At 34.3% G+C, this 144,179-nt stretch overlaps 4 protein-coding genes and 2 pseudogenes across 4 annotated transcripts; 3 read left to right on the top strand and 3 right to left on the bottom strand.

Moving 5' to 3' along the window:
• Nucleotides 1–1,901: 1,901 nt before the first annotated feature.
• Nucleotides 1,902–4,894, top strand: LOC143582036 (uncharacterized). Its single transcript, XM_077064691.1, has 4 exons — nt 1,902–2,808; nt 2,908–3,038; nt 3,105–3,173; nt 3,923–4,894. Exons 1-4 carry the CDS (start codon nt 1,902–1,904, stop codon nt 4,892–4,894), a joined length of 2,079 nt encoding a protein of 692 aa, XP_076920806.1.
• A 6,116-nt stretch (nt 4,895–11,010) lies between these two features.
• LOC143582039 (E3 ubiquitin protein ligase RIE1-like) lies at nt 11,011–14,037 on the bottom strand (annotated as a pseudogene).
• A 22,015-nt stretch (nt 14,038–36,052) lies between these two features.
• LOC143582038 (BTB/POZ domain-containing protein POB1-like) lies at nt 36,053–38,283 on the top strand. The gene is made up of 3 exons (XM_077064692.1): nt 36,053–36,122; nt 37,119–37,398; nt 37,476–38,283. Exons 1-3 carry the CDS (start codon nt 36,053–36,055, stop codon nt 38,281–38,283), a joined length of 1,158 nt encoding a protein of 385 aa, XP_076920807.1.
• Nucleotides 38,284–50,381: 12,098 nt separating this feature from the next.
• LOC143582035 (E3 ubiquitin protein ligase RIE1-like) lies at nt 50,382–104,667 on the bottom strand. The gene is made up of 6 exons (XM_077064690.1): nt 104,608–104,667; nt 52,947–53,179; nt 51,478–51,582; nt 51,272–51,389; nt 51,032–51,193; nt 50,382–50,595 (listed from the first exon to the last, which is right to left on the bottom strand). Exons 1-6 carry the CDS (start codon nt 104,665–104,667, stop codon nt 50,437–50,439), a joined length of 837 nt encoding a protein of 278 aa, XP_076920805.1. The 3' UTR covers nt 50,382–50,436.
• LOC143582031 (uncharacterized) lies at nt 91,478–93,289 on the bottom strand (annotated as a pseudogene).
• LOC143582040 (E3 ubiquitin protein ligase RIE1-like) lies at nt 99,934–102,480 on the top strand. The gene is made up of 5 exons (XM_077064693.1): nt 99,934–100,421; nt 101,787–101,891; nt 101,980–102,097; nt 102,176–102,337; nt 102,415–102,480. The coding sequence occupies exons 1-5, from the start codon at nt 99,934–99,936 to the stop codon at nt 102,478–102,480; spliced, it is 939 nt and encodes a 312-aa protein (XP_076920808.1).
• Nucleotides 104,668–144,179: the final 39,512 nt, after the last annotated feature.

The following is a 144,179-nucleotide window of genomic DNA, read 5'->3' as shown; positions in this document are numbered from 1 at the left end:
ACCCGATGTGAGTAGCAAGAACTTGATGTCGTCACACAGCGAAATTGGTGGACGTAAGTTTGAGGGAGAAATTTTAGGCGGTAGCAAGTTAATAATTTCAACGGGTGGTGAAATTCGTTGCCGAAAGTTGGGATCGGAAAGAGCTCATCGGAGCACTTTACGCTTTGATACCATAATAGGTTTATCAAACCAACTTGATTTTGTTATTAACAATAGCAAGGTATAAATACAAGAAAAGGAAATTGGTTACAAGCTACAAATCTTGAATATTAAATATATAATAAAAACTAATCAAATCTATTTAAAGTATCTTAACATAAACAAGAGTTACATATTTTAAATATTAAATTTGTATGAACTCTTTGGAGGGAAACCGTTAATGGTTATGTTCTCTAATACTTATCTCATGTAATTGGTTGTATAAACATGACTTACAACTATTTCATAAATATGATTCAGCTTATTGGATAAACTTCAGACTTATGGAGAATTAATCACATAATTAGCATAGGCAATTGACTAACTCTTATTCTTAAACAGCTTCAAACTCATATTTAATTAGTGTAATCAATTAATCATCCATGATGTTAATTTAATCCAATACATGTTCAAGCTTCTGATGTAATTCTTAATACAAAACATATGATTATGTCTAAGCTTTAATTCTGGTATCATTCACAGACACTACAAAGAAATTCTTCCTGATATGACGAGCCCTTTTAGTTTCAATTCGTTAATAAGCAGACAAATAGCAATTTAAAATGATAGTGGTAAAGGGATCATCCGACCTTAAGTTAGAAGTTGAAAGCAGCATACACTAATTGTGTTTACCTAAACAAGAATTCAAATTAAATTTACCTGATCAAAGTAACATAATCTTCATCGTTCTCAAAACTCGAACAATTGCTAATCAAACTCTCTTCTTATACTCCAACAATAAAAGCACCACATGCACGACACATTACATTAACCGAAGATCCAAACCCTAAGTTTCCGGTTCGTATCTTCCCATGCTAACCAAAACAATGCAGCGAACAAAAGCACCACAAAAGCGAGGTTTCACAGCGTGTCTACAACAACAATTGGAAACTCATAGCCCCAACCCCTATTGCCACTGCTCCAATTGTAGGCGTGCTAACATAGGCGCTCCACGCTGACGTGCATGCGAAAAGAGCTAGAAGCATGCATGTGCTACAATTGGAGACTGGCAAGAGGATTGAGGCTATTTGTTTCCGGTTTTTGTTGTAGAAACCCTGTGGAACCTTGCATTTGTGGTGCTTTCGTTTGCTGCGAAGATACAAACCGGAGACTTAGGGTTTGGATCTTCAGTTAATCTCGATGCAATGCAACGTGTAGTATTGGAATTCAAAAAGTCTATCTCTTATATTTTTCCCTTTATCTCATATTTATTTGTTTATTTAGAGATAAGGATAGCCATGTATTTGAGTCCTAGTCGGCTACTAATAGCCTTCTCTTCCTTCATGTATTTAAACAATAGCCATGTTTTGGTGGCGCAGCTTGTTGCCCGCTTGCCTTCTGTTTCGATGTAATCCAAAAGACATTAATCACCTTTATTTAATAATAAATAATCATCTTCCTTTGGTAAAAAAAAAATTAATAAACTGATCAACCTGAAGTTTTCTCTATATTATTTTATATGGTATCGAGAGCAGGTTTCAAGATTCAATAACCTTGAAACTCAAAAACAAAGACAGCATGGCCGGAGATGATGGCCTTTCCAACAGCAGCAAGAACGACCCAAAAACAATTGATCCAAGCTCACCGTATTATATCCACGCTCCGATTATCCTCGACAGATGCAAGTCAACGACCACCTCAACGACACGAACTATAGCGATTGGTGTCAAGAGATGACAAATTTTTTGTTCGCCAAGAACAAGATGGGATTTGTAGACGGTTCTATTCCAAAACCGGATCAAGGTACAGACACATACATGCCATGGTTACGATGTGATGCGATGATCAAGGGTTGGTTGACCACTTCTATGGAAAAGGAGATTCAGGGGAGCTTTAAATACGCCAATACTTCTCTCGAAATTTGGTCTGATTTGAGAGAATGGTTTGGCAAAGAGAGTGCACCCCGCGCATACGAGTTGAAGCAGTCCCTCACAATGATGCGCCAAGATGGATCTTCCGTTTCCACGTATTACACCAAATTACGTTCTTTGTGGGACGAGATCCAAATCGTTTTACCGCCGCCTCGTTGCAACTGTGGCAACTGTTCATGCAATGTTGGAAAGAAGATGAAGGAATTCCGGGAAAAGGAACAGTTATATGAGTTTCTTATGGGGCTAGACACTGAATTTACGACCATAAGAACGCATCTTTTATCGATGAAGCCGGGACCTATGCTGGGAGAAGCCTATCGTCTAGCCTCCGAAGATGAACAACAAAGAAACGTCGCTTCCGCAAAGAGAGTGCAAACTGAATCTGTCGCCTTTCAAACAGGTTTCCAAGGAAAATGCGATAACAGTCTCGGTCAACAAAAATATGAAGGAGGACCAAAAGATGTAAAACGCAGCAGTGAGACAGAGCAATGCACCCACTGTGGCAAATCCGGTCACAATAGGGATGCTTGTTTTGAACGAATCGGGTACCCCGATTGGTGGCCGGGAAAAGCTAAAAGAGAAAAAGGGAAGCCGAAGGCAAGTTTTGTCGAAGCTAATCAAAACACAAGTATTGGTGGGCTAAGTAAAGATCAATATCAAACTCTATTAAAGCATTTTACAGGAACTAAATTCAACTTAAAAGGTGATCAAATACCCAAAGCAAACATGGCTATGGCAGGTAAGTCGAAACAACATAATGAGTGGATTATAGACTCCGGATCCACAGAGCATATAGTCCACACTCTCAATCTACTTGAAAACTACACTGAATGTACAGATGAAACGCCCGTTATGATTCCTAACGGTGACAATATATCTGTTAAAGCCATGGGTGAAAGCATGATAACAAGTCAAACGAAAATTACAAGACTTTTATACATACCCGATTTCAATTGTAACTTACTTTCGGTTGGTAGATTAGCAACTGATCTTCAATGCGTTGTGTGTTTTTTTCCTGATTTTTGTTGCATGCAGGCCTTACATTCGAAGAAGATGATTGGAGTGGGTAAACGCGTGAATGGTCTTTATCGAATGGGCATGGTGGTAAGAGAGAAGAATGCCATGATGTTGAGAACGGATGCTCAAGTTTGGCACAAAAGATTGGGTCATGCCTCATACGATAAATTATGTCGAATTGGCTTTTTTTAAGAATATTCGTTTTAATTTTGAAGACGATTCTTGTGATGCTTGTAATAAAGCTAAATTTACTCGTTTACCTTTTCCAAAAAGTTATATTAAAAGTAGCGCTTGTTTCGATTTAATTCATTGTGATACTTGGGGAAAGTATCGTAAACCTTCTACCTCACATGTGTGTTACTTTTTAACCATCGTCGATGATTTTAGTAGGGCGATATGGACCTGTCTCATCAAACACAAAAGTGATGCGAGTGAGTGTTTGATAAGTTTCCAAAGGATGGTGAGAACGCAATTTGGAACACAAATTAAGATAATACGATGTGATAATGGCGGAGAATTCATCTCAAACCGAATGATGGATTTTTATTCCCATGAGGGAATTTTGTTGGAAACCACATGTCCACATACTCCTCAACAGAACGGAGTTGTGGAACGCAAACATCGTCACCTTCTTGAAATAGCTCGTTCGCTTATGTTTCAAGGAAGCTTGCCAAGAAGATTTTGGGGTGAATGTATACAAGCCGCCACATACATTATAAATCGACTACCATCAAAGGCCATTAAGAACAAGACGCCATATGAAATTGTTTTTGGAAGACAAGCCGATTACAGAAACTTGAAGGTTCTAGGATGCTTAGTTTATTATCGAAGCACAGAAACAGGAGGAGACAAGTTTCAATTCAGGGGGAGGCCCGGGGTCTTCTCAGGGAACAAAGGGGTACAAAGTATACGACATAGAACATGGAAAGGTTACCACATCTCGTGATGTCCAGTTTGTGGAAGGACAATTCCCTTTTGAGGTAATTAAGTCAAAAACGAGTGATCGAGAAATGTTTGAACCGCCCCCTATTGACGAAGAATATTGGTATTCTCTTGTTAATTCACCTGCTGAGGAGACCAATGCAGAACCAAACAATGATCAGCATGAACTACAAGAAAATGACGGGCTGGATAATGAAGTCCCGGAAGAGCAATCAACTGATCATGACCCAGATAAGCAGTCAACCACTCACGACCCAGAACCACCACCCGATATCCATAGTCCAGAACAAGAACCCAATGATAATTTGGACAAGGTACAAGCTTCTAACTCGACTAACATTGAATCTGTTGGTTGCACGAGAGAGAAAAGAAACATATCCCATCCAAAGTGGTTCGAAGGCTTTGATATAAAATTACCACCATCCATTGACCATTCACGCTCCACAGACAATCAATCTTCTTCCACGGTACATCCTCTTTCTAATTATTTGTCTTATGAAAAATTTTCTAATCCACATAAAGATATTTTGGCGGCCATCACTCGTAATGATGAGCCGAAATACTTTCATCAAGCTGTACGGGATAAGAACTGGGTTGAGGCAATGAAAAGGGAAATTGAAGCCCTTGAGGAAAACGAAACCTGGACTTTAGAAGATCTACCAGATGGAAAGCGTGCGATTGATTCCAAGTGGGTTTATAAGATAAAGTATAAACCGAATGGAGAATTCGAAAGATATAAAGCACGATTGGTGGCAAAGGGTTTTACTCAAATGGAGGGGGTCGATTTCCATGAAACTTTTGCTCCTGTTGCGAAACTTGTGACGGTAAGAATTTTTCTTGCTGTTGCGGTAAAAGGGACTGGATAATACATCAACTTGATGTAAACAATGCTTTTTTACATGGAGATTTGGAGGAAGAAGTATACATGAAGATCCCTCAAGGGTTTTCCAGAAAAGAAGAAATAAGAGTATGTCTCTTACATAAGTCACTTTACGGTTTAAAACAAGCTTCCCGTAACTGGTATCATAAATTTACTGCGGCTTTGGTTGATTTTGGTTACACTCAATCTAAGGCCGACCATTCGTTGTTTACCCTTGTCTCTAGTAATTCCTTCGTAGCAGTTTTGATTTATGTAGATGACATAATTATTACTGGCAATGACGGTGAAAAAATTAAGGAGACCAAGACTCATATAAATGATAAATTCAGTATCAAGGATTTAGGTACTTTAAAGTATTTTTTGGGTATTGAGGTAGCCAGTTCATCTGATGGGATGGTTTTAAGCCAACGAAAGTATACGTTGGATATTCTAGAAGACAGTGGGCAAATGGGTTGCCATCCTAGTCCGTTTCCCATGGAACAAAATTTGAAACTTGATCAGTGTAGTGAGAGCGAGAGAAATGATGCTTCTCAATATCGTAGATTAATTGGGAGACTGCTATATTTACAAGCTACTAGACCTGATGTAGCTTATTCTGTTAATGTTTTGAGCCAATTTGTTTCAGACCAACGACAAGAACATATGGAGGCAGCTATTCGTGTTCTTCGGTATTTAAAAATCAACACCAGGCCAGGGCATATTTTTACCAAGAAAAGGAGATTTGAATCTTGTTGCTTATTGTGACGCAGATTGGTTGGGTTGTCCTTACACACGTCGGTCACGAACAGGTTATTTGTTGATGTTAGGAGGTGCCCCGGTGTCATGGAAGACTAAAAAGCAATCCGTCGTTTCTCGTTCTTCAGTAGAAGCCGAGTACCAAGCCATGGGTAGTACGGTTAGTGAAGTGTTATGGGTTAGGTGGTTGTTGAAAGATTTTCAAGTTTATTGTTTGGATGCTACACCTTTATATTGTGATAATCTTGCAGCAAAACACATTGCTAATAATCCGGTTTTTCATGAATGAACGAAACATGTTGAGATGGATTGCTATTTTGTTAGAGAAAGAGTTGAGTCAAAAGATGTTTTGCCTTTTCATATTGGTACAAAACAACAGATATCCGATCTTTTCACTAAGCCTTTGGGTGGACAACAATTACAGGTTCTGCTTAACAAACTGGGTGCTCGTGATCTACACACTCCAGCTTGAGGGGGAGTATTGGAATTCAAAAAGTCTATCTCTTATATTTTTTCCTTTATCTCATATTTATTTGTTTATTTAGAGATAAGGATAGCCATGTATTTGAGTACTAGTCGGCTGCTAATAGCCTTCTCTTCCTTCATGTATTTAAACAATAGCCATGTTTTGGTTTTCTAATTAATAAACTGATCAACCTGAAGTTTTTTCTATAGTACATATGGTGCTTTGTTGTTATTATGTTGATGTAATAAGGTTTCTGGAAATACAATTGTAGGAGTTCAAATTTTCGATAAATATAACTCGTAGAAAAAGAGAGAAGGATTGATTTGTTTAGAAGTTTAAGATATTGCATTACTAAAAATCTAAAATTAGGACTTAGAAAGAAGATATTGGTATGAATCTAAATATATATAGAGATATTTATTTAATTCAAACGACTTTAAACTTCAAACATAAGGATGATATTATTTAACATTTAAGATCCTCACTTTTTTAAATTGTTTTTTAACTCGGTAAGTTTATTTCAAATTCAAATTCAAACATGCAAATTTTAAAAGTTGTTAACAAAGTTGTTTTATGTGGCCAACAAATATGGAAGGATTTAATTTACTTCTTATGTTTTTTGTATTTTAAATTAATGAAATTCTTTCTTTCTTTCTTTTTGGTATTGAAATATACAACTTAATTTAATTTAAAAAACTGAAAATTTGGTATTTGTTTAAGTATTTATTAAACTTTATGATGTTGCATTTGTGTGTTTTAAACATATAGATTTAGTTTTATATTAAAAAGTGATGAATATAAAAGTTCTTTCATAAATCTCTGTGTACTCCTAATAAATCTCTATAAACTCTTTAACATTAACATGGTAATCCCTCATTGGTCCATTTTATTCTCCACTTTGAGAAACTCGTGGCGTGTTGAATGCGCCTCTATTAGCCGTTGGATGCCACTTTCGTTAGGCCTTATAATATATTCTATAGAATACAGTTCGATGGCATGCCTGTAATACATTTTACACACAAGGCAATCCTACCTTCAACAATCCGTGTATATTCATATGTTTGGTCAGCCGTCGCGTTGTATGTCTCAACTTACAGATGACGCATGTGCATTTCTCCCAAAACATCTACTTGCTGTTAAAAGTATGAATAAATTGCTGTTAAATCGTCCACAATTCTAAGAAATAACGTACAATGCATACTGAACCGACGTCTTAAGTAGCTATCGCCGCATTCAGATAAAAGTCGTTCTATATACGATTGTCGCCTTCTTCATGACCCCTCTTTATTTTTTTGTATTTCCCCGCTACTTATCTAAAACTTAACTATTGTTGCTGCTTCCACAATATGTACACGTTCTCAACGTCACTTGACACCGATTCTTGGAAATCACTCGTGACGAAACTAGCTCAATACGAGTCATAATCATCACTAAAGCTCGTTATTATCGTATGTCCGAGTGGTTTAGTAAGAAATATTGTGGGTGTGAGTTTGAAATATGTTGAAGTGACTTTTGAAGGTGTATGGGTGTTAATTAATAGATTTTATTACTAGAAAAAATCCTTTAAAAAAAGTGAAATTGGTCGTAGTTACTTTTGGAATTTGAAATTTTGAATTTTCTTTTCTTTTTTTCCTGTTTTAATATAAAACTAAATCTATACATTTAAAATACACAAATACAACATCATAAATTTTAATAAATACCCCAACACTAGTCGAAGCTTACACGTCGACTAGTGTTGGAGTGACTTTATTAGCGGATTCCTCATTTAGCATTTCGGTATATTCAATTGCATTCGAGCTTTGGGTTTTTATTTTTTTCTTTTACCTTATTACCTTTCTATGGAATCACATGCAAAATTTTCAAAAGTTGGAAGCTGAACCTAGTCATTTTTTGTGGATAAATGACAAAATGAGTATATGATGCCTATCTTATCTTGGTCCTCATCATATAACTAAGACTTCTTGAATAATGAATATTCTTAATGTGAAAAATGAAAGCTACCACTCTCCTAATAGAGACTCATTGCCAACCATGTTCACGCTTCATATATCAGACACTTCCCATGACTCAGGTCTATATATACATTAACATAAGCCATGCATTTTCAATAATCAAACGCATCAAAGTAACTACTACATGAAGGGAGAAGTCAAGTGTCCCTAAGGGATCCTCTGAACACTTCACTGGGATGCTTTCTTTGGATTTCCTACTGAAGTGTTTGGGGGAACTCCAAGTGCCACCTGACGACCAGCAAAGTAGAAGTGTACGACATTGCTCCTAAAATGTCGTAAGTGATCTTCTAACTACATTAGTCACAGAATATTTGCGGGTGGGTTCAGTGCATGTCAACAAGGTCTTTTCTTAAAACAAATGAGCTTTATTTTTGTTATTGTAACACAAGAAACCAGTGATCTAATTCTACTTCTTATAATTTCACTTACACGGCTAGTTATAGTGACGCTAATTATCTAAAAGCATTGTACGTGACGAATGGCAGAAATTATTTAGACTCAGTGAACATATGCAAATCAATCAGATGGGAGCAAAAGAATATTGAGAAAAATGTTTCGGGTCAACCAAGATGACATGAATTAGAGAATTACCCGTTACATACTTTATGCTTACATTCCTTTAATTATGTCTGTTTTCTTTTAAATAGATCGATATTTCATAATTTATATATGCTTACAAAACCAACATTATTATTACAACAAAAGTATAAAACTTTGAATAAGACGATATAGAATTTATTTAACTCAACACTGAATGACCGTCATTCATCTGACCAGTTTGATCCATGTGAACGGTTCTCTTTTTAGCTATTTTTCATTCGACCCGTTTGAAATGAAATACAACTCATTTTAACCCATTCAAAAGTAAATGGGTTGAAACTAAAAATTGCCACCTATTTCATGCAACATTAAACACAGGCATCACCGTTTTGAGTAGGGGTGTTCACGATTCTGTTTTCGCAGTTTTTAGGTCAAACCGTTAATAACGCTTTTTGATTTTCGTAAACCAAAACCGAACCGTTGAACTCTTAAACCGAACCAAACCGAACCGTTAATAACGGTTTGGTTTCGTGGTTTGGTAGTGTTCGGTCTTTATACAATATGTCCAAAATAATTCATGATTATGTAAATATTGTACAACTCACAATAATTTATATAATTTAACAAACAACTGATTTTTACCTTTCTAAGATCTCATTTAAGAAAATAAAAGGCCAATTAAAGCTTCTTGCATTTCTAATATGGGCTTAGCCCACTTTTTTTGTTTACTGTCAATATTTAGTAGTATATATGTGTACACACACACATATATATATAACAAAATACTATATATGTCTAGTTATAAATTTATATAAACATATATATTATGAAATATTTAAAAAATACATATAAATAAATCATACGGTCCGGTCCGGTTTTATGCGGTTGGTTTTCGGTTCAAACCGTAAACCAAACCGTTCACTACGGTTTGGAAATTTTCAAACCAACCAACCGAGAGTAAAGAAAAAAAAACCAACCGCAAAACCAAACCGATGTCCGGTTTGGGTGGTTTCGCGGTTTCGAACTAACCATGAACACCCCTAGTTTTGAGCTAAGCTTTACATCAATCGACTCATATCCTTCTTCCGATCAAAAGCCCTAAAAACAATAGTTTCAAATTTGAAAAAAAGTATAACGTCGTCAAGTCTTTTTTAACGGTGCTCTGATACCATCTGTAACAGCCTAACTACCACAATATTGTCCGCTTTGGCCATGACGTACCACCATCGCCTCACGGATTTGCTTTTGGTTGCCCAGGTGAAGACTTCCTAGGATGTCACTCATCCTGATACTACTCCCACCTGAGCACGCTTAACTGTGGAGTTCTCTTCTCATCCACTATCATTAAGCGCCCAAAACGAGTTATGATGGGGAAGGTATCCACCCCCTTATAAAGAAGGCTTAGTTCTCCTCCCCAACCGATGTGGGATATCACAATCCACCCCCCTTAGAAGTCCAGCGTCCTCGCGGGACCTGACACCACCTGTCCGGCGACCATTAGGGGCCAACTTGTTTAATTTTGGGACCGTCAGTGGCGATAAAATAAATATGGATTATTATCGGCCAATAACAGTCAATATGGATTATTAAAGTCTGATATACCTTTTTTTATTATTTTTTTAAAACCGTTTTTTTCGGTTATTTACCGGTTAACCGGTTCAGTTATACCCGAAACCGGTTATACTGGGTAGGGGTTTCTTGTCTCAAAACCGGTTAGTACCCGACCTGATTAATCGGTCTAACTGATTACTTGACCGTTGATCACTAACCGGTTTTGAAAATAACCGGCTTTCAACTAACCGGTTAACTGATTTGTGCACCACTAGCTCGGTGTATGCTACAAAAATACGCTTTTAAAGACCGCTCCGGTTGAAATGCTGAATATTTTTGCTGCCCTTTTTATTCATGATTGGGCAGGCCCGTTCATATATAAATTTCTGTATGGCAGATATCATTTAATAATTATACCTAAAGCCCGGGTTGGGGGGGGGGGGAAGAAAGTGATCTTCTCACATGCCAAACTTAATATGAAATTAACAGGTTTGGATTTAGCCTAAACGGGCTAGGTAGGCTTCGGGTCAAGACGTGAACACTTTTTTAGCTAAACTAGTCATGTCAACAAGTGGGTTTTTTCTGGTTGACCCATCTAACCCATTTATTTTTACACATCTTAAAAAATGTGTTTTATGTATTAACTTACATTATTTGAGGTTTCTATGCCAAAATTTAAGAGTTTAAAAACAAATTGACATATTCTAAACATAAACATAATTGCTTAATATGAACAAAAAAATGTGCATTTGTAAATTTAAAGTATTAAATTGCAAAATATAATACACATTTTATTCACGTTAAACGGTTCGTGTTCCTGTCAACTCGTGAACACAAACACAACCCAATTACCCAAGACCCGATATATGGAATGGTTACTCATAGCCATGACCTTTGGGTCACAACCTAGTATCTTATCTGTTGCTTAAGAACTCTAGACAACCTTTTAATCCACAATTCCATATAACCTCTCTTTTCAATCAAATACCAATATTGTAAAAACAAGGTAACCAAGCAGACACTCCAACCATTATGAAACCTTGATTCACAAAACTAACTATAGTAATCAAACGTAACAATAATCGACCTATACAATGCTGCCATTTATTACGGTTTTAGTTGAGTTAGTCAAGATTATATTTCCCATTGGGGTTTTACCTGTACTCTTTAACCTTGTTCCTTTGGCGCGACAACTGATTTGCATACGGGACAACTGGCCTTTAACCTAAGCCATTTCCTGATGCATGTAGAATGGAAGTGATGGTTGCAAGGAAGTAAAAGAAGCTGTTCCCCATCTTCATAGTCGCAAAGACATATACAACAGTCCTGATAAATACATAATGATGATAGTCAATATTCAATTTGAACAACTAAGATTGAATATATTTTTCACGTTCAATAACTTATAAAAAAAATATTTAAAATGTGTCGGGTCAACTAACCAAGTTGACCTGAATTACAGAATTACCCGTTACACAACCGGGGTGACTCCTCATATCATTACCTGTTCTACTTTAATTTTAAATTAAATAGACACACCTTTAAATAAGATTATATAAACTTATGCTTAGAAAAACAGTACTTTTATTACAACAATATTATTAGCCTTTGAATAAGACTATATAAATTTGCTTAACCTATCTGACCAGTTTGACCATATTTGACTATATAAACTGTTCTATCTGACCAGTTTGACCATATTTGACCAGTTTGACTATATAAACTGTTCTATTTTTAGCTATTTTCCATTTGACCTGTTTGAGATTATTAACACAACTCATTTTGGCCCGTTCATAAGTAAACGGGTTAAAACTTGAAATTGCCACCTAGACTGTGTACAACCTATTCAATTTTAACTCTCATAATGTGATTAGTAATTTACTTGGCGAATAGTAAGCCATCATTTTACCAGTGGGATAAAAAATTAACATACCGCATCCTCAGTTTGAAGAAAACGTACGGTAGACAAATCCGGGCCATTAGGTCCCATCGGGATCATTCTGCATGCGCTTTCATCAAGTTGATCCGCATCATCATTGGACATTTCAAATCTGTATTCGGGCAGGATTTTGATGGCAGCCTCTGATGCGCTTCCCTGTGTTAATATTATACATGGTTGTAAAAATCAGCAAAAAAAAAACAAAAAACAAACTAATTAAACAGAATTAAAATTGATTTTAATCTATTTCACCTCGCTACCGATGTAACACAAGAAGCCAATAACGCAAGGCAAGCATAAACAGCAAGCCATTCCCACTAAAGATAAGGAAAGAAAAGTAACGACGAAAAAAAACACGTCCATAGCCAAAAACACCGTAGCCAACCTGCAACCGTTTGAAAACAAAGTATGAAGCTGTTTTTTAGACTGTTTATGAAATATTACAAAGTCTTTATTTTGGTTCAAGACATACCATAATAGAAGTCGAGCGTTGCCAGGAGAGGCGTAACAATACAACATCCAAGTGAAGCCAATTGGCCACCACACATAAGAGACACTTTATTAACGGTTTCCCATCTGCAGTACAAACAGAGAAACATTACAAATAGGCATCATCACATATGCAATAATAGCAGCTTAAACGATTATTCGTGCCGCAAACACATGCCTAATTATGCAGTCACATATGTATCATTTCTAATAAAACTGAAAGAAGCAGATAGATTTACATGCTTGTACTTATACAGTTATATGTTTGGTTGTATAAACATGACTTTCAACTATTTGAAAAACATGACTGAACTTATAGACAAACTGCATAATTACTAACTTTTAATCACATTATTATAAGTATATGTAAACCAGCTCATTACTTATTCTGAAACATCTTCAAGCTCAGATTTTAATTAGTATAAGCATGCATGATATTGTTAGATCCAATACAGGTTCAAGCTTCAGATGTAATTCTCAACAGACTTATGCATCAGCCCGTCTGCTCGCGAGCTACCCTACCTCATACTGATAAAAGCTCGCAACGAGCCAAGCTGTTTCGAGCTCGGGCTCAAATAAAGCTCTTTTAGTTATCTAGCCCGAGCTTATGGGAAGTTCATGTAGGCTCGTCGAGTCTTAACGAGGCTTGTGTATTCTTAAGTTTTAGCTCCTTTGTATTCTATGTATTAAGTTAACACTTCACAGCCGAGTTTGGCTCGTTTAAGGTTTTGTCAAAATATATATAAATAGATAAAAATAATTAAAAAAATGTATAAATTAATTAATAAAAATAATAAACGAGCTGAGCCCAAGCTTGAAAAAAACAACTCATGAGCCGAGCTCAAGCTTGAATAATCCTGAGACCTAATTTACGAAACCGAAAGCAGAATTCAAAATCAAATTCACCTGATCGGAGTAACACGATGATCTCCATCGTTCTCCGAGCTCGAACTACTACTAACCAAACTCAACACCGATTCGACTCTGATTCTCCTCTTCTTATACTCCACCAACAAAATCACCACATTAGCCACACAATGCACCGCGTAACCGCAAATCCAAACCCTAAGTCTCACACTCCTCTCTTCCCACGCAAACCAAAATACCGTAACAACCGAAATCACCACAAACGCGAGGTTCCACAGCGTCTCGACAACAACAACCGGAAACAAGTAGCCGAACTCCTCTCGCCAGTCCTCCAACTGCATCGCCACGTTCTGGCGAACTATAAGCGACGCGCCACGCCTGCGCGCGAATAGAGCTAGAAGTATGTGGATTATTCGCGAATTCGAAGTTGTGTTTGGCGGGACGGTGAGCTGAGGCTGAGAGAGTAAAGGCGCGTCGACCGGGGTGATCTCGGTGATCTCCGGCACCGGAGTTGCAATCTCCGTCATTGTGAAGGTTGTAACAGAATGGTAACGATACTGATTCTGTTTTTGAAGTGTAACTGTTTTTTAGCGGGAAAACAGAATAAAACAGAATAGTTTCAGTTTTACCCCTTTAGGTTTGGTATTTTGACAATATATGTACGCCTGTAAACGAACCGAACGTTAAGTGAACTGTTCGGCGGGAAGTTCCTTTATGTTTCTTTGTGTTCATGAAAAAAAAGTTTGTGTTCGTTTAATTAAGTGAACGAACATGAACAAATGTTTTGTTCGTTCATTTATGTTCGTGAACGTTCGTATATGTTTGTTTATTCATGTTCGTTTATGTTTGTTCGTTAATGTTTCTTTGTGTTCATTTTAAGTGTGTTCATTTAAGTAGGTTTATATGTGTTCAATTATGTTTGTTTATCTTTGTTCAGTTATTTTCGTTTATGTTCGTGAACAGTTCGCTTAGATTTTAAATAAGCGAACACGAACATGCTCATTTTTTAGACAAACGAACATGAACACCAAATATTTGTTCGTTTTCGTATTCTTTTAAAGTTCAATGAAGCATACCCTTGTTCGTGTTCGTTCGATTCGTTTGCAGACCTAAATATATGGTGTAATGTTAAAATCACTTTGAAAAAAATATTATGTAATTTCAAGTTGTGTTGGTAGATTTTAGCTAGTTATTTGCGTATGAACGATAACATGAAAGAAAAACAAATGATGTATATAAACTCTTTAAAAGAATGAGTAGACCTAGAAACAAGGATGTGTCTGGTTGGGCGGGGTAATGGTAGTGGTAAGAAATAGCTGGCCCGTGAACTGAAACTGAACTGAAACAAAATTAACGGAAAATCGGTTAACTGAAAACCAAAAAAGTACAAGTATGCCTGGAGAAACGGGCGCGTCAAGTTGGGTGGGGTAATGACTGATTTATTAACCAATTGAACCGAATACAAACAAACCGAACTGGATACAATTTTTTAAAGTTTCGTCTTGTGTTGACTTCAAAAGTTCAATCTTAAACCATAGTTGCTGCTTTTATATATGTTTTCTTATTAACTTTGAGTTTTAGAATTTGATAGTTGGAAGTCTATACATTTTGGAGTTTTAGAAAAATTCTATTTTAAAACGATGTATGAAACCAAGTTGCTCGGTTTCAAACCATACCATGTTCAAGCATAAACATATCGTGTGTTTCTTTAAATTCAATCCGTTTGGTTCGACTCGGTTTCAAACCAGACAAGATATGAATAAACCTATGTTCAGTTTGGCTTAGTTCGTGAACAACCCTATTGACCAATGGTTACTCATACAAATTCACATTTTCGCTATAATAACAAAAATAAAAATAAATAATCTTTTCACGAATTTGCATGAAGGTGTAACTTTGTTACTAAAAGTCCCTTTTATCAAATCTTTTAAATTTTTTCCTTTTTTTTTGAAAATTTGAAAAAGAAGAAAAATATACATACTTTGCTGTATAGTTTTGCTTTGTTTAATACCCGGTTGAACTTTTGATATTTTGTAATGCCGATTTAAGTTTTTTGCCGATTTTTATTACTTAAATTAGTATTTATTTAAAACAATATATTGAAAAACAATGATTAGCAAATTATTAAAAAAAATTAGGCAAACCACTACACACTTTTGTATATCTATAATATATAATTGAAAACCTCAAAATCCTAGGTGTCACGATGTAGTCGCTCCCCCCTTTTATGGAAGCCACCAGATTGCTTGATTTTTAAATTGAGACCTCTTATTGATTTAACCCAAATTCATGGGTATGGGTCTTACCAAAACCAGATAGCTTTTAAACGGGTTATAATATCTCATTAAATTAAAAATTAATCTTACCAATTATTTGATAGGAAAATCCTATAAAAAAGGGATATACTAAAATTTAATATCCAATTTAAAAATATAAGGATATTATTTATATAATCAATAAACAATTTTATAGTAAAAAACATAAGCGGGTCATGGGTCACAAAATCCAGATAGCTTTTAAACGGGTTATAACATATCATTTTTTTTATGAAACCCTTTCATCATCAAACCCTAAGTATGTTATTAACTTTCTTATATATAATAAAGAAAATTAAAATCCAAAAAGTAAATAAACGAAAAATGTAAAACAACTATTCTTTCAAGCCATCAGATTGCTTTATTTGTAAATGAAGGGTTCTCACGCATTTGACTCGAATTCACGGGTAAAGGTCTCACCAAACCCATATAGCTTTTAAACGGGTTATAACATCTCATTATATTAAAAATTAATCTCATCAAATATTTGATATGAAAATCCTATAAAATAGGGATATACTAAAAATTAATATCCTATTTTCTTTAAAAAAATATATTATTTATAATTAAGAAACAATTTTATAATAAAGAAAATAAATGGGTAATGGGTATCATCAAACCCAGATAGTTTTTAAACCGAATTATAACATATCATTTATTTGTGAAACTATTTCATCATCAAACCTCAAGTATATTAATTATTAAATTTCTTACATAAATAAAATTAAAATCCAAATATACATATATAAATATTGAAAACGAATAATGTAAAACAACCCCCGTAATACGGGGGATAAAATCTAGTATATATATATATATTTAGCAAATATATTCAATTCTACATTTGTGTAATTACGATCACCAATGACCTAGAAGCATATCGGGACTCTCGTCGAAGTACTATTTTCTCCCATGGGAACAATTACTCGACTTTGAGAGAGCAACGCCTCATCTACGATGGTAGATTCCATCACCAAAGTAACATTGTTTTGACGATGATTGGTGTAAACTTTAAATCACTTCAAGCTCTTATGAAAGTCCACTCTTCGTTACGAACTAGTTGGAAATATATTTTATGTGTTTTCAAATTCTTTTGATAAATTATAGCTAGTTATTCGTGTGATTTCAACCATAACATGAAAGAAAACAGATAGTGTGTATATACCCGTTATAAGGATACGAGTAGACCTAGCGAAATCGATGCGTTGGGTTGGGCAGGATAACGGGTCTCGATGTTTTGTATTTAAATGTTACTTTAAGAGAGATGGCATTTTCCCTTCTAGGGTAAGGTTAAAATAAAAACTCACTTGAGTTGTGAAAACTCTAGAAACTCATTCTCAACCACATGTTTTTAATTAAAGTTTGAAACTTGTGGTCCACAATTAAAGTTAATAAAAAATGTACTTTCAACGATCCGTGTACATTCATATGTTTGGTCAGCCGTCACGTTGTATGTCTCAACTTACGGACGGCGCATGTGCATTTCTCCCACAACATCTACTTTTAAAAGTATGGATGGATTGCTAATAAATCATCCACAATTCTAAGGAATAATGTACGATGCATATGGAACCGACGTCTAAAGTAGCTACCAAGGAACGCCATATTCAAAGAAAAGCAATCGTTCTATATACGATTGTCTTCATCTTCACGAACCCTCTTTATTTTTTTGTATTTCCGCGCTACTTATGCAGAACTTAACTATTGTTGTTGCTTCCACAATAAGTACACGTTCTCAACGTCACTAGACACCAATTCTTGGAAATCACCCGTGACAAAACTAGCTCAATGCGTGTCATAATCATCACTAAAGCTCGTTATTAGCATATGTCGGAGTGGTTTAGTGAGAAATATTGTGGATGTGAATTTGAAGTATGTTGAAGTGACTTTTGGAATTTGAAATTTTGATTTTTCTTTTCCTTTTTTTCTATTTTAATATAAAACTAAATCTATACATTTAAAATACACAAATACAACATCATAAATTTTAATAAATACCCCAACACTAGTCGAAGCTTACACGTCGACTAGTGTTGGAGTGACTTTATTAGCGGATTCCTCATTTAGCATTTCGGTTTATTCAATTGCATTCGAGCTTTGGGTTTTTATTTTTTTCTTTTACCTTATTACCTTTTTATGGAATCACATGCAAAAATTTTAAAAGTTGGAAGCTGAACCTAGTCATTTTTGGTGGATAAATGAAGAAATGAGTATATGATGCCTATTTTATCTTGGTCCTCATCATATAACTAAGACTTCTAATGAATATTCATGTCTTTTCCTCTTAATGTGAGCATAAAAAGTACTACTCTCCTAATAGAGACTCATTGCCAACCATGTTCACGCTTCATATATCAGACACTTCCCATAACTCTCGTCTATATATACATTAACATAAACCATGCATTTTCAATAATCAAACGTATCAAGTAACTACTAAGGAGCACACATGAAGGGAAAAGCCAAGTGTCCCTAAGGGATCCTCCGAACACTTCACTGGGATGCTTTCTTAGGATTTCCTACTGAAGTGTTTGGAGGAACTTCAAGTGCCACTTGACGACCAGCAAAGTAGAAGTCAACAGAATATGTCGTAAGTGATCTTCTAAGTACATTAGTCACAGAATATTTGCGGGTGGGTTTCAGTGCATGTAAACAGGGTCTTTGTTTAAAACAAATGACCTTCAATTTTTGTTATTATAACACAAGAAACCAGTACTGATCTATTTATTACATTTTATCCACATCATATAAGATTTTTTTTATGGTTTATTTTCTTAAATATAGAAAAGGTACAGTTTTTTGTGCTTGTAATATGTTAAAATACCTGGAGGGAAATAATTTAAAATATTAAATTTTCAGAATATTTTGAATATAATGTGGCAATTAATTTTCTGAACCAAAGGTGTAATATGATATAAAGAAATTAGATAAGGCTTTGTCTTTCTAAATTGTGAGGGTCAAACATGACGGGTAACAAAAAAAATGTCATTAAAAAACTGATTTTCTAATATTAATGGTTAATCTACTACAAATACGAATTTATAAAGTAAAAGAATATATAAATGGATTTTAGTACATGTTATGTAAATGGATTTTATAAAATGGAGTTACCCTATTTTTGACATTTTTTTTGTATTGGATATATTTATAAAGTCATATGTTTACAAACCCACGGAGTACAATGTACACACAATGGGTTTATGCCATTTGAAAGGAAGGATATGCAACTCATAAAAACCCGAGAGAGAGGCAAATAAAAAATATGTTAAAAACAAAGAATCAGCTCCTTATTTAATGCCATTTGCATTGCTCTTTGCTCCTACAAGAATACTATGCATTTGCCATTTTTTTAGACCTTTTTTAATACTATTATAATAATAATAATAATAATAATAATAATAATAATAATAATAATAATAATAATAATAATAATAATATGTTTTCTATATATTCATATAATAGCGATTTATGGATTTAGGGGTTGGCTATACAGGTGCACAGCCAAACCGGTTAACCAGTTCCAACCCGAAATCTTAACCAGTTAACAACCGGTCCACCACTAACCAATTTATACCCGGTTCTAACCGCTTTTTAGAAGTCGGTTTATATTATTGGTCTCCTAACCGGTTATTTGTTTTTTTTTTAGACTGTTTTTTTCCGGTTATTTACCGCTAACTGGTTCAGTTATACCGAGTAGGAGTTTCTTGTCTCAAAACTGGTTAGTACCCGACCTGATTAATCGGTCTAACAGATTATTTGACCGTTGATCACTAACCTATTTTAAAAATAACAGATTTTTAACTAACCGATTAACCGATTTGTGCACCACTATCTGGCTGTATGCTACAAAAAAAATACGCTTTTAAAGACCGCTCTGGTTGAATATTTTTGCTGCCCTTTTATTTCATGATTGGGCCGGCCCATTCATATATAAATTTCTGTATGGGCTCTAAGATATCATTATACCTAAAGGTGGGCAAAGAAACTAAGGCTGGAATTAATTCTCACATGACAGAAACTTAACATAAAACTAACGGGTTTGAGTTTAGTCTAAACAGGCTAGGCAGGTTTCGGGTCAAGATGTGAACACTTCTAGCTAAACTAGTCATGTCAACAAGTGTGTTTTCTGGTTGACCCATCTAACCCACTTATTTTTACACTTCTTAAAAAATGTGTTTTATGTATTAACTTACAATATTTGAGGTTTCTATGCCAAAATTTAAGAGTTTAGAAACAAATTGACATATTTTAAACATAATTGCTTAATATGAACAAAAAAAATGTACATTTGAAAACTTAAAGTATCAAATTGCAAAATAAAATACACATCTTATTTTCATTTTAAACGGTTCATGTCCGTGTTAACTCGTGAACACACACGACCCAATTACCCGAGACCCGATATATGGATATATGGAATGGTTACTCATAGCCATGACCTTTGGGTCACAAACCAGTACCTTATATGCTGCTTAAGAGCTCTAGACAACCTTTTAATCCACAATTCCATATAACCTCTCTTTTCAATCAAATACCAACATAGTAAAAACAAGGTAACCAAGCAGACACTCCAACCATTATAGACCGTGATTCACGAAACTAACTATAGTAATCAAACGTAACAACAATCGATACGATGTTGCCACTTATTAAGGTTTTAGTTGTGTTAGTCAAGATTATATTTCCTATTGGGGTTTTACCTGTACTCTTTAACCTTGTTCCTTTGGCGCGACAAGTGATTTGCATACGGGACAACTGGCCTTTAACCTAAGCCATTTCCCGATGCATGTAGAATGGAAGTGATGGTTGCAAGGAAGTAAAAGAAGTCGTTCCCCATCTTCATAGTCGCAAAGACATATACAACAGTCTTGAAAAAGACATAATGATGATACTAAACATTCAATTTGAACAACTAAGATTGAATATATTTTTCGCGTTCAGTAAATTATAAAAAAAAAATTTAATGTTTCGGGTCAACTAACCAACTTAATTTCCTTAACCTCTCTGACCAGTTTGACCATATTTGACTATATAAACTGTTCTATCTGACCAGTTTGACTATATAAACTGTTCTATTTTTAGCAATTTTCCATTTGACCCATTTGAGATTATTAACACAACTCATTTTGGCCCGTTCATAAGTAAACGGGTTAAAACTTGAAATTGCCACCTAGACTATGTACAAGTGTACAACCTATTCAATTTTAACTCTCATAATGTGATTAGTAATTTACTTGGCAAATAGTAAGCCATCAGTTTACCAGTGGGATAAAAAATTAACATACCGCATCCTCAGTTTGAAGAAAACGTACGGTAGACAAATCCGGGCCATTAGGTCCCATCAGGATCATTCTGCATGCGCTTTCATCAGGTTGATCCACATCATCATTCGACATTTCAAATCTGTATTCAGGCAGGATTTTGATGGCAGCCTCTGATGCGCTTCCCTGTGTATTATACACGGTTGTAAAAATCAGCAAAAAAAACAAAATAAACAGAATTAAAAATGATTTTAATCTATTTCACCTTGCTACCGATGTAACACAAGAAGCCAATAACGCAAGGCAAGCTTAAACAGCAAGCCAAACCAAAATCTGCAAGTTTTGCTTGTGGTTTCTCGTTTATTTCATGTGTGTCTGGGTGTTATAATTGCGGAGACAAATACAACGGTTCTGGAAAATACACAGCATAAATCAACCAAACTTTAAATATACAAGTTGAAAAGAATAAAATTAAAAATTACAAGTAAGGAATCATTTTACCAATGGTAAAGAACATACCGCATCCTAGATAGACTCATAGAAGAACACGCTTCGGGACATTAGTTACCATAGCCATAGGGATTAGTCTGCATGCTCCAACATCATATATGTCATGTTCCTCTATGTCACCATTGGACACTTCAAATATGTAGTATTAGTACAGGCTGTTGATGTCAGCCTTCCATGTTCATATGATTGTATGAATCATCAAGAAACATAAGTAAACGGAATTGAAAATGTTTCATCTATTTCACATGGCATGTTGACACCCAAATACATATTTGAAGTGCCCAATGGTGACGCAGGGAACGACTTCTTCACTTCCTTGCAACCATCGCTTCCATTCTACATGCATCGAGACTAATGTTAAAGGCCCCCTTTATGCATATCATGTCAAGCGAACATAATTAAAAGATTATACGTAAACTAATGGCAACATCGATCACTATTGTTACGTCCTATTACAATTGTTAGTTTCATGAACCACGATCAACCATTACATGGAAGAAAAAACAAATAAAAATAACCATATATATTTTTCTATCGGATTTGACATGTGAGATAACAACAGGATAAACAAGAATTAGAGATGGTAAAAGAGGATGAAATTTTTTGTTTAGTGATGGCTCTTTTCAACTATTCAATGATATATATATATATATAAGGTTAAAATAAGAATAAAGAGTTTTCTAGGAATGGTAAGAACGAATAGATTTTCTATGTCGGTTATAACGGTGAAAGAATTCTAGAAAATTATGTTGGTTTTTGGTAATTTTAAATCTCAACCCTTGGATCCCTAATGTAATGGTCTACAATTATTCTTACCATTCCTAGAAGACATTGTCTTTTTACAATAACATATCCTTATATATATATAGATAATAGATGGGCCGCGGCGTACTTATATACAACATTATAATATTTTATTTAAACTAAATATTACTAGTTATGTATAAAAATATTTAATATGATTTGAATTTAAATTTATCTATAAATATGGTAACAGATCAAATCCTTATCTTGGGTTATATTATTTAAAACAAAAAAAAAATCAACAGAGTTTAATTAAGAAATATGTGAGTAATCTAACTTAGTCTAGTTATAAATAATATATTTAACTATGTTATTCATAATTCTTTATTTTGTCTTTTTTAACGACTAACAAAACTCGGCTCGCAACTAATTCCAGAAAAAAAAACCCATCATTCAAAAACCCGTTATGGTAAAACTCGTGGCTCGTGCATGACATACCGTCTCAAACCCACGACCTCTCATAAAAAGTCATGGCGGTATGTTGGACTAACTTGTCCAAGATGCCTTTAGTCATTAATAATTAAAATTGTAAGTACACAAAATTGTTAAATATAAAATGCTAAAAGTAAAATTAATGTGAATTTAATAAAATGCATTTAAACAAAGACTCAGTTCTTGGGATTACATGAAGGCTCTGTTCTTCAAAATACCTCAACACGAACAAAAACTCGTATTACATAGACATAAACACACACTAAATCATGTCGAATATAAATAGAAGAGAAAATTACAATTTTTGTTCTTTTGAATTACCTAAATTATGGAATGGGTCATTTACGAAAATAAGTTTAACTCTTTATCCTTTATTTTATTTGTATATTTGCCTTGGTTTTAGTCCTTTACATTGACGCCAGTTAAGTTTTCTAGTTAAGTTTATACATGTGACAGGCACATGAGGGCATAAAGGTAATTTCCTTAACTAAATACTTTTTAAAATTAAAAACAAATTACATTAAAAGATATATAAACATGTTTTTAATTACGTCATAATCCTTCTCATCATAATCCGCCACCGCCACCACACCACCCACCGTCGTCACTGGCCAAGATCAGGTTTTTAAGTTTGCCCACGATTACATCATTATGTTCCTTCAAGGCGGTGCCACCACCCAATTCGAAAGATCTCTCTTAATATTTGCAAACCTGAAGATCCGGTCAATTACGTTGTGACCGAATCGCAGGGGGATAAGGCATGCCATACCAATTAGGATCATTTTCTTTAATGGGTATTTGGGATTCCTTATTTTATCTTCTTATAACTTTTGATTAAGTTAATAAGTTACAAAAGTGTAACTTATGGAACTTTTCCTCTCACAATATAAGCAATCCCAAACACCTTATTGTTTTTCAAAATGTTAATAAGTTATAAGTTGGTGAAAATAAGCAATCCCAAACATCCTCAAACCTGTTCAATGTTCATGTATTAAAAAAGACCCTCCGAGCTTACTTCATATTTATCTTGTTTCCAAAGTTATTAAAGTAAAGTTCAACAATCCCTCCTAATTTCGTCATATAGCATCTCGGTCCTAAAGTAATTTAGTTGACAACTTCGTTAACTACGTTTAATACATGAACATTGAACACTACAATAACGTTTACGCGAAATCAGGGTGTTACACACATCCGTTTCTTGATAAATAATACAACAATTGTTTCCATTGACGCATCCTTTTCTTGATCACCATTCGCTTCGGTAATAATTGGGCAGGCCCATTCATATATAAATTTCTATATGATATCATCATACCTAAAGGTGGGCAAAAAAACATGATCAAAGACTAAGGTTGAAATTTCTCACGTGACACAAACCTAACATGAAACTAACAAGTTAGGTAGGTTTCGGGTCAATACGTGAACACGCTTAGCTAAACTACTCGTGTCAGCAACTCGTAAACACAAAGTATTGTGTTCCGGTCCGACATCCCAGCCTACAAACACGGTGGCAGCCCAACAAGCCAGTACCTTTTGTTGCTTAAGAGCTCTAGATAACTTGTTGATCCATAATTACATATAACCGCTAATTTCCATCAAACACCAATATAGTAAAAACACAAGGTACGGAACCATGACTCATGAAACTAACTATAGCAATAATTAGTATTTAGTAACAATAGTTGACCTATACGATGTTGTCATTTATTATGGTTTTAGTTGAGTTAGTCGAGATTATAATTCCTGTTTCGAATTTACCTGCACTCTTACATAATCAAGAATATTGGCGAAGTCTAAAGGCCAGTTGTCCCGTATGCAAATCAGTTGAATGAACAACTGATTTGCATACGGGACAACTGGCCTTTAGTTTTCACCATTTCAAAGTGCATGTAGAATGGAAGTGATGGGTGCAAGAAAGTGAAAAAGGTTGTTGCTCATCGTCATAGACTCATAGTTCAAAGACATGCAACAGCTCCTGGAAAATACATAATGATGATACTAAATATTCAATTTTTAACAAAAAGAGAGTTGCAAAGATAAAATAATAGAATAAGCAGGGTCAACCAAGTTGACTCAATATAACTATCGGTAACTATAATTTACAGGATTATTATTTATGGAAAAATATTGAGAAAAGTGTTTGGGTGAACCGAAACTTATAGCCCTAATCCTCTCGTCAGTTCTCACCAACGTATGTAAATATTTCATATAGCCTCAAATTAAGGATTGGTTATTTATTTCCGTATTTATGTACAACATTATAATATTTTATTTAAACTAAATATTACTAGTTATGTATAAAAATATTAAATATATGATTTGAATTTAAATTTATCTATAAATATGGTAACAGATCAAATGAAATCCTTATCTTGGGTTATATTATTTAAAACATAAAAAATCAACAGAGTTTAATTAAGAAATATGTTAGAAATCTAACTTAGTCTAGTTATAGATAAAATATTTAACTATTTAAAACATAAAAAATCAACAGAGTTTAATTAAGAAATATGTTAGTAATCTAACTTAGTCTAGTTATAGATAAAATATTTAACTATGGTATTCATAATTCTTTATTCTATATCTTTTTTAACGGCAAAAAAACCCGACCCGCAATTAATTTAAAAAAAAATCCCACCGTTCGAAAACCCGCAATGGAAAACTCGTGGCTCGCATTTGACATGTTGTTTCAAACCCACGACCTGATCTCATAAGAAAGTCATGGCGCTATCGTTGGACTATTTGGCCTTTAGTCATTAATAATTATATAATAAAATTTGTAAGTACACAAAATTGTTAAATATAGAACGCTAAAAGTAAAAATAATGTGAATTTAATAAAATGCATTTAAATAAAGACTCAGTTCTTGGAATTACCTTAAAATGCTTAATTACACGAAGGATTGGTTCTTCAAAATACCTCAACACGAACAAAAACTCATATTACATAGACATAAACACACACTAAATCATGCCGAATATAAATAGACTATAGAAGGGTTGAAATTTCCATATAGCAAAATGCGGTTTGTCTTGTCATATTGTGGTGTCTTTAGAAAGCTAGAAATGATACGGTACACAATGGGGTGGAGAGTGTAAAAACGTTTATAATAGTTCAGCATGGCTGAACTTTCGTGGGCATGTTGGAGGCAGCTTGATTTGTAATTGGTGGGGTTACTTTCTTTATTTTTTATGTTTGATAAGTTGGGTCTAGCAGCTTGCTAGGCTGGCTTAGATGTATTTGTTGTTTTTGATGGTTTAATTAATATATGGGAAAATTTTAAAATGGCTCAAAATAGGAGAGAGAATCCCTATATAATTCTTATTTGCTAAATAATTTCAAAACATCCATGCAAAATCCGTCTAAAGCTACACACTTGTAAACGAGCAGACAGATTTCAACAACCAATGAAAATAAACCAATTGGATTGAATAACAAGGTCCCAGACAATTTTGAATCAAAGTTTGGCGTGGACGACGAAACTCCCCCAAAACTAACTTATTTGTGTTTTTAATATTTTATTATTATAATTAATTTTATCCATATTTAGGTTTCTTTTATAATTTTTAAAATATAACATACTATAAAATTGAATATACCGTTGAGACGTGCTTATTTTTATCTACGTGCCAACATAAATAATTTTATTCAAAACTGAGTTTGGTCAAATTGTTATTGAGCGTTTCGACATTAATTTAATCCAGCTCAGTTCTCAGTTCTGATAAAATTTATATTGGCACGTGGATAAAAATAAATTCGTCTCAACGGTATATTCGAAATTTGATAAAACTTTATATTTTAAAAGTTATAAAAGAAAAACTAAATATGGGTAAAATTAACTATAATAATAAAATATTAGAAAAAAATAAAATTTCAAAGTTGTCGGATTTTAAAAAACACGGATTTCAAAAATGACGATTTTTTTGCAAAAGTTATTGGAGGCGTCGGATTTAGTCTAATAAAAGTTATCTGAGTCGACGGATTTGATTCAAAAGTTGTCTGAAACTGGATTTGGTTCAAAATTCATCGGCAAAGATGAATTTGATGCAAAATTTATTTCCACCGATAGTTTTAAAAGGACATTTTTGAATTCTACAAAAAGATGTGACTATTTTGAGAATTTCTTATCAAATTATCAAAGGTTCAATTTTAAAATTTTTCCCAGGGAATTTTCCCTAGAAGAAAACGTTTTGGGGCATTAGTTACCATACGGATCAGTTCGCATGCTCCAACATCATATTATGTTCCTCTGTGTCATTATTGGACATTTCAGATATGTAGTATTTGGGTAGACATTTGATGTTAGCATTTGATGTACTTCCATGCATATTCATTCACATGATTATATGACAACAATAATAATAAGCAATTGATAGTAAACAAGAAAAAAAAACAGAGAGAAAATGAAGGACAACGGATAAAACCTCAAGAGCAAAAAATTGTGAGTTATTTTTCTGAATTGGTGTAGATTAGCATTTAAGGAAATAAAAACAAAGTTAATACACAATTAAATGGCTCTAATCTACCTATTCTAATAAAGTAAAATAATTCTGACACTTGTCATATTTTGGTTAATTCTCACAATTCTTTTCTCTCCAAAACTGAAATCTAAATTGGCATTAGATCAATAGTTATTAACTTTCCTTTTACACTTATATTATATTTATGCATTTTTATAAAAATAAATATTAACATATTATTTAACTACATATTCCAAAATACTTGGTGAAATCCAAAAATTAACAAACCATGTTCGTCAAAGATTGAAAAAAATATAATTTCAAATGTTATCATTAACATATTGTACAATGTATATTGTAGAAGATTGTAAAGAAAAACAAAACTCGAATATGCTTTCATTTTACAACGTAATTTTTAATCATTAAATTATAAAAATATGTTTAAAAGTCTATCCATTTTTTTAAAATCAATCCATTTATCTATTATCTATTATTATTATTATTATTATTATTGTAAATTGTCATATAAATTTATAAATTATAAATATATGCTTTAAATTTTCGGTAAATTTAGTAAACTATATATTGCTAAATTAATGTAAGGATAATACATATCAATCACTTTTAGACATATTTAATTTCTTAGTTTTTTTTATCAAAGGTTGTTTCGGGTTTTTTGTGGAATCTAAATTTGATTTTTATGGGTCAAAAGTTGGTAAATAAATTGTTTAGGACATGTTAACTACATTTAGATCAAAATTTGTTACGGGTCAAAAATGGAGAATCTTAGTATTTTTAAAAGTTTGAGAATGCAAATAAATTTATCGTCAAATTTGTTACAGGTTCAAAGTATTGGCTTGAAAATGTCAAACAGATGAAAGTCAGAATTTTAAACATGATTCGGGTTTCAAATTTATTTTCAAGGGCATTTTTAGAAATAATCAAAAGGCTCGGGATTTGGTAACCTGACTATTTTCCCTCGACTATTAAAATTTAAGAAAAGAATGCGAACACTTTCGACATGCCACCCCCGGATCTATCAATGCTTCTAACTTTTATCAAATTTGAAATATTTGTGTAAGTATTAATTTTTCCTTCAATGGTGATCAAAACATTGAATGGGAATCATGTTATTTTTTTATGGTGTCAAATGAAGCAAAATATTCACAAAATTGAATGGGTTAACATGTTATTTTTTTATGGTGTCATTATGATAAAGTCGAAAAGCCCCTGAAACTTATCAAAATCATTTTCATGGTGTAGCTCAGAAAAATATAGTTCTTGAAAAACATCCATTGTTACAATTTAATGTTTTCATTTTCTTCGATAGGTGGTAAATTGATAAATATATCAATAAAGGTAAAGCTACTTCTGTATTTAGGCTGAGTGGTTAAAATTACTATTGTATGAGAAGTCTTATTCTTGAAATTGGTTGATAACCAAATTTCTTTCAATTATACATATATGACACTGAGAATTAAATTTTCAATAGAAAGAGTGTTCTCGGGTATGTTTTTTTGCACGTGCATTTTTTTTATTAAGTCCATTTAAAAAAATATTTTTGATATAAATAAAATCAATTTATGTACACATACTATAGATACAAACATAGATGTAATACCGTTTTTTATATACGTTATGTAATTATTTGCTTTAATTGTAATTTTATAATTTGAGTCATCCCGTGTGTGACACGGGCTCTAAAACTAGTATAATAATAAACACACAAAATTCTCACTTGAAAACCAATAGCAAGTGTAATAATCCAATTTATTCCTTTACCAGTCAACCAACGAAACACGGCAATAAAATAATCCAAATTATGCAACCAATTAATTGACAATGGCATTTAATGTCTGTTTCGTTGGCTGAATCGGTAAAAGAATGGATTGAGTTATTTCATTTCGTTACCTTTGTTAATAAGTAAGAATATTTAGCATTATTTATTTTAATTATGTATTGACTTCGTTTTTCTTCCTTTACATACTAATCTACACTAATATACAACTCACATTTTTTTGCCATGGATGTTTTCTCTGTTGTCCTTCGTTTTTTTTCTTTTGTTTACTAGCGGTTCCTTATTGTTGTTGCTTTCTTAGCATTACTTCAACAAATGTTGACATCAAAAGTCTGCCCAAATACATATTTGAAGTGCCCAATGGTGACACGAGGAACAACTTCTTTCACTTCCTTGCAACCATTGCTTCCGTTCTACATGCATCGAGAAATGGCTTAGGTTAAAGGTCGGCCACTTGTCCTTTTATGATATCGAGTGTCGTGTCAAGTGAACATACTTAAAAGATTATACACACAAACCCAAACATGAAATAAATGGCAGCATCACTATTGTTACGTTATATATACCATTGCTAGTTTCATGAATCACAATATCAATCATAATAAGTTTATGCAACCAATTAATTGACAATGACATTTAGTGTCTGTTTCGTTGGCTGAATCGGTAAAAGAATGGATTGAGTTATTTCATTTTGTTACCTTTTTTAATAAGTGAGAATATTTAGCACTATTTATTTTAATTATGTATTGACTTCGTTTTTCTTCCTTTACATACTAATCTACATTAATATACAAATCACATACATTTTTTTGCCATGGATGTTTTCTCTGTTGTCCCTCGTTCTTTTTTCTTTTGTTTACTAGTGGTTCCTTATTGTTGCTTTCTTAGCATTACTTCAACAGATGTTGACATCAAAAGTCTACCCAAATACATATTTGAAGTGACCAATGGTGACACGTTGGAACAACTTCTTTCACTTCCTTGCAACTATTGCTTCCGTTCTACATGCATCGAGAACGGCTTAGGTTAAAGGCTAGCCACTTGTCCTTTTATGATATCGGGTGTCGTGTCAAGTGAACATACTTAAAAGATTATACGTAAACCCAAACACGAAATAAATGATAGCATAACTATTGTTACGTTCTATATACCATTGCTAGTTTCGTGAATAACAGTATCAATCATAATAAGAAAGAAAACAAATAGTCTATAAATTATTTTCTTGTATTTTCTTACTTTCAAACTTTGTATGTGATGTTTTAAATTGATTAATGATAATATTGCTACCTAAGAGTGTCACATGTGTTTTGAGCAATTTGTACGTCACACTCAGACATTTCTGCTTAAGCCGGGGTGTTATAGGTCCAATGCGAGGCCATCGCGTAGCGCAATGAACAACAAGATTTTCTGGATGATCATAAGCCTTCGCGTATTGCGATGAGACGTTTAACAATCCATCATGTATCGAGATGGGAAAATATTTAAAAATTTTTATTTTTCACAAAATTAAGCAGTGTGTGAAGTGCAAAAAGTGCGCCATCAAAGCGACATATTGCGCCCATCGCACTTCGCCCGTGCGTGTCGGGTGCTTCGCACCCTCCGCTAGAACCACTGAGTGTGTCTTGTCATACAATAATATTATCATATGAGCTCTCTTTCTTATAAAGAGCTTACAAGTTTTGTAATCTAGCGATGTAGGACAAGCCGACAAGAACTCTCATTCTTAATTGTACCAAGGTGGAAGCATTCCATTTTCTTTCCTCCACCAATGTGGGATAGAAATCACTTATTTTATTTTCTCCATTCTTCCTTTTGCTTGTTTTATGGTTTGTTATACGAACTTTGGCTTAAATGCAATTAGGGTATTGTAAGGCCAAAAATGTGACTTGCGATATCAAAGTATGAAACCATTATATATTTATGGTCAAGAAAATAAAGTGGGCGTGAAATCCGGACACGAAACGAAAACTTCAGCACGCGCGTTTAGCTTCAACGGAAGAGATCTTCTAGAAGATTTGTGTTTAGTTATAAATAGGTAGCATTTGCTTACTTTTACGTGTGTGTTTTTGTTAGGTGAAATCACCCACACAAGGGGAGCTCACCTTGGGTGGGGTCGGTTCGTGCGCTTATTGTAATCTTTCAACCGATAACGAGATCGTTCCTTTATTTTATCGTTATAATATTTATGTCCACTCGTTTGTTTCACCGCGCCCGTCTCGAGCACTTATCAAGAACAAAGCCGTTCGTTGTCGAATTCGGTTTCTGGACCTACAATTGGTATCAGAGCGGGTCGAATCAACTAATTCAACTTTGTTCTTGATATTCGGGTTCTAATTCCAAAATTACCCGAACCGAGACGTTAAATTCTTGAAGTTTTGGAAATAAAGTTTGAAGATTTGAGGAAATAAACGTGCTTGAAGTTCGTCTTGGGTTCGTAAACTCAGATTCATGTCGGATGTTTACGAGGTAGGTTTTAATGTTTTAAGAAGATTTTTATGTTTTTTTTAAGAACACCAAGAACAGTAGGTGTTCGTGTGTGTGTTGAAGCTACAAATCGCCAGATCTAGCTCTGTTGTATGCTGAAGGATTGAAGGCCGGCAGCCACTACAGGTGGCGGCGATGTAACATCTGGTGTTCCGTGGTGTTGTAGGACGTAAGAGGTGGTTGTAGGAAGAATAGTGGTATTGGCGGTGGCAGGTGACAATGGATGTTCCGGTGGCCGGAGTACGTTTTCCGGCCAGGGTGACCGATTATATGTTTAAGATGAAGAGATGATGATGGAGACGGCATTTAACAGTGAATATGGGTGGTCGGCCACCACCGATATGGTGGTGGTGGTGGTTGTGGTGTAGAAGGCGCTCCGGTGGATATGGTTGGCGGCTATCCATTTTCCGGTGAGTGAATCTGGCGGTGGCCCATCTTCACAAAATTATTGCATTTCAAAACCTAGATCTGCTAAGGTTTAATTTTGTGGCCAGATTCACATGGGCTTCAAATTGTTGGGCTGGGTATTTGTATAGGTTCTTTTTGGACCTGATTATGGATTATGTGTTATGGGCTAGAAGAATGTTTTAAATGGGCTGCTCACATAAAAGTAATTCATCAAGAAATAATTAACCGGAGCCATATATTTGTGTTTGCAAGATACTCTTGGGCCGTGAAATTGATTATTGTTTGGATTGACCAAACTGAAGAAAATCAAAATTTGTTCGAGTTTCTTCATTATTGGGCCGTGTTCAAAGCATATTATTTGTATGTTATTTTCACGGCGTTCGAGAATTGGATCCTAAAAACGTGGGCTACGAGCATCCGAGATGCTTATTTATTAAGAAATAATAAGCTTTGACATTTGATCATTGTCCCCGGTGTTTCGTTAAGCTCTTCTGAACCTATATTGCTTAAGATCCGATATGGATAAAGAAGCGAGAACGTCTTCATGAATGAATCAGGTGGATCATACCTTGAGGGGGTGATTGAAGAAGCTTCGGTTATCGGGTTGACTTGAGAAAATGAGAGACACGGTTTGACGATGTTTTGAGATCACAAGTCAAGGGGGTGATTGTAAGGCCAAAAATATGACTTGTGATATCAAAGTATGAAACCATTATATATTTATGGTCAAGAAAATAAAGTGGGCGTGAAATCCGGACACGAGACGAGAACTTCGGCATGCGCGTTTAGCTTTAACGGAAGAGATCTTCTAGAAGATTTGTGTTTAGTTATAAATAGGTAGCATTTGCTTACTTTTATGTGTGTGTTTTGTTATGTGAAATCACCCACCCAAGGGGAGCTCACCTTGGGTGGGGTCGGTTCGTGCGCTTATTGTAATCTTTCAGCTGATAACGAGATCGTTCCTTTATTTTATCGTTAAATTATTTATGTCCGGTCGTTTATTTCACTGCACCCGTCTCGAGCACTTATCAAAAACAAAGCCGTTCGTTGTCGAATCCGGTTTCGGGACCTACTGGTATAAATACATGAAATAAAGTTTGCAAATGAGTTTGTAACCTTCTGACAATATAGACGAATAAATTTAAACATACTTAACGTAAACAAACACAAATGAGAATCTGAAATTTTTGTGCTCAAAAGATGTTTGTTCGTACATTCATAAGACAACACCACGGATTATAAAGGTATGTTTAAGATTGGAAAAACTACAATCATTTGCAATGATAATATTTCGACTGTTCGATTGCAATCTACGAAAGTAATTTTTGTTATTGTAACATCTCGGATTTTTCGTATTTGTATTCGTTTATATTTCCGATTCGGGAATGTAATTTGGATCTTTCGAACTATTTAAAACTTGTATTTACTGGTATTTAACTTGGTTTTAACTTATTTTATAATTTCATAACTTTCAATCATGCTAAATAGTTCTTAGAAACCCCTTAAAATCGCTTAAAACGGCTAAATCGCATTTAGATAAGTGCATGGACTATTTTTGACCCAAATCCCAAAACTTATGCCCCAAGCTAAGTTACATAATATTATAACATGTCTGTTTTTCTTACCTTAAATATTAAAAACGAATTTTATTGTTAATTGGTTCGATTATGCCATTAATTGATTATTCGGTTTCCTAAACGAGCTATTTCTTTATAAACAAGTCTTAACACTTAATATTTAAACAAGGCATATCATAAAACCCTAAATTATTCCTTCAATACTAGCCACCATCTCTATATCCCACGAAATTTCCTTTCTCCATTGCCAGTTTCTTTAAGATCTTTCATCTACTGTTTGACTTTGATGATTAAGACCACTTTAACCTCGATTATCTCTTGTTCCATTCATTGTTTGGGTAAATTGTCTTCATGACAAATGTTGGTTTATATCTAAATAACAAAAGCCCTCAATCTATTTTACTAATTGATGGGGTTTTGTCTGTCAATTTCTTTCCGACCCGTTTAAGGGCATAAAAGTCAATTTTAATGATTTTTTAATTACTATATATTCTGATCGGAATTATCTTTTGATCCATAATACTTTTAGTTTTATCTCGAGATTTTGAGCGTACTGACCAAAACCCGATTCCCGACTCGCTATTCGGATTCTGGTCAGTCTCAGCTCGCTTATTTACTGAAAACCTCATAACTGGAGTTCTATACATCCGTTTGGACGGATTCTAGCGGCTATGTTCTCGATTTTGACACTATTTTATTTTTTTATAAGTCTAAGGTCTGGTTGGATTAGAAAACTTGTCATGTTAACTTTGCTTGTTTATTCTATCTCTCGGTTTATTTGCTTAATCGTCGATGTGAGATATCATTCTCCTCTATTTTACTATTTTCAAACAATTTGAGGACATATGCGTACTAGTACCAATACTAATACTAACACTTACTTTTATATTACATACAAAACTAGCAAACGAATGATCGTATGTATTCAATCAAATGTTATTTGTTACTTGTTTATGTGCTTACATTCTATCATATTCGGAGACGTCCATCATAATCATGTTATAGTTTGATCATACGCCGTCTTAGTAACCAAAGCCCGATTCGCTTGACGATGGTAAACCGACAATCACATTTATGTGGCGTCATAGTAGCCATAGCCCGTGTTTGTGAGGCATGGTCAACTCACACACTATTTGCTTACGGTTTGATTGATTATTACTTAAATTATTTTGTTTGCGCAGTTATTATCTATCATTTATTATATATTATTTTTAATATCAAAATTGGTGATCATCTCACTCAACATGTGTTGTTGACAAATCTCTATTTATTTTCTACACATATGCAGGTTACCAGTTGATTTAAAGCTAAGGCGAAGAACACATAGAATGACTTTAGGAAATAAAATAAAGATTTATTGCTCTATTACTTAGTTTGGGATTATTTATTTGTTTCGAATTGTTATTGTTATATTTTGAAACTTGTGCACATTATTTGAATTTTGAAATAAATAAATTAATTAGATATTGTCATATTTCATATTGTATGATAGTACTTTGTGAACTATGAACCACGGTTCGCACCCAGGCATTTCCGTCTTAGGTTGGAGTTTGACAGTTATTTATTCTTATGGTTGTGCTACTTTTAATTATTGTACATTGATAAAGTTTGTTTAATGATATTAGATGATGCTCGAGCAGCTTAATAAACTAAAGCAACTCGATGCCCACCTCAATCTGAGACAATGAGTCCTTTACTTGTAACGTTATTTGATTTGGTCTTTGTAAAATTTATAAAACTTACAAATCCTACGAGCATAGAGCTTAGAGGCGTTAAAGAGATTTATGAAATATTTACGGATGTATGAATTATATTGATTTATTTTACATTATTAAAAGTAGTGTAATATGTAAACGAATTAAGAATTGTATTTTTCTTTTTTTTTTCGTACTTTCAATGTTATATGTTTATTATTTGGGCCATCACATGCAGTACGTGTACACTAAAGATAAATAAAATATCACGTAAGTCATAGATTGTATATGAAGTGCTTTGATTGAAAGAGCACAATAGGTATTTGCTATTCCTTTTTTTTCTTACGGATATAATTTGCTTATTTCAATAATTTCACGTATAACTTTGGGATCGTATTTATAAAGGAATTAGGGTTTATAAAATCTCCCAACGATGAGTGAATCGAATTTTGAACTGTTCGATCCTAGAACGCTGGTGATGGATTCTCCAAAAGATGGCTGCGACAGTTGCAACTTCGGGTTTGCGTTCAATGATAGCAATTTCTCCGATCGTGTTCTTCGCATCTGTATCTTTTCTGAGCCTATAGAGTCTACACAATTACCACCAGGTATCAGTTGTCCACCATTATCGTAATATTTTACTCAATTCTAATGGAATTTGGATGTACAACAGCAAGTGTTAGAACCTTAAATATTAGCTCTCCAATTTTAGCCGGAAGAAGTTCATTTTTCTACGAGGTGACTATGTTCAAATAACTCAAAGTTAGTGATTTTGTTGTTTTATTAGTTTTTTTTCTTCATGCAGTTGTTTTCAAACGAGATCAAAGAGTCAGAACAATGTCATGCAACCTTACGAATCAATGCCTCAGGTTCGTAGAAATTGTTGGCAATTTCAGATAGGGGCGAGCAAGAAAAGGGTCGGACCCTTGAAACCCGACTCACAAAACCCTTAATTAGACCCGAATATATAATATGGGACGGGTTAAGGGTATTTAAAGGTCACCTTAAAGGGTAAAAGGGTTTTAAAGGTCTGACCCTTTTTCATACCCTTGACCCTTTTATTAGTTTCTTGATAGATATACATCATATTCACGATTAATCTGAAACTTAGAGAGATTTGTATTTCATATATGATTCATACGAAATATCCCAACTACTAAAAAAATAAAAATAAAGGGTCATACTACTGATTGGAAACATATATATGGGAATCAATAAATTGTTCTCTACATATAATTTGTGAATGTGAATATTATTTGCATCAGTTCAAATGGTTGATAAACTTTCGAGGTTAAACTTTACTATGTTATTAAATGAAAGCATAATTGTTTTAGGATTCATATAGTAAAGTTATATATGAGATATGCAACTAGTAAATATAGAAAAGGAGATGCGATTACTGTCTTAAAAGGTAAAAGGGTTGGACCCTTAACACCCTTATTTTTACCCGTTACCCGACCCTTTTATTGTTTAGAGGGTACGGTCTCGGGTCCACGTTTCTTCCTAAAAGGGTAAAGGGTACGGGTAAAATATTATGTAAAAGGGTCGCGTCTTACCCTTTGAACAGTCCTAATTTCATAATAGGAATTGAAGAATAACACAATAAATTTGATAAACTTGCACTGTATTGATAAACTTGTTCTTGAATTGATCTATCAAATTACATTCTTTACTTGCGTTTTTATAACCATACTAATTACATACTAGACCATAGACTTTACAAATATACATACTAGACATAATCTATACTTTCAAGAATAACTAAAAGACCCCTAATATTTAGTTTATATTTTCAACAGAAATCTCTTATTTCTGATTTACGTGTATGTGTAATTTGTAGTTTGTGTATTCTCTTTTACTTTCAGATGAAGTTGGTCTCATGGAACTATTGAAGTTTATGTATAGCAACAATTTGACAGCTACAACTGCTCTAGCTGTGCTTGATTTACTATTAGTTGCTGAAAAATTTGATGTTCCTTCATGCACGAGATATTGCGGCCGTTTATTAAGAACTCTACCGATGACACCAGAATTTGTACTGGCTTATCTTGATCTTCCATCAACTATTTTAACGGCTGAAGCATTTCAGCCAGTTACTGTCGCCGCCAAGCAGTTCTATTCTGTCCATTTCAAAGACATAACCAAGTAAAGCTTTCTGAAAAAATAAAAAATGTTCAATTTTTAGTGATAATCTTAATCTTAAATTGTACATATAATGGCAGGTTCCAAGATGAGATTCTTAGCCTGCCACTTGCTGGTGTGGAGGCGCTTATAGCTAGTGATGATCTCCAGTTGTTATCAGAAAATACCGTTTACCGTTTTGTCCTCAAATGGGCCTACTCCCAGTACCCTAAATTAGAGGACTGTCGTAATATCATCGATACCCGCCTTGCAAAGTTTATTCGTTACCCTTACATGTCACATAGACTGCTTAAAAATCTCCTCATCCGCAAGGAGTTCGACCCTGAATCTGCCCAAAAGGTAGTAACAGAAGCACTTTCTTTTAAATCCAAGGTCCCATACAAGCAGCATGCATATATCGTCGATGAAAACTCTAATCTTAGTCGTAGGTTTGTGGAACGGGTCTACAAGTACCGGCCCATTAAGATGGTTGAATTCCAACAACCGCTTCCACATTGTGTGGTGTACTTAGAATTGAAACGTGACCTGTGTGTGAGTTTGTTTCCATCGGGTCTTGTTTATTCAGAAGCATTCGACTTTGGTGATCAACTTTTTGTCTTGATGGGCAGGCATTACATGGACAATTTCGAGCTTTTTTTAGTTATGTTAGAGGAGGCGGATAATCAACGCTTAGATAATCTTGCGTTTGACTATGAGTTTTCTGTAAGGTACTCGATGCACGCTCAAGAGTTTGTTAGCGAATTCAAAAGGAGTTATAAATCTGCGGCTGGAAAGACGGTTTGCCTATCTTTGTTTACACTACTGTGGACTAGTTTTATCGGGGAAGATAGTGTCTATTTTGTTGATGATACATATCATTTTAGTGTTGAGCTTACTGATGGGCGTTGAGAAAGTAATTTTGATTAAACATATATATTTGCTTGGTTTATTTTGATAATGTATGGTTCTGGTTTTATATGAGGTAAATACTTATGGCTATATATTATTAAATGTTAGTTAGAGCTTAATCATCTATTTTAAAGTCATACTTAAAGATCTTTCTACCCATACTTTGTATATTACGTTCTTTCATAATTTGGTAAAGTATAAGCTTCATTTGTAGGGCATGTATAGATTGTAAACCTTCTTAAGTTGAGAAGCATTCGAAACTCAATATGTGATATTATTTTGGCACCAACACATTTTCTATCACTCTTTAAAAGTTCTTGCAATGGTATTTTTGCAAAGTTAACATGGACCAACTTTTTTACTCGATGAAAAGACACACCGGTTAACAATACCATCAACAAAGCAACACATACTTGAACCTAAATATAGTTTGTTATCGACACAGGGAGAACCAACACAATTCCTAACCACAACAGAAGCATAAGGATAACAACACCTAGTATACACAATCAGAGCATTTATGTTATTAACAACAAAAATAACAACTCATATATTTCCACCTACGACAACATAAACAACCCAACAACACCAACCATGGTGTTGGTTCAACCAGGTAAAAACAACACCTGCTTCATGTACATCACAAAAATTAGCAATTGAACTATGATATTTAAAAAAAAAACCATGTAAAATCAAAGTTCCACCGAGCCTGTACGGCGTCGAATTGCGTCATTAACATAAAATATATGGCAATCGACAAAAAAGAGCCAAAACTTTTAGGGTTTTTTTAACCTTAATCTTTCTAATCAACGAAAAAACGAGGCACTTACTACTTTAAATTTCAACAATGATCCGCAATTGCCTTGTTTGGTCTTCATTTTGGTTACTCATAGGGGGGACTGTAATTTGGGAGTGGACAATTTGGTTAGTGGGACTATTTATTGAAGACGTAAGATCAGGAACCTTTTAAGCAATCGTTTTTTCTAAATACCAGGCTTTTACCTTCTTTCCCTTTATCAGCCATTTAAACAATAAAAAACATATTGTGTTGCTTGGAACAATCTCATCCCTTGCATCTAATAATGAACGGATGAGATTGTTTCTTATGTTTCCTACCCAACACATGATTTCTACCATATCCAAACCCTATAAGATACAACTTCATTACCTAAATATTACATAATAGATGATGAAGGTTTTACTTAGTCTTGTCTTAATATGTTGTTTTCTTTTAATAAAACAACGTTGGAGCGGTAATTTTAATTTCAAACCATACAATTACTCATTCATTAATATTCATTATGCAATACGTTATATCTTATAAAATTATAATCTTCATTATGTAATTCATATATATATTTGATGTTTTCTATATTTTTCACCCTTGTGTTACACGGGGATATTAACCTATTAATAATAAAAATAATAATAGAATGCACATAAGCTGTCAAGTATACAAGTTTCATTTTTATAATTTCCCCTTTATCCTTTATGAATGATAAAATGAAAAGATGTTGGTGGAAATCAAACTCACTACCTTGCTTTTAACATGTTTGTGGCTTACCGACTCAACTAGGATGAACTGGTGCTAACCTTCTCTTTTTCTTAATTAGTATAGATTCACAACATTCCATTTTGATTTCTTTTAAAATACAAATACAAATGATTCTTACTAATATATGTATTTTAGAAAATTATTTATATCTTATGAATCCATAAGATATGTTATTATATATATTATTACATTTAACTTTTCTGTTTTATTTTTCTATCCTAGTTAACACACTAAATCATGTCCATTCATTAATAGAAAGGTTGAAATTTCCATATGGCTAGCTCAACAATTATAATTTTCCATCACTTATCCTAAAAACCAAAGGTGGGCAAAATAAGCATGGTCAAAACTTAAAACGAGAAAATTCTTAAAATAACTCCTTTTAAAGAGAGAAGTCTCATTTTAGTCATTTTTTTCTCAAAATTTTTATAATTTGGATTTGCAAGACGCTTTGGGAAAAGATAAAAATAAAGAGGGAGCATGCCAAATTTCGAAAGAAAGTCAGGTAAAAAACGAGATTTGGGGAAATAATGCCATGCAAGTCCAAATTATTTTGTAATCTTGGAGCAAAAGTCCATATTTTTCCAAATCTTTTTTATTCAAAAAATCGTCTTGAGAGACTGTTTTTTTATATTTCCTACCTTTCCCGTCTATATTTTCAAATTCTTAGAAAAATATATTTTTTACAATTATACCCCTTAACCAGCACCACCACCTTAAACCACCACCATCACGTCGGCCCCACCCCATCACCACCACCGAACTACCACCACCCCCCACCCCATCACCTCCTCTCCACCTCCTCGATTGGACAATTATCATATAACCAAATAAACGGAAGCATTCCCAACTCGATTGAACAATTATCATTGACCATCTGTAACATTCTAGACATCATCAAAACCTTCCAGAAACTCCTTTTCCCTTTCCATCTTCTTTCTAGAAAATGGCTGAAACTACTACTCCATCCCTATAAATTCAAAATTTAACTCCTTTTTTTCATCATTATGTTCTGTCTTGAGTTGGGAATGCTTCCGTTTATTTGGTCAATGATAATTGTCCAATCGAGGCAGTGGAGAGGAAGTGATGGGGTGGGGGTGGTGGTGGTTCGGTGGTGGTGATGGGGTGGGGCCGACGTGATGGTGGTGGTTCATGGTGGTGGTTCAAGGTGATGGTGGTTAAGGGGTATAATTGTAAAAAATATATTTTTCTAAGAATTTGAAAATATGGACAGGAAAGGTAGGAAACATAAAAAACAGTCTTTCAAAATGGTTTTTTGAATAAAAAAGATTTGAAAAAATATGGACTTTTGCTCCAAGATTACAAAATAATTTGGACTTGTACGGCATTATTTCCTCAAATATCGTCTTTTACCTGACTTTCTTTCGAAATTTGGCCAGCTCCCTCTTTATTTTTATCTTTTCTCAAAGCGTCTTGCAAGTCTAAATTATAAAAGATTTTGAGGAAAAAAGGGTTAAAATGGGACTTCTCTCTCTAAAATGCTATTTTAGGAATTTTCCCACTTAAAACTATGAGCTCTGATTTCTGACACGTACCGCAGAACTTAACAAGAAAAAGAAATCTAAATGTATAACTTAGAATATTTTTATACCAAAATTGTGTAGTTTAATTTATCATAGCATTTTCTTTAAAAAGCTACATTTGTATTTTAAAGTATAAAATACAAACAAATAAATAAAAGTTCTAGACTAAGCATGTCATGTTTGTGTCAACTGAAGATGCATGTGTCTTGTTCTAATTCATTTGTCTCAGATGGCATTTGAGTATGTAATGTGTTTAACTCGCTGACTCACGAACACATCCTATTGAAGCCCTACAATTAAAACTAATGTATCATTTAGATTAGAGTTTACCTTCTCAAAAAGTTCCATAACAATAAGAAACAAATATCTTACACATGTTGAGGGTTTTACCAACTTCTTAACTTTGAAGAGACTTGATGAAGTCCACATGCTTCTCTACTTATCTCATGCTTGGTTGTGATAAACATGACTTACAACTATTTCATAAATATGATTCAACTGATTGGATAAACTTATTATGGAGAATTAATCACACAATTATCATAGGCAATTGACTAACTCTTATTCTAAAGCAGCTTCAAACTTAGATTTAAATAGTATAATCAATTAATCATCCATGATGTTGGTAATTAAATCCAATACAGGTTCAAGCTTCTGATGTAATTCTTAATACAAAAACAACCATATATAATTATGTCTAAGCCTTAATTCTGGTATCATTCACAGACACTACAAGAAATTCTATATGATATGACAAGTCCTTTTAGTTTCGATTCGTTAATAAGCATGCAAATAGCAATTTAAAATCATAGCCGTAAAGGAATCATCCGACCTTAAGTTAGAAGTTGAAACAACATCACTATTTATGTTTACCTAAACAAGAATTCAAACTAACTTTACCTGATCAAAGTAACATAATCTTCATCGTTCTCAAAGCTCGAACAATTGCTAATCAAACTAAGCATTGATGAGATTTTCGCATTCCTCTTCTTATACTCCAACAACAAAAGCACCACATGTACGACACATTGCATTAACCGAAGATCCAAACCCTAAGTTTCCGTCTCATATCTTCCCATGCTAATGTTGGGTTTGTAGGCCTTGTTGGCCCGGTTTATTATTTGAAGTCCAAAGGGCAGACGGGTGTAGGGAGGTCTGACCGAAGCCCGGCCCGGTTTAAATTTCTTGCTTAATAATTTACTAACCCTAGTTCAATATCTTTATAAACCACATTATGTACTTGTAATCATTGTCACTCAATAAGAATATCTAGTTGCCACCCGTGGACGTAGGTCAGTTTAAACCGAACCACGTTAAATCCTCATGTTCGTTTATTGCTTTCGCGTGTGTGTTCAGTTTCGTGTGTGTGTTTAATCCTAACAAGTGGTATCAGAGAGCTTACGTTCGGATCACACGAAGAACACGGTGAACCAGTTCCGCGTGTCGCCAGTGATCGGGGCTAGGGTTCCGCCGCGTTACCGCTAACTGCTGCTAGGGTTTCGCTGCCACCAGTTGCCACCGTCAGTTTCGTTGCGCCCCCGCAGAAGGGTAACCGCCGGCTAGGGTTCTGCTGTACCCAGTCGCCGATGATCCGAGTTTATGGTTCTGTATTTTTTTCGAAAGTGAGAACCTTTTGCATCACCACCTTGTACCACCGCTAGAAACAAAGTCATTGAAGATTCGAAGTAAATTTGTTAATCGGATATTTTGTTGCAAAACGTAAAAGAGGCGCAAGAAGATCAAGAAAAGTTTGGTTGTTTTGACCAAGTGCATCAGTGCATGTGCAAGACCAGATCTTTTTTTTTGTTTGGGCCGTTAACTTGGGCAGCAGCCCATCATCAAGATCAAATTCAATTTGTTTCTTTTTTCTAGTTGGGCCACGTGAAACAAAGGGGCAGTAAGCCCAATTTGGTTGAAGTTGTGTGGGCCAAGGTCTTGGGTTTGTTTAGCCCGGAAATAAATTTGGGTCGAGATCATATTTTTGCGAAGTGCGAACCAAGAACAGTCGTCAAATCAGAAGGAATTGTTTAAAGAAACGGGTAACCAGTGCCAACCGCGTTTGTCAGGTTTTATCGTTTCAGTTTAAAATTTCAGTTTCTGATTTACAATTCGTATTTCCGCTGTCGTTTAAATAGGTTGATTTTTTAACAGAGTTCAGTAGAACAGTCGTTAAGTTCAGGCCGGTGCCATTGCTGTGTCTATCTCTGTTTTTATCCAGGTTTTCATTTTAGTCATTGTAATGGCAGAAGACGGAAAGCTTTCGATACAGAAGTTTGACTGGAAGAATTTTGGTTGGTGGAAGATGCAGATTGAAGCGCTACTTTGTCAGAAAGATTTAGATGTAGTGCTTGAGGATGAAAAACCAGAAAAGTTGTCAGATGAAAATCGGAAGAAGTTAGACAAGAAGGCTAGGGCTTGTATTACTTTGTCATTGTCGTAAGAGGTAGCGTTTAACATCATAAAAGAAACCACAGCACGTGGTATGATGGAGGCATTGTCCAACATGTATGAGAAGCCTTCGGCAACGAATAAAGTCTATCTTATCCGAGAGCTAGTGACAACAAGAATGAAAGAGGGTGGGTCAGTTACAACGCATATCAATAATCTTAATTCGATCCTGTCCCGCTTAGTGTCAGTCGACATTAAGTTTGATGATGAAGTTCAAGGTCTTTTTTTATTGCCCCTCTTTACCCGACAGTTGATCGCAAACAGTGACTGCAGTTTGTAGTTCGTCTACAAAAATTACTTTTGATGGGATTCGTGACTTGATTCTGGGAGAAGATTCAAGACGCAGAAGTTCAGGTGAATCATCAGGAAATATGTTAGTCACAGAAGGTAGAAGTAGGGGAAAATAACGAGGCAGTGGGAGCAGGAAGAGGAGTCAGTCTAAGACTCGTAAAGATATTGAATGATGGGGTTGTAAAGAGAATGGACACTTCAGGATTCAATGTCCGAATGGTAAGAAAGAGGTGAACATTACAGAAGACGACACGGATGACGGGGTTAGTAGTGATGAGGCTCTGATTTGCAGTGTTGAGAGTAACGTTGATGCTTGGGTGATGGATTCTGGTGCATCGTTTCATGTCACTCACTGTAGTGAAACGATGAATAATCTAAAGTTTGGTGATTTTGGAAAGGTTCGACTAGCGAACGATGATATTTTATAGGTTACGAGTATGGGGACATTGAATTGATAACTTCTGCCGGTACTTCTTGGAATTTAAAAGACGTGAGGGTTATTCCAAGTTTGAAGAAACGTTTGATTTCAGTTGGGCAGTTGGATGACCAGGGTTACGATGTTAAGTTCGGGAATGGGCAGTGGAAGGTAGTCAAAGGAAATCTTGTGGTTGCTCGTGGCAAGAAAATTGGATCATTATATATGGTCGACGTATCACGGGAAGGAGTTGATCCAGTTCCGATGAAAGACAAAATCCAGTTCATAGAATCTCGTGGGCAGAAGAAGGTTCGTTTTGGAAGTAACAAACCCAGAGCCAAAGTGAAGATTCAGGATGAACGAGCTAGGAAGGTTAAATCAGTTGGGGGACATCGTGACAGTGGGAGCACATGTCGTGTTTCAATTACAGTTCCAGCTCGACAGTGGATTAAGAAAACCAGTATTCCAGTTGTAAAAGTCTCTCCAGTGAATTACTTGCTAAATATGGAGAGTGTTTGTTCTCAGGTTATCTCAGGATCCGGTAGTTCGTTACAGTGGGAACCGGTAGGGACAAAGAACGGGTCAGGGGTAGTTTTAGCGTGACTGATGAGTTGGAGCTCCGGGGAGCTTCAACGGGCCTTCAAGTTCATTGATAAGAAGGTGGTGGCAACTAGAGGACGTTAAATGTTTAGATTGCAGAAGTACAATCTGGAGTGCAGACGAGAGTACTCAAGGCCTCCGAGTGGGAGATTGTTAGGTTCGTAGCCCTTGTTGGCCCGGTTTATTATTTGAAGTCCAAAGGGTAGACGGGTGTAGGGTGGCGAGACCGAAGCCCGACCCGGTTTAGATTTATTGCTTAAGAATTTACTAACCCTAATTCAATATCTATATAAACCACGTTATGTACTTGTAATCATTGTCACTCAATAAATAATATCTAGTTGTCACCCGTGGACACAGGTCAGTTTAAACCGAACCACGTTAAATCCTCGTGTTCATTTATTGCTTTCGCGTGTGTGTTCAGTTTCGTGTGTGTGTTTAATCCTAACAGCTAACCAAAACAATGCAGCGAACGAAAGCACCACAAAAGCGAGGTTTCACGTGTCTACAACAACAACTGGAAACTTATAGCCCCAACTCTCTTGCCACTGCTCCGATTGTAGGCGAAGAGAGCTAGAAGCATGCATGCACTACAATTGGAGAACTAGCAAGAGGATTGGGGCTATTCGTTCCCGGTTTTTGTTGTAGAAACCCTGTGGAACCTTGCATTTGTGGTGCTTTCGTTTGCTTTGAATATACGAACCGGAGACTTAGGGTTTGGATCTTCAGTTAATCTCGATGCAATGCAACGTGTAGTACATATGGTGCTTTGTTGTTATTATGTTGGTGTAATAAGGTTTCTGGAAATACAATTGTAGGAGTTCAAATTTTCGATATATATATATATATATATATATATATATATATATATATATATATATATATATATATATATATATATATAAACATGATCAAATACATTTTATTCTTAACATGAGAACGGTGAGAACTAATTTGCTATTATCATTAGGTTTATTTTTATAGGTATTTGCTGTTATATTTTGTTCGTATTTGCTAATTTTCGATCATGAGACGTTATAAGTATTTGCTGATATATATTTTTTTGTTATTATTAGATTTTTTCTTTTGCTGTTATTAGTATTTGCTAGTATATGTTATTATTTTGTTTTTGATTTTGATTCTTTTGTTATAATTTTTAGGTTTTTTTCTTTGTTATTATAAATTATTGTTTATGTAGATTGATATTGTTTCTTATTTTCTCGTTTTTTTTATAAATTGATATTATTTCCTACGTTCTCATATTAAGATTAAAATGCACATGAACCTTCCCCTATATATATATATATATACAACTCGTAGAAAAAGAGAGAAGGAATGATTTGTTTAGAAGTTAAGATATTGCATTACTAAAACTCTAAAATTAGGACTTAGAAAGAAGATATTGGTATGAATCTAAATATGTATATATAGATATTTTTATTTAATTCAAATGACTTTTAAACTTCTAAACTTCAAACATAAGGAGGATATATATTATTTAACATTTAAATCCTCACTTTTTTAAATTGTTTTTTTTGTTTTAACTCATGGAGTTGTTTTCAAATTCAAATTCAAACATGCAAATTTTAGAAGTTGTTATAACAAATTCGTTTTATGTGGCCAACAAATTTGGAAGGATTTAATTTACTTATCTTATGTTTTTGTATTTTAAATGAATGAGTTAATTTAATTTAAAAACTGAAAATTGGGTATTTGGTTAAGTATTTATTAAAATTTATGATGTTGTATTCGTGTGTTTTAAATATATAGATTTAGTTTTATAGTAAAAAGTGATAAATATAAAAGTTCTTCCATAAATCTCCGTGTACTCCTAATAATCTCTATAAGCTCTTTAGCATTAATATGACAATCCCTTATTGGTCCATTTTCTCCGAGAAACTCGTGACGTATTGAATGTGCCTCTATTAGCCGTTGGATGTCACTTTCTTTACAGTTCGATGGCATGCCTGTAATACGTTTTACACACTAGGCAATCGTACTTTCAACGATCCGTATACATTCATATGTTTGGTCAGCCGTCGCATTGTATGTCTCAACTTACGGATGGCGCATGTGCATTTCTCCCACAACGTCATCTACTTTTAAAAGTATGGATGGATTGCTAATAAATCATCCACAATTCTAAGGAATAACGTACATTGCATATGGAACCGACGTCTAAAGTAGCTATCAAGGAACGCCATATTCAAAGAAAAGCAATCGTTCTATATACGATTGTCTTCATCTTCACGAACCCTCTTTATTTTTTTGTATTTCCCCGCTACTTATCCAGAACTTAACTATTGTTGTTGCTTCCACAATAAGTACACGTTCTCAACGTCACTAGACACCAATTATTGAAATCGCCTGTGACAAAACTAGCTCAATGCGTGTCATAATCATCACTAAAGCTCGTTATTATCATATGTCAGAGTGGTTTAGTGAGAAATATTGTAGATGTGAATTTGAAGTATGTTGAAGTGACTTTTGGAATTTGAAAATTTGATTTTCTTTTCCTTTTTTCTTGTTTTAATATTAAACTAAATCTATACATTTAAAATACACAAATACAACATCATAAATTTTATTAAATACCCCAACACAAGCTTACACATCGACTAGTGTTGGAGTGACTTTATTAGCGGATTCCTCGTTTAGCATTTCGGTATATTCAATTGCATTCGAGCTTTGGGTTTTTATTTTTTCTTTTACCTTATTACCTTTCTATGGAATCACATGCAAAAATTTCAAAAGTTGGAAGCTGAACCTAGTCATTTTTAGTGGATAAATGAAGAAATGAGTATATGATGCCTATCTTATCTTGGTCCTCATCATATAACTAAGACTTCTAATGAATATTCATGTCTTTTCCTCTTAATGTGAACATAAAAACTACTACTCTCCTAATAGAGACTCATTGCCAACCATGTTCACGCTTCATATATCAGACACTTCCCATAACTCTCGTCTATATATACATTAACATAAACCATGCATTTTCAATAATCAAACGCATCAAGTAACTACTAAGGAACACACATGAAGGGTAAAGCCAAGTGTCCCTAAGGGATCCTCCGAACACTTCACTGGGATGCTTTCTTAGGATTTCCTATTGAAGTGTTTGAGGGAAATAATTTAAAATATGAAATTTTCAGAATATGTTGAATATAATGTGGCAATTAATTTTCTGAACCAAAGGTGTAATATGATATCAAGAAATTAGATAAAGGCTTTGTCTTTCTAAATTGTGAGGGTCAAACATGATGGGTAACAAAAAAAATGTCATTAAAAAACTGATTTTCTAATATTAATGGTTAATCTACTACAAATACGAATTTATAAAGTAAAAGAATATATAAATGGATTTTAGTACATGATATGTAAATGGATTTTATAAAACGGAGTTACCCTATTTTTGACATTTTTTTTTGTATTGGATATATTTATAAAGTAATATGTTTACAAACCCACGGAGTACAATGTACACACAATGGGTTTATGCCATTTGAAAGGAAGGATATGCAACTCATAAAAACCCGAGAGAGAGGCAAATAAAAAATATGTTAAAAACAAAGAATTAGCTCCTTATTTAATGCCATTAGCATTGGCGCATTGCTCTTTGCTCCTACACGAATACTATGCATTTGCCATTTTTTAGAACTTTTTTTAATACTATAATGATAATAATATGTTTTCTATATATTCATACTAGGATATAGCCCATGTGATTCACGGTGGTTAAAAAGTAAATAAAAAAGTTAAATTTAATAATATACATAATAGCATACCTTATGGATTTATAAGATATAAATAATTTGTTTCTAAAATACATAGATTAGTAAGTATATTTTGTATTTGTATTTTAAAAGAAATCAAAATGAAAGGTTGTGAATCTATAATAATTAAGAAAAAGGGAAGGTTAGCATTAATTCATCCTAGTTGAGTTGGTAAGTCATAAACAATTTAAAATTAAGGTAGTGAGTTTAATTTCCATCCACAACATATTTTTCATTTTATCATTCATTAAACGGAAATTGTAATAATATAGGTAGTGGAGGGTCTAGTTGAATGACATGTGGAGAGAACGCGTTGCTTTAATAATATAGGTAGATAATAGCGATTTATGGATTTAGAGGTTGGCTACACATGTGCACAGCCGGGGTTGGGTGTACAGGTACACAGCCAAACCGGTTAACCAGTTCCAACCCGAAATCTTAACTGGTTAACAACCGGTCCACCACTAACCAGTTTATATCCGGTTCTAAACGCTTTTTAGAAATCGGTTTATATTATTGGTCTCCTAACCGGTTATTTGTTTTTTTATTATTTTTTTAACCGGTTTTTTGTCGGTTATTTACCAGCTAACCGGTTCGGTAATACCGAGTAGAAGTTTCTTGTCTCAAACCGGTTAGTACCCGACCTGATTAATCGGTCTAATCGGTTATTTGACCGTTGATCACTAGCTGGTAGCCGTATGCTACAAAAAATACGTTTTTAAAGACCGCTCCGGTTGAAATGTTGAATATTTTTGCTGCCCTTTTTATTCATGATTGGGCCGCCCCATTCATATATAAATTTAAGATATCATTATACCTAAAGCCTAAAGGTGGGCAAAGAACATGATCATGGCTAAGGCTGGAATTAATTCTGACATTGACACAAACTTAACATGAAACTAAAGCGTTTGAGTTTGGGCAGGTTTCAGGTCAAGACATGAACAAGTTTAGCTAAACAGGGTTTTCAGATTGATAGATCTTGCCCATTTATTTTCATACTTTTTGAAAAATGTGTTTTATGTAATAACGTACACCATTTGCGGTTTTTATGCCAAAATTTAGGAGCTTAAAAAAATTGACATATTCTAAGCATAATTGCTTTATATGAACAAAACAAAATTGTACATTCGTAAATTTAAAGTATTAGATTGCAAAATATAATACAAATTTTATTCACGTTAAACGGTTCGTGTTCCTGTCAACTCGTGAACACAAACACGACCCAATTACCAAAGACCCGATATATGGAATGGTTACTCATAGGCTCATAACCATGACCTTTGGGTCACAAACTAGTACCTTATATGTCGCTTAAGAGCTCTAGACAACCTTTTAATCCACAATTCCATACAACCTCTCTTTTCAATCAAATATCAATATTGTAAAGACAAGGTAACCAAGCAAGACACTCCAACCATTATGGAACCGTGATTCACGAAACTAACTATACGATGTTGCCATTTATTATGGTTTTAGTTAAGTTAGTCAAGTTTATATTTCCCGTTGGTGTTTTACCTGTACTCTTTAACCCTGTTCCTTTGGCGCGACAAGTGATTTGCATACGGGACAACTGGCCTTTAACCTAAGCCATTTCCTGATGCATGTAGAATGGAAGTGATGGTTGCAAGGAAGTAAAAGAAGCTGTTCCCCATCTTCATAGTCGCAAAGACATATACAACAGTCCTGAAAAATACATAATGGTGATAGTAAATATTCAATTTTAACAACTAATGCATTCAGTAAATTATAAAAAGAAATTAAAAAAAATGTTTCGGGTCAACCCGGGTGACTATATTACAGCAATAACTTATGCTTAGAAAAACAGTACTTTTATTACAGAAATATTATTAGCCTTTGAATAAGACTATATAAATTTGTTTAACCTATCTGACCAGTTTGACCAAATAAACTTTTCTCTTTTTAGCTATTTTTCATTTGACCCGTTTGAGATTATTAACACAACTCATTTTGGCCCGTTCATAAGTAAACGGGTTAAAACTTGAAATTGCCACCTAGACTGTGTACAACTATTCAATTTTAACTCTCTTAATGTGATTAGTAATTTACTTGCCAAATAGTAAGCAATCATTTTATCAGTGGGATAAAAAAATTAACATACCGCATCCTCAGTTTGAAGAAAACGTACGGTAGACAAATCCGGGCCATTAGGTCCCATCGGGATCATTCTGCATGCGCGTTCATCAGGTTGATCTGCATCATCATTGGACATTTCAAATCTGTATTCAGGCAGGATTTTGATGGCAGCCTCTGATGCGCTTCCCTATGTATTATACATGGTTGTAAAAATCAGCAAAAAAACAAAATAAACAGAATTAAAAATGATTTTAATCTATTGCACCTCGCTGCCGATGTAACACAAGAAGCCAATAACGCAAGGCAAGCATAAACAACAAGCCATTCCCACTAAAGATAAGGAAAGAAAAGTAACGACGAAAAAAAACACGTCCATAGCCAACCTGCAGTCAGTTTGAAAACAAAGTATGAAGCTGTTTTCTAGACTGTTTATGAAATATTACAAAGCCTTTATATTGGTTCAAGACATACCATAATAGAAGTTGAGCGTTGCCAGGAGAGGAGTAAGAATACAACATCCAAATGAAGCCAATTGGCCACCACACATAAGAGAACACTTTATTAATGGTTTCCCATCTGCATTACAAATAGCGAAACATTACAAATAGGCATCATCACATATGCAATTATAGCAGCTTAAACGATTATTCTTGCCACAAACACATGCCTAATTATGCAGTAACGTTACTAACGTATGTATCATAGATTCATTTCTAATAAAACTTACCTCCCCAAAAATTTCATAACTAAAAGAAGCAAATAGATTTACATGCTTGTACTTATACGGTTATATGTTTGGTTGTATAAACACGACTTTTAACTATTTCAGAAAAATGATTGAACTTATAGACAAACTGCATAATTACAAAATTTTAATCACATTATTATAAGTATAATGTAAAACAGCTCATTACTTATTCTGAAACATCTTCAAACTCAGGTTTTAATTAGTATAATCATCCATAATGTAGTTAGATCTAATACAGATGCAATTCTAATATACCTCTCAGAATTGATTTTTTCTGGTTAAGTCTGCATTATAATTTATAAGCTTAGCAATTTTGTACTCATAGATTCGTTAATTGGCAGAGAGCGGTTTCAAAATAATAACGATAAACAAATCCTCGGGCCTAAACATGATTCAACTTATCGATAAACTTAGAATTATGGAGAATTAATCACATTATTAGTATGTGCAGTTGACCAGTTCATTACTTATTCTGAAACATCTTCAAACTCAGATTTTAATTAGTATAATCATGCATGATATTGTTAGATCCAATGCAGGTTCAAGCTTCAGATGTAATTCTCAACAGAATTATGCATCAGACCGTGTGCTCGGATTGATAAAAGCTCGCAACGAGCCAAGCTCTTTCAAGCTTGGGCTCAAATAAAGCTCGTTTAGTTATCGAGCCCGAGCTTATGGGAAGCTCATGTAGGCTCGTCGAGTCTTAACGAGCCTTGTGCGTTCTTAAGTTTTAGCTCTTTTGTAGTCTATGTATTAAGTTAACACTTCACACCCGAGCTTTGGCTCGTTTAAGGTTTTCTCAAAATATATAAAAATAGATAAAAATAATTAAAAAATGTATTAATTTATTAATAAAAATAATAAACGAGCTGAGCCCAAGCTTGAAAAAAACAACTCACGAGCCGAGCTCAAGCTTTAGAAAAGAACTCAAAACAAGCTGAGTTCGAGCCTAGTTGAGGTCGGGCTCGGCTCTACTCGTTTACACCCCTTCAAACTGCTGAACAACAACCAGATATAATTATGTTTAAGCTTCTCGTATAATTTTCAAATTGAAACTAGTTTATAAACCTATCAATTTCATACTCATAATTTCATTAACAAACACGCAAATAGAAATTTCAAAATAATAACGATACAATAATCCTGAGACCTAATTTAGGAAACCAAAAGCAGCATTCAAAATCAAATTCACCTGATCGGAGTAACTTGATGATATCCATGATTCTCCGAGCTCGAACTACTACTAACCAAACTCAACACCAATTCGACTCTCATTCTCCTCTTCTTATACTCCATCAACAAAATCACCACATTAGCCACACAATGCACCACGTAACCGCAAATCCAAACCCTAAGTCTCACGCACCTCTCTTCCCACGCATACCAAAACAACGTAACAATCGAAAGCACCACAAACGCAAGGTTAAGAGATTTATGAAGTATTTACGGAGTTATGAATTATATTGATTTATTTTACATTATTAAAAGTAGTGTAATATGCAAACGACTTATGAATTGTATTTTTTATTTTATTTTTTCCTACTTTCAATGTTATATGTTTATTATTTGGGCCATCACATGCAGTACGTGTACACTAAAGATAAATGAAATATCACGTAAGTTATAGATTGTATATGAAGTGCTTTGATTGAAAGAACACAATAGGTATTTGCTATTCCTTTTTTTTCTTACGGAAATAGTTTGCTTATTTCAATAATTTCACGTATAACTTTGGGATCATATTTATAAAGGAATTAGGGTTTTTAAAATCTCCCAACGATGAGTGAATCAAATTTTGAACTGTTCGATCCTAGAACGCTGGTGATGGACTCTCCAAAAGATGGCTGCGACAGTTGCAACTTCGGGTTTGCGTTCAACGATAGCAATTTCTCCGATCGTGTTCTTCGCATCTGGATCTTTTCTGAGCCTATAGAGTCTACACAATTACCACCAGGTATCAGTTGTCCACCATTATCGTAATATTTTACTCAATTCTAATGGAATTTGGATGTACAACAGCAAGTGCTAGAACCTTAAATATTAGCTCTCCAATTTTAGCCGGAAGAAGTCTATATTTCTACGAGGTGACTATGCTCAAATAACTCAAAGTTAGTGATTTTGTTGTTTTATTATTTTTTTTTCTTCATGCAGTTGTTTTCAAACGAGATCAAAGTCAGAACAATGTCATGTAACCTTACGAATCAATGCCTCAGGTTCGTAGAAAATTGTTGGCAATTTCAGAATAGAAATTGAAGAATAACACAATGAATTTGATAAACTTGCACTGAATTGATAAACAATTGATCTATTAAATTACATGCCCTACTTGGGTTTTTATAACCATACTAATTACGTACTAGACCTTAAACTTTACAAATATACATACTAGACATAATCTATACTTTCTAAAAGATCCCTAATATTTAGTTTATATTTTCAACACTCCCCTTAAACCTAATATAGTTCAACGAGAGTCTTCAACTTTCTTGACTTGCGTTTACAACAACATCGGTTCTTCATCTTCCAACATGAGATGGGCTTCTTGGTCCTTTACTTTCTCCTTATCTTTACGTCTGATGCATTCGTATGCGAAGTGACCGTATTCACCACATTCATAGTATTTTAGCTCGCTTTTGTCGTTTTTGTTGTTGTTTCTTTGACTCGTACTTCTTCCATGCCTTCTTGCTCCTCTGAAAGAGCCTCGTTCTCTACCAAGATTTTGATCGCCACACCCTCTTCCATAATTATTTGAACTTGCCATTAAAAGTTTTCCTTGATCGTGATCTTCCGGCTCGTCTTGACTTTTAAGACGTTCTTCAAACGCCTTTACTCTTCCTACCGCTTCTACAAATGGCATCGTGTCTATCTCTTGATATTGTTCGATAGATGCCACAATTGGTAGAAATTTCTTTGGAACCAGGATAAGCAGTTTCCTCACGAGTGCCTTATCTTTCAAAGTACCACCAAGAGTTTTAAGATCTAGCCGTTTATGTAAAACAAAGGTACTCGTGTGGAATAGATATCTCCAGTAAGGTGGAAGGTGTTTCTTCTTGAGGCTCTTCCATTCAGTGTCGTATCCCATCTGAGTAACATATGCCTCCAACTTCTTTATGTCACCCTTCTCATATTTGTAACCGGGCTGGTCATCAATCTTTAACACCCTTCTAATGTCATCTTCAGTAATAGTTAATTCCTTTCTTGCAACTGTTGTTGTAAACGATAGAGAATCATCGGCAACCTTGGCAAACACCCAGAAGTCCAAGTCCAGGACCCACTTGTAGTAAATAGCTGGGTCAGCTAAGATGGCATGTGCAAGGGGTGATTGCTTGAGCCCCTTGACCATAGATGTGAAAACTCTATCCTTCTTGGCCTTAGGAAACTCGAGAGCACAAAACAAATTGTGACCCTGAAATCAAACCATATGATCATGAGAATCATTATTAAGACACAAACAAAACAAATAAGTTATATATATATATATATACAAAAGCTTTAAGTATGTATACATTACATAATTTAATTAATTACTAATAGTTAATTAATTATATACATTATATTAGTTACTTAGTCCAAAATGTACAATTATTAAGTCCAAAAGTTCAATTTTCAAAAACAGACCAGTAGCTAACAAAGTTAAGTTTTTCAAAATTATCCAAGTGTCACTTTTTCGCATGAAAAATTTCGCATGAGGTCCAGTTTCGCTTCGCATGGTCAAGCGAAGCGAAACAGAGATTATTTCGCTTCGCGTAGTCAAGCGAAGCGAAACAGAAATCATTTCGCTTCGCATGGGCATGCGAAGCGAAACAAAAATCATTTCGCTTCGCATGCCATAAGTTACTTAGTCCAAAATGTACAATTATTAAGTCCAAAAGTTCAATTTTCAAAAACAGACCAGTAGCTAACAAAGTTAAGTTTTTCAAAATTATCCAAGTGTCACTTTTTCGCATGAGGTCCAGTTTCGCTTCGCATGGTCAAGCGAAGCGAAACAGAGATTATTTCGCTTCGCGTAGTCAAACGAAGCGAAACAGAAATCATTTCGCTTCGCATGGGCATGCGAAGCGAAACAAAAATCATTTCGCTTCGCATGGGCATGCGAAGCGAAACAGAAATCATTTCGCTTCGCATGGGCATGCGAAGCGAAACAAAATGCCCTTTCGCTTCGCATGGTTATGCGAAGCGAAAAACCTCTTATGCGAAAAACTTCAACTTGGCAAATTTTCTTTCTTTTTCCTTTCAATGAAGTAGCCTAGCCTTGAATTGTACTTCTGGAAAGTTTTAACCGGAAATCCTTTTGTTTACCTGGTCAATTGAACCCTTGAACATCTGATCAAACCTAGATCTACAAACTGTACAACAAATAAACCTAAAACTAACAATTTTAATGATGATAAACATAAATCTAATGTTCTTATAACAAATCACGGCTATGAGAACATTACAGATCATAAGATCTGTCTTAGATCTAGCCGACGGTTCATAAGAACCGCCGTCTCGATCCACGAGAACCCATAAAATAAAAAAGAGATGAACGGTGGTGTTCATGTTGTTATACCAAAGGTGGATAATCTGGATTCAACGGCATAATGGATAGTAAAAGGTCGGATCGTTGAAGATTTGAAGAGGACTTAGGGTTTGAATGTTTGAAGATGAGAGCGAAGAGAGAGAGAGTAAAGGTAAAAGTGTTTGGTGAATAGTGAAAGATATTTTAGGTTTCCCATATATATAGGGTCAGCCTATCTCGCGATAAGGTCAAAACATCACGAGTATTCACCGAAAATACACTCTCGGTCCTCGGTCTTTAAAAATATTTGCATTTTCAAACCCGAAAAACATTTACTCACCGAATCCACGCACTTGTTTAATTTTTAAAGTTTTCTTTTGTTGGTCTGTAACCATTAACATTTGCACGATTGATCTCTTTGACAAAACATAAAAACACAATAAAAGAAAACAAAATAATAAAATAAAAATAAAATTAAAAATAAAAAATAAAACTTAAAATATTAAAGTGTACATAATATTTTAGAAAACAAAAGCAAAACAAAATAAACTTAAAATAAAAGAAAATTTTAAAACATTTTGAGATTAAAAATAATATTGAATTAATTTACATAGATCTTTTCTTTAGTTAATTTACAAAGAACGATCGCGACATGGAATCATATTGATTTGCAATGCCTAGATCGCGTTTCCATTTTGAAATTATTGTGACACAAGTTCATCATTGATGTGCGTCGGATAACCCTATAAAAATGACCCTCACAACTAAGCTTTAATATTAAAACGAAAATCCTAAAACCACACACAACCGGCAAGTGTACCGATCACAAGTAGTATAGACCTAGGAAGTCCGAGTATCGAACACGTGGACACGTAAAAACGCTAATGATTACTAACCCTAGAAAAGACCTACCTAAGAATAATATTTTTTATTTCTTTTAATTTAACTGAATTGACTAGACTGACTGACAAAAGTTACCTAAAATAGAAAACTTAACGAAAAACTGACTTGGTTAACTTCGGATGGAGAAAAACGTCTACCTAGGTCTGAATCAAACTGTAGGCCTGACAAGCTAATGGATTGAATGATATCTAGACACCGGTCCCTAAAGATGACACGACTAAGGTTCGCTCGGGCTCACTGGATTACCTCTCGGTCTCACTCAATAAACCCTAACTACTCTTAATCGGTTAAAACGACCAAACCGGGAAACAATTGCTAACGTGTTCTAATGTTGGATCTCCTCTCGGTCTCACCAACACTCGACCCTAATGGTAATGAATACTACACAACCAAGGATAGAGGAACAATTCAACTTAAACCAAAATAGATCAACTAGTCGCTCAAAACACCTAAACCTGACAAGAAACAAACTCGCTCTCGCACAATTCTTATTCTAGCATGCAAAGGCAATGAGACAACCCTAACTTCTTATCACCTCTTGGTCTCAAAGAAGGTGTCTAACCACTGTACTTTAATCAAATATATCATGCAACAAAACCCTTCGGTTGTTCCTACCGCAAACAAACCCTAAACACAAAGTCTAGAATCCAACAATGCACCGATCAATTAACACAAAACTAATTAACCAACACACGAGGTTTAAGCAATGTATTTGATATAATTTCTAGCCACTAAACACAACCTATTTCATGTCTAAATCAAACTTTACAATAACAATTAACGTTTATCAATCAAACAATCCATAAAACCTATCAAAACCTAACAATTAACATCATCCCTAGGTAGAACTAACAAGTTTAGCCGAGAATCATAATTGGACAGCAGCAAATACTCATTAAAATCACCATAAAACTCATATCAATCATCTCAAAAATCATCCAACAATCAATACTAATCAATAACAAGTCAATCTTTAAAGCAATTGCAAAACTAGTTAACAATTCAATAAGAAAATCAAAGTGTTGAACAATGTTTAAAGAGGAAGGATATATGATGTTTATGGCTTTTGTTGGCTGATGGAAACTGATGGGAAACGATCCCGAGACTTGTCCTTGCTTTCTTCTTCCTTCCCTAGCCACCAAACCTTCAAAACCTAGCCGCTACAAACTTTTTTCTCTTCTCTTTTTTTCTGCTCTGGTCCGATCGCAACTAATGGGCAGCTTAGGGTTTTTTTTTTATTTTTTAAATCTTCATATTATTGTAAGACTTGGGCTTTTCCAACATGTAACGGCCCAGGCTTTGAGTTTTACTTGAAAATGTACGCGTAAAAGGCTCGTAAACTACTCCAAAAGCTCAGTTTTTCTTCCATTCAACCCATTGCCTACAAGATAATCAAAACTATGTAATACCTATATAAAACAAGCTAAAACATATAAAATATAATATAATACGTAGATAAAACGTGCGGAAAATACATGTGTTTTACAACACATCAATCATCGACTGTAGATATTGTCCTTTCTTTTAACTTGACAAGTGTTTTGATGCCAAAGTGATACATTTAAAGTTCGATTGGGCATTGTGCTTATGTGGTCCCCACTTAATTAGACATGTTACTGATTCTATCATATCTCGGGCCTACTTTTTGTTAACATATCACCTCAACTTGACTTAAACCTTTCTTAGTTGATCACAGTACTCTTATTAACATACTTGACACTTTTTACTTTGTAGACTCTACACTTTGTGCTTTGCACACTTGACTCGATCTAGAAAAGTTAAAATAAAGTAGAAGATTCAGGGCTTTAACAAGCAGATCTTGTATGACTACAAACAGAGAAAGTACAAGGCTTGAATCAAAATAAAGCAGAATTAAAATCCTAAACGACTCTTTTTCTGATTTTTCATTTTGTTTTTCTGTTTTTCTTTTTTTTTCTTTACTCTTTTGTTTTTCTTTTTCTTGCCTTTCTATAAGGCTTTATTAATAGAAATTTAAAAACTGACACTTATTTCATAAGACGACTGTGATGAGGTAAAGAGAGGCTTGGGTATGACATGTATAGTTACATTTTTGCCTTCATGAATATGACTTCACAGAATCATGCAACCGCTTCTTAAACGTATAGCCACTAGCAATGGCATTAGTTTAAGTTTATATCACCCGACACTTACTTGTTTGTCAATCCTACCTACACATCTATGAATGATCTTGTAGCCTTTTGTTCTACTCTTTTGACGCGCTAGAATCATTACATACCAATGTACTATCACTTTCCACATGGTCGGATCAAATTCCCTTATTGGAAATTTTAAAATAGCTGACTCCCTCTACGAAGGAGCTTCCTCTAAGCGAGACAACACTTTTGGAATTTTCTTAAGGTTTTCTTAAATAGGAGTAAGGATGAAATTAATATTATATACAAAAAATTAAAATCTTTTTGTTAAGTCAAGTGACTTGATTTTTGTTTCTAAAAGTAAATTTTAAAATATTTTTGGTGAGTTAAAGAACTCATTTTCTCCCTCTAAAATTGTGACATATTTGAAAAATATTTATAATTTTAAAACTTAAGATAAAATTTTACTCAAAAGAGATCATGCCCAATGACTCAATGAGAAACAAAAATCGGGCACGACAAAAAGCTTTAGTAAAGAGATCTGCAAAGTTATAGTCAGTATGGACCCTTTTTATATCGACAAGCTTACGATCAAAACAATCACGAATAAAGTGTATTCGGATGTCGATGTGCTTAGTTTTTGAGTGCTGGACCGGGTTTTTAACAATTACAACGGCCGCCTCATTATAACATTTTATCGTTGTTCCATGGAAATTCAAACCGTAATCCAGCAGCTGATGCTGGATCCATATCACTTGAGAGCAGCAGCTGGATGCGGCGATGTACTCGGCTTCTGCTGTGGAGGTGGACACAGTGACTTGTTTCTTGCACTGCCATGAGATCAACCGATCTCCCAGGAATTGACATCCACCAGATGTTGACTTTCTGTCCAAGTTGCATCCCCCATTAATCACTGTCGGTGTAAGCAGGAAGTTCCAAGGGAGACTCCTTTGGATACCAAAGACCCAAGCGTGGTCTTCCCTTCAAGTATCTGAATATACGCTTGACAGCCGTCATGTTGGATTCTATCGGGTCTGACTGATATCTGGCACACTGACAAACAGGGAACATAATGTCCGGTCTGCTTGCAGTGAGATACATCAGGGAACCAATCATTGACCGGTAAAGGTGTTGATCGACTGGTTTTCCCGATGGATCAGGAGCGAGAACAGGTCGCGTAGCGATTGGTTTCATGAAAGCAGTTGAGTCCTTGAATCCAAATTTCTGAACAATGTCATGAATGTACTTTTCTTGATGAATTAAAGTCCCGTCCTTCTTTTGCTCAACTTGTAATCCCAGGAAGAAAGTCATCTCCTATAAGGAACTCATTTCAAATCGTTGTTGCATAATCTCAGAGAGCTCCTTGCACAGATTTTCATTCGTGGACCCGAAGATAATGTCATCGACATAGGCTTGTACCAGAATCAAATCACCGTTAACCTTCTTGACAAAAAGAGTTTGATCAACGATTCCTCTTTTGTAACCATTTTTCACTAGATGATCGGCCAGTGTGGCATACCATGCACAAGGTGCTTGGTGAAGACCATAAAGTGCTTTGTCAAGTCGGTAAACGTGATCCAGATGATTTGGATCTTCAAAACCTGGAGGTTGGCAGACGTAGATTTCCTCCTTTACTTTCCCATACAAGAAAGCAGTCTTCACGTCCATTTGATATACTTTGAAGTTCATGTACGAGGCGTATGCCAGAAATATGCGAATTGCTTCTAGTCTGGCTACCAGTGCATAGACTTCATCGTAATTAAGACCTTCACGTTGCCAAAAGCCTTGTACAACAAGCCGTGCTTTATTTCTGATGATCACCCCCTTGTCATCTTTCTTATTTCGGAACACCCATTTTGTTCCGATTGGCTTCTTATTTTCTGGTTTCTTCACCAGCCTCCAAACATTCAGCTTCTTGAACTGTAACAGTTTTTCTTGCATAGCTTCAACCCATGAATTCTCCTTCAGTGCGACTTTGTAGTCCTTGAGGTTCAACCTGTGAAATAAAACAAGCAAAAAGACATCTGTTAATGGTTCCAGAGGTGCTTCGTGTCTGGATGCCAATGGACGGATCACCAATGATGTTCTCAGTCGGATGTCGATGATGAATTGGTAGTTGTGGAATATGGTCGACATGCTCGACTGGTGTTGCCTCGAGCTAAACGGTCAGGCTCTCTATGGGAAGAAAGACAGAGGTCCCAGGAACAGAAGCACTTGGTTGAGGGTCAATTTCACCTTCCTCTTGATCGACCAAGTGTTCTGGAGCAATGGGACCTTCCCATAGGTTGTCATAAAATGAGACAACAACCGCTGGAACTGAAGTTGTGTTGGTGTTATCAGAAGCTTCATTCTGACTCGGATCAACCTACACATTTGATGCATCGACCTCCATTGCAAGAACTTGATTGTCTTTTTCTGAGGGAGGTGTGGGGACAGATTCCACCACCACACTTGGTTCTGCAGGAGGTGCCTCTGCTTGATTGACTTGAACATTTTCATTGTTATCTGCGAACACATATGAGTCAGAATCTGACTCAGTCATGTCTTCAACAATAGGAATTTCAGTGGTGTCTGCAGAGGGCTGCACATTATTGACCAGGGCTGGTTGATTAGCCACGGGTTGTAAATTAAGTATAGGTGCAGCAGCAGCTATATCCACATGTCCAAGATCTCTCAAAACAGCATGCATCAAAATCGATTGGTCATCAGCAGGTTGAACAGGTGTAGAAACAACATGGGAAACTGTTGGAACGGCGGGAGTCATATACATCCCACGAAATTGCTTGAACAAACTCTCATAATCAAACATCCAGTCAGGACCATTGTGTGCATCAGTAGGGTTCAATTATTGCCAGTCAATGTTGAAAGATTCCAAGATTACTCTGGTTTTCTTGTTGTAGACCCGATAAGCACATTTGTCGGCAGCATAACCAACAAAATAGCACTCATATGTCTTTTCAGCAAACTTGGAGGTTGTTCCAGCATTGGTTTGGAGTATGGTTGTAACACCCCAGCCCGGTTAGGGCTGACGTGTCACTCGATACGGTAATAATAGACATTAAAAACGTTTTCATTAAAGTCTTAACCCTAAATTTTAAAAAATGGCACAACGGTCCAAAAACATTCAAATTAAAGTGCTCGACAAAATGACAATAAAATAAAGTTGTTTAACTCAAAAGAAATTTTATTAAGTTCCCTCGTTTTTCAATGTCTAGTCCTTTTTCTTTTACTCTCTTAGCACACATTTTCCTGGTTCCCATGCGTACCTGTAACAATAAACGAAAACACAAAACAAAGAAACACGGCTGAGCCAAAAATTGGCTCAGTAACGGAGGAAACAATAGCAATAACAATAGACGATGAAGAACAATACGATACAATGAACGATCAAATGAGGAACCAATAAAGTACGCGAGAGAGTAACAGTAACAATACGCTGAACGATCAGTTATAAATCAGTACAATAACATTATATCTTTGGAAATACCCATGTGAGCCAGTAACAGTAACAGTGCATTATGTACATTAGCTGCAGACTAATGCACCAATAATTAAGTGAGATAGGAATGTGGGCACACACACCTAACCATCTCACTCCAGTAACAATTTACCTAGGATCGATCCATACGCCTCTCGGTAATCAGTAATCAGTAAGTGCTCTAATCGCACAATAAAACAGAGACGCTGTGGGCTAATCGCTCCGCCACAGATAGAACACGTCAAAGGTGCCTCGATTGACGCCCTATGTCCCCATAGGTGGATAAATGCTCGGGTATTGAGGTCAAATAAAAGACAATAACAATGGTCGATATCAATATAATATGTCTCAATAGCAATAAGTCAATGCACAATGGTCTATTTGGAACATGCGATAATGATTGCAATAAAATATATTCTATCGCATGCATTTCAGTTATCAATTTAACAATAGCAATCTAACAATTTGGAATATATAATGAAACGACTTAATAAGGTTGACGGTGACACAATACTATGAAACGGATAAATAACTATGATACGCCTAACAACTCAAGAACCGACATATTATGAAATCAACGACACAATATAACGCTACCAGTGTAAGGCAACAAAAATCCGTACACTATGAGATCGATGAAAAACAATATTTACGCTATAATTTAAATACTACAGAATCCGTACCTTAACCGATGAGCAAGAACACAATAAGTATAAGTACTCCTTAACTTGCACGTGGACCTACAATATTATTGTTATGTAACCATGTTTTAGTATTCACGTCTCTTGTTGGTGTTTACATACTAACGGTCTCGCTTTTAATATTTGACAATCCCGTGAATTTTACTTTTCAGTATGTAGGTTTATAATATTTCCCTTTAACGAATCTGAAAGAAATATTCTTGATTCATGAAAAGTTAATTCTAAGTTGGAGTTGATTTTAATAGGATACATTGACTGATATATCCATAGTACATTATCACATTTTTCATAAAAATAAAATACACCTTATTTAGTTGGATTCAAAAGCACACATTATTAAATTTTTATAAGCATATTATAGTAACAGCCAGAAAGAATATGTGGACTTTTTAAAGGAAACCTATTAAATCAATTTATATAATGATACCTTTATATTAAGTTAAGAAAAAAAACTACTGTTAAAGGTTTGGAAAACAAATTTCATATTGAAGGAACCTGCACCTCACGTTCATCTTCATTTTATGGTGACCATATACTTATTATTGTTATTATTATTATTCCATCCATCTAGAAACCTTTGAAACAAAGTTTATAAACAAGGGAATTTCGTTCAGAATAACAATCGAATTAACAACGCATGTAATATTACCTTGAATCGAGGTGAACGGTTGGGTTTCGGACTTCCAACGAGCTGCGATAGTACTTTCCGGTGCTGGTGGTCCTTAATGCCAACGAGCAGAAAGTGGTCGGGAGAGAAACGATGTGCGACTATAGCGGCGTCGGTGGGGGCGGACACAGGCTGGTGATGGTCGCCGCTTAATAACAGGGAGTGGCGGTGGGCAGTTGCGAACCAACGGTGACGAAAAGCATGGCAATATGTTGGAATTGAAGCACGTGCAAGATGCAATCAAAATAAAGCTTGAAGAAGTCAAACAAAGTGGGACGTTGGAGTCTACCTAGTCTATCGCATGTTTCTGTTATTTCCTTTTATTTAGTAGTTTGTTGCTTGTTTTCGGTGTACGAGTACTCTATTTATACTCCTTTCATTTGTTGAATAAGATATCAGTTTTCAAGCTTTCATACCACTGTTACCTTTCCGAGAACAACAGATTAAAAAGGTGGCAACGGCTTTCCTTCAAACAACCAACTACGTTGGCTACGGTTGTCTCTGGCAATAAACAATAGCAGTGGCAACGGTTTCCGGCAGTGGCACCCACTTTCGGCGATTGGCAGGGGCTTTGGTGGTGTTGGCGGCATAGAAGTGTAGAGATTTAGGGTTTGTATTTGTGATTAAGAAACTGTTAGTATGCTTTTAAGCGAATGGTAATCACCTTAATTATTGGTCTAATTGATTTCGTTTTGATTTGCTTTCCAAAGTTAGTTATAGTAACTTCGCCGGAAAATCGGAGGTATAAGACGAAGAAGATAATTCCTTCAAACCAAGTTTCAATGTTTGGCAAAAATGACCCCTCCACTTTATTTCTTAATTAAACTAAACTTTACACTTTAAACCTTTAAGTGGCATTCATTATTCAAAAATGTTCGGTTTAAGTTATTGACGGTTCGATCGGTTGAATGAGGTATTGACTATCATAATACTTCAACATTTATAATTTTATAATTTATCACGTTTGTTTAGTCGACATCATTTAAATTGATTTTTCTATGTATTAAATCCGTTTAAATCCAACACATTAATACAATATATTTATTATTTTAGGGTTTTCGAATTTTCGTATATTACAATGGTACAGGGACATCCAAACGTTCTGAAGAAGTTTACCCTTGGATTTGTTCCATAGAAGACTTCATACGGAGTCTTGTTCAGTCTTTTGTTCAGAAGCACACGATTCTGGGTAAAGCAAGCAGCATTGATAGCTTCACCCAAAAAATCAATGGTAGTTTGGAATAGGAGAGCATTGTTCTAGCAGCCTCAACCAACGTACGGTTCCTTCTTTCAGCCACCCCATTTTGTTCGGGAGTGTAAGGTGCGCTGAGTTGATGAACAATTCCCTTGTTGTGGCAGAATTCATTCACCACTTTGTTACAGAACTCTATACCGTTGTCACTTCTGATACACTTCACCTTCTTGTCTGTTTGATTCTCAACCAACATGATTAACCTGATCAGAAACTGTGACGTCTCGTCTTTCTGCCCTAAAAGCAATGTCCAACTGAAACGCGAAAAGTCATCAGTAATGACCAGACAATAGGCTTTGTGACCTATTGCCATTGGTCGAATTGGACCGAAAAGATCCATGTGCAACAGCTGAAGAGTGGAATTTACAGAGTTGACAGTTTTGGGTCTGTGAGGGAGTTTGTGCTGTTTGCATTTAGAGCAAGATAAACATTTTTCAGCACAGTGAAAGGATTTTACTGGTAAACCCCTCACATGATCACCTTTAACCAACTTGTTTAAGTTCTTAAAGTTAACGTGACCCAAACGTCGATGCCATAAAGATGAATCGTTCTCCGAGGCCTTGGACATCAGACAAGAAGCAGAACGCATGGAATAATTGCTTCTCATGTCCAGAATGTATGCGTCATTATGCCTCGGAGTACGCATCATAATCCATTCTTCAGGGACCTTAAAACCGGGTTTCAATATCAGACATTCATTTTCTGTGAATAAGGTTGAAAATTTCTTATCACAGATTTGAGAGACGCTGAGCAGGTTGTGATTGAGTTGTTCCACCAGGTTGACCTCATCAAATGTCAGAGTACCATTTAAGACCTTTCCTTGCTTGGTAATTTCTCCTCCAATGTCACCGGCAAAAGAAACGTGTCCACCGTTGAATGCTTTGATGTCAAACAACAACGACTCGTCTCCTGTCATGTGTCGGGTGCAGCCACTGTCAAAATACCGGATACTGTTGACAGGCCAGGCTGACCCTACACACACGAACAACCAGTTAGTAAAGGGTTTCCCGAGACGCACTTGTCTCGGGAAAATTAAACATAAAATCACCAAGTTTAATTTTATGATTTCTGAAAATATAATCCTTTGGTGAATTAGAATCTGAAGAGCAATCCCTCGAGGAACTTGAATTATGATTTCCTCGGTTTTGGAAAGGTTTTCTGGATTGCCTTCGTTTTTGTTTTGGCTTGACCACAAAATCTTTTTGATCAGCCTTGGTGAAAACCTTTGAAGGGTTCTTGGGCTCTTCAGCTTCAGATCCCTTTGCTAACCTTTTTCTTTCTCTTTGGGTTAGCCAAAATGGTTTCTTTGGTTTCTGATTTCTTTTTAGTCTGAGTGAGTTTGGTTAGACATTTTCTTAGGTCTTGGTTCAACCTTAGGAAATGTCTGACCAAACTTACTGTTTAAATCCTTTTGTTGTTTGTGCCAGTTCCTGCAATGTCTCGCAAGATGAGACGGATTTCCACAAACAAAGCAGCATTTTCTTTGGTTGCTTTTATAGACATCTTGCTCACTGAGATATGTGGGATAGGGTGATGTAGTTGGGTTAACATGTTAGTGACCTCTATCTGACTGATAATTGTAAGCATTTGAATGATGAGTTGCAAAATAATTTAAATGACTAGGTTTCTGTCGAGAGTAGTAATATCAAATTGATCATAATATTGAGAACTATTGTTATAATTTGTATTTTAAGAAAATGAAGTTTTCATGGGTGGCACATATTTACAGAAAGTGCTTGGTTTTTCATTTACAAAACTAATTTTCTCTTTTGCTAAGTTCTCAACCTTATTATCAGTTGATGAGCAGCTTTGACTAGTCTGTTCATTAACCTTGAGTTCAACGGTTTCATCAAATACAATTTCACATTCTGAATCAGAAAAGGAACAATCACTTTCATTGCAAGCATTTATATAACTGTCAACACTTGATGATTCACAAAATACATCCTTTGATCTAGACATTAAACTTCCTAACATTGATTCACACACTTTGTTACAAACAGGATTGTTAATAGATTTTGTTAGACCCAAACAAGACTCAAAACGGGGTTCTAACTCTCCTTTTGGCTTACAACCCTGGTTAACCTTCCCACAATCACCATTTAAATCACCTGCTACACAAGACACGTTGAGACTTATCAGATGATGGAATTTGAGCAGTTGATGAAGAAGCAGCAGAAACAAATTTTACTGGTTTTGGTACTTTACCAGTACCATAAGCCATTTCTTCATCAGGAGGAGTATTATAGCTAAAATGGGGTAGGCAAGTGTAATTATCATTAATTGGTGGAGGCACCGCTGAATAATCGTATCCTAGCCCCGTTTTAACTTTAGTACTTCTCTGGACTTCAATAAGATCATCTAATTGTTCAGATGATGCTTCAAATCTTTCAACTTGTTTTTCCTTTTCTCGTTTATCAGAATTATCAAGTTTCAACTTTTCAATCTCATCTTTTAAATTATTAATTATGTTCTTATAATAGATGACATTGTGCTCTTCTTGAAAGATTCTAAGTTTAAGATTTGCAACATCATCGTGATGAGTTTTAATCTTTTCAACATAAATCTTGTCAGCTTTTACATATTCAGCATTTAATTGACGAAGTTTTGCATTTTCTTTCAAAACCTCATCCTGAAGATATCTATAATATGTAACTTTATTCATGCAAGCTTGAGAGCAAAGATTTCTTTTTACCTCATCAGATAGTGACTCATCAGAACTTGCAGCATCAGAACTTGTAGCAGCAGACGAAGAAGCTTCATTGTTTGTGAAAGCCATGCCAGCCATGTTGAGAGGATTCTGCAGCTCTTGGAATTGATCATCATAATCCACACCAACTTGGACCTCCGATTGGGAGACAAGGGCCCTTGAGTTCGAGCTTGAATTTCCCTTGTGTGGATGACCTCCAATTATTTGAGACGAGCTACTTGGCTTCTGCACCTCTCGCCTTTTTCCTGCAGCCTTGCTATTATCTTCCTCTGTCACCTCAGTCACACGAATATCATTGGCAGGTTTTGTCGGATTCGTGCATTCTCGTGAAAAGTGACCCATTTCACCACAGTTGTAACATTGCAGCTTTGACTTGTCAAACCCAATCCTTTTTCTGTCAGAATCATTGAAGCTATCCTTCCCGTACGTCTTCATGAAGTTAGTTGCTCTTTGCACTGCCATTGCCATTTGGTACTTGATATCCATCTTTTCAAGATCCTTTTGATTGATATCCCTTAAATCCCCAGCCTCAAACTGTGGTGGCAATAGATTTCCTTGCATCAACTCTTCATGACTTGACAGAAAAGCATGAACTATTGTGATGTTGGAGTCATTTAACATGGGTAGTGCTTCATAGAAACTTGAAGATTTGCTTGGTTGAGGTTTTGACGATGAGGAGATCCCATGAGCTTTCAATGCTTGGGCAACCGCACTGTCGACTGACTTTTGAAACGAACTTGCACTGGAAGAATCAGATTGATTGCTGGTTGAGATGAATGCTGTTGGTTGAGAAGGTACACTTGGGGAGTACTTAGGAGTGGTTACTGGATATACATTCTGTTGAGTTTTGCTAATAAAAGCAGTTGGCATTAAGGAAGCAGTATTCACTCCAGCTTGATTCAGAGAACTGAGATGATTGTTCATTCTCATCTGCTCATCCATTTCAAACGACTTGATAGTAGAAATCAAATCACTGTTTGTCATGGCATTTAGATTTGTAGTTCTCTTGATTGTGATTGTATTTGTACTCCAACTGTAGGGCAATGAATTCATCACCTTGTGATTGACTTCAGAGTTGGTTATATTGACACTGGCAGCTCTGACTCTAATCATTAGCTTCTCAAATCTCTTTACTAAATCCAACACAGCTTCACCTTGTCTATGGTTGAACATATTGAATTCTTCCTTCAATAGGGCCTTCTTGTTTCCCTAATTTCAGCATTTCCTTCAATCTTTTCAACAAGTGCTTCCCACAAACCCTTGGCACTTGTGTGTTCACGAAGAGTTTCAGTGATCTCATTCGAAAGACAGACGGTTAAAATGAGATATGCTTTCCTGTCTTGTGCTAACAGGTCCCTGTCTGCTTGATCATAATTCTCAGGGGTCTTAAGTTGTTCCCCAGCATCAGTGCGAGTCACAGGAATATGAGGACCTTGTTCAAAACATCTCATTAAATCAGTCTCATTCAATGAGATATAGTTCATGAATCTCCATTTGAAATCTGCAAAGTTATCATCCAAGGTCATATACTTAGGAGGCTTCTGAGGGGTTCCAACTTGGTTTTCCAACAACAAATACCCCTTCAACAGCTCAGAATCTGTGCTCGTCATAATCTTAGTAGTCTCAAACACTTGACAGCCCTTAAACAGTTTGAAATTTTAAAACAGTCAACTTTTTACCGCAAAACAGCTTTCAAGCGAAGCGAAAAAGTTAAGCAAGCGAAGCGAAAAATTGTGAACAGTAAAGCGAAGCGAAAAAGTTACAAGCGAAGCGAAAAATATTGTGAACAATAAAGCGAAGCGAAAAAGTTTCCAGGCGAAGCAAAAAAGATCCAAGCGAAGCGAAAAAAGATCTAAGTGAAGCGAAAAAGTTTTTAAGCTTCTAGAAGCAATCTTTCTCGGGATCTGTTCCACCCACTTTTGTCAGTACAAGGTCAAGGGTTGGTACACTGCTTTTGATGTCATAAGAAGCGAAATTTTAACTCATCAAATTAACAAGTTTAGAAACCCGTAACCTTTTGGATCTAGAACATGTACACTTGAAACTTTCACCAAGAACACTTTCTAAGACATTTTTATGAAGTTTTTGCCGATTCTTTTTATATTTTTCTTGTTTTTGTGATTTTTGTGAACTTTCTTGTCAAGAACACTTGTTTTCTTCTTCTCAAGATCAAAACCCAAGTTTGTGATCCAACACCCTCAACTAGTGAGCCGAAGCTTTGATACCAATTGTAGGTCCCAACGTGGGTGGATCTAACAATAGTCTTGGATCAACCGAGCTTAGTGCTAACGGAAATCACACTAAGCCACCTAATCGGTCTCGGATCCTGAGAGTTTATTTTCAGACGGTTAGAGAGAGAGAGAGAGAGAAGAAAGTTTGCAAAAGGCTTTCTATTTGAATAACTTACAACCAACCACTCTTACTTCTCATGGCATGCTTCCTATTTATAGGGAAGCATGCATGAAAAGTAAGTCATATCAAATGCCCAAATGGGCTTCTTACACTTTTTCTCATGGACCTAAGATACACAAAATGAACAAAGTGGCCCAGTATATAATAACCAATACAAAAAACTAATATAAACAAAACGGGACCTAACATAAACAAAGGTTGATTATGGCATTGTAAGAGTTATTAAGTGTAATGGCTTGTTACAAAATCAGTGTAAATATATTTAACTTTTAAAAAACATAAAATATGGTTCAAATTCAGGTTATAAAAAAAAACTTTTTAACATAACGGTTCTTTTTTTTTTTACTGAAGCTAGGTAAATTTATTTGACAGTTCATAGTTAATCGGTATTTGCTTAACCGTTACTTGGAAACCCAAAGATCTCCACATTATAGTTACCCAAAAGATCTCTTGCATTTATATTTTCTATCAATATTTCCATCAAAGATTTTTATAATTAGTTTTGACAACTTAAAAGTTTTCCTTGTAAGATACTCTATTGTTTACCAAAACTATTAGTGAACTAGGTTAGTGGCTCATGTATCAGGCTAAGGGTAATGGTCTTGTGAATGGGGGGCGCGGAGGCCCGGCGTGGCTACCTGACTCGCGAACACCGCTACCACCTTGGCATGGATGGGGGCGCGGTTGGCCGGCGTGGGGCAGTCCGCGTGGGGAACATAGCCGTTGGTTGATGGGTGACCGTTGGGCTATTAAAATAAAAAAAAAATTCAAACTTATTATAAATATCACACTTCATTTTTTTAAAATCATCCATCTCATTCTCTTTCTCTTAATATTTCTACTAATACCTCTCATTTGATTTTCCAAAGTTTGTTAAAAAATCATGTCGGGTTCGGGAAATTTCAACTACAACGCTCAATTTCAGATGCAGGGGTTGGACTACATGTCTGACGAGGCCTTTCAAGATCTAACGGCATCTCAAAACGCAACTATTTTCAACTCGGATACACAACCCGAGTTTTCCGTTCTGGAGACACAACCGGGACCGGATAAACCCACAAAACGCTCTCACAAAGGTAAGAAAACGAATAAAACTGGAGAAGCGGGCGGTTCATCGACACCGGCTGTGACGAAGCGAAAGGCTACTCCTTGGAAAAAGGATGAAAAATTAGCGTTGGCTAGAGCTTGGATTGAGATATCTCAAGATCGAAACGAGGGTAATTATTTTTTGGTGCATTTTTTTTTAATTTAAATTTTTAGTTTTGTTTGCAATTTACTAAAGTTTTGTTATTTTTTTTATAGCCGACTTTCATAAACGTCGAGTATTTTGGAGCAAAGTTCGGGAATTGTTTTATGAGCAAGTGGGGAGTAGGGACCGAACCGATAATATGATTGTAACATCCTAAAATTTTAATGATGAATAAATGAAGATATGTTTAGTGATTTCGCGTAATTAATTAATATCGGGTAAGGAGCGGGTCTTGGACTTGGATTAATTGAGATGGGTTAAATGAGAATGGGATTTCAGGGATATAAATACCCCCAAAATCCCAAAATATCTTCATTTTTACCATACTCTCTAACACTTCCAAAACACACACACCACACACCTCAACCGCCGGCGGCCGGAAGAGAGAGGCGAGATCCGAGAGTGTGAGAGAGAGAGACTAGTTGTGATTAAGCAAATAAACAAGACCCAAACAAGCTCAAAAAGGTATGATTCTTGATCTTTGAAGTTTAAAGATCCGAGCTTTTAGTGTATAAACGACCGAAAATGGTCGGGAAGCGTAGTGGGTGATGTTGAACCGTAACAAGGGTGTTAAAATCGTTCGAAATGTTGGACAGAAACCGAAACTGCGGCTATCTGGGCAACTTCGCCTTCATCTGGGCAACTTCGCCTTCAAAGCGATGAACTTCGCCTGCAAGCCAAGTTCGCCTGATGAACTTCGCCTGCAAGCTAAGTTCGCCTGATGGCAACTTCGCCTAAAGCTAAGTTCGCCTGATGGCAACTTCGCCTAGAGCTAAGTTCGCCTGAGGCTTAACTTCGCCTAAAGCTAAGTTCGCCTGATGACAACTTCGCCTAGAGCTAAGTTCGCCTGAGGCTTAACTTCGCCTAAAGCCAAGTTCGCCTGATGACAACTTCGCCTAAAGCTAAGTTCGCCTAAGGTTTAACTTCGCCTAAAGCTAAGTTCGCCTAAGGTTTAACTTCGCCTAAAGCTAAGTTCGCCTAAGGTTTAACTTCGCCTAAAGCCAAGTTCGATTAGAAAATAAATTAAAAACCTAATGAAAATTGTGTTAAGACAGTTAATGGAAATAAAATTTTTCCAAACTAACCTGGCAGCTCGACCCCAGCCAGGGGCTCTGCCCCTTGGACCCTGCTAGGGGCTGCCGCCCCTAGACCCCGCTGCCAGGGGCGCTGCCCCTGGACCCCTTTCGTTGTGGGTCATATAAAGATAGAAATACATTATGAGAAGTGATAGTTAATTGATACGTATACTTGTTATACAGTCAGCCGTGCACAGCTGAAGAAAGGGATTACGATTAACGGTGAATGTAACCGTGTTCATGTGAGTTTCTAGCCCCATTTATGTGTTATGTTTTCGGGGCTGTGTGCATACTCAATATGTTTGTTAATACGCTTATCCTAAGATATAAGTGTATGCTTATGTGGATAATGTGAAATGTATGAATGATTGCTTGATGATACGTGAACAATCTTCGGATATTGCACGTACTGTCAGGTTGTAACTCTATGTATAAGGTAAGTATGTTATGTATGTTTATGTGTATGAACGTGATAGAGATAATAAAAGAAAGAAATGATAATGTATGGTTGTATGGTTACGGAAAGGGTACCGAGCCCTAATAATACTCGAGGTATGATGTATGGTTGTATGGTAACGAAGAGGGAATCGAACCCTACTAATATTCGAGAACTAGGGAACCGAACCCTACTAATATTCGAGGAAAGAGGGTACCGAGCCCTAATAATACTCGAGGAAAGAGGGTACCGAGCCCTAATAATACTCGAGGAAAGAGGGTACCGAGCCCTAATAATACTCGAGGAAAGAGGGTACCGAGCCCTAATAATACTCGAGGAATGTAGGGCGTAATGCTCTTTATAACGTAAGATATGAAGGTAAGTTAATACAAAAGAAAGTAAGAAAGTAATAAAGTATGAAAGTAAGAAAGTAAGAAAGTATGAAAGTATGAATGAAAGAATGTAATGTTATGTGAATGGTATGATTATGTGATTATCTAGAACTCACTCAGCGTAGCTGACTTTTAGTATGCACGCAGGTGAGTAGGATGAGGCAGCTCGCTTGAGGAGACACATGGCACTGAACAAGAGTCTGGCATCTGAAGACTTATGATGTTCTAATTTTAATGCTTTAATGTGAAAGACGAAGGATGTTTTGAGACAAGTTATGAATTATGTAATGTTTAATGAAAGTTTTATATTCCGCATAAATGTTTTAATTAACTCTGATATTTAGAACTGTGTTTATGAGTAAATCCAACACGAAAGTAGGGTTACCGGTAACGGGGCCTTACAATGATATCGAGTCAGTGGTCCAATATTCGTAAGTTTGTAGGATTATTTACCAACTTACATAACCGAAATGCAAACCGAATGCAACAGAGTGGGTCCGATGATCTTCAAGTTTTTCAATTCACTTGCGATGAGTGGAAAGCGGAGGTGTTAAGGAAGTACGGGATGGTGAAGACGTTTGACGAGCGCTACTTGTGGGACGTGCTCAAGAAGTGCTCGAAATGGATTATGTTAGTTACTCTGGATGCGGATGTCGGAAAAGCATCGGCTAAACGTACGAAAACTAGCGAGTCCGGCTCCTACGTCTCTTCTAGCTGCTCGGAGACTCAAATTAACTTCGACCTAAACTTGTCTGAGGGCGATTTGAAAGAGCAAGGCTCTAGCCGCCCCCCGGGTAGGGAACGTGGGAAAAGAACCGTCGATCACGACTTTGGAAAAGAGATTGCTAGAATGTCAATTGGTCTCGAGTCGATTGGTCAAGCTAAACATAATAGAAACCGGATGAGGAGTTTGGAATTTCTAACCAAGGACTTTAGCCACCTACCGCCATCCGACCAAGCGATAATGGAGGAAGAAAAAGATCGTATTCGGAAGGAATTGACGAAAAAAAATTAAAAACGTTATTTTTATGTATCAATATTTATTTAGGATATAGTATTAAAAAAAATAGTCAAACAAGCCCTAGCTCACCTGGACCATTACACCCTTTGAGGCTTGGTCTGGGGGCTTGGTTGGCATGCCTAGTCAGCGTCACGTGTCATGAAGATGTTGGTTCACTTGGGGCTCAACCAAGCCCCATTACCCTTAGCCTCACATGGACGGAATTAATAAATTCGTCAGCTAAAAAACATATATGATTGTTTATTTGAATAATTAAAATATAATATTGAAAAACTTTAAGTTACAAAATATAGTGAAATCATATAGTATAATAAAAGTTATTGGTCGGTTAATATATGAAATTGCATTTTACAAAAATATATGAAAGTCTTCGATAATATTTTGTGAAGAAACTTGAAAATGGAGAATAGCTTATCAATGTCGATTGTATTTTACGATGAAATGACTTTTGATTTTTTATTTTGGCTATTAAGTAAAATTATTTAGTAAATTGTAATTAATTAAAAATAGATGTTGTATGCATGTTATTCGCTTGCTAATGATGGATGAATGACAAACAAAAAAACATATTAAAACATATTTAATTTAATTATAATTTAAATTCCTTAATTAAGTACTTGTTAAAATTGGTAAAGTGTATGTGACATGTTCACATAGTTTTGCTTTAATAGTATAATAAAATTCATTTGACTAATATAATTATTATAATTACACCCGAGTCATTTTTTCAAACACACAAAAAATTAAGAAATTATGGCCTGATGAGGAGAGCGTACAAAAAATAATAGAGGGATCGATAACCTCATCATCAGTCTTGAAGACAATTTCAAGGCAAAAGCGGCAATGCACACTATTTGCCAATTTTCGTTGGAGAGCAGAGGTCACGATCTCCACACCTATACCAATCAAGTTCTTAACACAATGGACCCTCCTTGCCCTAGCTCTTTTGACACCTTGGTCTACAAGACCCGATGTGATCTCCACTAGAGATTGGGGAAGCTTTGGATCGGGTCTACGAGGAGAAGGAGGAAGAAGAAGATTATTTAGCTTACGGAGACCATGAAAATCGAGTTACAACGGGTCAGACGGTTAGCTCAACGGCTTCGTGAAGATAAAGAAGTCGAGCTAACCGCATTTTCGACAAAAGTTGTTATGGACGGTTTGGCTTACAATGGTTCACAATTTTCAGGTAATGAATTCGGCTATAATGGTGGGAGGAGGATGGTGGCAAGCGGTGGTTTGTGGTGGGTGGTGATGTGGGGTAGAAAATCCTATAAAATTTTTATGCCTGGGATAAGTATAAAAAGGGCCCTTAAAATCTTAAAATCACGTTGTGTGAACAAATTATAAGTGAACATTATGCTGACACAGTTTAAACCCGTCCGGTTCAGTGTCTGATCCGGTTGTGAAAACATTGGTTTAAACAACGAGTCATAAAATGTGTGACAAAGATAAATAGTGAAATTTTACAAGAGAATATATATAAAAAAAAAACTTTCAATGCATGTGAATCTAATTCGAACTTTAAGATGAAAGGCATGTTGTGGGAGCAACAAGAATACATTAGGATGAGGTGTTGACCATTTGACCTCGTAAGTGAAATGAGAAATGTATAGCACTAATGTGATCTCGAAGTGACCATAATTATATGGATAGTAATGAAGTGTAAGGTAATATGTTAGAATCTGAAACTATTATGGAAACTTTTTATGTGGATAATAGTGAGGTGTAAGATAATGTGGTTAATCTTGGTTAGTGAACATTGTTTTGCTGACATAAGTATTGTTTTAAGGCTTTACATAACACCTTAGGGGTGGATCGTCACGGGTTGAGATTATAGAACTATACGAGTGTCATGGATTAAATATATTTAGAATTTTGACTGAAATTCATGTTTATAAATTGGGAAAATAATCAAAATGGTCCATTTGACCAAACCAATTCCTAAACTAGCCCTCCAAACTAAAAAATACCCAAATTGGCCCTTTCCTAAACCGTAGGATCCACCACAATAGAACCGACACCCGACAGATCTTGCTGACATCCTTCCGTTTTTTGAACCAACCAACATCTTGACACGTATACACTTAAACGGTCGGGCCCGACCGTTTTTAAAAAAACCCGACCGTTTAGTTTTGATGCCGACCATTTATTAAACAGTAGGCCCGACGTTGGGCCTTCATATCTACTCCGTTGACCAACATATCTATATTGACGGCCTTCGCACCTATTTCGTCGGGCATTCGTATATGTTCCACCAAAGGAAGTACTTGCATGTAATGTGTTGCTTCTTATCTTCTCCAAGGTGCCAGTAGTAGATTGTTGTAGGGGGTTCAGACAAAGCAAGCAACTCATGTATCTTTTAAAACTAGTCGTATACCCGCGCGATGCTGCGGTAATGACAATATGTTTAAACAGATTTTTAGTAGTTACAACCTTTTAAATATATAGTAGGATACGGTTTTTTAAAAAATGAATGTTTCTTTTTGTACATTATAATTATTATACAAATCTTAAAAACCTAGTTTTAAGCTCGTGGCTTGGTAGTTTAAAAAAATGATCGAAACTCATTCTGCTGAGCATTTTAACCTGAACCAAATCTATTATGATAGTCACGGTTATTTGGGAAGTCTTTTGAAACCTTTATAAACGACCAAAGATTTAATGTTCACACAAAGCTAAAAAAAATTGATATTTTCTTTAAATGACCTAAATTCATTTTGCATATAATTGTTTTGACGCAAACCAAAAGTGAATTTTTTTTAAAGATGATTCGAACTCGTTATGCTTATAACATGTTTTAACAAGAATAAAAGTTGATAGTTTTTTTTAATGTCCCGAACTCATTTATATATTACCCGTCTTGATCTTGATCTGAACAAAACATTAAACTTTTTTTATAGTAACCTAAAACCCATTCGGCTTACATACCGATATAACTCAAACACGTTTTGACCTATCAAAGTCCTCAATCATTGACCTGAAAAAATAAAAATATTGAAAAAAATGATCAAAACTCATTTTGCTGAGCATTTTGACCTGAACCAAATCTACTATGGTAGTCACGTTAATTTGGGAAGCATATAAACGACCAAAGATTTAATGTCCACCCTGAGCCAAAATTGACACTTTTTTTAAATAACTTGAATTCATTTTGCATATAATTGTTTTGACGCAAACCGAAGCTATTTTTCTTAAGATGGCTCGAACTCATTATGCTTATAACCTGTTTTAACCATAACCAAAATTGACCACTTTTTTTTTTAAATGACTCAAACTCATTTTACTTATTGCCTGCTTTGATCTGAACAAAATTTTAAACATTTTTTAGAATGACATAAACTCATTTCGCTTACATCCTATTATAACTCGAATGCGTTTTGACCTGTCAAAGTCCTCAATCGTTGAACCGAAACAATAAAAGTATTTTAAAAAATTATCAAACCTCATTTTGATGGCATTTTGAATTGAACCAAAATTGATATTTTCTTTTAAATGACACGAAATCATTTTGGTTATAACATGCGCATCAATATTCTTACATCGTAGTGTCGACAAAAACAAGCATGTCATGATTGTATGTTTGAAATTTATTAAAACTTACTATATTCAAAGATATACATGAAAAACAAGGAAAAGAATATAAATGAATATATAGGTAAACTTACGGAGATGGAAGGATAATTATTAATTAAGTTTACAAAGTTGAGTATAGTTGAAGGGTTAAATTTGTAATTATATTTTAGGTTTGTAATTGCATATTTGAGTTGTACTTTTATGCTTTATTGACTTGTACATTGTAATAAACACATCAAAATAAAAAAAAATTTCATTGAAACATCAACAAAAATAAGCACGTTGCAATGATAAGTTCGGTTGTCTTATAAACACAATATATTAAAAGATATAGAAGAAATAAAAAATTAAATAAATTTGTCAAATAAATAGATAAAGATAGAGAGTTGATGTGTGACTACTCTATAAATTAACAAAAGTTTTGTTAAAGTTGAAGGATCATTTTTGTAACTATGTTCTAGTAAACATTCTTAATTGTACAAAATGTTAAAAATACTATATTACCCTTAAATTTTTAAAATTTTGATGCATTATTAATTATACTTTCTGCAATAATGATTGTACCTCTTAAAATTTAAGAGTTCGTTCACTCATGCATCATATATACTATAGATATAAATATAGATAAAATGTTGTTTTAAATAGAAAAATTATTAAAGATTGATGTATGACTATTGTGATTTTGTTTGTAATATTATTCAACTTTATTTTATGCTAGTAAAAACGATTTTGTCCATTGATTTTACCTATCTTTAATTATCTAAATTATACTAATAGGCTACAGAAGAGTGAGGTTTAATCTGAGCCGTCCGAATTCAAACCAAGATAGAATATTGACCATCTAATAAAAATTAAAAAACAGTTACTTTTTTATCACGTGTTTAAGGTTGAGAACGGTTCCTTCATTATTTCTCCCCACGTGTGGTGTTAAATTGTTTGGCTTCATCTTCATGAATCCCACGTGTGGTCCAAATTCAAATTAAGATTGAATATTGGCTATATGATACAAAATACCATCTATATTTGTATGTGCTTACTTCACCAATAAAAAGTGGTTGAGATGAAACTTCTTGCTCAATAAAAAGATCTTCAGGTAGTCTCTATATTTAATGATACATATCACAAAACTCACTTATTCTCTCAATTGAACTAAGCATTTCCATGTTTGCTTTGTGTCTACCAGCAAAAGATTCTGGATATCGACAAGTGTTTAGATGTTGCCACTTTGCAAACTAAAGGATAAGGATGAGGTTAGTTACATGCATTTTGAATATGCTAAACTAAAACTCCTAACTAAAGATAATTCTCTAGATATCGGACTCATATTTAATAATTAGCTTTATAAATTACAAGGGTATTGGGATCAATATCAACTTGACTCATAACTCGTGAACGTTAAATGACTACAAATTCACCGACACACGAAAGTTAGGAGAGGCGAGGTGCATTTTGGTCTTTTTATACCAAAGAGGGAAATGGAGATTCACAATTTGCAATATTAAAAACAAAGCATATCATAAACATAACTTTTATGAATTTGAAGAGAACAAATGAGAAGATGCAAGACATTAATTTTCTGATAGTTTAAAGTTTAAATTGACATGCATACACTGAATACATGTATAGGCAAAAGCATGATAAAATTTGTGTTTTTGTATGTACTCATCTTACTCATGTATCACTCAACTGTATGACATACTAAGCCACATGACAGTTCATGATGCATTTGTCTCTTCATGTCAAAACATATTACTGTAAATAAGAAATATATGGACCTTGTAATATACTAATAAAAGTAATGAATTGGATATCAATAAACACAAGATAGAATGAAAAATACTTGATAAAAAATAACTAAAGCCATTGGCTAAAATTACAGAAGCTAGAAAACGGAAGCTACCAAATTCTACCTACCAAACAGGAGCTAACAAACTAAATTAAATAGCTATAGAATTGGTAAAACACAGCACGTGCATGTGACTCTTTCTAGCTTTATTTAATTAAACTCCAACCGCCACTAACGTTCTTCTAAGGACTTGTTGACTAGCTCACTCTTTCAAAAAGCTCCTTTTGGCAATACATACATTATTCCTCTGTTTTTTATGACTATGTGGGCACCTACTTTTTCTATACAGGCATTCCTTTTGGTGATAACATACATGTTTTTTAATGGATTTTGAAGTAACTGAAGGCATCTATGCCCGGGCCCACATCGAGAATGCAAATTTCGTGTGCTTATGGTTAGGAGCAAAGTAATGCTAGAATATTCATGTGGCAAGGTGTGTCTTTTCTTATCTAATGTTTCATCAATGTTAAATTTTACAGGCCGATCCATGCTGATTACCAATGTGCACGAATCGGTTTAGGGCTCAAACAGAACCAATATTGAAAATTCGGTTTTTAGTTTTCACAGCGGGTTCGGTTTGGTTTTGGTTTTACCATTCATGCTTGAAAATTTTGGACAAAAAAAGTTGCCCAAAATAATGAATTTTGGCTTATATTTTTAATTAATGATTTATTTAAATCTGTTCGTTCGGTTCGTTTCCAGTCAATTTGGTTCTTTGTTAGCAAAACCAAACTGATAAATCGGTTTTTAATAAAACGTAAATATCAAACCATCAGCTTTTTATTGGGTTTGGTTACGTTGTTTATTTCAATTATAGTTCAGTTTTTCGTTTTCATGCACACGACCCATCACCAATTTTTGTCTCTTTAGTTATGGATTTGCATATCAACGTTACATTGACTTATGCCGACTGGGAAAGGACAATATTCTGTAATTACTTTCTCTTTTATTTATATATCAAGAGGCTATGAGAGTAAGTTACAATAATACCACATCTATATTTTGAATTCATTAATTAAAAACGCAGTATGTGAATACATTTATACGATACTATTATATATAAAATTTTGATAAAAATAGTTAGATTAGATAATATACATTATGTTGTTCACTGACTATAATTATAAATATGAAAAAAGGTTTTGTAAGTATAGATTAATAAATAATTAACTAATATATAACAAAAGAGTGAAGCCAAACCAAGTTTAAGCATGAAAATATACTTTAGTCGAACTTGAGCTTTAGAAATATAGCTCTAAACGAGTCAAGCTTGAGCTCTCTTATGTTAAACGAGTTAAACGCAAGCTTAGACGAGCTTGGGTTTAGCAAATAGTTGAACTTTTTGGCACATATGCAGATGATATTTGTGAGGGGAACTGTTATAGTTATAACCACTTGTGTTGAATTTCTATCTGCTTTTATCTACTGTAATGTTATCATATTTTGGAGATTTGTGGTTTGGACTTTGCCTTTAGTAACTCTACCCACGCACGCTCTATGCATTACACTGGGAGAAATAGGTGATTAGAATATTTAACAATTTAATAACAAACACTTAGTTTAGCAATACTATTATGTGAAAGTAATGGTTAAAAAGACTTATGTGCAGCTACAAGCAAATGAACTTCAAGCGATTCAGAAGATTAGTGTTGGAAACCGAGCTATGGTTTTATTGTTTTTCAGATTTTCGTAGGCCTATAAACATACCAAACGTTCGATGAACTGCAATGGAAAGGGAAGTTGAACCAGAACATCGAGCTCTTGATGCATTGACAACATTAGCCAAGATTCAGGTATCCCGATTGATTCACGAGTAATAGGTTTTTTGGCAGTTCCTCTTTCCAATTAGAATTGTGTTTCCTTCACTGGATTTGTATGTGTAGCTTATCAATTTGATTTTAGTCAGTATGAATGCAAAATTTCAACCTTTTATCTTATTTTGTTGCAGGTTGAAACAAATGATAGTGTAAAAGTTTGGGTATTTATGATTCATATAGTGGTAAGCTTTTCATTACATTTACATTACAGGAATATTTTTGTATTTTCAAGTATTATTTGCATTGAACTCACAACACATGTATGTGGCTCGGATGATTGGAGCACCGTGTTGGAACATAACATAAGAAATCGTTTCAATTCCGTTGCTGATCCGGTATTGCATTTCTTTTGTAATAATTTTTTTTACCTATTGACGCCTCTTAGGTTCACCATTGATAATTTTAACTTGTAAGGGTTGATACATGAATTTCTAGGCCAACCGACCGGTATCAACTCTTTCTGCAGAAGAATTGATTTCAACTATTGCAGAAAAGAAGTCATGGACCAGGCCACCAATTTAGATAGTTTGTAGTAAGATAAGGGTGTCATTTTGATGAATTTGTGATTGTCAAGGGTATTATAAGGAGTGGAGTTGTTTGATATGGAGGTGGTAGTGAAGGAAATGCAGACGGAAAGATTGGTGAGGGATTTATTGATTGAAGTAAAGTGAGACTTTTGCTTTGTGACAACGATACAAAGACTTTAGAAGAGGTTGTTCGTCGTTTTTGTAACTGCTTCAAGAGTGATGTTGTAACCAATCCTGATCTGAAGTTAAGGTATTAAATTCATAGCCTCTGTATTTTTTCATTAATATTAGTTTGATGCTTTGATTGGACTACACTACACATTAACTGGGTCGGGTTCAGGTTCATCTTCAACTTTTGGGTTTCTGTTAGGTTGAACCCGCAACACAAACCTCATATGTTTTAAAATTATTTTGTTTTGTTTTGTTTGGATTGGATTACACATTAAGTGGTCGGGCTCAGGTACATGTTCAGCTTTCTAGTTATGTCAGTTGCACCCGCCAACCACAAGCACGAACTGTATTTGTTTTAAAATTATTCATTTTTTTTGTTAGTTTTAGGTAAAGTTTAAAACTTAGAGTTTAGTTTTTTTTAAGTTTTAAGGTTTTAAAATATTATTTATATATATGAAAAAACTTTGGGCACCACTAGATCCCGAGCGTCAATATCAAGGTATGGAAGTGAACCAAAAGGGGCATTATTGGAGTTATACAAAAAGAAATTATATTACTAAAGGGTATAATTGGTGTTAAAAGTTTCGATAGTATATTGATAAGATACTAAGATGCTTATATAATACTCTAAAATTGTTGATAGATAAGGTTTGTTAAACGTCTTATACACATATAATGCTGAACAATATGTTATATGAAATTTATTTATATGTTTTTGTGTTGATGGTTTCTTTTTTAGAAACTGAATTTTTCTTTACTTTTACATAGGCATCAAACAAAACTCCAATCCCATGCAAAGCGAGTTTTTTGAATGGATATTTCTTCTAAAACGGTTGCTTTGGGTTCTGATCACTCGGTTAGCTACTATTGAAAGGGTTAAAGTGGTAGAGGCTTACGATTGCGGTCGATGTATTAGATTGACTTTTGATGCTGACAATAAAAAAAATCAGATGGTATTACTATAGGATCCGATATGTTAATTACTACCAAGACAATATTGATAGAACGTTGCACACACTGTGTGTTTCCTTTATGTAAAACCATGTATGTAATGGTTAGTGTTCTTTGTTTTCCCCTGATAAGTTGATACTAACATTAATAACTAAACAAAAATAATAGTTGACAGCTCTACGCCCGCTCCTCGAAGTACAGGTAAACCAGCTAGTACTTATTTTTACATGATTTCGAACCCTATTAAGTTGTGTTTAAAAAATTAAAATAAGAGAGTGTGAAAAAAGTAAATAATAAATACAATCAAACTTCTTTAAAGGTTCAAATTTTAATTGTTGATGGCCACAAAACAAAAATTTTGTAATTAAAATTCAAAATTCTTTGATAAAAGTATCTATGAAGGTAAAATCTATAACTAAAACTCTAATACTCGATATTTATTAACAAAATTTTTAACAACTTTTTTATCTATATATATAATATAGGAGTGAGGGTCCTCTTAAATTTTAAGAGCTACCACTCTTATTACATATTATACAAGTAACAATGTATAGAATTTTAAGAATGTCACGATAATATAGTTTTAGCACCTTCAAAAATAATTTACAATAATGGTCCTTCAACTTCAATCAAGTTTTGTTAATTTATTAAATAGTTACATATTTTTTTCTCTTTCTAAACCAACTACCCCCGCGACTATTTAATGGCCATAACTTTTTCACACGTGAATATTTTTTTTTCTAAAAACTTATACCATAAAAACGAGCATTTTATTCTCTTTAATTTGAGTATGATATTGCTATAGTTTATTAATTTTCAAAAACTAGCATGTTACGTGATTACCAGTTATTACCGGCAACGGGTCAGGCAGGTTTGGCTAATGGTGTCGAGGTGAGTTAGGGTTGGAACAACTTAATACAAAAAAATGGTTAATTTAGTTCATGTCGGGATGAGTTTAGATAGAAAGGGGTCATGTCAAAACGGGCTTCGGGTTAAAACATTTTCGGGTCGGAACATGTCTGTCAAAGCGGATTGGGTTTACTTGAAATTACTGTACATTTCATCTTTGCTTCTTGATTGTCGCCACCGGTTGCGCGCGTTTAAGCAACATTTACGCGGATGACATTGTTTATACATAACGGATTGCTCACGTATAAGCGTTATGTGGCGCGCTTATTGGCACCGGTTGCACGCCCGATGCCACGTTAAATGCATACCACTGTCGAGTTACGCATGTACCGTTGCGAGGTTACAAACGTACTAACACCGGTTGCGTTTGCGCGTACATCGTTGCATCGCGTGGGCATTTGGCTAGTATTTATACGAAGGCCCGGCAGAATAGATGTGAAAGCCGCCAGAACAGATATGTTGGTCGATGAAGTAGATATGAAGGCTGCCAAAATAATTCTTTTGGTCGACGGAGTAGATATGAATGCCTGACAGAATATGAATGGAGGCCCAACAGGAATAGATCCGTTGGCCGACCGTTAATTAAATCGTCGGACCGACTGTTTAATAAAAGGGCGGTGCCAAAACTAAAAGTTTGGTTTAAAAAAAAAAACGGTCGGGCCTGACCGTTTAAGTGTATACGTGTCAAGATGTGGTTGATTCAAAAACGGATGGGTGTCATAAAGATATGTCGGGTGTCAATTCTATTATGGTGGATCCTACCGTTTAGAAATGGTCATTTTGGATATTTTTTTAGTTTAGGGGGCTAGTCAAGAAATTGATTTGGTAAAATGGCCATTTTGGACATTTTCCTTTATAAATCTACTGAAGTGATTGGTGACTTGTTGCGTAGCTTAAAAAAATGTTGCCGGGATGGGAAGAAAGGTGAGCCTAAGTTTAAAGGTATTGTCGTACATATCCTATGTTGAATTAAGACCTTAGCAATGCTCATAGGCGAATATATATAGAGTTTGACAAGGGTGGGCTAAGCGTCCATTTTTTGTATTAATTAAGTTATTAACTATGAGGTGTATTAACTACGATAATTAGTAGTATAATATTTACTCAATTTTCTTGCTTTACTTTGATTGTCCGCCCTCTAAAACAACCTTGATCTAAGGTCCAAACCAATTAAAATATAATCCTAATTGATTAATTTTGACTTTAAATGCATCGAGCCATTGTGAATCAACCTTTTGGCTCCTAGCCACCACTTGACTGCTCGTCTTCTCCCTCTCATGTCGTCGCCTCACTTTCATTGACTTGCTGTTGTCCGCCAATCACCGCTATGTATTGTCCCCCCTCCCTCCCCAAAAAAAAGAAAAATTATGTATCAGCCGCCTAACATGATCGCTATATGTATATTGTATGATGCTTTTATTAGAGTTGCTCGATCGTGTGAATGTTGTACGTTGGATTTATAGTAACTTACAAGAAATATGGTTGTAAAACACGAATTTAAATTACGGGGTGGGCTGAAAGATTTATAATAATTTCAAAATGGAAAGAGTTGCATCCGGGATCTTTAAACTACACCCAAAGGATACCGAATAGCTTGTATTCATTTCAAACATATATGCAATCTTTGGAAAATGGGACCAAGTAGTTAAAACAAGACGAAATATGAAAGAAAAAAATTGAAAATCACCCGGTTGGAGGTCAAGTTCACACGTTCCTTGCATTTGATCAGTCACATAATATGTCGAAAGAGATTTATAAATATTTGAAACATATAAATAAGGGAAAGATGATAGTTTAGAAAAAATTACTTATTATTTTGATGTAGTTTAAAAACTATTTACCAAATTGGGTATTTTTATTGAAACTTGTTTTTCTCTCTCATATGTTAATTGGATAAATCATATACTTAATAAATTAACATATTTTTGAACATATAATTTTATACACAGTAATATTACTTTAACACCAATTTCCCCTACCAAAGGACTTCTAGTCCAATGGTATCTTGGTGGTGGGATAAGACTTGGTGACCATAAGATCCTGGGTTCGAATCTCACAAGAGAGAATTTTTCTCAAATATTGAGTTTCCTCCAAAATTAGTGGCTTGGTATGGATATGATTGTGTGGTACCACTGGTGGCACGATGATACTCCAGTGGTACGTGAGTGATCCAAATTAATCGTTAAAAAAAACTCCAATTTCCCCTTTGGTAATTAAGAATAATTCTATTAATAACTTTTCTTTTTACTGTTCACTGCAACTATTTTTCATACCTAGTATTGTAATAAAATAATATTAAATTAACTATCAATTTATTTCAGACACACCGTTACAAATATTCAATAGTATTAGTTTTTAAAAAAATCTCATTTAAAATAAGTTTTCTAACCTTTTAAAAAAATTGAATACGCAAGTATGTGTAAAAAATTTCTTGATGTTGCTTTATAAATTTTATTAAAAATGAAATTATACTCACAATATAAGTTTTTTGGTATCGTAAGTTATAGCAAATGCCAGTATAGTGTGCTGGTACCTAGTGCCAATATCTACTGGTACTGTAACAAACTAAACGAAATTTAGAAACAAAAAATAAATAAACAATAATTATCTAGGGGATTTTTTGTAAAGTCCATTAAATTTGGGATGTTACAAGTCATCCAAACAAACCACCAAAAGAAATCTATGTTTTTTGGGGTTAAGATGTTCGGACGATATCGCTTTGATTCGCCACAGTATTTGTACAGGTACAACATTCATTATAGCTTATGATACCAAAAATATAATATTATAAATACAAATCCACTTTCAACAAAATTAATAGCGAAACATCAAGAAAAAATACACACAACTAAATATTCCATTTTTTTTTATTTATGTTAACGATGCAAGTTATATAACTTACTTTTAGTATTTTCTTTTTCTTAATCCAATACTATTGAAAGTTATGGCTATGAATGAAAATAAATAGATGTCTAATTTAATAAATTTATTACAACAGTTATGTGTGAAAGTTTTTTATTTTTTAAGAGAGATTTTTTTTTTACATATTTAACTGCAACCTCAAACAATAAATAAAAATTGTTAACAGAATTATTTTTAAAAAAATCTGAATTAAGAAAGGGGTAATTGGTGTTAAAATAATATTCTAGTGGATAAAATTATTTGTTTAAAGTGATATTAATTTAAGAATTTGATTTATCCAATTAATATATGAGGGAGAAAATCAAGTTTAAAAAAATACCAAATTTGGTAAATAGTTTTCAAACTACATCAAATTGATAAATACTTTTTCTAATTACACCATCTTGATTATTTGCCCAAATCAGCCGTTTAATTTGTTTGAAAAGGTCGTTGAGGAAACTAAGGAGCTAGTAACTGTTGTTTTATCGATCAGGGTGAAATATTAAGGGAAATGTTTTTATGATTTTTCCATTTATAAAATCATATTTCTTTACTTGTTTGTTGAAGAAGAAGAAGAAAAATGTGTTACTTGTAGGGGACGAACAGGAGTGTTTGTGTGGGTTCCACAAAAAGAAAACACATTTTTTAATTAGTGCTAGCATGTAATATATAATAATAGTTTTTTCGAGAAATATATAATTAACTAAATGTATAATTTATTCTTAACTAATTGTATAGTTGATGTGCGAAAATATATATATAAATAGAATGCGATTCGCAACTAAGCTTTAAAACCAAACAACCTAACCTAGTTCACACAATTGGCAAGTGTATCGATCGCGTGTAGCAAAGAGCTAAGGAAGTTCGGATATCGAACTCAATGACACGTGAGGTGGTTCGGAAAACTAGACCCTAACTAAGTATTGCCTAATAAAAATATTTAAATTTTTTTATCTTTCTTATTTTATTTTAATTAATTTGAACTAATTTAACTAACTTACTTAACTTAACGAAGCTAACGGGAAAACTTAACGACACTAATGGAGCTCTCAAATATGATGAAGGGGAACCACCTAGGTAAGGAATCTTAACGACTATCAACGACGCTCGGGTGACAACGAACACAAAAACCGGGTTCTAAATATGATCTAACTAGACAATAGTAAGGGAAAATAGGTCCCCATGGTCAGTTTTACTAATGACCCCTAAAAACATCTAGAAAGATAGGTAAAGCACGGTTGACTTTCTAAGTACCCTAATATTTTATTACTTGGTCCGTATCAAAATCACAAATTCCTCTAAGGCTCGTAATCCTAACAAACTTAGGGAATAAGGGGTAATTCAATATTAAAGATTAAATAATTCAGCTTACAAATTAACCTAATCAACGGCTAGAAAACCGAACGTGGTCTCGCAACGGCTAACTAAATCGACTAGACCAAAGAGATAAACCGACTCCTAATGTCATGGTCCGACTAAAAGGAGATGAACCAATGAGATGAACAACTCTAATCAATCAAACCCTATGATGACGTCTACCACAAACAACCAAAACACACCAAGTAATCAGTCTAGCATGCAATCCTAAACAAAACACGAAACTAATTCATGTAAAGATAAAATCACACAGGGTTTAATTAATAAAATATTGACAAACTCAATAGCAATCATATAATAAAATCATGATAATATGAACTTGACAATAGTAAATCAATTATATGTTCGCTAATCAACCCAAAACTATCGTCAATCAACCAAACCTAGGTAGTCCTAACAAGTTTTAGCCTCTCATATCAAAAATAACATGAAGCAAAGTAATTCTAGTAGCAAAACTCATGGTCACAATGTTTGAGAAAAGAAATTCAAATAAAGATGAGAATCAGTTAACAAACCAATGAGTGCTAGTGACTTAGTTTTCTGGTCAAACTCCTCACTGGCTTCCTTATTCTTCTTTTCACGGCTCACCCTCTAAAATAATTGTAACAAGCTGCCAAAAAAAACAAAATCTTCTCTTGCGTCAGAATCTCTTTAATCTGCCGCGGGGTCCTCTCTGTTTGACTTCCTAAAACCCACGGCTCTCTCAATCAATATTCCAGCCGTCTCCACTATTGCTTCCTTCCGAAAAATATATATTAATAATTGAATGGTTTCTTGTAGGGCCGGCTTCCTTTTTCCAACCTTTCTTTTTTCTTTTGTGCCCCCACCCCACATCGTTATTTATTGCCATGAGCCAGCGGAGTTTATAAACTGTTACCAAAGCCCAACAATCTTGAACAATCTTTACGTTAACTCCTCCAACTTATTTGTTTAGCCTATAATTCCAAATAATACAAGAAAGTGTCATACAAAATGGAATATAATTGTTTTAACTTTCTGAAGCAACTGTTTTTTTCTGTACGTGACCCACAAATTCATTAAATCAATTATGTGAAATTAACTAGCATCTATTTTATTATTATTTTAGTATTGTTATTCGTTGGTCTCAATTTTAGTAAAGTATTCCGTTTTACCTCGTTGACTCATAAAACTTGTAAAAAAAATCACATATGAGCCAAATAGAAATATATTCAATAATACCTGGCTCAAAATACTTGAGAGTGTAGGAAATATTTATATAATAATACGTATATTTTAAACCCATCAATAGTTCATGATTTATTTTTAGTTTCAGGACGGTAATGTGATAATACCAATTTACATTACCAAACACCACTGGGCGATTATAGCAAATTAGCGTTGTATATAGTAGCAATCAATGAGACGGATTGATCTATATCAAACACACAAAACAGCTCGATTGTCGTGTTTTAGATTTGCTCGATGGCGAATTATCTCAAAATGGTGTAAAGTTCTTTCCTTTTTCGTTTTGGTATACAGGACATGCTGAATTTGCATAAATATACAATGTTGTCAAAGGAGAAAGCAAAGGCGGTGCAAGCCATAATACTTACCAGGATATGGGTGCTATGGAAGGTCCGAAATGAGCTGGTCTTTGTAAAGAAGCCGATTTACTTGGGAAAATAGTGGAAGATACAAAGATTATTGATCATGCTCGCCCGCCATGTCAGCTCATGCTCACATGAACACCGCATCGTCCATGCACGCGAGTAGTCGCGAATGCCACGTGAGCCCTTGAGCATACTAACGCTCTTGAGGACAACTTGAATTCATCCAATGCAATGGTAAACTTAATCATTCTTACATTTATTTATTTATAATAGTTTATACAACATTTAATTTGATTCTATTCTCAACGGACATCTACTCGTTAGCTTTAAAAAAAATGAAACACACAGTTTTTTTTTTCTTTTATTTATATTTTCCGAACATTCGGACATAAACTTTACAGAAAATCGAGTTGTTTTCAACATAAAGTCTTATTGTTCTCAACGTTTGGTCTTGTATATGTCAATATAGTTCATTTAATATTTTAAATATTTTGTTATCATAATTGTGGGTTTGATTAAATAGGATTCGAGAAACACCTTTTCCTTTGAAACCACATGCCGACGGTGATATCATCAAGTTGTCGGGTTTTGTTTGATTTATTTGTATGTTTTTTCGACACTAGTGTCAAGATGGGCGGGTTGTGATGAATCCGGCCAAGTTCAGGTTGAAAAGAGTCGTTTAATAGTCAAGTTAAAAGTACAGACATTGGGCGACTTTAAACTCGTTTAACCTATTTGCCCGATTGAGATAAATCACGGGTCAAAATATATGTATGTATGTGTAAAGGGGGGGGGGGGGGGGGCTAAATGCTTATGAAATCATCATCTATAGATGCATATCAATCATCCAAAAGTATTTCTGTTTAGAAAACCTTACAAGCAGACCCAGAACACCTATTACAATACACTGTACCACACACAACAGAACCTATAAGTATAACATTTGGCAGTAAACGCTTATACGGTACAAGCGCATATCTCCTATGTGTAAGACACTTTGAATTTGGTATGACCTTGATCTACAAGGGAAACTTATCAATATAACCACTTTGTTGATCATTTAAAATAAATCAACTTACTGGTATATTACTTGAAGTAATTTTTGGTCACCATAATATTAACTTGCAATAAAATAATAAACATTTACTTAGAATCGAAGACAGCGCTATATCGTCAGTATAATCGTGACCAAACCAATATAGGGCAAAAATCTGTGCAAAGAAAATAATAATATAAGTTGACTAACTTTGACTTCTAGTCAATAAGTTCCAATAAAATTTTAAATATAAGAGATAATTAGCTTACCCAATCGCCTTCCCGGTTATATGATGCTGTTTCAACCACATATGACCTTGGGCATACAAGAGCATGCCATCTCCATAACTGTTGTTGTCTCCTAATAACATCCAGGAGATTATTTGAAAAAACTTGTTAAACATACCTTTTGAAGGTGTCTAAATACATAAAATGTAAAACAAAACCATACATAAAATTAGCATAAGAAATGTGCATTACCTTTCGTAAGGACCTCAATTTCTCCAGTATTTTGTTGCTCATGAGCCTATTACAAAAATAAAATGGAAGTATGATTAACATCCCAGGTCACTCAATTAAAAATAATATGACTTTTAAAAGATGCCTATATATTTTGACAATAACTTTCTTCCACACATGACTTGTTTTTTTTAACAGCGATCTTTCAAAGACAGCACTATACGTAAACCATAGCACAATTTTAAAACTTATAATGACGTTGTATAACCCAGTGCCTAATTATCAACTTTTGAAGAAAATTACTGGAAGCACCGGCTATAAAATCAAAAGTGAGGGTTTAAAGAAAGAGGATATACCGTAATCACTCTATGAACTATTGGAGTTTCATGTCCCTGTTTTTAAACAAAATTGAGCATAAATAATACATCAGAAAACTCAAAAATACCAAGTGTCAACAGTAAAATGTTCTTTAAAAGCATTGATCTTGCCTTTCAAAATATTAATATCTTCAATATAGGGCTGTAAATGAGCCGAGCCGAGCCGAGCCACGTCCAACTCGAACTCAACAGGAGCCAGCTCGTCTCGGCTTGATTTTATTAAACGAGCTGTGACACTCAGCTCGAGCTCGGCTCGTACAAAACTCGAGCCAGCTCATGGCTCGACTAGCAAACATGATTTGGTTTGCCGTGTGCGCCTGTGCTACGTAGGAGACTCCGTGCGTTGTATAAGGGATTTAGGGTTTAAAAGTTTAATTGGTGGTAATATAAGACTAAGAGGGATTTATAACATTGTTGTGGAAAGTAAAATTTGGAATTGGAAACTAGAAAGTCAATGTCATCTGGCCATGTATATAAGATTGTTATTCTTAACTATTAAATTAAACGGAATATTAACTATAATTCATATATAAAACGAGCTATCGAGCCGAGCCACGAGCGAGCCAAGCCACCCCAGGCTCGAGCTCGACTCAATTACAAAACGAGCCGGCTCGGCTCGGCTTCAAATCGAGTCTTTTTCGAGCGAGCCGAGGGCTTTTTGAACACCCGTACTTCAATAACTTACATACTGAATTGAACAAAAAACTGAAAGAACGAAGGGAATTAAAAAACTCACATTGATAATGAATGACAAAATTTCTTTTCAACGAACGGGGTCCTTGCTCATATGCATAAACAGACAACCACCCTGCAACATATTTCAAAATGGTCACTAACAAAACCATAATTTCATTAGAAGCATATGTGCACAAAGATTGTTCATATATTGTATATACACTAAGCAAACTTGATAATTAAAGTACAATATCAACGCCTCAGTTGTATGAAAATGAAAACTGTTACTTCAACGGATTATGCTATAAAAATAAAACTGTTCACTTACTCTCTTAAATCCAGGTTCCAGATAGCACAACTACAAGAGGTGCTTCAGTTCCTGTTATACACATCAGTCCTTTCCATATCATCAATGCTGATGTAATAACCATACCTCAATATCATAGTGAACTGAAAATGACAACTATGAACCAAATCAATAAGTTATATGATCAAATCTTTGCACAATAGCATGTAATCTCCATAACTATTGTTGTCTCCTAATAACATCCAGGAGATTAATTAAAAAAAGAACTTGTTACAAGTAAGACCAGATATAAAATTAGCATATGACTTATGAGATGTGCATTACCTTTTGTTACAGAAATAAACCTATTACAGAAATAAACTTGAAGGTATGATTAACATCCAAGTCACTTAATTAAAAACATATGCCTATTTATTTTGACAGTAACTTTCTTTCACACAAGACGTGTTTTTTCCTAACAACAATCTTTTTAAGACAGCACTATATGTAAGCATAGCTCATATTCAAAACTCATAATGACATTTTTATAACCTAGGTACATGTTATAACTTGAAATAAAAGCCCGGTCTAATTAAGCCCCTTTATTTCCCTTAATTACCATATTAATAGGTTCTGATGAAAATTATTGGATGCAGTGGTTATGAAATCAAAAAAGAGGGCTTCAAAGGAACAGCATATACCTTAATGAACTATTGGAATTTCATGTCCCTGTAAAATTTCCTTCAAAATCACTAATTCTGCCTCTCAATATACTAGTATGTTCAATAAAACTTACATGCTGAACTGAATCATAAAACTGAAAGAATGGAAGTAAGAAACACACATTAAAAATAAGTGGCAAAACTTCTACTACACGAATATGCGTAAACAGGTTATCACGCTGCAACACATTTCAAAATAATCACTAACAAAACTATAATTTCACCAGAAGCACAATGATTGATAATACTTTGTATAAACAATAAGCAAACTTCATTACTAAACTAAAATACCAACCACTAGGTTTATCAAAATGCAAAATATGACTTAAATGAATGAAATATTACATTATAAATCTGGCCACTTACTCTCTTAAATCCAGGTTCCAGACAGCACAACTACAATAGGTGTTATACACGTCTGGCCTTTCCATGTCGCTTCGCACAATCAACCAAAAGACCAACAGTACACCTGGATCTCATGTTCTAGGTTTTTAATATTCAATACGATTGTTATCCAGTAATCAACAAGGATGATCAAGCAAGTGAACTACATACTGAACCGAACAACATATAAAATTACAAAAACTGGAGAATTAGTTCATGTAACAATTGTTCCAAAGACAAACAATCGAGCGCCTCAAACAGCAATATAAGAGTGACCGGGGATAACAACCAGGACCCATAATTTTAACAGGAACACCAAGGTAAATGTCAAGGTGAACATAACTTCACAAATTAAGTTCTGTCAATCCAATTCCTTTTATTCATCATCTTACAAACAATATGAAAGTTTCCCATTTTTTGTCAATCCAATTAAATCTTAACCCGAAAAGCCCATGAGAGATTTCGGCTGGGTTTCGGGTTAAGATTTAATACTTTGAAACCCGAAGAACATGACCCAAAGAACCCGAAACCCGAAAAACGAACCGAAAGAACACCCCTATTCACACCCGTTAGTGGCAGCATTCAAACAACCAGAAACTCATTCATATTCAATAGACTAAAACAAACTATGATATAACCAAAGAACAATACATTTCTTTATCAAACTTTTGAAAATCTTAAAACAACTAAACGAAGCTCAGTCATCCAGATCTCGGAGGTTGCCAACGGATGATGAAGATCCTGCGGACGCCGCCGCGGACGAGGACGGAGATTGATGATGAATCTCCGGTCCCGGTGGCGGCGCAATCTCCACCACGATTTCAGCCGCAGCCACTTCAACTACCTGAACAACTTGTCGATTCCCATTCACAATGGGTGGTGCAGGAGGAACCTGGGGTTGAGGGTTTTCAGGCTGTGGAAGCTGGGGTTGGGGGTTTTCAGGCGGTGGAAGCTGGGGTTGGGGGTCTTCAGGCTTTGAAGCTGGGGTTGGGGGTCTTCAGGCTGTCGAACTTGGTGTTGTTGTTGAGGGTTTTGATTTTCTGGATCTTGAACTGGAGCTCGAACGATACCGAGGTATACGGCAGCTGCATTGGTGGCGTCCACCGCGTTGGCGGTGTTCCAAAGTGGAGGCGGTGCATTTGGGTTGGCTGGGTGGTGTTGATCGGTGGGAGTATCGTCGCCGGCGAGTATGGTACGGATGCCAACCATGCCGCCATTGGTTTGTTGGTTGTATTATTGGTTTGTTGGTTGTATTACACGAGGAGGGAGGAAGGAAGGTGGTGAGATATAAATAGGAATTTTTTTAGAGATAAGAATTAAAAATGAGAATGTTGGAAAGGACTTGTGATCAGACAAACAATCTTTTAAAAAAATTTAAAAAAAAATAATAAAAAATCATAACTTAAAATATAAATAAAAAACAAAAAAAATTTAAAAACCAAAATGTTTCCCTCGTAATTCCCATTAAAAAAACAATCCCGAAATGATAAAATATCGAGAAAAAATACGCAATGCCGAAAATGCACACAAAAACCCCTTAAAAAAATCAAAAAATAATAAAAAAAATCATAACTCAAAATATAAATAAAAAACGAAAAAATTTAAAAAACCAAAATGTCCCCCGTCATTACCGTTCCAAAAAAAAAAACAACCCCGAAATGACATAATGCCGAGAAAAAAGACACAATGCCGAAAATAAACAAACAACACAATGATAAATAAAAAAGACACAATAGGTCGCAAAATTTTACACAATGCCGAGCAAAATATAACACAATATTGAGTAATATAACACAATATCAAGAAAAAAAGACGCAATGTCAAGGAAAAAATACACAATCAATGACGAAAATAAAACACAAAACACAATGATAAATAAAAAGACACAATGATGTTTTTTCTTCAACATTGTGTCTTTTTCAAGGTTTTTCTAGAACGATGAAGCCGGTGGAAACATTTTTGCGTTCTTACATTTTCGCATTTTTATCAAATTTCGAGTTACGATTTTTTTATTAAATTTTCATTATTTTTTTTGAGGTTTTTTCTTGTTAGAAATCTTTCTTATCCTTCTCATTTTCGTCCCCCTTTGTAGAATAACTTAACCCTTGCTTTTTAATCACAAATGGAGTAGTGGTTTTTAATAGTGGCAAATAAAAATTTTGGTATACAAGCGTGTAAGAGAATGTAAGAAAGTTGTTATGTGAGAGAATCCTATTTGTATTTGATTGTAGCGAATAAGATTAATTTCTTTTGATAGTGATGAATAAGGTTAATTTCTTTTGATAGTGGCGAGCAAGAGCGAGGTCATGTGACCAGGTACCAATAACACTTAGTATTGTTGAATAACTTTAATATCTTTTGATATTGACGAGTAAGAGGCTAGGCCTTGCTTGTATTCTACAAATGTTGAATTTAATATATTTGCTAGTTATATATTCAAAAGTGTGTAATGGTTTTGTCTAAGTTTTTTTAATAATATGCTAATCATTGTTTTTCAATATATTGTTTTAATATAAGCCATGTTTGCGGTGTGCGGATATAATGTATTTATATGTGAACTCTTAGGTGGGAAAAAGTGAAATTGCACTAATTTTGACGTTATTTTAATAATCTCGTGAAAATAACGTTAAAAAGGTGGAAGGTTAATCAGGCATCATGTGGTCGCGTTGATAGCCGAAAGACAAGGGTGCATGCATCAATCGGCTGGTGTGCCGATAGTTGAGTGTTATGTGTCTTATGTTCAAGGCTTGATGCAAAACTACTAGCAAGCCAGGAGTCTCATCGGAAGCATTCTCTCTAGTCCTACGGAGTAAAAATAAGAGTGTCTACATTTTATCCTCCTCAGACCCTACGTGATGATGTTTTAAATTAATACTGATTTAAGTAATAAAAATCAACACACACTTAAATTGACATTACAAAATATCAAAAGTTATAGCCCCATGTCATTTACAATATATATTTTTGTTTTATAAATTAAATAACTGTATATATACATGCCACGTCACTATCCTCACACATGCTCTTTTCTCCCGCTCATAATCTCTCAGGGGGTTTTTAGATTTTGTTTTTTAGTGCAACATGGATATGGCCCACCAAAACTACCTCACCTTCCCTCCATCTCATATCTACTTCTAGAAGATTCTTCCACAAAAATTCTAGCATATCTTCTCTCCTTTTCTTTTCTCTTTTTCAACATCCAAAATTGTCTTATTAGGAGATGTCTTGGCCAATGGTTGTTCTACAATATTTCCCCTCCCACTCCTCCTCTAATTCATCATCATGTCACCTCATTAAATATGATTAGTAAAGAAGTTCAACGGGGAATTAATTAAACAAAGCTATACAACAAAGTATGCATAATTTATTTTTTTCCTTTTTCAAATTTTCAAAATAAATAAATAAATAAATAGAAGATTTGATAAAAGGACTTTTAGTAACAAAGTTACACCTTCATGCAAATTCGTGAAAAGATTATTTATTTTTACTTTTGTTATTATAGTTAATATGTGAATTTTTATGAATAACAATTGATCAATAGGGTTGTTTACGAACCGAGCAAAACTGAACATAGACTTACTCATCAGTGACAGACCCATGATTTTTTGACAATGGGGCCTCATTTTTTTCGGTGTTCAAATTTTTTGGGTCGGTCGTTGTTCGGGACGGGCTGGGTCGAGGCGATAAACATAATAAAAAACAAATCAAAATAAAACAAACAAAATACGATTTCATCCGAAGTGATAAAAAAATATTACAATATATGTATATAATTACACAAAATCAAACAACTAATTAGCCCTGAAATTACCTAAGACAAAATTAGAGAGCCAAGAGGCGTGAAGGGTGGCCGGAGAGGGGCGGAGGGATGGCCGGACAATCTGAGATGGTTAGCAGGGAGCGTGAGTTTTGGGGGCTGAGACAAAACGTTCTTTAGATATATGTTGGGATGCGCCTATTTCAATTTCTAAGTGTTTGACTAATGAGTTTATTAAACCCCTAAACAAATATTGAGCATATTAAAAAAAACATAAAAAGATTAAAAACAGAGCATGGAAAGGCTCGAACCTAAGGCATTCCAAACGCTTAACAAATGGACTTTCCACTAGACCAAATCAGTAATAATATTATGGGATCCAATGATTAACTCTACTGGGGTTCTTCAAAGTTTTAATATATCACTTCTAAAAAATTTTAAAAAACATTGGTGTCCCGAGACCCCGATCGTTACTACATGGGTCCGCCCCTGTTGCTCATACCTTGTTTGGTTTGACACCGAGCCAAACCAAACGGTTTGAATTTTAAAAAACGTGCGATATGTTTATGCTTAAACTTGGTACGGTTTAATACTGAGCAGCTTGGTTCGGCTTGGTTTCGTACATCGTTTTAAAATTGAAATTTTCTAAAACTCAAAAATGTCGTTAATTCAAGACTTCCAAATAGTTCAAACTCCATAATGTATAGACTTTCAACTATAAAATATCTAAAACTCAAAGTTAATAAGAAAACATATATAAAAGTAGCAGCAGCAGCTATGGTTTAAGATTGAACTTTTGAAGTCAACACAAAAGACGAAACTTTAAAAAACTGTATTCAGTTTGGTTTTTGTTTGTATTCAGTTCAACTTCGGTTAACGAGTCGGCCATTACCCCGACCAACTCGGCGCGTCCGTTTCTCCAAGTATACCTGCACTTTTTGGCTTTCAACAGATTTTCCGTTAGTTTTGTTTCAGTTCAGTTTTAGTTAACAGGTTAGCTATTTCTCACCACTACCATTACCTCGCCCAACCAGACGCATCCGTGTTTCATGGTCTACTCGTATTCTTTTAGTGAGTTTATATGCATTATTTGTTTTTCTTTCGTGTTATCGTTCATACGCTAATAACTAGCTAAAATTTACCAACACAATTTGAAATTACATCATGTCTTTTTCGAAGTGATTTTAACATTACACCATATATTGTCAAAACACCAAACCTTAAGGGGCTAAACTAAAGGGAAAATTGCATAGATAATCAAGTTTGACTCAATCGTTTTCAAGCGAAAATTTAGCCTCTAAACGCAATAGATATTTAAATTGAGCCAATCAGGTTTCCCCATGCACCCCAAGACGGCTAAAGATATGGAAGTCGGCTAAGCCTTAGCCGCCACTTTTTCAACACTGAAAATGACGAAAAGTGACCTCGGTTCAATCGGAAACTGCTACATATCCAAAGCCAGCTATATTTAGCTTACAAGTCCAATGTAGGCTTAAAAAAAAGAAGCCGGCTAAGCCACCTTCTCTTTTTTTAACCGCCTTCTTCTGTTTTAGCGGCTAAAAAAAGAGATGTCGGCTTACCTACAACAAGGCGACTAAGACACGTAGGCTAAATTTAGCCCGCTTTAGACACTGGCAGATTTTGATTGGTCTGAAGTCACTTTTCATGATTTTCATAGTTAGAAGAGTGACGGTTAAGGATGGCCGCATTCCATATTTTTGGCCGCGATGGGGTACATGACAAATCTTAACTGGCACAATTTAAATGTCTACTGAAGTTGGAGGGTCTGTTTTTCAAAAAAATTGGTCAAACTTATCATTTATGTAATTTCCCTAAACCAAAACTATTCCATTTTCCCGCTAATAAACGGTTACATTTATAACAGAATCAATACTTGCTTGCTACCATTCTGTTACAGCCTTCACAATGACGGAGATTGCAACTCCGGTACCGGAGATCACCGAGATCACCGCGGTCGGCGAGCCGTTACTCTCTCAACCTCAGCTCACCGTTCCGCCAAACACAACTTTGAATTCGCCGATAATCCACATACTTCTAGCTCTATTCGCGCGCAGGCGTGGAGCGTCGATTATAGTTCGCCAGAACGTGGCGATGCAGTTGGAGGACTGGCGAGAGGAATTCGGCTACTCGTTTCCGGTTGTTGTTGTCGAGACGCTGTGGAACCTTGCGTTTGTGGTGCTTTCGATTGTTACGTTGTTTTGGTATGCGTGGGAAGAGAGGTGCGTGAGACTTAGGGTTTGGATTTGCGGTTACGTGGTGCATTGTGTGGCTAATGTGGTGATTTTGTTGATGGAGTATAAGAAGAGGAGAATGAGAGTCGAATTGGTGTTGAGTTTGGTTAGTAGTAGTTCGAGCTCGGAGAATCATGGATATCATCAAGTTACTCCGATCAGGTGAATTTGATTTTGAATGCTGCTTTTGGTTTCCTAAATTAGGTCTCAGGATTATTGTATCGTTATTATTTTGAAATTTCTATTTGCGTGTTTGTTAATGAAATTATGAGTATGAAATTGATAGGTTTATAAACTAGTTTCAATTTGAAAATTATACGAGAAGCTTAAACATAATTATATCTGGTTGTTGTTCAGCAGTTTGAAGGGGTGTAAACGAGTAGAGCCGAGCCCGACCTCAACTAGGCTCGAACTCAGCTTGTTTTGAGTTCTTTTTCTAAAGCTTGAGCTCGGCTCGTGAGTTGTTTTTTTCAAGCTTGGGCTCAGCTCGTTTATTATTTTTATTAATAAATTAATACATTTTTTAATTATTTTTATCTATTTTTATATATTTTGAGAAAACCTTAAACGAGCCAAAGCTCGGGTGTGAAGTGTTAACTTAATACATAGACTACAAAAGAGCTAAAACTTAAGAACGCACAAGGCTCGTTAAGACTCGACGAGCCTACATGAGCTTCCCATAAGCTCGGGCTCGATAACTAAACGAGCTTTATTTGAGCCCAAGTTTGAAAGAGCTTGGCTCGTTGCGAGCTTTTATCAATCCGAGCACACGGTCTGATGCATAATTCTGTTGAGAATTACATCTGAAGCTTGAACCTGCATTGGATCTAACAATATCATGCATGATTATACTAATTAAAATCTGAGTTTGAAGATGTTTCAGAATAAGTAATGAACTGGTCAACTGCACATACTAATAATGTGATTAATTCTCCATAATTCTAAGTTTATCGATAAGTTGAATCATGTTTAGGCCCGAGGATTTGTTTATCGTGATTATTTTGAAACCGCTCTCTGCCAATTAACGAATCTATGAGTACAAAATTGCTAAGCTTATAAATTATAATGCAGACTTAACCAGAAAAAATCAATTCTGAGAGGTATATTAGAATTGCATCTGTATTAGATCTAACTACATTATGGATGATTATACTAATTAAAACCTGAGTTTGAAGATGTTTCAGAATAAGTAATGAGCTGTTTTACATTATACTTATAATAATGTGATTAAAATTTTGTAATTATGCAGTTTGTCTATAAGTTCAATCATTTTTCTGAAATAGTTAAAAGTCGTGTTTATACAACCAAACATATAACCGTATAAGTACAAGCATGTAAATCTATTTGCTTCTTTTAGTTATGAAATTTTTGGGGAGGTAAGTTTTATTAGAAATGAATCTATGATACATACGTTAGTAACGTTACTGCATAATTAGGCATGTGTTTGTGGCAAGAATAATCGTTTAAGCTGCTATAATTGCATATGTGATGATGCCTATTTGTAATGTTTCGCTATTTGTAATGCAGATGGGAAACCATTAATAAAGTGTTCTCTTATGTGTGGTGGCCAATTGGCTTCATTTGGATGTTGTATTCTTACTCCTCTCCTGGCAACGCTCAACTACTATTATGGTATGTCTTGAACCAATATAAAGGCTTTGTAATATTTCATAAACAGTCTAGAAAACAGCTTCATACTTTGTTTTCAAACTGACTGCAGGTTGGCTATGGACGTGTTTTTTTTCGTCGTTACTTTTCTTTCCTTATCTTTAGTGGGAATGGCTTGTTGTTTATGCTTGCCTTGCGTTATTGGCTTCTTGTGTTACATCGGCAGCGAGGTGCAATAGATTAAAATCATTTTTAATTCTGTTTATTTTGTTTTTTTGCTGATTTTTACAACCATGTATAATACACAGGGAAGCGCATCAGAGGCTGCCATCAAAATCCTGCCTGAATACAGATTTGAAATGTCCAATGATGATGCAGATCAACCTGATGAACGTGCATGCAGAATGATCCCGATGGGACCTAATGGCCCGGATTTGTCTACCGTACGTTTTCTTCAAACTGAGGATGCGGTATGTTAATTTTTTTATCCCACTGATAAAATAATTTTTTTACCTTGTTTTTACAATATTGGTATTTGATTGAAAAGAGAGGTTATATGGAATTGTGGATTAAAAGGTTGTCTAGAGCTCTTAAGCAACATATAAGGTTCTAGTTTGTGACCCAAAGGTTATGGCTATGAGTAACCATTCCATATATTGGGTCTTGGGTAATTGGGCCATCTTTGTGTTAGTGAGTTGACACAACACGAACCGTTTAAAGTGAAAATAAAATGTGTATTGTATTTTGCAATTTAATACTTTAAATTTACAAATGTACTTTTTTTTGGTTCATATTAAGCTATTATGTTTAAAATATGTCAATTTGTTTTTAACTCTTAAATTATGGCATAGAAACCTCAAATAGTGTAAGTTAATACATAAAACACATTTTTTTAGAAAGTGTGAAAATAAACGGGTTAGATGGGTCAACCAGAAAATGCACTTGTTGACATGACTAGTTTAGCTAAAAGTGCTCACATCTTGACCCGAAGCCTACCTAGCACGTTTCAGCTAAACTCAAACCCGTTAATTTCATGTTAAGTTTATCACGTGAGAATTAATTCCAGCCTTGGTCTTGATCATGTTCTACCCACCATAGGCTTTAGGTTATTAGGGATCATGTTATCTTAGAGCCATACAGGAATTTATATATGAATGGGCCGGCCCAATCATGAACAAAAAGGGCAGCAAAAATATTCAACATTTCAACCGGAGCGTTCTTTAAAAGCGTATTTTTGTAGCATACAGCCACCAAGGAGTGCATAAATCGGTTAACCGGTTAGTTGAAAACCGTTTATTTTCAAAACCGGTTAGTGATTAGCGGTCAAATAACCAATTAGACCGACTAATTAGGTCGGATACTAACCGGTTTGAGACAAGAAACCCCTACCCGGTATAACCGGTTTCGTGTTTAACTGAACCGGTTAAACGGTGAATCACTGGTGTTAAAAATAAAAAAACAAAATAAATAAAATAGCCGGTTCGGAAAATTTCATATTTTAAATTATTTCCCTCAAGGTATTTTAACATATTACAAGCACAAAAAACTGTACTTTTTCTATATTTAAGTAAATAAACCCTAAAAAAATCTTATATGATGTGAATAAAATGTAATAAATGTAAATAAACAATTTTTGAATTAAAATAATCAAATTTTATATTTTAAATACTTAGACTTTATTATAGAGTTTTTTTACCAAATTAGGGTGTGGGAAAAGTTTATTTACCAAAATAGGGTTTTTTTAAAGTATTTATCAAAGTAGGGACTCATTTAATGTTCATCATCTTACACATCTTCCCAGCTATTTTAATTTGCTTAATTTGTTTGAACATTTATGAAGAAATGGTAATGGTATGTCCTTGGTTTCTCTCCGGATGAATTATTTGAAGCAAGATGCAAAATTGGGGTTAGATTTAGAAACTCCAGCGGTGCCGCAGTGGTGGGGTTAAACAGAAAGCCAGCAAGAATCGTTTTCATTGCCAGCGGTACCTGGTGTGTGCTTGGCGGCGATGATGATTCAGACCACCGGAAAATCGTTGGTGGCGAGATGGTGAAAGTGGTTTTAAATCCGATCACATCGGAAAAATTGATGGTGAAGACGAGCGGCAAAGAGGTTTCATAGTTCAGATGGCGAAGCTTCTGTTTCAGAAATGTTTAAAATCTGACCAGGAAACCGACGAGAGGGAGGAGAATAGATAAAACGACGGCCATGGCCGTCGACGGCGAAATAGATTACGTCTGACCGGAAGTCCGGCGATCTCGACTCTGGTAGGGGAGGGTGGGCTTTTGGAGAAGGTGACAGATTGTGGGACCCGCAAAAGATAATTAAAAAATAATAAAAACAATTAAAAAACCTAATTTGGTAAAAAAATTTCATTTCACCTAGTTGATAAATAAATTTTTCCCACACCTTAATTTGGTAAAAAAAAACTCCCGTAAACTTACAATGAATTCTTCTGTTTGAATGGAAATTTGTAAAATAAAAGAGGTTAATTATATTTCTGTTTTTGTTAACTTAAGATAAGGAAATACTTTTTTACTATGAGTTTAAAATATATAAGCGAAACGATAATTTAGCTATTCAACTTTTTTGAAATGGTGGATTGGCCATACTTAAATACTACATTACTACCTTCTTATGCATTGAGTAACCAAAGATCCAAATCCTTAGTCTCCAATTCGTCTCTTCCTGTGTAAACCAAAACAATGCAACGAATGAAAGCACCACAAACACTGGGTTCCACAGCGTTTCAACAACAATAACCGGAATGAATAGCCATTGGTGGAAAAGTTTTTCCATGGGCTCGGGATTTTCGGTGTTCGATTTTTCCTATGTCAAAGTTTTCGGACCCAAATAGGTCGGGTCGGTCATTCGATGAGATAAATAAACTGCAATATCACTATAATAAGAAATGTACATCGTCAACATTCATTAAAAGACAAAGTCAAATTTAATTAAAAAAATATATTACGAATTATAATTATTCCTTACACATTTTCATGTTTTGAAAATGATTCATAACATCTTCAATCGGCTTTAAAAAAGAAATTATTTTTAATATAACAAATGCAAGCATCATATATAGTTGTTACTAATCTAATTACGCAAAATAAAAGAAAGATTCGTCGTAAGGGGTGGGTCTTTTGAAAGCTTAAAGCAATCAAAGAAAGAGTCGGTCAGCCGGTCGTTGTTGTCGTCTGGTTGAAGTTCGATAGGTAAGGTGATGGTTGAAGTCTTGTGGTGAGCGGGCGAATGCGATGTCGCGATGGTCTTTGGTCGATGTAAAGATAACTTATCGGTCACTGAGGCATAGATATTGTTTTGGTCTTTTATTAAATTTTCAGTTAGGTATTGTGTTTAAGAAGCATAATTAGGTTGGGTTTACTCGATAATTCTATGAATATTTTGGAACTTTTTTTTATAATCTATATACGAGTTATTACTGGTCAATTTATAATGTATGTTAAAAATTTTAAAGTTTTTTTATATTTTTTTAAAAATATTCCTTATTAAAATAATATTTTAACTATAACTTTCATAATTAGTGGGTTCGAATATTTTTTTTAAATGACACTGGTTTCGCTCGTCGAAAAAGAATGAGCGCTAATCCATATATGGAACCAAAAAAGGGCCGAACCCAGTGACCACAATGTAGCTCCGTCACTGTGAATAGCCCCAAATCCTCTTGCTAGTTCTCCAATTGTAGCGCCACGTACGTTCTGACGCACTATAACATCGACACTCTAGCGGGTGAATTGGCGAGAGGATTGGGGCTATTCGATTAGGTTGTTGTAGAGACAACGTGGAATCTTGTGTTTGTGGTGCTTTCTTTCGCTGCGTTGTTGTGGAGAGATCATCATGTTAGTCAGACTGTGAATTTCATTTTGAATTCTGCTTTCAGTTTCATAAATTATGTAAAAGGATTATTGTATCGTTATTATTTTGTAGTTGCTATTAATAATGAAATTATGAATATGAAGTTGATAGGTTTATGATTTAGATTTTTCTTAGAAATAATGAGTATGAAATTTGTTCATACGTTCGATGCATAATTCTATTGAAATTAAATTATTATATTTTGAAATTTCCAACTGCCTATATTGGATCTAACCGATTATAGTCATTATACTAATTAAAATATGAGTTTGAAGATGCTTCAGAATAAGTAAGAGTAAAGTCCTAATTTCGTCTTTGTGGTTTGGTAAATAATGCGAATTTAGTCTAAAAAGTTTGTTTTTTGCGTATGGACCATCCACGTTTCCTAATTATTGCCAATACATCCAAACCCAGTTAAATTGAAATCGTTAAATTAGGGGTAGACATGTCTTTTCACTTTTTCTTTATTATATGAGTAAAGTGTCAAAATTGTCCATGAGGTTTGGTTGCATTTGCGAATTTCATCAAAAAATTTTTTTTTCGCAATTAGACCCTTGATGTTTCCCAATCGTTGCCAATTTCGTTCAAATTGTTAACTCGGTCTAAATTCAACATTAACTCAGGGGTGCTACTGTCCTTTTACATGCTTGTTTACATTATTATTACTAGGTTATTGACCCGTGTACGACACGAGTGAAAATATAGAAATCGTCCAAGTAACTAATATATAATTTCAAACGAAAAGAAATTGTTTTAATATTTTATTTGTGACGACAACATGATTTATTAGGGGTGTTCGCGGTCCGGTTTTCACGGTTTTTGGGTCAAACCGTAAACCAAACCATTAGTAACGGGTTTTTATTCTTGTAAACCGAAACCAAACCATTAAACTCTTAAACCGAACCGAACCGAACCGAACCAAACCGTAATTTACGGTTTGGTTCCGGTTTGGTTTCACGGTTTGAGACCGTTGGAATGTGAATAATTAGCAAAAGTTTAGCCAATTTAATTACAATTCACCCATAGTCACATTTAAACACAAGAGGTCCAGAAATATGAAAATATATCAGGATAACTATCCAAATATGTCACACCTCGATCATGACGGAATCGTCGGGGCGCAACCGATTGTTCATCGCACACGACACTATTAAGTGACAATATTTAATCAACTCATTTAAATTCATAAAAACACAAAGAGTCACATAACTTGTTCATACAATAACCGAATTCAAATCATAGTAAATAATATATTGTTCGTTTTGCTAATATCCTAATATTCTCGATAACGTTTTTTTTTTCTTCAAGTCCTCGAGTCAACCTAAAGTCAAACCTGTAACATTGCATAAATAGATTTTGTCAACACAGAGGTTGGTGAGCAATTTCATAGTTTTTGAACAATAGATATATAATATGAAATTCCACAACTTGTATACAAAACAATAAATAATAGCAACAATTTAGATAAATGAAATCGTTAATAAGAATACATTAACGACACCTTTCTATAAGGGGATGCCAAATATACTCGGATTTTGTATGAAATCGTTAATAAGAATACATTAACGACACCTTTCTATAAGGGGATGCCAGATATACTCGGATTTATGAATCAACCATCCAAAAGCGGTAAACACATTAGCACTTAAGCATATAAGCATATAATCACCAAATCGAGCATTTATATAAGTGAAGTATACAATAAAGTTTGTGGTTTAAGACTCAAGTATAAATCATTTGGATTTGAATAAGTTTGCAATGTCACCCCCAAAATATAAAAGAGTGAAAACGGGGGATGAAAGTACTCACATTCAAGTAATAAACTTGAAAGATTTGATGATTTGGAGATTAACCAAAACGATGAGTTTAACGAACGAAGCCTAAAGGAGAAGAAGTCTTGTATTAGAAAAGTTGTCTTGGAAATCTTTAAATGAAAATAAATGATAAGAAATATAAACAATTTAAAGTTTAAGGTTTAAAATGTAAATATTTAAGAAATTATAATAATAATCCTTTAAAAATGTAAGTTTGCTCGAAACCGGTTAAAGTATCTAGCCCTTAATTTTACTCAACCTATGTTAAGTAATAAGGTGGGTAAAAATGCAAGAAAACAAGTCCCTTTATAATATAGATACTAAAACGGGTTTTAACGAGTGTTCGGGTGGTCGGTTCAGGTCTTGGTGTCTTGACCAAACCCAAAGTCAACTTTCCCAAAATAATAAATGTATGAGATAACTCAATAAATCTTAAAGAGACTTAACCAAGTATGTAGTTCTATTGTTTTAGAACTAACAACGTCCGTTAATCGAGTGTTCGATTTAGTCGGTCCAAACTTTGTTATAGGATCAAGTTGGATTCAACATTCCGAGTACTTTGTGAAAATAATTAAAATCAGTTTATAAAGTATTTTTAAAGAAATATATAAGCTTTAATGGTTAAAAACACAATTGTGTGTCTTAAGCGAGTAAACTTGGTTTAGTTTGGTTTGGTTTGGTTCGGTTTTTTTATCTTGGAATAAGGCCAAGAATGGTTACCACATGTCCAAACATCATAGAACTTGTAAAATAATTTATAAATAATAATACCAAAGTTTTACATACAAAAAATCAACAATAAAGTCTTTAAATGAAAGTTCGGTTTCCGGTTCGGATCTTGTTTCGGGATAAGACAGAGATTAGATTCTACAAACCCATAACCATGGAACTAATTAAAATGATTTTAGAAACTCAAATCTTACATAAAACATGTTTATACAACTATTTAAACAAACCAGTAAACAAGAGTTTGGCTTCCGGTTTGGAGCTATTTACGGAATAACCGAGGCTAGTCTCTACAAACCCATAACCATGGAACTCAAAATGTAAAATAAAACTAAGATGAGCAGAAGTTAAACAAGTATAACTAGTTTGATAGTTAGATGCGGAAAATATATATAATCAATGACTACTATGAGTCCTCCATGTAGCTTTGTCTTATGGGCCGGACACTTAACCGACCGAGACCGGAGAAATGCCCATCGAAGGTACAAAGGGTGCTATTATATATATGTTGTATAACAATCTTCAAGTATAAATAAGTGTTAACAAGTTGATTATAATGTAAGACTATGGTCAGTTTGACTTTGGAAAGTCAAACTGCCAAAAAAAATATGAAGAACACCTTTGAATGCTTGAGAATTGGAAGAGAAAGAGATGAATGAGCAAGGATTAATGAAGGGGATAGGGGTGTATATATAGAGTGGGTTGAAAGGGTCAAGCATGGGGTGTGATATCAAGGTTTGCATGCAAGAGGGGTCAAGACAAGTCACAAAACAACAAAAAAATAAAAAATAAAAAAATGGGCTGCTTGTCTGCAGCTGATCTGCTGCTGGTCAGCACGTCGGTTCGCGTCCGGAAGTTCGTTTTTGATGTATCTTGAGCGTTTTAAGTCCGTTTTCGAATCCGTAAAAGGGGTTTTTCAAATTAGACAAGCGGGAATGTTTAAGTAACATAAAATCCAATATTTTATATATTTGAAATGTTCGAGATATAAATCGGGTCGGTTTACAACATAAAAACAAATACAAAATAAATACAATTTGACCCGAAATCGAGGATTGTCACAAAATATATCAAGATAACTAGTTATCAATTAAATTTGTTGACATGGTAGTCCAAATACATCAACAAGGTCCTCAAATACATCAAAATAAAGGTATTGGCTGCATTAGCAGTTTATATTTAGCACAAATATTAAGATACGTATAATACAATATATATACACATTACCAGTTAATATGTATATATTATATATACATTACCGGTTTATATTTAACACAAATATATATATATATATATATATAGAATTAGTATCATTAAAGAACTCTTAAATTATTTAAGAACATGAAGAAACTCTTAATAACTAACGTTTTTTATAAAAAATTTTGCATGTTAATATTACTTAAGTGTAGTTTTATCACTTTTGACATCTATATTTACGATTACAATTATGAAAATTAGTTTTTTTTACACATATCTATGTTTTTTTTACACATATGTAAATTTTTATCACATAAATTTTACACATGTATAACTTATGATTTATATATGTAATCAAACTTTTTTTATTATAAATATGATAAAACAAGTCTCAAATAATGTTAATATATAAAAAAAAAGCTACAAAAATATTTGGTTTTTAAGAGTTCCGAGAAGTTCTTAACTTTTTTTGAGTTTCTCAAATGAAAGTAACCCTATATATATATATATATATATATATATATATATATACGGTCCGGTCCGGTTTTATTCGGTTGGTTTTTGATAGAAACCATAAACCAAACCGTTCGCTACGGTTTGAAATTTTTGAAACCGACCGACCGAAACTTGAAAAATAAAACCAACCGTGAAACCGAACCGATGACCTGTTTGGGCGGTTTCACAGTTTCAAACCGAACCGTGACCACCCCTATAATTTATAAATGCAATTCATATTAATACAGAAAGAAAGTACTAAAAGACAAAAGGTTACAAAACATGATGTTTAATAGTAGAATATTTACAAATAAAATTTAAAAGTTTGAAACTTAATTTTCATAAGCTACTAAATATTTTTTTATAAATCATATTTGTTGTTTTGTTTGTAAATTTACTTTATCTAACTAAAATAAGCATTTTAGCATCGTCACTACTATTCACTCTTAATAAAACTACGTACAACCATGTGTATAAACACTACTCTTCAACCGTGAAACGAAGTGTAATTATAAAAATGATTGAAATTCCCAAATGTGTACTGGTAAAGAGTTGCATTCCAAAATTTTAATGTCATTTTGTAATAGGCATACAAAAACATATGCATAATCTTTATAACTATAAAATTCAACATTACTACAAAAAGACGAAATTGACCATATAAAAGTCTAGTACACAAAAAACAAATTGTTTGTAATATATAAAAGTTAGAATTTAACATCATTAATTATGCTTAGCATGCATTGATAAAGGCACATCATCAAATAACTTGATTGAATAACACGTAATTAATAGATGGGATATATAAATAAAAACGTTTGATAACATGTACCAAAAAATTATAATGGTCTAATTCATCACATGTTAATTCCCTTTTATAAAATTCCGAAACAAATTTGTATTTAAAAGTGTTTCATTTACAATTACGTATTAACATCACTTGAATAGACATGTAAGTCTTATCTTCTTCTAAACACTCATTCAAAAACTAAAAGTAGTAATCAATTATAACTTCAAAGATTCAAAAGTACATATAAAAAATTGAATATTTGCATCAATTATCTTTGCTTTCCATGATTTTGGGAAGCATATTTTAGAACCTCAGTTATTTCTTCAAACATGCAAATCTCCACCTGTTCATAAAAGCAATACTAAACAAATTAAATAACTAATCATAAAATTCATTGAGATTTCAAAGATAATTTCAGAAATACAAATGATCAAACACTTTGAGCGACTTTTACCCAATAACACTCTGTATGAAAAGATGTTCATTGATGTGTTGGTGAAATATTGTGTATTAAATGAGTCATATCATGTGTTTTGTGAGTTTATATGCCGGAAACACAATTACTTTGTGTGTGTTTGCAATTACAGGTGTGCGGAGCTTAAAGGAGCTAATCCGCATAAAGGAGCTAAATGGGAGCATATGAGATGGAAAGGAAGGGAAGATATTATTGCATGAAATAATAGAGCAAGTGAAGACGAAGACGTGGCCGAAAACAGGGCATAAATCAGAGTTCGGACGATGAAGTTACACGAAAGTAAAATGGTGGGTGTGTAACATCCTAAAATTTTAATGATGAATAAAGGAAGTTATGTTTAGTGATTTCGCGTAATTGATTAATGTCGGGTAAGGAGCGGACCATGGACTTGGATTAATTAAGATGGGTTAAATGAGAATGGGATCTAAGGGATATAAATATCCCGTAAACCCAAAATATCTTCATTTCCATCTTATCCTTTCACACTTCCAAAACAAACACATACCACACTAACTTCGCCGGCCGGCCGAGCCAAGGGAAGAATCGGGCAGGTCCGAGAGAGAGCGATTAGTGTGCTAGCAAGTAAACGAGATCCAAACAAGCCCAAAAAGGTATGATTCTTGATCTTTGAAGTTTAAAGATCCAAGCTTTTTAGCGTAGATATGACCGAAAATGGTCGGGAAGCGTAGTGGGTGATGTTGAACCATAACAAGGGTGTTAAAATCGCCCAAAAAGCTGGTTAGAAACCAAACAGCGGCTGATCTGGGCAACTTCGCCTGTAACTGGGCAACTTCGCCTTCAAAGCGATGAACTTCGCCTGCAAGCCAAGTTCGCCTGATGAACTTCGCCTGCAAGCTAAGTTCGCCTGATGGCAACTTCGCTGTAAAGCTAAGTTCGCCTAACTGGTAACTTCGCCTGAGGTCAAGTTCGCCTGCTGACAACTTCGCCTGAAGCAAAGTTCGCCTGATGGCAACTTCGCCTAAAGCCAAGTTCGCCTAAATGGTAACTTCGCCTAAAGCCAAGTTGGCCTAAATGGTAACTTCGCCTAAAGCCAAGTTCGTTTAGAAAATAAATTAAAAATCTAATGAAAAATGTGTTAAGACAGTTAATGGAAATAAAATTTTTCCAAGCTGACCTGGCAGCTCGACCCCAGCCAGGGGCTCTGCCCCTTGGACCCTGCTAGGGGCTGCCGCCCCTAGACCCCGCTGCCAGGGGCGCTGCCCCCGGACCCCCGTTCGTTGTGGGTAGTAGTTAAGACTGGAAAGATGATATGAGTAGTGATAATTGTTTGATACGTGTACTTGTTATACAGTCAGCCGTGCACAACTGAAGAAAGGGATTACGATTAACGGTGAACGTAACCGTGTTCAGGTGAGTTTCTAGCCCCATTTATGTGTTATGTTTTCGGGGTTGTGTGCATACTCAATATGTTTGTTAATACGCTTATCCTAAGAGATAAGTGTATGCCTTATGTGAATAATGTGAATGTATGAATGATTGCTTGATGGTACGTGAACGATCTTCGGGTATTGCACGTACTGTCAGGTTGTAACGCTAAGTATAAGGTAAGTATGATATGTATGCTTATGTGTATGAACATGATAAAGTTAATAAAAGAAGGAAATGACGGTTGCATGGTTGTATGGTTACGAAAAGGGTACCGAGCCCTAATAATACTCGAGGTCTGATGTATGGTTGTATGGTAACGAAGAGGGAATCGAACCCTACTAATATTCGAGAACTAGGGAACCGAACCCTACTAATATTCAAGGAAAGAGGGAAACCGAGCCCTAATAATACTCGTGGAAAGAGGGAAACCGAGCCCTAATAATACTCGTGGAAAGAGGGTACCGAGCCCTAATAATACTCGAGGAAGGAGGGTACCGAGCCCTAATAATACTCGAGGAAGGAGGGTACCGAGCCCTAATAATACTCGAGGAAGGAGGGTACCGAGCCCTAATAATACTCGAGGAATGTAGGGCGTAATGCTCTTTATAACGTAAGATATGAAGGTAAGTTAATACAAAATAAAGAATGAAAGTATGAAAGTATGAAAGTATGAATGAAATAATATAAGTTTATGTGTATTGTATAGTGTATGATTAACTAGAACTCACTCAGCGTAGCTGACTTTTAGTATGCACGCAGGTGAGTAGGATGAGGCAGCTCGCTTGAGGAGACACACGGCATTGAACAAGAGTCTGGCATCTGAAGACTTATGATGTTTTAATTTTAATGCTTTAATGTTGAAAGACAAAGGATGTTTTGAGACAAGTTATGAATTATGTAATGTTTTATGAAAGTTTTATATTACGCGTAAATGTTTTAATTAACTCTGATATTTAGAACTGTGTTTATGAGTAAATCCAACACGAAAGTAGGGCTACCGGTAACGGGGCCTTACAGGGTGACAGGCCCACCGTAGCCTACGGTCACCCACCGTAACCTACGGTGAGGGCTGTCACCGTAAGGCAGTAACATTCACCGTAAGCTACGGTCCCCACCGTAGCCTACGGTGGGGAGACCGTAGCCTACAGTCATATGGACGGGAAAAATCGAGTTTTCAGGTTTTTTTGGAACTATTTACGGTCGGTTCAACCCTAGACCGCCCATCTTCGATATCACAACACCCTTGGACGTTTTTGGAGCATCTTTCCACCATTCTAACACATCTTAATCACCCAAATCATCCATGGCATCATCCACCCAAGAATCAAAGTGGCTATTCGAGACAACTATGCTAGGCTAAACAACTCGTGACCATCTCCGGCTATAGGATTGAGTTGTTCATTGGATTGTTGGTACTTTAAACCTTATTTTTGGATTTTGTTTGTGTGATTGAACATGCTTTTGGGTAATCAATGATATTTTCAGTTTATCAGCTATTGATTTTGGTCATCAACAATTAGGATTGAGTTTTTAGTGTCACTGACCTAGTTATCTTTAACCATAGAACTAATATTTCATCATTACCCAAGATTACAATCAAGTATATTATTATTTAGCTGTGTCAATCAATTGGATTAAGTTCTAACGATCACCATAGTCAAACATCTAGTCTTTTGGTTTATCGATTCAAACAAGAGTATAATTCCATAGGTTTAATCATTTATCCAATTTACTTCAAAACCTGAACCCTGGAGTTTGGTTGCTTTTTAATCATAGTTTACAAATCAAAATCTTTAAAACCGCTTGACATCGTCTGTCCACCTAGTATAATTAGTAATTAAGTATTAGAATTGATCAGCATTTTCCACTGATTCCCTGTGGATTCGACACCTTACTTGCCCTAGCTAGTGAAGGTATTTTACAAATGTTTTTGATTGACCTTTCGACATCGATCAAATTGGCGGTGTTGCCGGGGAATCAACGCACAAAGTGCTAGTTTAGTTAGTTAGTCTAGTTAAGTTTAATTTTAATTTCAGCTTTTATTTCTGTTTCTTCGTTTGATTTTACGCGAGGTTTGGTGTTTTAGTGTGTGCAGAGAGTTCTCCAGGTTAATGCAAACAAGATATTCTCGTGAGAAGGAACAACTTCAGTTTGATTATGAGATTGAAAAGACAGCAAAGAGTGTACCTCACGTAGTTAAGGTCAAAATTGGTCAAAGTTATGGTCGTTAGGAATATGTTGACTATTCCAAGCAGGAATGTATTTTAATCCCACTATGTGTTAGGTGAGGAAGTTGACTATTTTAGACAAAAGTGATGTTTATCCTGTAATTCAATTTGAAATATATCAAGTTTCAATATAAAATTGATGTTTAACCATAATTAGCTAAAACATATCTAACCCAAGGCATATATTTACATAAACAATGTATATCAAACTTCTAATGCAACATCCATCTAAATTGAGATTCAAAGCTTATTAATAAGATATTCTAAAAAAAAAGGTAAAAAAGATGCAATTCATACCACGGTCCACGGTTAATACTTCTCCAAGAACCATGGTATAATTGAGAGGAATATTTTCTATGAGACAATACTTTTCATACACATAGGCCATATCTTTTCAACCAAATGGTTCAACCACCGCACTGATTCAGAATTAGATGGTGCCAATAGAAAATCAAAAGGGGTTAATAAATTATAGTTTTTTCCAGATAAAGATAATGCATTAATAAATATTATGTTTGATATTTATTAATTAGAGAGGGGTTTATTATAATTATATTATTTGCATTAATTGAAGAGGGAGAGATTTATTATGGTTATATTAGTTGTATTAATTGAAGAAAGATAATGCATTATTCTTGCATTTACATTTTTTTTCATTTATTTTTAAACATTTAAAACTTAAAATAAAACTAGTGGCTCATATTTATTTCTCACATTTCTCGCAGTAATCTCATTTCTCTCCTGAACTTAAACATATATATATAACGAATTTTTTCACATTAATATCACAAGTCACATTTTTGGCCTTACACTTAACTTATGTTTTTGTATTTTACATTAATGAAAGTCTTTTTTTTTTTTTTTTTGGTTTTGAAATATATAAGTTAACTTAATTTAAAAACTAAAAATTGGGTATTTGGTTAAGCATTTATAAAAATTTATGATGTTGTATTTGTATGTTTTACATATATAGATTTACTTTGATATTAAAAAGTGATAAATATAAATGTTGTCGAACGGGCGAAATAAAAAAATAAAAACTACACTGAGAGAAAAAGAATATATATGAGTAGCATAGACCTAAAACGAGTAGTGTAGAAATATACAAGTAGTATATGAAATATAGAGTATGGATCCGGTAGAAAACAAGTTTTTGGTAAAAATGGTAGGAACAAATCTACACCACACATATTTTAATCTAATGGTTAAAAATGTGCCACGTAAGCATTACGGATTATTTGTCTTTCCCTTCTTAAAAAGGGCATAATTGTCAAAATGTGTTGTTTTTAAAAGACTTAATGATTATGTTTCCTAATGTGTTATTATAATAAAATCTTTTTTTAATTCTTACTTTATTAAAAAAAATGAAGACTAAATTGAGAAAAAAAAGGACACAAGTAGTATAGACTTAAGACGAGTAGTATAGAAATATACAAGTAGTATATGAGTTATACGACTTGAACCAAATACCTAAATGACTCATGTAGGCTATACTAGTCGTATAAAGGATGTCTGAGTACTATAAAGCTGTATGAATCTATACTACTCGTATAAACTTTAAGTCGTATAGAGTCATACGACTCGTATACGATTATGGTCAAACGCGTGTTCTAAAAAGCTGGTACGGTACCAGTGTACGGAAAACCTATACGACCCGCACTGGGTATACTAGTATAAAGGGTGTCTCATCAATAGAAGTGGACATCTTATTAGTGGCTTCGTTATAATATGCCCCCTTAAACATTTTGTTGTCTAGCTAACTTAGTCTTTAAAATTGTCATGGTAGTATCATTAGACTAAGCGTTTATCGGTGGTGATAGTTAGCACGTCTCCTATAGTCCTAGATCTCATTCTCATAAACACTGAAGCTGGGTCCTACCAACCTCGTTCGTCTCATGGCTTGCAAATGGGCTTGTGACATAATGAGCATGGTTATGAGTAACCACTTCATATCATGATTATGTTTGTGACATAAAGGGCATGGTTATGAGTAACCACTTCATATCATGGTTATGTTTGTGACATAAAGGGCATGGTTATGGGTAACCAGTAACCACGCCATATAATGGTTATTATGTGACATAAAGGGCATGGTTGAAAATTATAGGGCTGCTAAATTGGTTATGTTTGTGAGTTGGCGGGTCGAACATGACACCTACACAAATGTTGTGTGAAATAGATGAACCATAACACGGCATAAGGTATATGCGTATTTGCGGTTGACATAAGCATGACACCTTTAACCCGAAAATAAGTTTATTAATTAATTACTTTTTTGCATCTTAATACTTCAAAATTACAAATGTACATGTCTTTTTAAGCAATAATGTTTAAACTATGCCAATTTATTTTTAAAATTCAAATTTTGGCATAAAAAATACCCATAATAAGTTTTATAGAACACACTTGGAGTTTAGACTAATGCCAAACCTACACATGTGATAGGTTCTTGTCGTATCATAAATTATAACCTTTAGTTTTGATAGTGCCACTTTTACCCATGTTTAGGGATAAGTCCGGGAAACTATTAAAGTAGAGCTACGTAAATTTTTAAGTCTTCTCTTTATGCCATTCTGCCATGGGATGATTTAGTGTATGTTTATATCTATTGAGTCCAACCATGAAAAATAAAAGTAGCAAAAATAGTTAACCAGAACCGTCTTCCAAAGCATGCCATGGTACTATGGTAGTATTAAATCCGTAAATTGCTTTTACATATATAAATAACAAAAGATTACTATCATGATAGTAATAATTTTTTTTTAATGGACAAATATGTGTTTGTGTGTCAGCCTAGCCCCAATGTATGGTATCTTGTAGTATTATCTAGGAGTCATGCTCTCATGGCACAAGTAGACACGATGGCAGGGGTGCCTTGATGAATGCTAGGTGCAAGGCCGGCCATAGGGAGGTCAAAGAGGACGACAGCCGAAGGCTCGGTCTCTCATTGGGCCTAAGGCTTTATATATATAATTTTGTTTTTTATATATACGATTTAAAAATAAAATTTTCGACGCCCATTTATAAAGTTAATGTTTGATGAAATAAGGCCCATTGAATGATCTAAATCCGTTGTTAGAGAATAGAGACCATTGATAATTATTGCTTTTGAGAACGAAATGTTAGAAAAGCTTCACGTTTCCTTTAAGTATTTTAGTTAAATCATTTTGTTAAAATACTCTTGTTTGGTTATTGTTATTACAATTATCTAAATTATATTAAATTATTAAGGTTATATTTTCGTGCACAAATTGCAAGAATTGAACCGGTAACCACCTTTTTCTGCGAACAAGTTGTGGCCGGTTATCTTTGATAAGTTATGTATTTTTATACATGTTGGCACGATGATACCAACACTTGCTAATAATGAGTTCTATAACTTCCTTCAATCAACATTAGACTACGAGGTAAATGATTGTTACAGTAAAGCCCTAGAGAACAAGAGTTAGACAATGCGTAGTTAAAACTAAGCTTCTCCGGGTATTTTGCGTCATGTGACGTCCAGTCAGCATTTCAACATTTTACAAATAATAGGTATAGTCAAAACTCTTCAGTAATCATTACACAATTATTACTTTTTAATTTTTTAATATAAATTAAAAGGGAAAAAAATATGATTGGTTGAAAGATTATGAAGAAGGTGTTTTGTACACAACTTTCACCCTCAAAATGCCACCCAAAGCCGAGGAGGCCGGTGTTCCCCAGTGTTTTGGACCCAAAACGCCACTCATAGTTAACCACTACGGTCTTATATGTTATTATTAGGCCAGGCTAGTTCATTAACGACCCGGTGTGGAGGCGTTATCACTTATATTTATTCTTGGGCTATTGCCAAATTTCTTAGGTGTGAAACCCAAGGGATCAAGGGCGGATCTAGCTTAATGGGAGGGGTACCCCTCAACTTTTTCGGTGAAGTAAAAAGTTTTTAATACTTTTTAGGTTTTACGTATTACGTTACCCCTGAGGTTATATTGTGTTACCCCTCAAACTTTTAAAAGACTGAAAAGATGAATCAGAGAACAAATCTGGTGAATCCTACCATCAACCACCACACTGTCTGTCTCCATGACGGACCACCCGCCTTCCCGCATGCCTTTCCCACCGCTTAAGAACAAAGTGTGGATATGTAAAAGTTGTTTTTATTGATTATTTTCCAAGAGGGGCGTATAGAGTCTTACTTCTTACTAATATATTAAAGCAACACAAGTTATCCACATGACATCGTTCTAGGGTGCCCACCTAGATGCCAACTAGATGCCATGTCACCACCGTCCAATTACTAATTGCCAACTCACTTCATTCCTCTTATTTAAACCCTATTGTTAAGAAACCCAATTAATCCACATTCAACTCTTTCATATATCCTCTTCAACTTGCCGTCAACATTTCTCTCACGGAATTAGTAACTATTATCAAATTATAAAGATCATCTCCTGTTTCTCATTTATCAAAACGCTTCTCACTATTATGAGACTTTCATATTTTTATTTTTTATTTTCATTGTCTGTTTCTTCGTAATTTAGGGTTTGTTTATTAAATCCCATTTCTTTAATCGATTTGCTGTTTATACAGTATTTATGGTTTATACAATAATTTTTTGTTCATTCAATCCCTTTACTCTAATCATTTTTTTTTTCTTTTATCATCTTCATCTATATTTTGTTTATACATTATTAATTAATTTTTTGGGTTTTGTCAAAGAGGTTGTTTGAAATTGCTTGATTTTGATGAATTCTTTCTACATAATAATTCAAGATCCTAAACTCACAATTCTAGTAAGTATTATAATAATTTTGTGAATTATAATATTTTACGTAGGTTTTACACATTTTATTTTATAATAACTTTTGCAAGAACTTCTAAATGAATTTGTGGAAAGTAATAGTGACAAATTTAAAGATACGTCCCAAACACTTCAAATTCAACATCATAAGTCTTTTAATGTTTTGTTAACAAAATATGATAAAAATGTATGTTTTGCAAATGGATTGGTTGAACTGGTTGAATTGCGTGTTCGTCGAAAACAATTGATTATATTTTTTTAAGTGAACGTGATAACAAATGGTCAGTTAGAACTTCATCCAAGAGGGCTACTGCAAATGGTTTTCTCGATGCCCTTCTGTTATACAATCATAAGAAAATGAACTGCAAATGAAACACCCAAATTTTTTTTCTTATAATAATACTTATCAGAGTAGGTCCCAGATTACATCAAAAATATGTCACTCGTGGTGACGTATTATTTTATGAAAATATATATTGTATAAGAAAACATATATGTTTAACACAAACTTTATTATACAAACCATTAAACACGAGAGTGTGGTTCTTTTGTCAGTCCAGTCACGTCCATGAAACTTCAACCATCTAGGGGTGCTTTTCCTGAAAATATTTTAAAAACATATTTTTATTAGCTTTCGCTAAGTAAGTACACCATTTTATAAAAATATGTTTTATTTTCATATGGAATTTAACACCCAAATTCCTTGAGATTTCAACACCCGAAATCCTTATATATACTCCTCATTATTATTTGGGAATTCAACACCCGAATTCCTTATGTTTACTCCTTATTATTCTTTGGGAATTCAACACCCGAATTCCTAATGAGCTCATTTTTAACCCATGAGGGTTATTAATTCCCCCTTTTATTTGGAGTTCAACACCCGAACTCCTTGAGATTTCAACTCCCGAAATCTTTTTATATATATAATATCAAAATTTTGGAGTTTTAATTACTAAAACTCTCGGGACTCGTAACCCATATATTTTTATTGGAGCTTACCACCATAATTATTTCAAAACTATAGCCCCTTTTTAAGCAACTAATTCCATATATTTGGAACCCATAATCTCATAAAACATTTTCCAAATAATCATATATTTGATTACTAAATAAGCACGTATAACACGCTATAAAATAACATGATTATGGTTCCGTGTACTTACCTCTTCGTATTAGTAACTCAAGGGTAGACGACAACCCGCTATGATGGAAACGTATTTATAATACAACTACTCTGTTTCTTGTTTAAAAGTTTACACTTATATAGACTAAATTTGAGTTTCATATGATGATGTATCAGACTCTTGTGCATGGAAAGCATTTATATATATATGGCATTCTTATCCATTAAGAAATCTTCTTCATTAAGAAAACTTTGCCAAGAAGATACGAGCTGACATCATTTTCTTATCCTATAAGATTTCTATTATAATACATATATTATGGATATGCATGACATCCAATTCAAAGACTTACTCGTTAAGGTTTCCTACAATCTTATCTTTTCCATTTTAATATTATAATACAAATATTATGGATATGCATGACATCCAATTCAAAGACTTACTCGTTTAATAATATTTGAATACAAGTTTCAAATATTTTATTTTTATCCACTAAACAGGATGTTACAGCAAATTGGTATATATCAGTAATTATTTTTTTCTTTTTCTAATTCTAATCATAATTATTAATTACAATTAAATGGTGCTAAATTTAAGCATAATTATGCATATAATAGCATAATTATAATATAATATTATTTAACACAAAAAATCGTAACTAATAGAAGTTAAAAATCTAGCATTAAAAGTTTTCCAATCTCAAAATACTATCCAAATTTTAATAAAATTTCAGTTAAGTAACAATTAATTGTTACATAATGTGATTTGAATTTGACTTTAAGATTATATTAAAATCTTTTAATTATGTTAAAATTCATGCTTAAAATAAAACCTTGATATTTTTTACTGGTCCTTAATATACTTTTCATTACATTCCATTAAATTACTTTCCATATTTTTATTATAATTCCATTAAAATACCATTTTATCATTAGATAATAGTTATTTGAATTTGAATTCAAGATTATTGTAAAATCTTTTTACTATGTCAAAATTATCACTATAAATTAAAACCAACCGACTTCCATAATTTATGCATAAATATAACCATCATATATTTAACTGGTCCTTAATTTAAGCATAATTATGCATATAATAGCATAATTATGATTTAATACTGTTTAACACAAAAAATCGATTCAAATTGAAGTTAAAAATATCGCATTAAAAGTTTTCCAATCTCAAAATACTTTACATATTTTTAATAAATCAGTCAAATAACAATTAATGGTTACATAATGTGATTTTAATTTGAATTCAACATTGTATTAAATTCTCTGAATTTTGTCAAAATTAATATTTTTATTTTTAATTATTCAAATATTAATACGTATTTTAATTAAGATTGATTTTCATAAATTATCACTATAAAAGTATTATTATGACGATAACATATTACATACACATTTTTAGAAATTTCAAATACTTCTATTTTATTGTGAATATTTAAATTTGAAATCAAGATTATATTAAAATGTTATAATTATGTCAAAATTAATGCTTAAATAAAACTATATCTTTTTAAGTTCTCGTTAATTTATGCATATAACTTCTCGATTCGGTAAAAACCCTCACATAAGGCCAACGCCCGTGAACACTTGCTCGAAGGCACGCCAGTGCAGTGAGATAAAACCCGTTCAATTCAAGGATCCAACTAGTGAAATCCACCTAATCGCTTAGTCTCCTATCATCACCTGGTGCCCCTGAAACTAAATTTTGTGGGCAGGAATCGAACCTAGGTAACATGGAATACCAAGTCTCTTCATTACCACTCCACCACTAGCTCACATGGTGCCCGTGAAGTTTTTATTAATGTCTTTTTGGATGTTGCAAAATTTGTTGAGCATATAACACATGACTTCGTTAGATGATGAAGTTTTTATTAATATGTCTCTTTGGTTTCATGGTTTAAGTTATAAAGATGTTTTAAGTTGTCATTTTACACTGCTTGCCTTTGTACGTTTTTTTTCCAATAAAAACAACAATGTATACATTATAAGTTATTAAAAATAACAAAATTACAATTCATTATAATATATAGCATATACATATATATGACAACCTATCCGCTATATTAGGAAATACAACTCACAAATTAGTAACAATTATTACTATATAATAATTGTAAAGTTTGGTGCCGCTTGGTCATTTATTGGTCCAAGTGGCACAACACCGTTGGTCACACCAACTTTTATGTTTTTTTTATTGTTTTAGTTCCGATATCGTAACGAACATAACCGACATCGATCAAATTCGCGTGGACTTACCGTCATAATATCCAGGACCGACAACGCTTGGGTTTTACCCAGTGCCTAAGGTTTATAGATTCACCTCCTCAACGTTCGGGACTGACAGCACCCAGTTTTTACCAGCACCGGGGTTTTATTGATTTTTTAGTTCTGGTACCGCAGCGAACGTATCCAAAACCGAACGAATTTATGTCGACTTACCTCCGCAGCGAATTTATGCCAACAATGTCCGGGTTTTACTCACAAGCTCAACACCTGGGACTGCAACACTTGGGTTTTACCGACTGAATAATGTCGGTTTAAATATTTAGATTTTTATATGTTAATTTGACGAATTGGTTATACCGTAATTGAAATTGACCGAATTCGTATTGACTTGCCATCGTAACGCTCGGGTTTTCCAACGCATGGGTTTTACCGACTCACCCCTCAACACCGGAGATCGCAATGCTTGTGTTTTACCGACCGAATAAACATTGTTTTTAATATTTTGTTTTTTATATATTAATTTGACGAATTTATTTTTTTTGTGTTTCAACGATTGGAATTTATCAACGTTGTTTATACCGTAATAAACGTAACCAATATTGATCGAATACGTGTTGGTTCGTCATCGTAACGATCGGGTTTTCCCAACCAACTGTCCGGCGCAACACGCCGGGTAAAATTCTAGTTAAATATGATAGTAATTGAATATATTTACCAAGAATATATTGGTCTAATACAAAGGTGTGGCAGTGAGTTTGACTTACTTTGTTTCAAATTATGACATTCTAAAATTCCTCATTATGGCAATAGCTACAACATATTATGAGCATTTTGTATATATAAAAAATTTGTGTATATATATAGAGAGAGAGAGAAAGAGGAGAGAGAGATGCATTGTTCCTTCCCCTAAGTATATTAATTATATTGTGGTTTTTTTAAATCATAATTGCTTACAATTTTAGTTGGAGTATATTATATTACTAGATTTTATCCCCTGTAATACGGGGGTTGTTTTACATTATTCGTTTTTAATATTTATATATGTATATTTGGATTTTAATTTTATTTATTGTAAGAAAGTTAATAATTAATATACTTGAGGTTTGATGATGAAATTGTTTAATAAATAAATGATATGTTATAATTCGGTTTAATAGCTATTTGGGTTTGGTGATACCCATTACCCGTTTATTTTCTTTATTATAAATTTGTTTCTTAATTATAAACAATATATTTTTTAAATAAAATATGATATTAATTTTTAGCATATCCCTATTTTATAGTATTTTCATATCAAATATTTTGATGAGATTATTTTTTAATATAATGTGATGTTATAACCCGTTTAAGAGCTATCTGGGATTGGTTGTTTTACATTTTTCGTTTTTTAATATTTATTTTTTGGATTTTAATTTTCTTTATTGTAACAAAGTTAATAATATACTTAGGGTTTGATGATGAAAGGGCTTCATAAATAAATGATATGTTATAACCCATTTAAAAGCTATCTGGATTTGGTGACCCATTACCCGCTTATGTTTTTTTATTATAAAAATGTTTATTAAATAATATATTTTTCTTTTTAAATTGAATATTAAAGTTTAGTATATCCCTATTTTATAGGATTTTCATATCAAATAATTGGTAAGATTAATTTTTAATTTAATGAGATGTTATAACCCTTTAAGAGCTATCTGGTTTTGGTAAGACCCATACCCATGAATTTGGGTTAAATCAATGAGAGGCTTCCATTTAAAAATCAAGCAATTTGGTGACTTTCATAAAAGGGGGGAGCGACCACATCGCGACACGTAGGATTTTAGGGTCTTCGTTTATATATATTATAGATAATTTTAGTTGTTATTGTGTTTTTGATTATGATTTACATTTTGTTTCTTCTAAAATTAGGGAAAGTGAAATTAGAAAGATGAACCACATTGTAAACAAGTTCTTATTAGCAACCTTTTTAAAAGAAAATTCCAAGAAAACAATAATATTGGTCCAAGTCCAAATATTGCTAATGATATGCATTAAAATGATGATAGTGATCCAAATATGACCTTGCTCGTCTAATTGTGAAAACCAGAATATATCAGTAATTCGGTACTTTTCTTTGAGTTATCGGATACTGAAGCTAGTATTATTTTTTCCGGTTGCAACCACGGTTGTTGAAAAATGTTTTTCTAAATTGAAGCTTATCAAGACGAATTGGTGAAAAAGTATTTGAACAATACTCTTGTTTGTGCGGTCGAAGGAGAAACATTTGATTAAGCAATAGTGTAACAGCCCAGCTACCGCCGCACCATAATATTGTTCGCTTTGGCCGCGACATACCACAATCGCCTCACGGATTTGCTTTTGGTTGCCCAGGTGGAGATTTGGCCGCGACATACCACAATCGCCTCACGGATTTGCTTTTGGTTGCCCAGGTGTAGACTTCCCAGGAGGTCACCCATCCTGCTACTACTCCCACCTGAGCACGCTTAACTGTGGAGTTCTCCTCTCATCCACTACCATTAAGCGCCCAAAACGCGTTATGATGGGGAAGGTATCCACATCCTTATAAAGAAGACTTTGTTATCCCCCCAACCGATGTGGGATGTCACAATCCACCCCCCTTAGGGGTCCAGCGTCCTCGCGGGACCTGGCACCACCGGTCCGGCCATGGCTCTGATACCATCTGTAACAGCCCAGCTACCGCCGCACCATAATATTGTCCGCTTTGGCCGGGACATACCACCATCGCCTCACGGATTTGCTTTTGGTTGCCCAGGTGGAGACTTCCTAGGAGGTCACCCATCCTGCTACTACTCCCACCTGAGCACGCTTAACTGTGGAGTTCTCCTCTCATCCACTACCATTAAGCGCCCAAAACGCGTTATGATGGGGAAGGTATCCACCTTATTATAAAGAAGACTTTGTTCTCCTCCCCAACCGATGTGGGATGTCACAAATAGAAGACGCTGTAATGACTTCATTTCAAGCTTTTAAATATGTATAACTTTATTTATTATCGTGTTTTTCTTAACGTGTGTTATTATCGTGTTTTTCTTAACGAACGTTAAAAAATAGCGCTACCCTTGAAATTATGTTCTAGATCCACCATTGCAATGGATCAAACCCAATGCACAACTGAAAGCATTTGTGACATGGAGAGAGAGAGAGAAAGAGAGAGAGGAAAAAATCCTTCTCTAAGACCATGCGTTACCATGGCGTGGATAGCTTGCCACATCAGCCAACTGCGCCCCAACCACCGTGACACACAGCCGCGAAAGGGGCGCGAAAACAATGCAGGGGCAGCACCCAGACATCTGGCCACGACGTGGAGGGGAGATGAGGGTAACTTGGGTGGGCCATCTTGTAACTGCCTAGCTACCGCCGCACCATAATATTATCCGCTTTGGCCGGGACGTACCACCATCGCCTCACGGATTTGCTTTTGGTTGCCAACGTGGAGACTTCCCAGGAGGTCACCCATCCTAATACTCTTCCACCAGAGCATGCTTAACCATGGAGTTCTCCTCTCATCCACTACCATTAAGCGCCCCAAAACGCATTATGATGGGGAAGGTATCCACCTCCTTATAAAGAAGGTTTGGTTTTCCTCCCCAACCGATGTGGGATGTCACACATCTTTCACACATACCATCAAAGACGAGGCAGCAGTAACAAACTATTAACCTGCAAAATCCATGGTTGCTTTCTTCTTCTTCATGGAAACCCTAGTAGCGGCTAGGTTAGTTTTATTAAAAACAACCTAAACGTATATCATATTATTTAACCGTTTGAGCTGCTGGTTAAACAAAAAAAACAATGTTTGGGCTATTCCTGGTTATTGGGCTTTCGTAAGTTAAAAGTTGGACACTTGACTTATTGTTTTTAATTGTTGGGTTTTTGTTTGTGAGATTTAGTATGTTATAATTAACTTATATGTTTTAACTAGTATATAATAATAGATTGAAAATATATGATAATACAAGTGGTTCAGTTCGTTTCAGTTAATCGAGAGGAATAACTGATTTTCGGCTTTTGGTTAATCGATTCGGTTACTGCTCACCCCTACAATCTCATATATTTAAATATATTAATTAAATTGTATTTATAAAGGTGATGAGCATTTGAACTAATTAAAAGATATAATAATAATGATTACCTAATCACTAACCAAACCCCAACCAAGCCCTTCTCATTACACCATTTTTTGGTATTTATGGGTGAGAAAAAAGCATGTTTATGTGGCAACACTTTTTTCTCAACTAAGCCCCTATCCAAGCTCTCATAACACATAAACTATCAATGAATTATTGAGTTTTTTATTTAAGGGTTTTGAAAAGAAAAGATAAGAAAATTTTTCTTTTTTCATTCTTGATTTTTTTTAAGAAAAAAAAAGAGAATGGAAAGAAAAGTTATGTCTTTTTTTCCTTCAAAACTTTCCAGTCAAATATGGCTTGATTGTGAAGAAAAAGTTTATAGTATGTACAATATTACTAATTTACCATATATTTTCCTTCCTATCTAACTCAAGAATGAGGACATAATTGTAAAGTTTACAATTTTTTTTCCCTATTTTTTCCTTCCAAACTAACTCAAGAATGTAAATAACAATTTCTTTTCTTTTATTTTAACTTGAGAATGCCTTTTAAATATATAATTTCTTTTTCTTTTTTTCCCTATCCAATATTATCATTTCTTTACCTTGTATTTTAAACCCAAGAATGCAGTGTAATTATTTGTATTGAAATTATGAGAGAGAATATGAGAGAAATTGAAATTTGAGAATGAGTGGAACGAAAAATAAAGAGAAAATTTTCAAAATAACAATGTTGACCACCTGTTTTTATTCTTGTCTATGGTACCCATAAAATCCCTACAATAGCCACTCAATAGCTGTCGAACTGATGGTTCTTTAACAGCTAGCTACAGTTTTTTTCTTCCACCCAACAAAACTCGTGGACGAGTAATATCATGCCACTAGTACTTGAATTACGATAATTAGTTAATGCTTACCGCCCTCATCTTCGTAGATAAACGTAGAATTACGATATCATCTGGGACATTTGTTAAGTTCCAAACCCGATCCATTTAAATTTCTGGATTTTCATTTGTTTATAAGAAAGTATTATTCTTGAGCGTTTACGTTAATTATGTCGATTTATGTTCGTTTATATTGTTGGAATATTTCAAACTCAAATCACAAACACAATTTCATGTAGTTTATGCCATTATTGCATTTATTGAAAGTCGAAGGGTCATAAGTGCCAAAAATCAAAGTTTTGGAATTCTGTTGTTTTTCGCGCATCGCGAAGGGGTTCTCTCCGGTCATCGCGATACGCGGAATTTCTCTTTTGGGTCGCGCTACACGACGGTGCTAGCCAAGACGTGTTGCGATACGCAACGCAGTGCCAGTCCCAGAATTTTCTTTTGAGTGTCGGTTTAATCAATTTTGTTAACCGATTTCTTGTATCTTCCTTGTTGAACGATTAGAATTTGCCAATCATCATCCTTGGCATATTCCATTGAATTCTTGGAGTATGGAGCAACTTACTATTGCTAAAAAAACATGTAATTTTTAATTTTAAACTATTAGCATGAAAAAAAATAAATTAGTTAAAAAAACTTATTTTCGGGTTATACGTGCCATCTTTATGTGAACCACAATAGACATGCCATGTTTTGGTTCATCTGGCTATTTGATATAGCATTTATGTGCATGTAAACCACGCCCTTTTTGACACAAATTACTACTTTATTGCTTAAGAGCTATAGACAATCACTCTATAAAAATTGAAACTCTTTGGTTATTCCACATGAGTTATGATTTCTCTTAATATTCAACCAATCAATGTAGTCTAGAGTGTTCAGAATTTGATTTGAATTCGAAACATTCGAAATTTGATTCGATTCGAATATGAAGATTTGAATTCTATTTTAAAATATTCGAATTCGATTCGTATACGAGTATAGTAATTGAATACGAATCGAATACGAATTCATGATTTTTTATTCGATATATTCGATCTAAAATTCAAATTCAGATATTTTAGGAATATTGGTTTTAAATAATCTCAACTATGACCTATTGGTAAATATCAGTCCCAACTTTACACTTGCCTGCTGACCGTCCCAACTATTGATGTATTTGTTTTTAACGGGCCGTGACTAACGGATGTTAACTCCGTTAGTGATTTGCTTACGTGGACCTTCTTATCCGGCCGGAACATGCCGGAAACCTGCAACTAGCCTCCATTCTCCCTAATATCGTTACACCATCTCTCTCTACCATTCCCCTCATTCGAAACCTAACCGACGTGCCACCGTTGTTGTCTCCGGCGAAGTCTACCCTCGTCAATCGTGCACCATTCGAGGTAATTGACACATCATTCGACTTGTTTTTATCCTCTTAACAAAAGTCCTGTGCTTATTTTATAAATCGTGTAACATTGGTTTCAAATTTTTGAAAATGAAATTGGGTTTGGTATATAGGGATTGTCCATGAAAGAAGATGAAATCTACTTCATTTTCTAATTTTCGATGTCTTTTGAAGAGGGAGGGAGACGGTTTGACGATATTAGGGAGAATGGAGGCAAGTTGCAGGTTTCCGGCAAGTTTCCGGCCGGAGAAGAAGGTCCACGTCAGCAAATGACTAACGGAGTTAACATCCGTTAGTCGCGACCCGTTAAAAACAAATACATCAATAGTTGGACGGTCAGCAGGCAAGTGTAAAGTTGTGACTGATATTACCAATAGGCTATAGTTGGGACTATTTAAAATTCAAATTCAAATATTTTATTATATTTCTTTTTACCTTTTAAAGGTTTATTTTGTTTATAATTTTTTTAATATTGCACTACCTTTGCGACGAAAGAATAAGCTCTTGTCACTTTCAGTCCGAAAAGAAAGGTAAGGTGTAGAGAGACAATAACGATTCGGTAATAAAAGTTGAAAGTTGCCTTACGTTCCTATGTTAAACAGCTCTGATCCTATCCAAACAAAGGTAGAAAACCTTAAATTATTATTTTTTACCGACTAAATATTTAAAAGGTTTAAACCTATAATCTCATATTTCACACCTTAACCACTTTACCACCTTATTAAAGTGAGAATGACAAAACATCAAACTATTTAATATCAATATATTTGCATTATTGAATACTTGTTTATTTTTTTGAAAGACAAAAAAGTTCACGTGTAAACCTATATTTTCAGGGCTATGTCCAAAGTCGATTCCTCGACTCCCCTGAGACCATACCTCCATGATGCGCGGGATGCAGATCTAATCCGTAAATCCTCGCCTCTTGTTGGGTTCGAACCTGGGATTAAAACCTTGATTCGTCTCTTCACCCAGATATCATTCGAGCTGGCTCAAAGGAGAATCAAATCTGCGTCCCTACTAAAGGCAAGCCTCTTACCACGTACTAGACCAACTTCTATAAATTGTAATTTAACGGCTTAAAACAAATAGCTGAAATATTCATTATTTTTCCATATTGATAATCGACAATTCCATGTCATCATTTGAGTTTCAGTCTGCCATGTAATGGCATCGAGTTGCTGATTATTGCTGAGAAAAATCAACCATAACATATTTCAGCTAGTTATTTTAAACCATCAAATTACAACCAATAAATATTCGGGTACTTAATATTGCAAATATTTTGATATTAAATAATTTAAGATTCATACTTTTGGATATTATTCATAAAATAAATAGTTTCTGTCACCCATAGAAATGCCAAAGGGTTAGGTTATGCTCCAATAAAAATTATTGTTTTTGTAAGAAGGATAGGAAATAATCTTGTTTTGATTTTGAACTTGGATGATTGATATTAGTTTAGGAGAAAAATTAAGTGGGAAATAGGGACAATGGCATAAATGAGATAACACATTTGTTGGTTTTGTCTCTCCACTTGCAAAGCACATATCATTTACCCAATCGCTTTAAAATGTTCATAATTTTTTCATACGACATTTTTTGTTAAAAAATCAACACAATAACGAGCATTTTCTAACTTTTAATATGAGTACTATATTGCAATATAAAAGTTAAAAAAATAATAGGATTTTTATATATTGTGTTTTATAAAAATTATGTTTTACCACAATTGTTTTTTATCAAATTGTGTTTTTTTCATAGATTTATCATTGTGTTTAGCATTTTGTTTTAAATTGATTACTTGAATCAAACAAAAAACAACTTGTATAAGTTGAAAAACACAATTATATTTTCGTAGTGTTTTTAAGTAGGTTTAGTCAATTGTGTTTTACATTATTACAAATGGTCATTGTGTTTTATGATATGCTCTCAAAAATCAAATATGACACAATAAGCTTGTATATAGAAAAATTAACCACACTCGAAAGCGTGAACATATCGAACCAATAGTCTAACACCACCGCCCCTTTAATCAGTGCCATGCTCATAGGCTCCATGACAAATAGCTAGAAAATAGTCCAACACCTTCTTAGCATTTCTACAAAAAAATAAAACTTCTTATTTGAGTCTAACCCCAATAACAAATAACCAGAAAATAAATAGTTTTCTTCCATATAATGGCATTGAGTTGTCGATTATCAATTCAACAAATTTGTTATTCTTAACGGTACCGCTATCAAGATTATTGGAGTTTTGTAAGGATAAAGACAAAGCGGTACAAAAGCGGGTATTGTATCAAAATACCCCTACCATACCAATAAGTTTGGTACGGTACTCGATACTCATGTTAATAGTTTGTCGATCTGTTCCTAAACTTTGGCATAGAAAGTCTAATATTTCAAGTTACAAAGAACACAATTTTTAAAAAGGTTAAATGGTTAACCGGTTAACGCTTCTCGGCTTCTCCTTACACTTCAAATACCCATAGCTTTTGTCATGCTTCTTCTACCCACCCTTTAGTCAAGGAAAATTAATAGCATGGAGACATAAATAGTCAACCTGGAAGGGGCATAAAATAAATGTGTTTTTTAGCATACGTGCTTTTAAATCTGTAAATCCTTTGTATATTAAAAAACGTAAATTTATACCATCAAAGTATTAAAAAAATCTATAAAAAGAGCAAAAACGGTTTGTGTCCCCAGACCAATGCTCATGTGTTCTCTAGGGCTGAAAAAATGTGTTGTGTTTTATTAGCCTGGTTAGGCACGACACGACAAAATTTACGTTAAATGCGACAAAATTTACCCAGTGATCGGTTTAGCTGGTTCGGAGTTTGATAGAATGTCAAATCTAAACCCGACTTACCTTAATGATAAATGTATGAGATAACTCATAACAGTCAGTAGCTTAACTAAGTTTGAGGGTTTTATCAATTAAAACTCCAAATCTCGAGTTTAAGCGAGTGTTCGGTTTAGTTGGCCCGAAACTTCATATGAGACCAAGTTCGGTTTTGACATGCCAGAAGCATGAGGAATATCATAAGCATCAAATGAAACAATAACCAAAGATAAAGTACATGCGTGCTTATTTAAAAATCAACTTAAGTAAAAGTTTGGTTTGGTTTGGTTCGTGACTCAGTGTGAGACCGAGGTTGGTTACCACATATCCAAAACATAAGAACTAATAAGAAACTAAAATAAAATAGAAACTTGAAAGAAAATACAATATCAACTCGTGTGTTTAAGCTAAGATTTGGTTTAAGACGGTTTGTTTGGTTTATTTAATCCGAGGCTTGGTATGAGACCAAATTCAGTAACAATCTGCCTTTAACAAAACAAATAACTACCAAACAGTGGCTAAGTATTTTTATGTCTTTTTAAACGAGTGTGAACAAACATTAACACCTTAGACGTGTTTAAATGAGTGAATACAGTACCGTTAAAAAAATAACTTTTATTGGTATGCTTAGAAAGTGAATACGGTGCTGTTAGATGTGTAATCTTACACGCAAAACCAATCAAAATTACGTAGTTTTGATTAAAAACTCTAATTTATTTAAATTCTTTACCATTCGGAACAACGTTTAGCTGCATTTCTCCCCATATTCCACCAAAGAACAAAACTGAGATATTTATGATTTACAGTTCGATCCTGATGGCGTTTGGTTTTACCACCAGTGGGCATTCGAGGCTGGTGGGTTTTCCCTAGAACTGGAGATAACTTAGAGGCGCTTAAGGCTTCGTATAGTTGGGTTGGGCCAGCTGACGGTGGCCTTTTGTAATTTGGGTCGCCTCTTACGGAGTATCTAAGCAATTCTTTGTTTGTTGATCATTAAAAAAATATATCAATGAGATCATGTATATTACTTAAATTTTTAGATAAATGAAATACGAACTATCCAATACAGAAACATGAACCCCATATTGAAAAACAGCCTACTTTGTAAAACCATAATAGCTAGATTATTCTTAAAAGAGGAGGCTTTGGATGTTTGGGAATTGGGATGGAAGTCCTTTTAAACAAACATTATGATCAAAGAGTTGATATGGAATTATTATCGTAAACATGGAAAGCATTTAAGATAGACGAGTAGGTTTTAATCATAATTTGTTGGTTTGGTGTCTAAGATTACACGCCTAAAAGCACCATATTCATTTTTCCCATACTTCAATAATAGTTCTATTAAATTTTGCATGTGAAAAAAAAATCATAAAATGGTAGTAGTATATTAAAGAAGGCTTTTTCAGAATATCGGTTCCGTACAATACAGGTATGTACCATATTAACGCCGACCGAACACCAACACTGGGTACATATTTTCAACAAATTCTATTTCAATAGTCCGGTACAAGTACAAAACATGGCCACACAGGCAGTATATCAAGTTCTAAGTTATTAAGGGGTTATACGCACCCTCTAGCAGAATTTCTGAGTTATTTGTCGGAGACCTAATCGTCACGATCGAATCTTCGCACACTCATGTCGTAACCGTTGGTTGGTTCGTCAATATTGGTCTCAAACATTCGTTTGATATCTCTAATTTACTGAAATTCTTTTGAAAATTTCAATTCGCTCATGGATCGTAGTTATTGATTCGAAATTTATAGATCTTCGTATGTTGTTAGTTCACTTCAATCGTCCTTGTTGCAGATCTTGTTAATTTAGAGGTTTGAAGGGGTGTTTGTTAAATGTATAGATCTTCGTCCTTGCTATTGATTCGAAATTTATAGATCTCAGTAGTGTTCGCGGGTTCTTCGTCTTCGGTCGGAAACATGGCAGATCTTGATGATTGAGGCTGATGCTGTTGGTTTTGTGATTTTCAAATGTCAATAAACAAATGTCGTCGTTGTTGGATTTAGTTTGTATCTGATACCACTTTTGATTGCATATGGGTTGTCTAGTTGTTACCGAATGACATCCCAAATTGCTTGTCAATAAATTGTTACGACTAGTACTAACGGGTGTGAATAGTTTTCAATGCAGATTTTACTGTTAGGGACCTTGGGTTCAACAATAGCATCAAAAAGCACCTTACAGTTGTCTTCCTCAGTATACATCTAGTTCTTTTGATAAACCACCAAAGAGGGGTCTTAATGCAGATTTTACTGTTTTCGGAGTTATGCCAAAGTGCTTCATTGCGCTACATTAGTTTTCGAGATATGGGTTCGAAGTGGCCATCAATTAATCCAACCTACATGCTTAATCACATATGAAATACATTAGTATCTTAAACATCAACTAAGATTATATCTTAATTTACTATGAGTTTGAAGAAGAAGCATAAACATTTTAGTGTTAGTCTCACCATTTCATTTAATCATACCAACATCATTAGTTAACTTGTTGTAAATTAGCCAAAACATCCTTGGTTTTTAAAGCCATTCTCTCAAACCACAAATCATGTTACAAACTATGCACGCTTAGAGGTGCAAATGAGTAAAACCCGAGCTTGACTAGGCCTCGAGATCAGTTCATCTAGCTTACGGAGTGCTCAAACTCGGCTCGTCTATTATTTACTAATTAATTTATATTATAATCATATATAATTTTTTACTATAATCTTGGTTTTAAAAAGCGAGAAGCGTAAAAAGTGACCGAGTCTAAAACCGAAGCGCAAAAGCGCACCGATTTTCGTTCGCGAGGCACAAGGTTTTCATATAACTTTTTAAAAGCTCATGGGTTTTTAGCTAGCATCCTTACCAAATATTTAGTTTAGATAAGCTTACCAAATATTTAGTTTAGATAAGCTTTATATATGATTTGGTATATAAGTTACCTACATGTACAACCTAAAAAGCATGTGATACAACACTGTGAGGCATAAAAATGAGCCGCATACAAAAAGTGCACGCATCGTGTGCTTTTTTGCCTAAAAATCGTGCCTCACTTGCGCTTTTTGTACTTCAGCCGCCTTGTGTAGGTAAAAGCGACAAGGACATCAACTTGTGTTGCTTTGCGCTTAAATCCCGCTTTTTAAAACCAAGATTATAATTTATAATTATAACATAAACTAGTATGAAACCCGAGCGATGCTGCGGTGACAACTATTTGCAATGCGACACTTGTTTATGTTAGTTTATCAATCCTCTCGTGATATAGTGTATAGCACTTATACTTATGTTAGTTTTTTTTAATCGTGTAATATTTTACAAAAGTTTATTACGTTAATTGTTTAATTGGTTCGGTTAATACATGTATATAGGTTTGTAAATGAGCCAAACCAAGCTAGGCCAATCTTGAGCTCAACTCGAATACATGTCGAGCTAGCTCGGCTCAAGACCGAAATTTTAAGCAAGCTGAACATGGGAGCTTGAGCTTGGCTCATTCATAAATCGAGTCAACTCAGATTAACTCGAAATGAACCCTTTTCTTTTGAGATGTTTTTGGCCCTTTTCATTCCTTTGAACTTAGCCATAAGAGCATTCACAATAGCTCCTTTATAATTATGTGAAGGAGTTCTCTAAATTCTTTTAGAGAGTTGTAAGTGGTTGTGATGGGGGAAGAGAGAAAATTTTAAAGAGATGAGTAAATTTGGAGGATTATTCATCCTCTAGTTATTTTTTTAATATATTTGAAATGTGAGTAGAGTAAAAAAAAAAGATAATGATAAACATTTAAAAAAAATTATTATTTAATTATATATGAAATAAAATTTAGTGTTTTTTAGTGTAATTATAGAGATTTAGATAAAGAAGCTGTTGGGAATGCTGTAAGATCTTACTTTGATTTAATTGGTAGGACCATTATTTACAAAAAACAGGATTTCACACAACAAACCGGTATTTTAAGCCCGATATTTTTGGCTGATTTGCTAGAATATCGAATCGGCGGTTTTTTCTAAAATACTCGTTTTTACCGGCAAAACGGTTTCAAGTCTGAGAAATTTTTGATATTCTCGGCCCATATTTTTTCAAAATTACTTTTAACCCAACAATTAGCATTTAAACGTATAAATTTAGGACTATTTTTTTAAAAGTGAGTGCTTTTGTATTATTATTTTTTTAATACAGATTAACTTAATTTTGAATTATTTTTTTATTATGGAATCATTTAATTTTGGTTTATTTTTGGCGTTCAAATTGCATTTATAGGTAATTATAAGATAAACTATTCAACCGGTTGAACCTCCCAATATAACCCGGTTCAACAGGTCGTACAACTTTTTAGCTCAACCATGTATGAGTAAAAAACTGGTTTTTAAAACATTGGTTGGAGTTGATTTTATTCTTTTGATTTTGTAATTTGAATTGCATAAATGGGAGGAATGGTTTTGTAAATTTAAATTTGATAAAGTAAAACAGAACCTGGGCATATGCGTTTAAACACTTTATATGTTTATAATGCATATCTAAGTTGTATTTTATGAATTATTGACTTATACATTATAACCTACGCATCGGTTTTGAAAATTTTTTTATATATAAACATCGTAATGGTAGGTTTTGTTTTTTTTAAACATAATTTATTTAAAGATATAAAGGTAAACAAAAAAAGAAATAAAGTTGTCAAATTTTTTGATAAAGATGAGGGGTTACATGTGTAACCATTCCTAGATATTACAAAAGTTATATAAAGTTTAAGGGTAATTATTGTAACTATAGAATGAGAATGAAAATGTATTTGTAGGTTTATAATTGCATATCTAAGTTGTACTTTAATGCTTCATTGGCTTGTACATTATTATCTACACATCGGTTTTGAAATTTTTTTATATCTAAGCGTCGACAAAATAAGAACGTCGTAATGGTAGGCTCGGTTTTTTTTAGAAACATGATATATTTAAAGATATAGGTGGAAACAAAAAAATAAATAAATTTGTCAAGTTTTTGGATAAAGATGAGGGGGTTAATGTGTAACTATTCTTAGATATTACAAAAGTTATCCAAAGTTAAAGGGCAATAATTGTAACTATCAAAGGGTAATTTATTGTAATTATAGAATGAGAATTAAAAGTTACGGTTAATAAGTGTTGAGTAAAGACATTAATGCCCCCAAATTTTAAAAATACATGCATTCAAAAGTTGTACATATTGAATAATTGTTTGGACCTCTTAAAATTTAAGAGGTCCTTGACTCCTCCATTGTATATAGTAGAGATAGTTCTATGTAGTGTTTTTTTTTCATGATTTAATATATAATATATACGAGCATTTCACGACCCGCGCACTGCGGTGGAGGCGTTAAAAACAAATACAAATCTCATGTGTTAAATGCAGCACAGTTTAACGTCTTCGAAAGTTTATTTCAAAAAAATCTTCTATTTAAATCCACGTGTTATAGCATGGACGTTGACAATATCCAAAAGCTTATGTAAAAAAGCCTAGTGTTTTGTGACTTTACCTTTAAAATGAACGAAAATTAGTCATAAAAATATTGAACCACACACAAGCATTGCAGCGTGATAGGATCGCAACTCAATATGATTTGAAATAATAATAATAAAATAATAATAATAGGTAAATATAAATTTATAAGGTATAGGATTTTTTTAAATTATAAGCGAACCATAAGGGTTATTTGGTACTTAAACTAAGACCTTCCACATCAGGGTCATCCATAGCTTATGTGGAGGAAATTTGTGAGAATGATGGAAAAGGCAATTGTTGTGGAAGTTGAGGTGGAGGTCATCCATCCTTGAAGATTCTTTATCAAGGATGGTGAAGGATGATGGTTTGTGGGTCCTCCATATTGGTGATGTGGAAATTATGAAGTTGTTTGTGGAAAGAATGGATATGTTATTGTTGTAGGTAAAACGTTTGTGGAAAAAATGAATGGAAAGTTAATGTGGCATGCTGACTAGGCTATTTGTGAAGAAAATTACTCTGAACTGATGCGGGCAGTCTAATACGCTAAAGAAGAATTTTATTTTTAATAATATTCCAAGAGAATAAAACATAAATATATTATATGCAATAGAGGTTTGTACAGCAAGTTTTAAAAGTTGCACATATAGAGAAAACAAAAATATATATATATTATGGGACTACACAGTTTTTCCACCAAAGAAAATGCACCCAGTTGAATAGTAAAACTAAATTGCAAGTTACAACCATTCTTTGGGTGATTATATAAATATATATTCAATGTATTAAATAGAAGTTATATAAATAATAGGCCGGTAAGTTAGCTCAAGCTCAATAATTAAAACTCGGGCTCGTTGATTTCACTTTAGTTAATAAATAAAAAAGTTGGGACGAAATTAGGAGTTATAGAACAAGAGACTTACAAATAAAAGCTACTTCAATTCTAGATGATGAACTTGAACAAAATCGGAGTTCATCCTTAAGTTTTGTTTTTGTGTTTGAGGAAGATGAAATGGTTAAGGAACAAGGGTAATAAAAAGACTTTACTTATTTATGTTTAAATAGAAAAAGGGATGGTACTTGTAGTATTCACATATGGCAAGGTTAGCCCCTAGGTTTCATTTATTATAATATTATTATTAGTTTATGTTGTTCACTCGGATATGACACAAATAGTCCTTCGAGTGGTCTATTTCTAATTTTCGAGAGTGGGTGCGGCGACTGAGGTCGTCGGATGTTTGAAGATTGCGATCTAGGTTGGGCTAATGTGAAGAAGAATTGTTGTTGAGGAGGTTTTGTTTTTCTTTTTTGTGTAAGCGGATCTCACCGGTTTATGTTTGTTTTTTTAAACAGTAAGGGTGTTTTGATCAGTTTAAAAATAATTCAAAAGAATGTAACATACATCTACTCTAAGGACTATGTTTATGTGTTATGTTTATTCAATAGAGACCGATACTAAAATAAATGAAACTTAAGAACTAAAGTTGTAACATGGATGACTATCCGTGTAATTGTTTCCGGAAAAAAATATATAAATATGGCCTTTTAAGATAGTATTAGAGCATAAAAGCAGTGCTTTATTACTAAAAAAAATTATTAGGCCGTTTATAACCAGTTTGGATGAAAAAAATATATAGAATTTCAGCAGGAATCCGTCTTCAATTTGCCAATCCGGTGCAATAAAATTTTGGCCTGTGTTTTATGATTTTATTGCCTATGTAATCATGATAAAAGCATAATTAATTATGTCAGTTTTGTTTTTTTGACAGGAGTAAATGTTTTCTTTTAAACATCTTAATTAAATTTCATTTGTGCTGTTCAAGAAAAATTAACTTTTATTGGTATGCTTAGAAAGTGAATTCAATGTTGTTAGATATGTAATATTACACGCGAAATCAATCAAAACTACGTAGTTTTGATTAAAAACTCTAATTTATTTAAATTGTTTACCATTCGAATAAAAATCCTAATTTACTAATCTTGAATATGAAACAACGTTTAGCTGCACTTCTCCCCATATTCCACCCAAGAACAAAACTTAAGAATTTAGCCTTTTTAGATCTTTCTCGGACATCAGTAGCTTGCGATTTTTTTTAAACAACGTTTAGTGCAGTTTTGTTCTTTGGTGGAATATGGGGAGAAATGCAGCTAAACGTTGTTCCATATTCAAGATCAGTAAATTAGGATTTTTTGTTCGAATGGTAAAGAATTTAAATAAATTAGAGTTTTTAATCAAAACTACGTAATTTTGATTGGTTTTGCGTGTAAGATTACACATCTAACAGCACTGTATTCACTTTCTAAGCATACCAATAAAAGTTATTTTTTTAACAGTACTGTATTCACTCGTTTAAACCCGTTTGAGGTGTTAATGTTTGTTCACACTCGTTCAAAAAGACATAAAAATACTTAGCCACTGTTTGGAAGTTATTTGTCTTGTTAAAGGCAGATTGTTACTGAATTTGGTCTCATACCAAGCCTCGGATTAAATAAACCAAACAGTCTTAAACCAAATCTTCGCTTAAACACACGAGTTGATATTTAAGCAAATGATTCTTGTATTTTCTTTCAAGTTTCTATTTTATTTTAGTTTCTTATTAGTTCTTATGTTTTGGATATGTGGTAACCAACCTCGGTCTCACACCGAGTCACGAACCAAACCAAACCAAACTTTTACTTAAGTTGATTTTTAAATAAGCACGATGTACTTTATCTTTGGTTATTGTTTCACTAGCCTATATACCCGTGTGACACACGGGTTGTAAAAGTTATTTTTAAAACATATTAATAAAAATAATCTAGAAAATCTTGAAAATAAAATATTTATGTAACCAACCAGCTTAAATATGAATAAAAACCAAACTTTTACTTAAGTTGATTTTTAAATAAGCACGATGTACTTTATCTTTGGTTATTGTTTCACTAGCCTATATACCCGTGTGACACACGGATTGTAAAAGTTATTTTTAAAACATATTAATAAAAATAATCTTGAAAATAAAATATTTATGTAACCAACCAGCTTAAATATGAATAAAAGATGAATAACTATTTAAAAATAAATAATTACAAATTCTAAATACTTCTAGCATATAGCATTTGCTGCTGTATTTGCTCTACATAATAAACCAAATCTAGACATTGCTTTGTTCCCCAAATTTCACAAACACCGTAGCCTGTTAAATTTAATTTCCTACTTAATCAAGCTAACCTCCAAGACCACAATCCCTAGAGAAAAACAGGTTGATTCAAATTCTCCCATCAAATACAAATTATTGAAGTAGACAAAAGTGCAAAAACAAAGTACATTAGTCAGAGTAGTCGAAAACCCTACACGAATTCGACGAATTCGATTTACAGTTCAACATAATAATTTTTCAATCATAATACATTTTACGTAAAAATTACCCATGTGTTGCGGCAGAGCACGCTCACTTCACATTAAATTGACAGCAGACTAACCCTTTAAATAAAAACTAATAAGGTTAAAAAAAATTACAATATATGAAAGTGTTTTGAAGGAAAAAAAAAACATTGAATCCGCGAAGAAAAGTTTCACCTCATGTAGGAGACGTACACCTTATGGTAAGGAAAATGTTGACTGAGGTGATACCAAAATATTTATTGCCAATTTCAGTTCGATTAAGCTCAACCTATTTTTATATAAAAATAATAAAATATGTAAGACCCTAAATCAAGGAAAGAACAAAAGAATAACTACAGGTGGAGATGGAGATAGTAAACTCTTATATGCAGGCTGCATTTTAAGTCCCTTCGGCCCTTCTCAAATGGCTGCATTTTAAGTCCCTTTTCAAATGGCGGTAAGATAGATTAAGGTAACCCGTCTCCACTACAACCTACGTGTCATCACAAATGCAATATGTTGATACCAGCACTTCATTACAATGAAATAGATGATAAAAATTGAAGACATTATGAGAACAAAAGAATAACTTACAGGTGGAGATGGAGATAGTAAACTCTTATTTACAGGCTGCATTTTAAGTCCCTTCAGCCTTCTCAAATGGCTGCATTTTAAGTCCCTTTTCAAATGGCGGTAAGATAGATTAAGGTAACCCGTCTCCACTACAACCTACGTGTCATCACAAATGCAATATGTTGATACCCGCGCTTCATTACAATGAAATAGATGATAAAAATTGAAAACATTATGTCGATTTTCAGACTACCAAAACGAATAGTTTTAAAAAACCACCATTAGTCAATATGATTATGAAAACAATATTTTTCCAGCAATACCTTAATCACGAACACTGATCTAACATCTGCAATTGCTTACGCTGACTCAGCCGCTAACTTGTGGTTATTTTAATTTGCTACTGCGCTCCTCTTCAATATTTGCATAGAATGTACTGTCAATGCGTAGCCCACTGCACTCATACTTTCTTATAAGTATTGTCAGTTTCAGCTTGAAAAAACTCAAATAAATAATATGCGTTCATGTTATCTTCAAATGAAATAATATAGTAAAAGAATTAGGCTATGATAAATGATGACATTTTGCATAATTTCAAGCCAGCATATTTTTAATCTAATTTAGTACTAATTATATCTAACACTAATAAAGAGTATTAGCTATTAAATAGCAAAACTAAAACAGGCATACAGTTTGGCTATACTAAATGATAGCATTTTGCACACCAACAAACATGGCAAACTAATCACTGATCCACTGTTCTATCAAAATAAAACACCAAAAAAAAAAAATGAATCCACAAATACATGCATTTCATCGAGCAACTAACGGGGACAACTAAAATAATGAAAATCAATGCATCTTGGCAAACGTAATTCTAAACAAAACATAGAGAAACTGAATCTGCAAAAGGTACCTTCTATAACTCTATAAGGCATATTCTTGACCTGAACGAACGAACGACTGATGAAATTGTTAACAACCGTCAAGCGAACCTCCGGCCAGACTACGTTGAAATAAATTTAGAACCCACCATTCCTATTCTTGCAAAATTAAACTTTTTAAGAATACACTTATGAAACAAACGAAAAAAAAAGACGGTATAAACTTACATAGTCGTATTCCAAATACCAAACCTCTGTATATAGCTTCACCTATGTAACTCGTGAGTCTTTTCTGTTCACACATAAAATATGTACGTAACATTCTGCAGATAAAGAAATATAAATAGGATAATATATAAACAATTGACCAACTTTATAAGCATATTGTATATTGAATATGTATATTAAATATGCAGAGTAAACTAAAATGAAATGTTGATCAACTAATTAATTTGAAAACAGGATCAACCTATGTATTCAAGCCCTATCTCAAATTTAAACAAAAATAATAACCACCTTAAACTGAACAATCTACTATTTTGAATGCATATTCCTTAGACTTGATACGGTAAAATTCTTAATTTAACTAAAGAAAATCAAGATGCCAGCAACATAAGTCTCAACAACCTAAGTGAGTAAAAATATAGATAACTAATAAGTCATGTAACTTCTGTTGAATAGAATTTTTTAAAATATATTGAGATTGTTTATAGTCATAATCCCTTTTTCCAAACACTAAAAACTAATTGATATGACTTCAAGTCACTCTTAGTCAACACATATTATTGTATTTATTTTGTTTATCTCCTTTCCTTATACGAATGGGAAGATCCTAACGAGGCATGATTGTGACAGCCACCTCTACCCGCTCACCAACACTACCGCTTCCGCCTTTCATTTTTCACATGATCAAGACTTTTGGCATTATCGTCTTGGACATCCTGGTTTACCTGTTTTTAATTCCCTTATTTTGAATAAGTTTATTTCATGTAACAGACGTGGTCGTGATATTGTTTTGTCAATCTTGCGAAATTTCCAAACACAAGCGGTTACCCTTTTCTTTATCTTTATCGCAAACATTATTACCTTTTGATATAATTCATTGTAACCTATGGACGTCCCCGGTCACTAGCAAATCAGGATATAAATATTACATGGTTTTAGTCGATGACAAAACTCAATATATATGGATTTTTCCTTTAAAATTTAAATCTGAAACATTCGAAAAATTTGCCAAATTCCACAAATATATTCTTACCCAATTTCATGTCCCTATAAAATCTTTTCAATGTGATTTAGGGGGTGAATTCGATAATCATAATTTCAAATCCCTAGCCACCGCACAAGGTATACAATTCCGGTTCTCGTGCCCGCAAACCTCCCAACAAAATGGGAAATCTGAACGCATGATTCGCCGACTTAATGAAATCATGCTTACACTCCTAACCCATGCCTCCGCACCACAAGATTTTTGGGTCGAAGCACTTCATGTCTCCACCTATCTTCATAATATACTACCTACTAAACTACTCAATTTTCACTCCCTCATGGCCGCCTTATACCAAAGACATCCCACGTATGACCACTTACGTGTTTTTGGGTGCGCCTGCTATCCAAACATTTCGGCTACCCGTCCACACAAACTTAGTCCACAGTCAACGTTGTGTGTTTTTCTCG

The sequence above is a fragment of the Bidens hawaiensis genome, unplaced genomic scaffold (assembly GCF_021521415.1).
Source record: "Bidens hawaiensis isolate Kalapana, Puna unplaced genomic scaffold, B.hawaiensis_p1.1 tig00031415_1, whole genome shotgun sequence".
Classification (NCBI taxonomy): Eukaryota; Viridiplantae; Streptophyta; class Magnoliopsida; order Asterales; family Asteraceae; genus Bidens; species Bidens hawaiensis.
This window is presented reverse-complemented; position numbering and strand designations above follow the sequence as displayed.

Excerpts from the sequence above, each read along its gene's own strand:
- LOC143582036 (XM_077064691.1), top strand. The coding sequence starts at position 1,902 with ATGGGATTTGTAGACGGTTCTATTCCAAAACCGGATCAAGGTACAGAC. Across the intron at positions 2,809-2,907 it reads AGCAAACATGGCTATGGCAG|ATGAAACGCCCGTTATGATT; the intron begins GTAAGTCGAAAC and ends CTGAATGTACAG. Across the intron at positions 3,174-3,922 it reads TTTATCGAATGGGCATGGTG|AAACAGGAGGAGACAAGTTT; the intron begins GTAAGAGAGAAG and ends ATCGAAGCACAG.
- LOC143582038 (XM_077064692.1), top strand. The coding sequence starts at position 36,053 with ATGCAGTTGTTTTCAAACGAGATCAAAGAGTCAGAACAATGTCATGCA. Across the intron at positions 36,123-37,118 it reads CTTACGAATCAATGCCTCAG|ATGAAGTTGGTCTCATGGAA; the intron begins GTTCGTAGAAAT and ends TTTTACTTTCAG. Across the intron at positions 37,399-37,475 it reads CATTTCAAAGACATAACCAA|GTTCCAAGATGAGATTCTTA; the intron begins GTAAAGCTTTCT and ends ATATAATGGCAG.
- LOC143582040 (XM_077064693.1), top strand. The coding sequence starts at position 99,934 with ATGACGGAGATTGCAACTCCGGTACCGGAGATCACCGAGATCACCGCG. Across the intron at positions 100,422-101,786 it reads CATCAAGTTACTCCGATCAG|ATGGGAAACCATTAATAAAG; the intron begins GTGAATTTGATT and ends TTTGTAATGCAG. Across the intron at positions 101,892-101,979 it reads AACGCTCAACTACTATTATG|GTTGGCTATGGACGTGTTTT; the intron begins GTATGTCTTGAA and ends AACTGACTGCAG.
- LOC143582035 (XM_077064690.1), bottom strand. The coding sequence starts at position 104,667 with ATGGAAAAACTTTTCCACCAATGGCTATTCATTCCGGTTATTGTTGTT. Across the intron at positions 53,180-104,607 it reads TTGTTGTTGAAACGCTGTGG|AACCTTGCGTTTGTGGTGCT; the intron begins AACCCAGTGTTT and ends CATAAATCTCTT. Across the intron at positions 51,390-51,477 it reads AACGCTCAACTTCTATTATG|GTTGGCTATGGACGTGTTTT; the intron begins GTATGTCTTGAA and ends AACTGACTGCAG.